The sequence below is a fragment of the Botryllus schlosseri genome, chromosome 8, assembly GCF_051294905.1.
Source record: "Botryllus schlosseri isolate E-star chromosome 8, Bs_hap1, whole genome shotgun sequence".
Lineage (NCBI taxonomy): Eukaryota > Metazoa > Chordata > Ascidiacea > Stolidobranchia > Styelidae > Botryllus > Botryllus schlosseri.
The window spans coordinates 19541615-19670248 of NC_137243.1; the positions used below are offsets into that span (position 1 = coordinate 19541615).

Genomic DNA, 128634 nt, shown 5'->3' on the forward strand with positions numbered 1-128634 from the left:
TTTTTGGTCCATGTCGATGGCAACCCTGCCTATATAGCTGGCGTCCCGGGAGCTAAAATTTAATCAGAGTGGTCTCAATCGAAAGCTAGTGTCGCGCTTATTTGGAATTTGGTAACATGACAATGGAACCACTCCTAACAATCGGAACACAATGACCAATCGACCATGATAATGGAAATTATATCGAGCGATTATTCGGAAAATTGTCGATTTTCAAACCAGGATTTAAATTGTATTTCCGGAATCAGGGCAACGATAGCTTTCGATTACGATCAGTATTGTTAAATTTGACCGCACGGAGGGCCTGGCCAACTATAGGATGACCATGACCAATTATGCTGCTTTTACCTGTCTCATCAGTAGTGTCTGGGTAGTGGGTATTCAAGTGTGACAACTAAGTTGCCCACCTATCCGTAGGTTAGTGATCTATACTTTGGGTTACGATTGAGGTTTGGCAAAATCGAGTACCTGAGTGATTCGATTCTGAATCACTTATTAATAATAATATGCTTCGAGTCGAGTCGAGTATTCCAGTATCCCTCTATATGAGGTCAAAACAGAATGCCATATGTCACAGTTAAAATATGTACCTTTTATCCCACCACAAAGAATATAATGCCTGTTATACATCACATTAAAGATACTTTGGTATTTTTTCGACCGTACTGATTTCATTGCATTTTGTGACAATGTTGAGGGGTGATCAGGACTTCTGAAATGTGGTATTTCCACTAAACTTAATAACTTTGCACTACATGTTTTGTATGCTGCGATACGGCCAATCAATGTTTCAAGGCTTCCACAGTGGAAAACAGTATCGAAACTATAATTATCGTTGATAAATTAACATCAATGGCGAGGAGCATATAATTTCAGTACTCGAAAAAAATCGTCTTTTACTACTCGACTTGAATCATCAGATTGGAGTACTCGAATCATTGTGCCCAGCCCTAGTTACGATTTGGTACAGCAGACCGAGATAGCTGTGAAGGTAAACCGGTCCTAGGAACTGTATAAGTTGGTTATAATTGTCAGATTGACAGATTGGGCTTAAATTTATACAAGTGTTAATTAAGACTCGAAAATGAAATACATTCGTTCGCTATTTCTTGTCTTCATTATTTTTGGCGTTATTAACGTTGAGACGGTGAGGCTGAGACGCGGCATAGTATTGGTAATATATTTTTGAAAAGATTGCTGGAACATGAATCTATGTAGAAATTTGCTGCGGTCTACTGAGGGGGGCGGCATTTTAAGCGAGAGCCAGGGGCGGCAGCACATGCTGCTACGCCAGTGTGTCTGAGGTGTTATCTTGTGGGTGATCGTAGGATTTTACAAATATTTCACACCTTTTTGAATTGTATGTGAACGCGGCTGTTGTCGGTATTCGAATCACCGTCTACGCCGGCTCTGTGGTAAACTAATTACCAAAATATTACCTTGCAAGTGATTCCTAGATTTAGCAAACTATTTCGCACCTTTTTTTCTGAAAGTACGACATGCCGCCCGCAGTCTATACCCGAAAATACGAATCATTGCCGCATCCATAAGACACAATAGCCGCATGCCACCCCCGCCATAAGAATAACGATATATTGATGTCGTAATCACCGTAAACGCTGGGAATAACTCGAATCGGTCATATATAATAATTTGGGATATACACAATAACTAAGTACCAATCACGTGACTATTTACTTGATACATATTCAACACCGGTCGAGAGATGCCTATACCCGAAAGGGCGATTCACGACCGCACCCATAAGAACACATGGTGAATCAGTAGAGACCCTGTAAGAATACATGACAGACGAATCACCGCCGCAGCCTATACCCGAAAGTACGACGTGCGAGAGATGCCTATACCTAAAAGTACGATGTGCCGACACGAGTTTTCAATACGATATGCGAGAGATGCCTATACCTGAAAGTACGACATGCGAGCGCACCCATAAGAACGCATTACGATGTGCGACCGAGAGGGGGGTCAAAAAGTACGATATGCCACCACGAGTTTTCCATACGATGTGCGACCGAGAGGGGGGTCAAAAAGTACGATATGCCACCACGAGTTTTCCATACGATGTGCGATCGCACCGTAAGAGCCCCAGGCAAATCACGACCGATCTATATAACTACTGACGCCTCCCATTAGGAATATTCTGCATTTTCACTTTTTGCTTACTAATAGAGCACTTGGAAGTAGTTTAACTGTTACGTAACAGATAAATTGATTGAGATATTATTATATGCCGCAAAATCACAAACGTCAAATGCCCAAATGATAAATAGCTATAATGTAACAGTTATAATTACGAGTTACCACTGTAGCAAGTAGTCGTTAATCTTAGTCAATGGGGAGCGTAAAATGGCTTCAATCATGGTTAGTCCCAGCGTCCGCCAGAATTACATTCCCTATAATAAGACAGGCAACGCATGCAGCCATCTAAATACAAATTTAGTTTACGAAACGACTCCCGAATTTTGGAGATATTATATTATTCTTGAAATTTTCTTCGCACTAGGTGCGATTCTATGCAACTTAATAATTCGATTTAATATAGTAGCGCCCTTTGCAATCTCAGTGCCAAAGACAACAGCAAAGTAAAATGATGCGGCCCATATCTAAATACCAGCTTGTAATCGTGTGCTCCTCACGGAATAAATTTGTTTTGGTACGCTTGGGCGATTCAGATATATTTCCACCATATCGACAATTCTGGTGGATGGTCAAGAAACAACATGCAGCGAAGGGGCTATTAAAAATTTGCCCGCTCTAATTGCATCATCATTTATGACTATCCCTACATTTTCGAAAAGACCCTCTCCATCTACTCTACCGGTGAATCTGATCACATGCGCTGGGAAAGCATTAATATTTAATTGTCATAAGTGAAACTATACTAATATTAATGACGAAATTCCTTTGTTAATCCGAAAATTTTCGCGCTTGGTGCGATTTCAGTGCGCATATAAGATAAGCTGATATGAAAAAAAATCGTCTGCAGTTTATCGCAAATTAATACGGAAAATTTGACATGAATATATGGCGTCCAGTTAGTTCATTACGACTATGCCCAGGAATGCGGTCGAGAAGGTTGTTGACCCCTGATCTAAATGCCATAGACATCGCGTATCAATCATTCCTAAAATTCCTAACAAGATTATGGGTGACCGTAAATTCCAATCAGTAAGTGCCGCCCGCTGTCCGCGTCTGCATAGCGTGCAGATGAATGACCTTCCCCACAATCCCGAATGCAACTATTCGTAACGTTTTTAGTAATAAATCGACATTTCTGTTGCAGATCCTGATGACATTACCCATGATTCTACGGTCGGTATCCAATAGAAAGAAAAAGGGGCAACTGAAAATACAATTCACATGGAAGTCAAAGAAATACAAAATAAACTCGGTTTTATGATAACATCGAATGCGTAGACAATATATCAAGCTTACGGCACGTAACCTAACGATGTGCGTCGATATATACGGTATCATCATGGCTGAAGTTTATGCATGTGTTATTCATAAGATCCGTAAGAGACTGAGGATTATGTACTTCAGTAAGATATTCAGCTATATATGATTAAGGCTGATTTGAAATCCTAGTATTCAGCATGCCAACAGTGAAGAAATAATATTCTGCATATTGAGCACAGGGGTATAAATACATAGGCGTGGTAGATTTGTCTCAGCGCATGGGGGCCAAAATGCAACATATATCATCTTCAAGTTTATGCTTCGTACGCAAGTTCTGGTGGGAAATATGAGATGCCTGTGGTTCTCAGCCGCCAGTCCGTGACAGGTTCCTTGCTAGATCGCCAAAATAGGGGGATTTTATATCTTAATTCCAAGATGCAAGATGCTGCGCGTTTGTCCAAGAATTAGCCTATCCATTTATATCAAGCTGCTCATCTTGAAGTTATTGCCGATTATGGATGTATATCACAGGAGAAATGAGACGGACTTTTAGCATTCCCGTGGCCACTCACTGGCCACGGATTTTTTTTGTGTCCGGCCGCAAATATTCCGTGGCCGGCCATGTAAAGTGCTATTCCATGGCCGGCCTCAGTGAATTTCATAGCCGGTCATTAAATTTCGCTGTGGCCGACCAAGAAACTTCCTTGGCCGGCCACGGAAAACTGGTTTTCAAAAAAACTTGAAATATAGTTACCGGCCGTAATATACCAAGTACCAACTTCATATTGAATATCAGTACTGTTCTTGACCCAATCGTGGCATAATGTGTGATAAATTATATTTTATTATGGGCGTACAGTCCGTAGAACTAGGTGAGAGCGAGAGTTCAGCTCCGTTTATTAGCATTTTCGCCCGAAATACCAGAAGAATAGCGATACAATGAAACGATAGGAAGAAGTCGAAGCGATCTGGCAGAGTCTCCATAATATCAATTAAAACATGCAAAATGACGTAAAGAATATATTAAAGGGGGATACTCCCTAAATGAAACAGAAACAATGGTATAGAAAGCTAGAAGCAATGAAGACAGTATCAAAACATGGTAACTGCTAAGTGTTGATTTGGATGATTTTTTATATGGAAATAGACCCGAATATTCGGCTGACACTCGTGATCAACTGTATAGAATAGGAAAGAACAATGTAAACCAAATATATGTCCGAAAATCTCCATAACTTCACCAGAATCTGTGAAATTCACATGACATTCTGTGGCCGGCCACAGAACTGCTCGGAGCTCGCTGTGGCCGGTGCTTCCCCCGTACGGAGCGCATGCGTTTAGTGGGATTGGTGAGATAGTGAGATTACGTCATCGCAAGGGTAGTAAACAACATGCGCTCAGCCGTGACTTTCACGTATCGATGATCATCACCTGCACAGTTGGGATTGTTGGGAATATTCACAAATGTTTATTGAGCCTGACAATATTGTCGCTTTGGTGTTTGAGCTTGGGGGTTCATTCGTTTAGAGAAGTATGCCCCGTTTCAAAAAAATGGGTGAAATCTCAAGCCTTAGTCATAAAAATGTTGTTATTTTAGGTGTTCTGGCTGCTTTTATGTCTTCCTCCGTTGGATTCTGAATATTGATGTGTACAATGCCGAGTATGCAAAGACTCCGCATACTTAACATATCTCCAAGTTCATATCACAGAACAATATCAAGCCAACTTGTGTTCCGGGCTACCTTGTTATAGTAGTCTGAATTGGTGTGCTTGTACGTACAGTTCTATACACAGCGGCAATTAGATTCTCGTCTTCTATATTATTCATTTTGTTTTCCAACTGAAAATAGCATAAAATCGCATGGTTAATCACTGCAACTTCAGAAAGTGCGATGTCCGATCACTACAGACCTGCCAACGCTGCTGAGCGGATGGAAAATACGCGTGAAAGCGAACGCGTGCGCGTTCTCACACTCTTGCTCTTTCTGCTCCTCATTTTTTCCTCGTCCCTCTTCTCTCTCGCACGCATCCGTTTGAGAAGAGAAATAAGGAGAAAAAGAGACGGACGCGTTTACGGATCGTCTATTCCAGGCTTAAGATGTGCAATGTGCATTGTGCAGTTGCAAATTGTTGTATAGTTGGTAATATTTTGTAAATATGCATACCTGCGAATAAATAATATGAGGCTGGTAGTATCCTTCATTTCCAACCATATTTATCGTTTATGATAAGTCTGCGATGCGAGGTTATAGGCTACATATATATTTGATCATGTAGTTTAAGGATGTGGATGTGGAGGCAGTATATTATTTTTCGTGAATTGCCCTGATTCATTTATGAATAATACAATACTGTACTGGGAATTTGCCCTAATTCACTGAAGATTTGTTCGATTTACGCTTAAGTAGACTCGACTATACCTTCTTGAATACATATGTTTAATCGAGATACTTGATCGGTCAATATGTGGTCATTTTACCTGTTCTCTCGTTCTCAGTACTAAATCCCGTAATTATATAGTACCCGAACGAAACAATTAGAGAATCAAAGAACCAAGAATGTGCGGAATATACTCTTTAAGTTCAGGAAAAGCTGTAAAATTAACATAACATTCTGTGGCCGGCTCGCAGCTCGCGTCTGATATCTCTTTCCAACGGTATAGATAGGACAGTGCTCTTCAACCTTTGTCGGCGAGGTACGCACCCTTTTAACGTCTATTCAAAACTCGTACACCCCTGACCACATAATACACCATATTCAATTAATAAGCCAAATTCAGGGGGGGTTCAATCATTTTGCTATACGCTGCGGCATTTCGATTGCATATATAGCATACGCCCGCATTCCAGCGGTGAGTCGTCATGGCCCATCTGGACGATAAATACTTTTACTCATGTTAAATCGACTACCAGAATCTCCGCACCGTGGAGAGCCCTTGTTGTGTTCTTTGCCATCACTGATTTCTTGAGATATACCTTGCTCATAAAGTATTTTAATTGTAGAAGAACATTCCCGTAGGCTTACTATATATCCTCCAAAATCGCTAATATAAATGTTAGGAAGAGTTGTCGGGATTCAGTTACCATAGTCTTGCGGAGCGCGACAATTTTCTCAACCTCGTGAATGAACTTTGTAGAGAATATTGATAGTTTCACATACTACTGCCAAAAATATCTATCCATTCTCTGTCCATGTGATGAGATTAATCAGTAGATCTGATAGAGGGGGCGTCGTCGAAAATGTTGGGCCCAAAATTAATGATGAATCATCTTCCGGTTTATATTATTCACTTTGTTCCATATTGTTTTTTCTTGACCTTCCGTAAGGATTGTGGGTATAGTCAAAATATATCATAAATTGCCCAAGCGTACCAGGAAAACCTTAATTTGAGAGACGCACTGGCATTTCTTTGAGGCACATAATTTTCCTCTAGGTTCGCATTTGTATGATGGGCCTTACATTGTAAGCACACTATTATATATACATATTGAAAAGCGAAAATCCAAGTCTCCCTGAATCGAGCTAAGTGTGAAGATAATTTGAATTGAAGTTGAAAGTTGAATTCAAATCCCTTTGAGATTTGGGAACCAATTAGTTAATTCAAATTGCACGTTGACAGTAGCTAACACATGCTATTTGATTACGTGTAAACGGCCGTATAATTATTGTTTTACGGCTGCATGTGGCCCTATGTCCGCAGGTTGGCCCACCCTGACCAAATCGAAACAAGGACGAGCAAGGCTTCAAAGTATAGGAAATTCTAAATTCTAATCAGGGCTCGAGGTTACCGGATCATCATCGAAAACAGTGGTTGTCAAACACGACCCGCGACACCTCCTGACTACGCCACTTCATAACTATGTCCACTGCGCTTACAATAAGCATCTCGCAGAATTGTGTCGATGAATCTATGGATATTTCCATGCTGTAGCAGCACTTGAACTTGACACCAGAGTTGGATCAATTGTAATTTGTAATTGAGCTGAATGTAATTAATTACATTTTTCAATGTAATTGTAATGTAATTGTAATTGAAGTATTTTTATTTTGTGTAATTGTAATTGTAATTTTACAAAAATTTTGCTCAATTACAATTTCAATTACATTAAATTGCTATTGAGACCTGACAAGCACAACATAAAATAATTGACTTATAATCAGGGTTGCCATACCGTCCTTATTTCTAAGATTTGTCCTTATTTTGAAGGGTCACGTCTTAGAAAACTCAACTGTCCTTATTCCTAAGAAATGTCCTTATTTTAGACTTGCGTCCTTATTTTGTCTTATTTTTAGCCGCTACAGAACTTCGATCGTTTTCCTCTGGTATATATGTGTTGCATAATATTCTAAAATTATGCTTTTTCGTCGAGATTTAATGACATCATAAATGAAACGAACTCTCGTGACGTACACACCCCACCACCACATGTGGTGCATATAATATGCATATGATAATATAATATGCATATAATAATTGTATGAGCTATATTCTGGATCAAATCATGGTTGTTATAATACCCATCGGGTAAGGCCTACGGGCTCACACTATTTGGTTCGAGCTCGATGTACACATCTCGAATTCACCTCTGCGATTGGAAATACGGTGAAGTTAGTTGTATTGGGTTTTGTTTAATTGCTTTGTGTGACTACTAAATCAACTTAGAGTGTGGTAGAGATCTTTTCCCACACCAAAATTTGGTACTGAACCAAGGTCTTAACTTGAACATGAATGTTGGTCAGAACACTAAGCATTATCATCATTTATGATATGATGAAGAAATATTCTAACGATTAAATTTGTAGCTCTCAAATATTGTAGCTCTCAAGTATATTCAGTTGAAGATTTTGGCCAAAAAGCATCTTTAATGTAAATTTTTTTAGGATTCCAGGGATTCACTGATTAAATTGTTAGGTTGCCTAAAAAACGCTGCACAACAAATTTGGCTCAATTTCAACAAGTAGAAGCGGCCGCAGAGCTTATTTAAATTTTTGAATAAATTATAAAAAAAAAATTTCAAATTTTATTGTCAACCCCATGAAATTGTTTAGTTGCCTAAAAGAACGACGCATAACCATTCCTGCATTTCTGCTAGCGCCCAAACAGTAGAAGCGAAGTTATTGCAGTTGAAACATGTGTATATGCAAAAATAGCCTGGACGGGGAGTAATCCCAGAATTATTGATGAAAAACTCAAATAACTTCGCTTGTACCGGTTGGAATATATGGAACTATTGTTCTACTGTATAATCGTATTTCCTTACTGCACCATCCACTGCGAGGCCATTTTTCTTCAGCGTCCCCATACCGCCCCCTGAGCCCAGCGCCCCCCATATCGCCCGCGGGCATTTCCGCCCCCGTCAAAATCCAAATCGCCCCCCCGGGGGCGCTGGGGATAAGGTTAAGAACCACTGGTTTAAATGAACAGGCGTAAAAACGTTTATCGTGACGATTATGAGAGAGAATCCAAAGGTATCTAACGAAGCTTGAAGGGCGAGTGTTTCGCACATAGCAATATCTGCAATTGTGACATTAACCTGAAGGCCATAGGAAAGACCGCTATTTCATCTCACATTGATGCCCCAAAACACAAAAGGTGTGCCATGATGATTAATTTGAGCCAGTCGATGAATAATAATTTCTCCACAAGTCGATCAGCACCAACGACCACAGACTACAAGGCAGCTGCTGCAGAGGGTACCTGGGCATTCCATACTGTCAAACACCAGCAATCATTCCCCACCGACGATTGCACATCGCAATTGTCCAAAGCAATATTCCCCGATTCCAACATTGCAAGTAAGTTTTCTTCTGCCAGGACCAAGACCAGAAGCATTGTTACTGGAGTTTTTGATCCATACGCTCAAAAATGAATTGGTCTAAGCTTGGTGTACGGCCTTATTCCGCCTTGGTTTACGCCTCTAACGAGGTGAAGAAGTTTGGTTTATCACGCTAAGGGTGGGTGTGGGGGGGGGGGGCTGATGAAGTGCTGTATCGGCCCTGAGTAAACCTAGACCTAAGCTGTCGTGACATCCATGAAGCACTTTTAATAACAAGGTGTTGCTGAAGCAGATTGTTTCTGGTGAAAAGTATGCAATGTGATATGCCACGGCTCGTATAAATACAAAGTATGTACATGTACAAAAACGCTTTTTCATGCTAATCTAATTTTTCGACTGTCCTTATTTTTGGATCCATGTCGATGGCAACCCTGCTTATAATGCATTCTCTTTAAATGTCGACAAGGAATTTGGTGGATCCATTCGCGGAAGCCCTTGACTGCGCCCTTGCGGGCGAAGTTTTTTTATTTTTACCGCTATGCTGGCCTCGGCTGCCATTGTATACAATTATTAGATTACTAACCAACGCATGGATTCGCAACACGTGACTCACGATTGAATACGCCGAGAAGCGAACTGCTGAGCCGGCTAAAAGCAGCAGAATTGATAGTCCCATAGCTGGCGATCCAAGCGTCGAAATTTGATATGTGTGGTCCTAATCGAAAGCTAGTGTCGCACTGATTCCGCAATAAAAGTATATTTCCAGGCAATGGTACCATCCCAAAATAGTCGTGAAAGTCTGGGAATCGGCAATGTTCTGAACAATCGCTGGGCGTCAATGGTCATTGTTGTGGTCATGCTGCTGCGGCGCTCTCACTTTTCAGAACAGTCGGCCTTAAACGGCTATTTTGGAGCAGTTACATTGCCCTGACGAGATTTTAATTTGTATTTTCGGAATTAGTGCATCAATAGCTTACGATAAAGACCAGATGCATCAAATTTGGACGCTTGGATCGCCAGCTCTAGGACTACAAAGTTTGCTGCTTTTAGCCGGCTCTGCAGTACGTTTGTCGGTGCATTCATCCGTGACTCACATCTTGCTCATCTATCCGTGGGTTGGCAATCTACAATACGATTTCAGATTACGATGCTGCATCGTTACTTCGTCTGGCTAAGCAACCAGACCACTGGATATTATATAACGTCTTATCTGACAAAGCACGGTTTTGTTTTTACTCCTCAGCCTAATTCCTACGTCCCTCGATAAAAATAATATTATTTCTTTAATTATATACTTTATACGCAAATCCAACGCGTGCATATATTATAATACTTTTTTCAACGACATACTGCATACTGGAATAGTTCGAAAACGTTTTTTTATTTATTAATTAACGGGTATTTGCGTATCATGAATGAAACATGAATACTTGAATTGTTGTTAATTACGACGCTACGGTTGTCAAGGAGCACGGTTGAATTTATTATTATTCAATTACATGTTCAACAGCAGCAATTGTAATTGTAATTGTAATGTAATTGAAGCATGCAAGGAGTAATTGTAATTGTAATTGTAATTTGATATTTTTAGCATGGAGTAATTGTAATGTAATTGAAACATGCATGAAAGTAATTGTAATTGTAATTGAACTGAAATAGTGCAATTGATCCAACTCTGCTCGACACACTGCAGTTTGGCTGCATATGTGAAAAAGGCAACGATATGGCATAACCTACCGGTACTATTGGTAAAACGTGGGGCTTTGTTCCCAGAAATTCGATTTTGATCAGGTTTCCGATCCCATATAATTTGTATGTATATGTATACTATATATATATCCTAGGGATGGTGTGAACCTCTGAAAGGTTCAGGTTCGTGTGAACGCGAACCTTTTTGAAAGGTTCTGTCTGAACACGAACGTGAACCTCATGACGTCACGTGACGTCATATTGCTAATTCCAACCCTATATAAATGTACATGTACGCACACGATACCTAGCGACGACTCGGGCCACATAATCCCACAATGCGGAAGTACATACTGGCGTTTAAAACGTCGCTGAATGTATCAACTGAGGCGATCAAATGATATAATACTTCCATAAAATCAATATTATCCGTCGCTTTGCCAACAACTTCGACGAGGACTTATTAGGGAATATAAGAAACACCTTAACGGTCTTGGCCAGACCGGACAATGTATTCGGCGTTTGAGTATTGCTACATTGATTTTGAGCAGAGTGTAAAACAGGGTTTCTATGCTTGCTACCGATATTATCCCAATAATAAGTTATTCAGCAGTAGCCAAAATCCCCAATAAACGTATGAAGTCAAGATTGATTGGTTGAATAAGCATTGTTCGCTGACTACTATAAGTGTATTTCGCTCGTGACGTTGTGTGATTGCGAGTCGTGCTCACAGCAGAGAGTCGCTAAATATTCACAATCGGAAAGCTGGATATTTGGAGCAAACTTTTGTAACAAAGCAAGTAAAATCTTTGAGACTGTCAAGGTGCATACTCGTTTTGTGTTGATTTTTTCTGCTGCCAGCGCCATGCATAGACGGACCGGCCCGCAGTTGAAATGCAATAAATTCGTACCAAAGATGTCATAATAAAGTAAAAATTGTAATATATTAAAAAGGTTCACAGTGCAGAACCTATCAAGGTTCTGTTGTGAACGCGAACATCTGAATTTCCGAGGTTCACACACAGAACGCGAACGTGAACCTCACGTTCACACCATCCCTAATATATCCATCTAGGTGCTGTCCTTCCAGGTTAAAACAAATCATGTACGAATGAAATGGATGTCGCCGTCACTGTCGATGCCGTGTATTGTATGCCAGAGGATACTTGATAACTTTGGTGCAAGGATCGATTTGTATCGCCTGTCATTGTTAGATCAAGCTGCTAACCAGTGTGTTGGGCACAGGACGTAAATTTGCCTACTATCAAATTACTGTTATAATTAATAGATGACTCCAGACAATTTGCGTCATTTAATGCAGCACCATCGATGGATGAAAAATGCCTATGACAAGCCTGCGTATTGATCAGGGCCGTAACAGCACTTCGTCAGGCCCCCCAAAAACTTTGGTCTTGGGCCCCCCATAGGGTTATAGACCGAACTTCGGGGGGGGGGGGGGCTTTGCCCCCCAGACCCCCCTTCGGCGATACTCTGTTTACCGCTATTTTTTGTATTCGTTACGTGTTTGTTTGGTGAATTAGCTTTTGTCGCCTAAGCGCGCGAAGCGCGGGAAATTTCTAGAATTCATGATTGAATCGGTCAGTATGATCGGGAATTGTATATATATTGTTATCAATTTTTATCTTCTCTCTGCTCACGTAATCAGATTTGCTGGTAGAGCTGAGTGAGGTGTGTTTGAAAAGGTAGGACCACTCAATAATAATTAAACATATTCGGGCGCATCCGTTGGCAGGAACGAAACAGCACCTCGTCAGGCCCCCAAAAACGTGGGTCTTGGGCTCCCATAGGGTGATGAAACGACCCACCCATCACGTTGTTCGCGTTTGTCACGAAATCATCTGTCCTGAATTGTGAGCCAGCGCGAGGTGCGAAAATTTTCGATAATTTATGATAAAATCGGTTAATCAGATCAGCGATTGCGTATATATTATGCTATCAATTTATTGTCCTTTCTACTCACGAAATTAGATTTACAGGTAGAGCTGAGTGAAGTGTCTTGAAAACAGGAGGGCCCTTAAATAATAATTAAACATCTTCGGGCGGGCGGACCCGTTGATATGACTTCGTTACATGATGTTATTTCGTGACTTCCAGTCTGCTATATCAAAAAATATAGCATTGCCCAAACGTAGGCTTCTAAACTAAAAGACGCACACGATTTCAAATTGGTATTTCTTCACTGGCATAAAAATTTTCCCAGCGGGATGGTATTTGTCTTGTGAGGTTCAGATTGCAAAGACAGGAACATTCGGCGCCAGTCATTTAGGCGCCTATGGACAATTAAACCAATATGTATTTTGTGTATCTAACGAAGTCTTCGGTTAGCATAAGGGCATAGACCTTTTCGGTCAAGGTTTTCTCGCTGCCGATCGTTCTGGCACACTTCTTGGAGTCGCATGTTATATGGCCTAAAACTGGAATGTATGTCTTGGTGGGTCGTGGCGTGGTAATAGCCCAATACCTAATATTATAAATTAATGGGTAATTGAATTTGCGCGCAGCGCGAAAATTTTTTGTAAAAATTGCATAAATGTTCAAAAAATACTCTATGATTTATGCTAATTCACGAAATAATTTTGGGCCCCCTTCGAGCTCGCCCCCCCCCCAATTGGGGGGTTTGGGGTGCGGCAGTTACGGTGCTGGTATTGATCAATAGTCCTAATATATTTGTGGTTGATGCAAAGCACTATAATGGACGATTGGAGCTTGTCTGTGTCATCAAGATTGTTCCCTGAACATTGATTGGAGAAACATTCCTCAACATCTGAATGCGGTGCAAATACTTATCGCCGTGTGAAGTGCATCTGATCTCTCCTGCCTCTGGTTGTTTTCTGTGAAAAGCATGTATTCGACACATTGCATCAACTACTTGTATATGAATGATTGTAATCATATCTTCAACTGCTTTCGATTTTGTGAAATTGGTAATGGAATAAAAGAACTTTTTGAAGCAAAATCTGATGGTTTCTTTATGTAGAAAAGGAAGGATGGGTAGGGAGTCAGATTATCTACGTTAGCACCACTAATGGGCTTGGGCGATGGAGATACGAAGAAACATGCAAGGTTATCGAGTCTGCACCATGGTTTTATCGCTCCACGCAACCCCAGTGCGTTGAGCGCCTGGCGTGGAAGCTTTGGCACCAGTTTTAATGTAAAGTGGTTGTTTATCTGACCGAGCAATAAGATGTACGCTCTAACATTACTCTATCAATTATCTAGGAAGTACAAGGAAGCCATGTTTCGGTGATAGTTTACAGCAGTGGTTCCCAACCTTTTTCGGTGACAGGGCCAAATTTAGAATTTCAGAGTACGGTCGGGGCCGCACGAATACCAGGGCAATGAAAGCAACCCAAAATAGTCACCAAAATATGAAAATTCGCATTGTTCCGATCATTCGCCTGACGCCATTGGCCATTGTGTTGCCGCGCTCCCGTTGTTCAGAACAATCAACCTTTGCTGGCTATCTCGGAGTAGTATTATTGCCCTGGCGAGATTTCAATTCGTCTTTTTGGAATCAGTGCGACACCTCCTTTCGATAAACACCGTCATATCACATTATTCGGACGCTTGGGTCACGAGCTATAGGACTACCAATTATGCTGTTTTTTGCCGGCTAAGCAGTACGCCTCTCGGCGTATTTAATCGTGAGTCACTTGTTGCATATCTATCCGTAATTAGTTATCAATACCCAGGCCCGTAACAGCACTTCGTCAGCCCCCCCCCAAACGTTGCTCTTGGCCCCCTCAGGCTAGATGGCTGCTTACCGCTATTCATCATCTAAATCGGGTGTCCGTTATAGGCAGCTTCTCTCGACTAATCGCGCGAAGCGCGAAAAATTTCTATTATTCATTATTGAATCGGGAATTTAAAATATATTGGTATCAATTTTTATCCTCTCTCTCCTCACGTAATCAGATTGACCGGTCGAGCCGAGAGAGTCGTGTTTGAAAAGGTAGGACCACTCAATAATATTTAAACATCTTCGGGCGTATACCCGTTGGCAGGAACGAAACAGCACTTTGTCAGGCCCCTCAAAACACTTAGGTCTTGAGCTCCCATAGGGTGATAAACCGACCCCCGTCCCGTTGTTCGCTTCTGCCACGAAATCAGGATCACCGTTTAGTGAGCCAGCGTGGAGCGCGAAAATTTTCGACAATTCAAAATAAAATAGGTCAATAAGATCGGGAATTGCATATATATTGCTATCAATTACTTGTCCTGTCTGCTCACGTAATTAGATTTACCGGTAGCGCTGAGTGAGGTGTTTTGGAAACTGTAGCGCCCGTAAATAATAATTAAACATATTCGGACGGGTGGACCCGTTGGTACGACATCGTTACATGATGTTATTTCGTAACCTCCCGTCTGCTATATCAAAAAATATAGAACCGCCCAAACGTACTAAACTAAAAGATGCACACGATTTCAAATTGGTAGCTCTTCACTGGCATATAATTCTTCCCTGCGGGATGGTAGCCTATTTGTCTCGTGAGGTTCAGATTGCCAAGACAGGAATATTCGGCACCAGTCATTTAGGAGCCTATGGTCAATTATACCTATATGTATTTTGTGTATACATAACGAAGTTTCCGGTCAGCGTAAGGGCAGTCCTTTTCGGCCAAAGTTTTCTCGCTGTCGATCGTTCTGGCACAGTTCTTGGAGTCGCATGTTATATGGCCTAAAACTTTATATGTCTTCGTGCGTCGTGACGTGGTAATGGCCAACGCCGATATGCCCACTTCTAAAAATCTTGCGTATTTTATCTTGGTGGAAGTGTATCCAATAATGAAGCTACTTGGAAACTTGAAATCGCGCGCAGCGCGAAAAATTTTTGAAAAAGTTGCATAAAATTTCACAAAATACTCTACAATTCATGCTAATTCACTAAATAATTTTGGGCCCCCTGCGAGCTCGTTCCCGCCAATTGGGGGACTTGGGACGTGGCAGTTACGGTCCTGTCAATACCTATATCTATATCTATATCTATAGGTACTGCTCGTTCAACTGGAAAGTTAGGGCACATTGCATTGAAACAGCAGTGACGTAATCTTAGCAGTCTACTCACAACTTTCCTGCAATCCTAATTGAAAACTCCAGACTCCAAGCCAAGCAAGAGTATTTTATAAAAAAAAAAATTTTCATAAATCGAGTTCTCAATATTTTTGTGGGGGCCGCATGCGGCCCTCGGGGCCGCGGTTGGGAATCACTGGTTTACAGCGTACCGCCCCAGGGTAATTTCTCAATAGCCAGGGGGAATTAAATTCATTTCTACAGCAAACACAGAAGGTAAACATGTGTAAAGCCGTGGTAATTTTGAACCCATCCGCGAACTACTTCATAAAGTGTTAATGTAACTTAAGTACGTGCAATGTTAGTGGAAGTCGTCTGCAAACCAAGCCGCCAGCACGTTCGTAGTACAAATGAAGAAGATATACTTGAGTATAGTCAAATTGGATGCAAAGGGTTGATTTTGATACAACTAGATGCGCCAAAATCACGAGCTGGCCATGAACTCATCGTTGCCGGCCTCGATGATTCTAATATATTTCAATATCAATATACTATTCAAATGTATATTGAATTTCTGTACCCTCAAGAAGCTCTTCTTGAAAAAAGAGGACAACTCCTTTTGAATGAGGACATATGGTATCCATATAGATTATGAATACTATACTTTAGCCAACACTGAATTTTCACCACACCTACTTAAGGTCAGCGGAGGAACTATACATACAGAACCCGTCAAAATCGATCTGATACCCGATGTCTTACCTCACCCCTGTTCTCATGGCTTGATCATGCCCTGATGCTCAGTCTTACCTATTCCTGTTATTAGTTGTAAATCTCCACAGTAGTTCATGCATTCGATGAAAATGTATTGCGGCGATCAGAGCTTGTATTTCCAGGCCCCGCACTAACATATTGAATATTTAAATGGTCTAATCCAGTGCTCTTCAACCGGGGTTGTCGTACACCCTAGGGTGTACCAGAATTTGCAAAGGGTGTACCACTCGGATGGGGTGTACAGGGGTGTACCAGATCCGAATTACAATGAGCCGATGGCTAGCTATCAAAAAGACAGGTTTATGGGTCAGTACAGGTTGACGCACAGGTTATGAGCAATATGCGGGGTACGATGTTATCTCAAGTGTAATACTGTACACCGCTTGATTGTGATGTCATACGCAAATATTCCTCATATTCATTTAGCCGTCGGCAATAGACCTATGGATCCGTTTGGTGTTGGAAAGTATGCAGTTAACAAACAAGTGTTAAGCTTGTCATTTGTCTTTTAGTGATTTTTTAGGAAACCGCCGCGATAGCTCAGACTTCTTGAATCGGTGCTTCCTACCCGACGTAAATAAATACCGCAATGCACATAAATGAAGTAACGTAGCCAGCCAGTGTCGAAACAGCTTCCATGTTGAAATCGAAACCCTTTTGTTTTAAAATGCCGATTTTATGTCCAAAATTTCGCCATACATTTGCAATTCAGTATTTTGTTATTAGTGATGCAAATTAGCGACAATAGACTGTGTATAGCGGCATACGATCTGAGGTTACTGGCATCTGTTGCAACCCTTGTGCTACTATCGACTGTGTGTTGTGTGGGGCAGGCCTGATAGGCAGTAGGCTGGTGCGCCTGCTATCATCGCTGATCTGAATTACCGCTTCTGCAGCAGTAGCTTTACCTACTCTCTAATACTGTTACATTTAGGTTGATTATCGTTCGTAATGTCATGCTGTTTTGGGGCTGACACGAAATAAATTCCAATTTGCGTGGCGGGCGGCCTAACTGGCTGCGAATAGACTCTGTGACCAAATACTATTTTATTCAAATCCAAATTTTTTGACGTCAATAACTCCGCTTCTACTGGTTGGAATTTAACCAAATTTGAAGAACATCATTTTTATAGACAACCTAATACTTTCATAAGGTGAACAGAAAAATTTCACATTTTTCGTTATTTATTTTTATATTATAAATAGAAACTTTCTTCTTCCGTAGCCATGCGGCTACTGGTTGGAATTGAACCAAATTTGGTGTGTAGGCTTAAGTTAGGTAACCTAACAATTTTATCAAGTAGCCAGTACGATTTGAAGAAAAAAGTCATTTTTGAAGACCCCTAATGAACAGGGGTGTACGAGTTTTGAGCAAACGTTAAAAGGGTGTACCACGTCGAAAAAGGTTGAAGAGCACTGGTCTAATCCTACAACTTACATAGAGCAATAAAAATGAATTGGTATGTGTCTGTGGATAGGGCGAAGTATATATGTCACATCGCGGCGCGATAGTCCCGAGCACAGACTAGTATCACCGATAGATACATTAAAAAAGGCACTTGCCAAATTAAAAAACCTAAGCAACAGATCCGACATTAGGAATTAAACACATTGATCAAGGACCAATACCAACGTCACGATGATCGGTAATTGGAACGAGTGTTACGATATTCGGGGTCACGTAGTCAACAACTATCATCAACCAGATTTTCTTTATCAGCATTATATTTTCTCCACTTGATCCTTCTGTTTTGATACCAAACTTTCACGACCGCCTCCGAAAGATTGAGTTCGTCAGCTACTACCGAGCGATCTGCGCGTACAATGTGATGCTGCTCTCGGAATTCTTTCTCTAGCCTTTCCAGCTGCGTCTCAGTAAACATGGTGCGTTGCCTTCTAGATTTTTGATCGCCTCTTGGAGGCAAAGCTGCCGACGGATCTTGTCCGTGAATTAGAATCGGCATGGTCCAAGGTACTGGTGACACTACCGGTGGATGTCATTGCAACGGAGGGGCGTGTGGAGGAATTAAAGCCCAATTATATGGAGTGTACTGATATTGCGTTGTATTACTCCATGGATCATATCCGTTGCCGTTTCCAAGCGTATGAATCACAGTATGCATAAGAGAACCGTAATACTACAGAAATTAAACATGGAACGGCAAGGACCGATTTTGCAGCTTCGTTCCGCTTCGCCGAGGCTGGAGTGGAGAATTGTTTTGCGTAAGCGACTGTAGGATTTCTGGCAATCCAAAACCTATCTTCCCGAGCGCAGAAATTACTGAATCTGGTCTTGATCAAAAGCTACGGTTGCACCGGTTCCGAAAATATAAATTAAAATAATGATCAGGCACTGATCCACCTAGAATACGTCCTCAAAGTCTGAAATATCGGCATTGTTCGAACAATCGGAGAGTCGCAACGGGTCATTGTTATGGTCATTGTGTTGCAGTTACCCGATTGTTCTGAACAATGCCGATATTTCATACTTGGAGGACGGATTATAGGTGGATCAGTGCCTGATCATTATTTTAATTTATATTTTCGGAATCGGTGTAACAATAGCTTTCGATCAAGACCAGATTCAGTAATTTCTGCGCTCGGGAAGATAGCTTTTGGATTGCCAGAAATCCTACAGTCGCTTACGCAAAACACTTCTCCACTCCAGCCTTAGCAAAGCGGAACGAAGCTGCAAAATCGGTCGTTGCCGTTCCATGTTTAATTTCTATAGTACAAGTCTGCCAAGTGAAAGCACAAAACTCCTAGGTATCATTTAGCGCGTTGTCAGATAAGTTGGTAATAATTTCCTAACCGTTTAATCGAACGTGCATTTATTTGTGATGAAATAGAAATAAATATTAGAGAACAATTTCTATCATATTATGACTAGGGCTGGGCACAATGATTCGAGTACTCGAATCTGAATCGAGTATTAATGTTAATGATTCGAGTCGAGTAGTAAAAGACGATATTTTCGAGTACTGAAATTATACGCTCCTCGCCACTGAAATTTGATTTATCAACGAGGAGTTTATCAACGATCAACGAGTTTATGCTAATTTCACTATTGAAGCCTTGATTGGCCGATTGGCCGTATCGTAGCATGCGAAACATGAAGTATACAGCTACGAAAGTTACTGGAAATAGCACATTTCCGAAGTCATGATCATCCCACAATATTGTCACCAAGTGCAATGAAATCGGTATGGTCGAAAAAAATAACAAAGTATCCTTAAGATGATGGATAACAGGCATTGTATTCTTTGTGGTCGCTGAAAAGGTACATATTTGAACTTTGACAAATAATATTCTGCTATGACGTCATAATGAGTGATACTCGATTACTCGACTCGACTCGAAGCATTTTACGTGATTCAGAATCGAATCACTCAGGTACTCGATTTTGCCCAGCCCTAATTATGACCTTATCCGTTTATGTCGACATATGGCGAATATCGAATCAAGTAAAAAAGGAATACCGGCAGTCAGGGATGAACGGAACTTCAAATTACTCATCACCAGCAGATATGGCAATACACCATCAAACGGTTAGGAAATTATTACCAACTTATCTGACAACGCGCTAAATGATACCTAGGAGTTTTGTGCTTTCACTTACGGTTCATCCGATCCCGCGTCTTGTCAAATCTTTCTTTCGTAAACTATGGAAGTGGTCGTTTGTTCAAGCAAGCCTTCAAAAAGGCTATACTTGATCTCAAATTCCAAACTTTTTCTCGCGTTCTGACCAAGTTATTCAAAATCTTAAGCTGTGGCTCGATCTACCGACTGCTGAAGTATTTTAAAAGGCTTTAGGAAGTATACAAACAAAGCAAGCAAAATATTTCAAATTGAAAAGTGGAATGCACGTTTAGTCCTGACTTGCTTTTCATGCTATCCCTGCAGATTCCGAAGTTGAAACGGAAAGAATTTCGATCAAAGATGTTATTATGACGAGAAAATTGTATTGAGTAAAAAGGTTGTTAGAACCTTGAACGCTAACCTAATATCTGAGGTTCGCATTCACATGCCGAACGAGAACGTGAACCGCACGTTCCCACCATCTTCTTATGATCGGTATAGGTCGTGGCTTCAATCCCCGGCCGGGTCAGACCAAAGACCTGGTTAGTAAAACTTGTATCCATGACTTCCCCGCTTGGCGCTCAGCATTACCGGGATAGATGAGGCATGAAGATCCCGTGTAGTTTTATCATGAGTCGGAGTGTATGCTGCAAAAAATACATCAAGGACTACAATACAAAACGTCCGTTACTAAAGCCTACATTCTATATCCAGCTGCATTTGGTGAGTTGTGTCAACTCAATTCAATTTAAAGATTTAATCATTTCAATACACCACAAAACTGCAATACAATGAAAGATAGGAAGGTGTCAAAACGACTCGGAGTAGACTCGAAATCAGACACCCACCGGGCCTAGGCGATGTAAAGAAGGAGGCATGCACACTTGCACAGTAGGGTTATGACTAGAAAAAAAATTTCAAAATTCTGTGTGTCCTGTAGTCACAAATGATGAGCTTTCGTATCCTGATTTCAAAACTCACAAAAGTTAAGACTGTTTGAACAAAAACCTCCCGCACAAAAATTTTCCAGTTTTCACTGTATGGTGGATAGGCTTTATTTTGTAGATACAGACTAACTAATTTATATATCGACTGATTTGAATTTAACTGACCCAATTCCAATTGCAAAAATTTAAAATAGTATTTTGGTACATTTTGATCGCCCAGATTGAATTATTCCTATCGTGTTCTTGTTTACAGTCAATATTAAATAATTAATAAATAATTATTAATTCCGATTTTAGATGTAGACTGTATATATCGTATAATTTCAATTTGTCTGGCACAAATCAAACTGGGTGTTCGAAAAGGCGAAAGTAGAACAACTCTAAGCATTTTCAGCGGTCTAGAACACCGCTTAGAAGAATATGATGTACAGGAAAATTTGGAAATCTCATACATCATAGTGACACCGTAGCATCCGTTAATACTGGACGGCAGAATGGCGTTGTTTCGAAACTGCGAAATGCAATGATGAGCATGGGTTTTCATATCCCTTACCAACATCATATTATCGATTCTTAAAGCATATATATATTAGAGTTCTTCGATCCAACGTCTTCAAGAAATCCAACTCTCAGCTGCAAATTTGAAGATGATGTGGTAAAACACTGCGAAAACTAGGTGCAATCCACCAAGCACGAATTTCAGATGAAAATATTAGAAAACCGAGGATGTAGGGATGATTTTAAGTTTATCTATGGCATGTGCAGAACATGCCGTTCTTTCAAAGAAAATAGTATAGATTACCACTGATATTGCGTACTTCAACTTTCCCAGATAGAGAATAACTCTGGAGATGTTTATTTATCGCAAATGCGTGTCAGGAAGACTGGTATTCTAACCAGATGTTCAAAGATGGAATATACTAGAGCCCGACCGATTATCGGTTCGTCGATGATATCGAGACGATATCACACTTTGAAAGAATTATGGCGGAACATGGCGGAAGGAAGCCAGAAAACTATAATCTTTGATTGCTAGACTGAGAATATTGATATATTTCATATAGCTTACACTTTACAGGTGTCCAGATGCAGCCTTTCTAGTTCATTTCATATTCAAGTTTAACAATGGCTGTAAATATGTTCAAATAAATGCCCTCTGAAGATTTGAAAATGTGCTTATGTATACATCCAACTTCTTTTGAATATCGGCTGAATGTATTGGGGTTATCGGCTAAGGTGTGAGATATTGGTTTTATCGGTATCGACCCAAAAATCCAATATCGGTCGGGCTCTAGAATATACCAAAGATTATTTGCTGCTATCTTTGCGGTCGAATGTCCTGCAGCGATAAAGTTGCCCCAAAACCCCATTGGAAGTCGGATATTTCCGTCGTAGATGTACCTGCCACTAACATAATAACAGAAAGGGAAGTCAAATTGATGGATGAACTTTACAAGAAGTGCAAAAGGACATATATTTGAAGATTAAATTTGTAGCAAAGAATATCTTTTAATTTTAAATTTTTTCCATATTTGGACCAGTGTCGAAAATTGATATAAGTTTGTGCGGGACATTTTTTTCGATTTGAACAAAATGATTATAATTTTATTAAATTATACCAAAATGTTCATCAATTCCTGCTACAGGCTAAATTTTTTTTTTTAGTCATAACACTAATGCACAGTGCACACTGAATGAAGAGTAAAGAAGATAATATGAAAGGACAAGTGGCATGCTGTGCATGAAGGAGAGATCGATAATATGTCATGTCTTGGTCCGGTAAATTATAGGGCCAACTAGTGATGACTAGGGCGATTTTTTTAACATGTCAAAATCAGTCAAAATTTTGTCAAACTCGTTGCAAAAACTTCAACATCGGATCATCCGTATCATTGCCAAAGCCCCACGGGGGCCTGATTGTGCAACTGATAAATCGCTTCTCAAAAGATTTGGTGTTCTAAACTTAGAAGATATGAGGAAGCTAGAAATTGCCAAGTTTATGTATCAGTTCCATTGCGGTCAATGTCCCTCAAATTTCAACGACTTCTTCACCTAGGAGACAAAAGCGCACACGTACAGCCAGCACACGCTCGTCAACGAAGAACAACTACCATATGATCAGGACTGAATACAAGAAAACGCATTGCTCTATCAAGTATGCCGGACCCCAATTGTGGAACAGCATCTCTCCGGCTATCCAACAGTCGTCGAGCATGTCCGCATTCAAGTCGAAATACAAGCAATTTCTTCTAAATCAATACTAGCCAGTCTTCAGGATTACCGGACCACGACTTAACATCGACGTCACCCTCCACCACATGCCACCTCATTTTGTCGCTTGCGTCTTATATTCTTTGCATTACTTTTCATTCAGTATGCATGGCTCTTATTTACTTCGCCTAGGCTAAGGTGGGTGTCTGATCTTAAAGGCTACTCCAAGTTGTTTCGACACCTTCCTATCTTTTCATTGTATCGCGGTCTTGTGATGTTTTGAAACGATGAAAATATTAATAAACCTGATTGACTGATTGATTGATTACACTGGTCAACACATATTTTAAGGCAGACAAAGTAAGAGTGGTTTTGAGGGTTCTGAGGGGCACTGATTCCGAATATGACCTTGGTTTTTTCAAATTGGCTCTTGTTGTGGAGATAACTCATGGGGCTATTTTGACCAAAATCCCCCATTTTCGCGGTAGTGACTTGATATAAAATCGGCTCAGTCGTACCATAAAGTTTAGAAAATCAATCTACTTGTTATTTTTACACGCAGAAGACTCTTTTAAATCAAAATACAGCAACAACACTATATTTAGGGGTAATAGATTTATCATAGTTACAGATTTTCACGGATATCATGTACATAAATAAACTCCAGTCATGTACATAAGTATTTACCTAGATACTCAAATAACGTGGTATTAATTCAATCCGCTTTACGTCAACCGCCATTATAATTTGAAATAATCAGTTGAAATATAATATTATTGATATCTTTTTAATCAAAATTGTTTTTATGTGAGATTTTCGCCTGTAAGTTATTTAGTGCAGTTTCTTGAAAGGTTCCGGCAATGGTCTGACATGATATGTTCAATTGTTCATCTCATCTGCTCTGATATCTCTCTTTTGTTGTTCTGATGTCTTGGTAGAGCCTCTCCCCTTGCTAATCAAAAAGATGATCAAGAAATATATCCAGATTTCTAAACAGGAAGTGAACTTTTATGCTCATGTTTGTACTCTAGTGTTCGATATGCAGATACGAATTTTCACACCAACTGTTTGTGGTTGGGTGCTTTATGATCAACTAAAAAGTTTTATTTACTACGAGAAATTACAGGCAGTGAACTCCTTTCTAATGTGAAATTGGAATCTTTTATCGGTATTCGAATATATCAGATACCTGATTTAAGCTTCTCGTTTGATAGGGTTACTATAGTAACCTATAGGTATACCCACTTTGTTGACTCAGCGGGAAATTATACATTTACCAGTCAAAAAAAGGAGACGCATATGAGTATTGTAGTTAAGCCTTCCATGGACAAATTTTATAGTTTTATACTCCTCTCTAATCTAGGTAAAATGACCAATTAATACAGGATAATATGAATTTCCGTTGTGCAAAAGTACAATTTTCATGCTTGATAAACTGCTTTTTTGATGAACAAATATTTCGCATCATGTCATGTTAATATTGATAGAATGACTGAGAATGACTTGAGGGTTCTTCATAGTCAATTAGTTATTTATGCGCAGTATAAAATTAGAAAAAACTACGATTTTCTTCCTACCAAGTGAAATATTTAAGGGTAAATACAGAAATTTTGGGCTTTTTGGGGGTGTAAATATCTTCTGAAAAAGAGCCAATCTGACAAAACTAATGTGATATTCGTAATCAGCAACTTCAAAAACACCAGAAACGGCTCTCAGATGTTCTGCCGAAAAAAAAATCATTTTGTTGACCAGTGTTATAGGTCAAAAAATCGTCAAAACTGTTCACACAGTCAAAAAGATATTGCAACTGCATTTCGTTGGTATCGTAAATGTTTGCACTGTCGAGAAACTTATCATTTGACATTTTACAGCTTGTAGCCTTTTTTATAGGCCTACCATTGTAGACGGCCCATTGTCTGCTCATTGTCAATCATAAATGGTCAAATAAAACAAATAGGTTGACATGGAGTTATTCTCAATGTACAACTGTACATCAATATTCTAATTGAAGCAAGACTGCGGGCCATTGGTTCCTATCTCAGGAAGCGCATGATGAAAAATTGTGATGCAGATATCATTGTCAGAATGAGGCAACCCGGTGTGTCACCAGCAGTGAACGCACAACTTCAGTGTTGCCAGCCAACAACTGCTGCTGCTGAACGTTCTTTCACCATTTCGGCAAGCTACTTGGTAAGGTCAGACACTTTCTACCCGAGAATGTAGGAAGCATCTTTCGTTGGACTACAATAATTTTAGTTAGCTCTACCATAATGCGTGATGTAACTACGGGAATTCTTCATAGGTTCAAATTTCGTGAAAATAAAGTTTTTTATGAATAAATTTGTCAGTTTTTAACTCAAAAAAGTTCTTTTGAGGTCAAACTACTTCGTAAGGACAGACAGATCCAACCAGAAATTAGGATAAGTAGTACAATTCTAACATCATGTGGTAAAACACCTAATTTACATACATGAGGTCAAAATTTGTCAAAATTAGGTTTTTTCAGGCCAAAAAATGTCATAATTTTGATTTTATAGGTCACAATCTTCCACTCTTTAGGTAAAACAAATCGCCCTAGTGATGACAGTTCAATTCAGCTTATTCTTGCCGTCGACTATACGGTACTGATCGAATCACAAGATAGACGGTGTCGTTGTGTGTAAGGTGTGCATGTGCAATTGTGCATTCGAGAGCCCATCGCAGAGTATAAACATATATCAGGGGTGGCCAACCTCTTTCGCCAAAGGGCCACATGCAATTGACGAACCAGCGCGCGGGCCACTAGCCACGCGAAAATTTTTCAAAGTTTTTAGGTTAATAATATTGCTACTTGAGTATATTGTGGGTCTGCTGTATATCGGTGGGCTAAGTTCGCAAGGATTTGACTATTCTGCGCCTGGCCATATCGATATCGTAAGCTTCGGCGAACATGCGTCAATCACTTTGTGCCTATAGTTTCATCGTCGACGGTCTTTCTGTGATATGCATGATGTTGAACGACACTTTCTCTCGTAATTGCGAATATAGTTAAACTCAAACTGGTATATTAGGCGTTCTTTCATTTTCGGCGGGGGTGTAACAACCAGACATGGGGTGATTACTTCATGAATGTAATCGATTGCGATTACGATTACTTCTGAATGACGCGATTACGATTACGATTACGATTTCAGCAAAATCAGGAAGTAGTCGATTACGATTACGATTTCAGCAATATCAGGAAGTAGTCGATTACGATTACGATTTCATTGGAAAATTAATCACGATTACTCACGATTACATTAATTTTGCAACTTAGAAGCTATGTTGGAATACAATATATGGATTGCGCTGAAAAGGCTTAATGAGATAACAAACTCCCTTTAAATAAGATGCGTCATTTTCTTGTTACGTCGTAATGTACCCATTGCCTATTTTCATAGAGGTCAATTATCGCGCCCAACGATTTGCATACTTGCCAGGGTCATAACTGTCACACCCAAAATTTCCCAACAGGGTGGAGAGCGAGCTCGAATGGGACTCAAAAAGTTTTTCGTAAACCAACATAAGTTATAGAGTATTTTCTAGAGATCTAATTAACTTGAAAATCATCTCTAGATCAGTGATTCTCAGCCGCGGCTCAGCGAGCCGCGTGCGGCTTCTACCTAGCCTACTTGCGGGTCCCATTGACGTTGGAAAATCCAACAAAAATAATTAAAAATCGATGTATAACAAACAATAAATTGGTATTCGAAAATTACACTTGCTTGACTTGGAATCTGTAGTTTATAATTAAGGGAGGAGGCCAAGTCCTCAAATTTAAGTCTGCTCATCATAAGACTTAATTCAGTGCAAGTGGTGTTACAACACGTTTTACAACGTTATCCAACTATCAAACCAATGGATCATTTGAGTTGATTGTTAAGGTCAACGGCCGCATTGACGGATTGACGGATCGAATGCTTTTTTGCCCATGATGAAAATGTTTTCAAGTCCTATTGTAGTTAATGTGGCCACTGACCCTAGTAATTTAGAACTTGAGTTGCTAGGCATGCAGTCAGATATAAAGACATGAAAATTGTTTGTGCGTCTCACGAAAGTTTTTCTCTTAGTCTGCTACGTTTGAGCCACTACAATATCTTTTGATTATATAACAAACTGGAGGTCACGAATTAACAACATAAACTGACGTAATTATAACAAGATACCAGAGGTTATAATTATGAATTACGTGCCCTCGGCTCTACAGGAAGGTAATTGTGTAGCGAGATGGTGCAGTGGTAATTCACGGCTGCAACGCCAGTGGGTTGCGGGTTCGCGTCCGACCGAGGTCGACTTCAGAATTCCTTCCTAAGTGTTGGAGGTTTCTCTAGGCTCCACCTCGCCGCCTCATCCGCGTAGGCGGTGTCTTACAAAAAGGCCTAGAAGTGGGCCATTTTGCAAGTCGGCAGATACGGAATCAGAAATGCAGAAAATCGGCCTGGTGTAAATTACCGTTGTAGTCGACCAACACCATGATTACCACAAACAAACTCTACAGGTAAATCTGACCCTCGGGGGCTGAGAGAGGAATAGAAATTAATAGTAATATTATGCAATTACTAATTTTACTGACGAAATTCAGTCTTTAACTTTAGATTACCACCCTATGGGGGCCAAAGACTGGGGGACGAATTGCTGTTTTGGTCCTGATTCCAGCTATAACCCACGCTAACATGATATATAAGCCCATGGCCATGGCATCAGGTCCCAATGTTGAGTAAAGATTTGTGAAATAACGATTGGCGCCCGTTTCAAGAAGAGTCATATGAGAATAAGACGAAGCGAACATAAAATTCTGCTTTCTACTTAATACAGATATTGTACTCAGAGGTGGTCAAAGTATAGTCAAGGAATCTACTCAAGTAGAAGTAGAAGCAGCGACGAAAAATCTACTCAAGTACGAGTAGAAGTACTTCTTCCGTAAGCAACCTAAAACTACTTGAAGTAGAAGTATAATTGATTGACTTTAAAAGTACTCAAGTAAGTAAGTAGGTATGAAAACAATCCTAATTCGTTCACATGGATTGTAAGAAGGTGCGAATTGAGCTATGCGATAGATGACGAGCTTGATTAATATTGATGCATACCAGCAGGTATCCAATTCTCGATAGCATAAGTATTCGTCCACATCATAGGATGAAAATGATACTATTGGTATTGAAATGCGATGCTAATCCTCTGTTTTCTTGAACAGCACGTTTTATTATGGCGCCATTCCCCATATCATAAGGCCCTTAGTTTAGTCGAAGAGCAATATGGAGAAGTTGTATAGGATATGGTGTAAACACTTTGCGCGATTAGTACACGTTAATAAAGAATATGGTGGACCGTAAAAATGCCATATTGTGTAGCTTTATTTCCAGAAATTAAAGACATTACTACACTTGCTTTTATACGTCAACATGTATGTTAGGCTTACCATACGTCCTCTTTTAAGAGGATTTGTCCTCTTTTTTGACTTTTTTGAAAGTGTCCTCGGAGGACGCCCTTTTGTCCTCTTTTTTTAGATTTTGTCCCCTTTTTTAGGATTCAGAGCAGATTTAGAGCAAATTGCGAGTGATATGCCACATAATAGCACAGAAATGAAGCTCCGACGGGTGAAAAACGGTGATTTTAGCTCTGAGTGAAAAGATGACCTTTTTTTTTTTTAGTCAACCACCTAGCGATGCGGAGTAAATAACGTTATTTTGAGATCTGAGCGGAAGAGATGACCTTTTTTTTTTTTTTAGTCAACCGATCACAAAGTGGGTAAAATTAACCGATTTTTGAGAATTTCACTCCGGTTTTACAAGTTGCAAATTTCTGAAAAAGTGTCCTCTTTTTTGATTTCCAAAATATGGTAAGCCTAAAGTATGTTATCCAGACAAAAGAACTGATAATAATTATAACTCAAAGTTTATGATACTGGGAATTGAAAGTGAAATATAAATACTACTTCTAAAAGCAGAACATGTATTTCATGTTTTTAGTCCAGAAAGTTTCAAAGGTGGTATCAATGGCGGCTCGTCCTATAGGGCAACTGGGGCATTGCCCCACCTAAAATTCTGTTCAATAACAATTTAACCATTTATAGACGCACAGCGCTCAATATATATCGAGATCACAGCGAAACCCGCGTTCTTCTTGTGCTTTCGCTTGCAAATGCCCATACATAGCGAAGTCTCCGCGAAAATCGAATTCTCTTCTGTGTTTTCGCTTTGTGAATGCCTAGCCGGGGCTTGCCCCGGTAGCGCTCATAACAAGCTTTCACTATCTATTCTCTCAAAGCTGCGCACAATTAAGAAACGTTGCTTTACTCTCTCCTATTCGTAAAATGGCCGAGCAACCGGGGCAAATATGCTTGCTCGCCCCTAAGGTGTGATGTAACAATCGTATCTATATCTGAACTCGGATACCGTGATATGCGTAGAGTCGACCGTTGCTGGTACAGGTCGATTTTGATGGTGTTTCACACCATGATAATTCTTGAAACTTGGTATGTCATGTCGTGATGGTGATATTTAACACTGTCCTAAGTTTCAGGGTTTCTACTCAAAGTTCAGGGTAGTAATTCCGTTTCCAAAGTCGAGTGTGTGCTGATCGGTCATGTATCGCAAACATATTTCACGCAAAGCCGGTATTGGTCTCCATTGATTTTAACGATGCTCCTTAGCTAGATCCGTCATGAACTTTTACATGGTATGTCTTGATTTTAGTATCGAACGCTGTGCCAAGTCTCAAGGTCGACACTCAATGATTAGGGCAGCAATTTCGTTAAGTTCGAGTATGGTAGAGATGTGCGCTGATCTGACACTTAGCCTACCTAACGCATTGCGGATTTCACGCAAAAGCCGGTGTATCTGTGTTCCATACTGAGATAGGTGATGAGATGATGATATCATGAAACAGTTTACTAACATCCTCGGTTTGCATTCAAATATTTAGTTTTATTTTATATTCTCCAATGTCAATTTCACCGTGGAATGGTGGCCTTCGGGCCATTTGCTCACAATTACAACCCCTGTCAAGCGCGATAGCTGTTTCGTTTTCGATGGCGGCTTGATCAGCCGATTCCTCAGTAAATATTACGCAAAATTCGGCGTTGATCTGTTCGTATTAATTTTGACAGTGTACCATACCGAAAACGGTCATGAGGCTATACTTCTCGATGATTTCATGTAACAGTGTACCAAGTTTTCGGCTTTCATCCACGTATTTATTCGGTAATATATTTTCCGAAGGCGATTTTGCAGCAGACATATAGACACTATAGACCGTAAGCCGTATGTGTCGTGTGACAGTCTCCAGCCTCAAGGCCAGAATCTCCCAAGCTGTACCGGGACCGAATTTCCGAGGCTGCTATCCGTAGTTCTTCAGAATGATGTTTTGGATTCAATATGACATTTCCTTGTCCAATCTATGAGATAACAATTGCGTATGTGTCCGAACTCGTTGACCTTTCCAGTTAGGCATACGCAATCTCTCGATTTATAGTCATTTCCATTTCTGCAGATAAGTAGTCAGGTCAAGTGCGAACATGAATCGTGTTGAATCTTTGCTCCGTACGCCGTTTAGCCAGCTGCCTTTAGAGCAAAAATTAGAGGTAAAGCGACTAGGTCCGTATCAGCCTAGAAATTGCCCATTGATCCAATCGTACGCCGGAGGAAAGCGCACTTGTGCCTTTTCTTCAGCGCATTTCGATAAAAATGAATGGCTTACTTATGGCGAGGATAAAAACGCCTTGTTTTGCTTTTACTGTCTTTTATTCGACAGTGCCGGTACCGGAAGCAGTGGCTCTTGTTGGAACAAAATTGGTTATCGCGATCTGAAGCATTTGTCAGAGCGTCTGAAAACGCACCAAAAATCCCAAGTGCACATGGCTAGTTCAGTTAAATATAAATTGTTTGGCAGAGTAAATGTAATGTCGCAGCTCAATGAAAGTTATCGCGTATCAGTCTGCAAGCACAATGAGCTTGTAGATAAGAATAGGCATGTTCTCTCTCGGGTGATTGATGCCATTAAATTTATTGGAGTTCATGAATTGCCCCTTCGAGGCCACGATGAGAAGGAATGCTCTCTCAATAGGGGGGTATTTTTGGATCTAATTAAATACACGGCTTCCATTGATAGCATTTTGCGCGAACATCTCGACACCGCGACAGTAGCTAAGGGTACCTCAAAGACTATTCAAAATGATGTGCTTGATTCGATATATCACATCGATTTGACTCGCTTTCGGGACGAGAATCCATATACAAATCGGGTCGGAGGCGCTGCAGCACTTTACAGAATTGCTGAGCATGGAACGATTAAAACACCACAAGGTGTCATGCGAATGCTCTTTGTAGGTAGTTGGTCTGTGTATTTTTGGTATAGTCTTACTCGGCGCTTGCGTAATCTCTACCACGAAATCATAACGCATGCTACTAAGGATAACCTGATGATTGATTCGTGGCATGGGAACGATTCTTAGTTCGCGTACATTTTGTAAAATAATCATTTGAATAAAAAACAATGAATAAAACATTTGTTACCGCACTTCAAGTCACGCCACCGGCAAACCTCTCGCGGCACCTACGTTAAAAATCATTGTTTACGGGAAATTCATGTGGCCATCATGAACGTTGAAAAGCGCTACTGTGACGTCATATTGATAACAAGTCGCTTGCGGCCCTTGCCCCACCACCCGATATTGTCACGAGCCGCCACTGGGTGGTATGCTAAAACAGCTCTAAAACTAAAAATAATTCAGAGTCCACTTTTCCAGGTTTGGACACATCATGGACATGCTAGATTACGATATGACAAGTAAATGCTAGATTGCAAAACATCAGTTTCCGATAATACTGTGATGAATTATTTCATATGGGCGAAGGGCGACATTGTGGTGTGAACGGAACCACGCCAACCCTCTACCTAAATTATATTCACCGATACTTTCGTGAAATCATATTGGTCACTCCGTATCCACTGCGCGTGAAGCGCGACGGAAGTTCTGGGCTTTACCAAACTTTTATGAAAATTAAATAATGATGCTCCGTGAAAACAGACCCGAAATTCCTCAGGCTATCTTCCTGCTTGGAAGATTGAACTACTTCTACTTGACAAACTGAAAATAGCGAAAAGTAAGTAAGTAGTCCACAAAATATTACGAAGTAGAAGTAGAAGTAGCGAAAATCAGATCTACTTGAGTAAGTACCAGAAGTAGAGGAAAGCTACTTGAGTACTTCGAAAAAGTAGAAGTACTTCGTTACTGACCACCTCTGATTGTACTGCATGCTGCCGTTACAAGAAACGGCAAAACGGCTCGGTTTTGATATATATATAACCAGCTGTGAATTTTTAATGCTTCGTTGTCGAAATCGCAATATTTTATTTGACGAGCAAAAAATTTCAAATCTTTGTCCGGTGTACGTACGTTCTAAATAGGCCTACTGCTCGCAAAGCAGCAACGGTCAAACTGCGTTTAACTAAGCATAAGCCTAACCAAACATCAACACATAAGTTACTATTTTAGACCAGGCAGAGCGGAGATAAATTATACTGCTGCGAGGTGATGGCGTGTGGAACGTGTTGATAACCTGTTATACAGCACGGCGGGTGTTCTTACGATCACACTAATGTACGACGTACGTACATCGAATATCTATTTACTGTAGGGTTGCCATACGTCCGGAATTTCACTGTTAAAACTGCGTCTGGGAGGAATTTCTAAAATATGCCTAAATGTCCGGAATTCGAAGGCTTGAAGTAAAATTTTAATTTTCTCGTAAATCATCATAAACAACATTATTTTGGCCAGATTTATGCTACGTGAAATTTTTCTTCGCGCCGCGCGCGATTTAGCATCACATCTATTGGTTAATATGGGGACTACCACCCTCGCAAAAACTGCGATCAAAAATAAATAGAAATAGCATTCCTTTACAGAAATAAATCTAATTATAATCGCAATTACAAGATAACGGTATGGTTACCATACGTCCTCTAGGAGGATTTGTCCTCTTTTTTCGGGTTTTTTAAAATGTCCTCCGAAGACGCCTAAATGTCTTCCTTCTTGAGATTTTGTCCTCTTTTTTAGGAATTTTGTTCAAATTTATAGCAAAATTCGACTGAGATGCCGTAAATCAGCACCGAAGTGACGCTCCGGCGGGAATTTCGGGAGTTGAGCGAAAGTTGACCTTTTTTTTTAGTCAACCGACTACGAAGCGGTAGAAATTTACCACTTTTTGAGGATTTGCCACCGGCTTTCTGAGTTTGAAAATTTTTGAAAAAGTGTCCGCCTTTCCCGATTCCAAAATATGGTAACCCTAGATAACCGAATATTCATAGAGTCGGTTTAGGCCGTTTTGATGCATTTTTTAAAGACAGTGGTTCGAAACCTGGGGCTACTTTGCCTTTATTCTGAGGTTCGCGAAGTTGTTGAACGTAATCAGCTTCCAAAACAGGAAGTGAGTAAATCTGGGCAAATTAGCAGACCTTTAATTAGTAATCAGCTTATCAAATTTGGAGCTGGGCCACGGCAAATTGGATATGGAGTCACGACAATAAACGGTGGGGAGCCACCGGATGTGTGGTGTTTATATAGCTCAGTGATGCAGTGCGCACCGGCATTAGGCTGATAAATAATCTTGTAGGTGTGACATGAACATGACTTACCGATGTACATTGTACAATTACGCTTCTTGCATTTTCGAAGTCATCATCTTCCACCAGCTCTACGCCGCTAACTCTGACCATGTGGGCGGAGAAAGAGCCAAAATTGTATAGTAATATGTGGAAGAACCAGTATTATTGACATAATTCATTCAAATCATTTAACGACCAAGATGCTTATAGTAAGCTCCCAGAAGTTCCATCGATTACCCTACGGTGGGCTCAGAATTAGCGTTTATTTGTGCGGGATGGGCTGAAAAAATGGGGCTTCGGTCCTGGTTACAACTTACAACACACAACCACATACTCCTGAACCGGACCGTGACCACCTCTAGTCGATAGACAAAGCGTTGCTGGTGTGACGTCATATTGATCGACAATATACTCATACCTCATTTTAAAATCCACTAGTTGGCGCTAACTAGCGTCCGGAATTGGTGTCACAAAAATATGGTAATCCTAATTTACTGTGGATATACTGCTTACGCAATGACGCATAAAGCTAATAGGCTGCATCTGACGTAATAATGAGCAGTGGAGTTTGAAAATCAAACGTTTGTGCTATCACGAACCTTCCTTGTTCAGTGTTCACGAATGTTCAGTTTATGTCATAGTCCTTGTACAAATAAAAAGTAATCGTTCTTCACGAAGAAATCGATTAGATATGGGAAGTAGTCGATTACGATTACGATTAATTCGGAATTTTTTCGAATGTAATCGATTGCGATTACGATTACTTGAAAATGCTGTAATCGTCGTAATCGATTACGATTACTAATCGCGATTACCCCATGTCTGGTAACAACTAACAATATATTAAAAGCAAGAAATCGAGTGACATCATATTGCGGGAAGCGGAAAGAAAATTTTTACGTTAGATAAATCCACCGCAGAATATTCTGCTTTATTGTGATGTACGAAGATCTGCCAAAATGCGACTGGCCCATGGTTCTGGCAATGCGTCGGAACTGATATTTTAGTCGTCACATTTCAAGTGTTGCGTCTAGACCAGTGGTTCCCAACGTGGGCGATATCGCCCCCCAGGGGGCGATTTGGCGGTCTAGGGGGGCGAAAATTCTGAAGGGGCGATAAAGGGGCGATGACGCGTTAAAACGGCTATATTGGAGTCAAGGCGGAGAAATGACCTTTTTTTTAGTCAACTCACCAAAATTGGTTGCAAAAGTGTAAAATTCGACATCGAGCCGAAAAGTTGACCTTTTTTTTGGTCAACCCGCCGGTGATTGCAGTTTGTATGCCCATTTTTCGGTTCACAAAATTTGGGGGGGCGATGATCGGTGTTGAACTTGAAAAGTGGGCGATGAGTCGAAAAAGGTTGGGAACCACTGGTCTAGACTAATCAAATTTTTGGTTGGTCTTGCAAGTTCCCAGTATGGGCAATTCATTTTTGATAATATGACTAATTTCGAAAATTACCGCGCGGGTTACTCAAAACCTTCTCGCGGGCCACGGGTTCGCCGGCCCTGATCTATATGAACGAATTTAGCAACGACGTCGGACAACAGACATTGTGGGAGTGCTGGTGACTGTGGAATAGCTCTCGCGGGGTGGCGTTACGAGCTCACAGATTGACCGTGACGCTTGGCTGTCTCTGTTGTCAGTTCATAGTACGCTCTAGTCTACTCGCAATTATGGTCAGTTACAGCTTTCGAGGTCAAATGCATATATTACTTATAATGTTAATATTTTATATGTTAATTCATACTCGCTGTGCAATGAATTTCGCTACCACCGTTATACGCGTGGTCCCAGCTAATAAGTAGGGTTGAGGGCTGTGCAGAATCGAGGACTTGAGTGATTAAGTGATTCGATTCCGACTCGACTGTCAAGCTTCGAGTCGATTCAAGCATCACATATTATGACGACTTAGCAGAAATATTAACATTAAAAGTATATTTCTTTGTGGCTACCAGGAATATGCTACCAGTCCACGACACCCACAATATTTTCCTGCTTCATGACCATGACTATTTCGTAGCACTTTGTGACCATCATGAGAACTGAGCAGCGGTCCACAACGTTTTTGGCTGTCGGAGCCGCATTTCAAACACCAGAGTATGTATGGAGCCGCATGAAAACACTCTAGTAGGCTACTTATTACGAAATTTTAAAGGTAGCTGGCCAGCCTACCTCTGGATCTCACCAATCACCATCCAACGAAGTCAAAAGCATGCGGATTGCACACATAGATTCCATGTCGGCTATTTTAGCTTTTATAGACGCAGATTGGCGAGTGCTATAATTGAAAGGACTTGATAATGCGTATCATTACTACAACATACTATTATGTCTTTATTAGATAGCTCCTCATGCGTTCCAGCACTTGCTGCACAAGTTTGCGGGAAATTATACGCTGAGTAATATTGAACTTATTGCAATTTATTCTTGAATATGAGCCGTTATTCTGATATTAGTAAAATTTTGATGAAATTTACTCTACACAGAGACTTTATATAATGGTCTATGACCAGCATAACTCAAGATACATCCGAGTCTGATGAGTATTCATCCATGCGTTTGACGCTAGTCTGCAAGAATTCTCTTCCCCGGTTTTCAAAAGCGGCCTTTGCCGCCTTTGACATAACTAATATCCCTCATTTTAGCATTCATATACATAAATTGACTGTAACTATTCATAGAAAAAAAATGTTATATTTTCCTGACATATTTAGAAGTCAATCAGAGTCGCAAGAAGGCTATCTTGGAGCCGCATGCGGCTATATGAGAACCGCGGTTGGGAATCACTGATCATGAGGCTCTACAGAAAAGTCGCAACCATTCATAAATGTAGCCTTATGTGTCACATTTGTCGTAGGTGAGACACGGACAACCGAGTTTTCTGGACTCCAGCCGTGGAAATGAAGTATTGAAACTGTATGTTTCGTTGATATGATATTAGTCTTGGTGTAAAGGCATATATTTTCATTACTCGCAGAAATGGGCCTCAACTTGACTCGAATTGTTGTGTACATCCCAGCTAAGACCCTCAACTATAGACAGTCCTTTACCTCCCTAATTGCAATTCAAAGGCGAACCGATTAAGTATCTAAATTTAATTTTTCATTATACCGGAAACTAAGCACAGAATATCTATAATGAAATATACATACACACCAAAGAACAAAGTTTGTATCGGAACATTTCAACACAAAAACCGGTCGTTTTTTAAATGCATTTCCTTCGTTAACATCTGTAGCGATCCATCTCACTATCATGCTTAAAATAGGAATAATCTCACTACGTACAACTATTTGGTTCGTTTTGGCTTTTCAAGGGCCAGTAAGCGCAATATAATAGTGCAGTCATAAACATAAATGTACAACGATAATATTTGAAAATGAAGATGGAGCGACCATCATGCTATCAATATGACGGAACATAATAAAAGATAAAAAGACGAATGGAACAAAACGAATCTGTCATGCGTGTCGTGACGCAATACCGACGCCGCGAGTGAAAAGTTGCTGTACACGAAAAGACTTATTACCAAGCCAACGAAAAGTTCGTGGACTTATTACCAAGTACCACAGAAAACATAAAACGAATGCACAAATGTACAAAAAGAAAATCAAAATGTACGTGCATAACGTTGGAAGCGTGCCGAACGTAGGTGGAATGTACGGTCTTGATAACCGAGTCTTGACGATGGGGTAATCCCACAGCTTTTATGACCCGAACACATAGGTTGTCGAAACGCACAAACTTACCTTTGTATTGTTTACCACAACTCTAGCATTGATAGAGCGTAAGATGGTAAATCGACAGCGCAGAGGCCAGACAAATACAAAACGATTCGGTCAAGTTCATGGTTTTTATGCTTTTTAATTTTAGTTTGATATCTTTACCGAAAGGAAACAGGGACTTTAGCCAAGATTACATCGCACCATTGTCTATTTTATCGTCGAAAATCAACAGATAAGATATTATTCCGGTTTCGACAGCACGGCGAAAATTCGATCGCGAGGCTCTCGTCACACGCGAAAATGTAAATATTTAACATGGAATGACTTTTCTCTCGGGTTATGCACTTGAATGCGGGACCTCGTTAGACTATCATTGGACAAAGAACAAACGTTGACTGATCGATGAAAAATATATCTACAGGTGCGTATGCACGATGAATAGGGAAAATCACAATGACTGGTTTCGGGTATACCAGCAAACCTTCGATTGAATCCAATCAGATGGACATTGCGTAGGAGATGATTTAGATTAAAAAGAATTGTTTCCGCCAAAGCATATATCACCGTGTAGCACTTTGCATTGTGGGTGATATTGCATTGGTTCTCTTTACACAATGACTTGAAAATATTGTAAATAAAATCAGGCGTACCAGCGAGGTAACATAAATAAACTGAAATAACTGAGGAGAGAAAAAAGGAATGCTGACAAAAGAAATCCATGCCAAACATTGCGGTTCCTTGTTTACGACTGATGCACTTCATCAGCGCGCCTTATTTTCGCAATACAATTTGTGACGTATCGCTACAAAGACTATCGCGCGGCATATTTTTAGTCGTCGACAGTCACGAGCCAAAATCGCCTACGGCTAAGCTTTTGTGTCGTGTTCACAACGTTGCAGTGTGCGCGAACTCGCCGCGGTAAATATCTCTTTCAAAAGCAGATCAAATCTAGCATGATTTGAACTAGCAATCAAGCTACGTTGTCAAGAACATACTCAAAGTGCGGTTAGCGAACAATTATCCGCTTTCGCTTTTGAGTGACAGGTGAATTAGTGTAGAACGAGCCGGTTGTATCCGGTTAATATTCTCTACGTCACAGGAGGAATAAAATTCCATAGGCATACCGCAGCGTCGAGCCAATTACGCAAAGGTAGATAATTCGGTTTAATATCGCGAAATCACAGTGTAATTTGCCATTATTTTCGTCAGCGTATTGGGACGGTGCGACATTTACGCTCCTATATTCATGCCAGATCCATTACCTTAGTAACTTGCCTTTTCGAGATGGAATTGTCTGTCCACTGGCCGCCAATCTATGCAATGCAGGTGTGTTCGGGTGCGTTAGCTAATTGAGAGACTTTCACATTATCCGGAGGCCCAACGATATGCACATACGTTTTGTGACACTCTGCGTAACCCGCCGAGGTAACAAAAGCAGAATCCAACCCAGTACCTGACTTCCAAACCGGAATAAATCCAATTTCTCTCAAAATTCACAAACTTCTGACAGGCGCGTGACCACGAGAGGGCGAATTCAGCTTTGAAACTTAGCATGATATTGTTATGTCACATGAAACTCGTGACAATAATGTTCGCAAACACGCCGCTCTCATTTTAGGCCACGCGCCTGCCTACTGGGTTGGGGCAGATTCTGTCTTGTCACCCCATAGGGGTTACACTACATTTTGCAAAAAAATCATCGGCAATTTCATAAAATATCACACAATTATAGCGAAATACCAAGGACAAGGCAATAAAGGTTATTACAGGTATTTTCCTAATTTAGGAAACTATCCATAAACCGTTACTGGTTATGATTCTGACAAAGGAGCGTAGCCCGCCCTCAACCGTAGTAGGACGAATTACTCTCCGAATCAGAAAGTAGCATTTCCTGCGAATAAAAAGAAAATATGATTAGCCGTGAGACAATATGGTAAACACCAACTCAGCACTCACCATAGCTGACATATGGCTGTACTTTTTGACCCAATCCACGCCGCTTCGTGCTGTTGAGAATCCGGTGCGTGGATCGTGGGGCGTTATGGAGTATTGAAGTTGATAAGGCTTTGACTCCATAGCGCAGGAGGTGCTGATTTGGTGATGGGGCGACCTTGACCCTTGTACCGGGGAGGTCTTGTGCGCGTAGTTCACGGCTTCATTGTGAACTAGGTTGATTGGGGACTTTTGGGGCGAGCGACTGTGGTACTCTTGTCGTGGGGAATACGGGTGGGGCTGTTGGGGTATCCGGGGTCTTCCGTTTGGCACCACACAGTTGGTCAAACTGGCCTGCTTTACCGCCATCTGGTCTTCTTCGAATTGACTCTCGTATGATGTAATCAGGTTCGTCAAATCATTGTCGATTGGTGATGATGTCACACATTCGTTGCCAGCCGGGCTGTCGTAACTGGAGTGGGCCGGGGAGTAGTTTCCGTGGGAGGACATGGGCGACATGGAGCATGACGAGTTATGTTCGATGACGTTGTTGTTGACGTCATTGTAGAAATTTCGTTGCTCTGGCGAGTGCACCATGCCGTCGCATCCCACGGGTGAGTGGACAGGGGAGGATTTTATCAGCAAGGGTGGGGAGTGGGCGTGGTTTAACCTCGGGGGTTCGTAAGTGGGAGTGTGCTGGGGACTGTGGTTGGAATTAATTGGTTGGTACTGGTTTTCCACGAATTTTTGCTGCTGTTGCAGGCATACGTTGTTGTTTTGATTGCTTTGCCTGAGCATAGGTGATGGAATCGTTTTCGGTGACGTGTACGATTCTTGCGTCGCTGACGCGTCTACAGATCGTGACGCCATAGCCGCGTAATCACTTCGGTAGTGGTGATCTGGGCGGACCAGGCCGGGGTCGCTTATCATAGGCGAGGCCATGTACATGGATGGGTGGATGGAGTCGTGGTATGTGGGATGGATAGATGGGTGGTACATGGTAGGGGCGGGCGATCGGTATAGCAGGTCAGTTGTGTGGCGTCGTACCATCATCTTATTCGGAGGTGGGATATTGAAAAGTTCCATACCGGGAGCGTACGCGCCGGGGTTAAGCCCAGCGGCCATTGCGCTATCCATCGAGTGTCCTAACTTTCTCTTCAATTGCCGACGAAGCAGGGACTTGGTGTCCATATTGTCTTGGAACATGCCGGGCGTCATGATCATATGAGGCATACCGCTGCCGGGACTTTGGGGCATACGGCCTGTCGGAGATACCATGCCGCTTGGGGAGGCGAGGCCTACATCGGTGTTCAGCGCGCTAGCCAGAAGGCTCGAGTTAGCCGCCAGGTAATGGCGTTTTACTTCTGTGTAGTGCTCAGGGAATGGCAGCAAATTGTGGTGGAGTCGGTAAAAAGGCACTTCATCTTCGCTGAGAACGAAAGGACAGCGATGAATAAAAATCTAAATCTCTACAGTGATTTGAGAGGACTTACTCAATTGCTATGTAATTGCATACGAATGAGTTTGAGATTGTGTCTTGCGATTTTTCGGCGGTGCAGTCGAACCATACCAGGTCGCCATTTTTGTGGATCATTCGAACGACGCAAGCGAACGCAGAGCCATCCTCCTTGACTGTGGAAAGATTATCAAAATTAATCAGTGAAGTGATAGGTTTCTAATTGAGGTAATGAAACAGGATTGGGTACGTACTGAATTTCATATGTTGTTGTCTGGCTTGGTTGAGATCGTCGGGGAAAATCCACTGGTACCAGCTCGTGTTGACCATTTCCTCTGCGTCGTACCCAAGGAAGGAACATATATTGTTGGGAACTTCGAGGAACTTCATGTCCGGCGAATGGACCGCTTTGAATTCGGTGGGTCTCGGGGTGGGGTGGTGTCTCACGTCGGTGACTGGCTTGGACTCGACGGGTTCGCAAACGGCGAAGAAAGTAGTCTCGGCCCAGTCATTGCTCATTTCTGGTTTGTGGTATTTGCCTGTGACGTGCACGATCTAAAGGCAAACATAGAGGATTGTCAGCCTAGAGATGCAGAGGTTGTGGCTCGACGTAAAAACTTAAATCTACCACGACAACAAAAAGGTTCAGAGCACTATTTGATTACTCAGAACATTGGGTTAGTTAATGGAGTGCGAATTTGAGAAGAAGTCGTACAATACCTTGTTCTTCCAAGATCGCATCTGAGTCTTCATGTAACGTGAGGTGGACATCCGACAGAAGAACGACAGACGCCTGGCGTCGCCTGGAACAAACACACGCCATTGTTTCAACTGACACCACCACAATGCTTAGCACACCACGCTGAAGGGGGGTTGTCAATTAAAGTACAGGCAGACTTTTGCTTATGATTTGTATCAGCTACCGCGGCAGATCTAACAAGATTTACCCGTTTCATCCCACTGAGGATGTCCCCATCAGTCATTCTGGAAGGTTTATTCTGCCGCGACACATTGTCACGTCACTATTCACACCAGCGCTATCAAAATAGATTTCGCGAACCAGCCCCCACGTCGCAAGTGTGCTCGCTAACGTACGATTCTCCCGAATTATTGTCATTCATCGATATTTGATTTCACTCTGGCTGTCAAATTGAATCAGGTGCCTTCAACGAGTGTTCTTGACAAGTCTATTACCAGTTGGCAATGAAACGAGAGTTGATTAAAAAAAATCGTGTTTTGAGAGCCACGCCTTTGTCACACTAGTATGATTCGACACATCCGAACTGTTCCATAGTAAGACAGGTGTTTACACAAGCCCGTATTGGCGGTGAGCTTTTGGAGCCTGTCACTTCGCGGTTTGAATTTTTCGCAAGAGGCCAAGCTGAAAATAGGCACAAAGCCGCGTTTGCAGTCGACCGTGATGATCACGTGCCCTTCCGTTTGAAGATATCGCAACAGCGTCTCGGGCGTTGAATCGAATCGTTTACTTTGCCTCAAGTTTCGTTTGCGCACACTTAACCTTTTGTTTGGTGTCTTCGCTGCGTGGGCATCAGCGGGTTTAAAAGTGCAAAGACGATAGCCAGGTTCAATTACACAATGGGAAGTAGGGTGTTATTTCGTACTCACCATTCTCCATTTGCGGTTGTAAGTCTAGCTGTGATCGGATCATTTCGTGGTCTTCTTTGTCGACGATGTCGTAGATGCTGTCGCCTTGACTGGCGAGTTCAACCTGGTAAGTCGCGATTCGTTAGCAGGCGCCAGATCTCAAGCGAGCGCGATTACTCACCACTGTGTGACCGAGATAATCGAGAATGTTGTCGGACGAAAAGAGGATCTTTCCTTCTCGGTTGAAAACGAGAAGAAAACCGGATAGAGAGTTTGCAAAGTCGCTCACGAGACCGGCGCTCGGATTGCTGCCGCTTCCGATGCATTCTGGCAAGATCATGAACAACGGTTCAATGAATGATCTTGGATTGACGAATGTGTTGAAGAATGCACACTGCACAGTCAGATATCAAGTTGTGCGTTGCCTAGTACTACCACGCGATAATTAGTACGACATATATTCTCACAATGCTTGAACATTCAAACTATCGCGTTGTCTGTTATGCTTTATGCGCAAATATCACGAGCGAATGTTTAACATATATGATGTTTAAAATCGCGTAATATCTTGAGAAAGAGACCTTTTCCAAAATAAAAATCAACTTATACCCTCAAAAATGCGAAAAACCATCCTCATCGCAAAATTTATCATTCACGACGGTTGAAGGAAATGAAATATTTGAAATACTTTTCGATCGCGCATTGATTATCGTGAAAGATCGCAAAGGAAATACTTTGCGTAATCGATCAAAATCAAAACGAAGCCTAAGCAATATTGATACCATGACAACGGAATATTACACTTTGTCACTGGCGGAGAGCTAGCCAAATTATTAACAACGCCACACCTAGTTGTATTCATCCCAAAAAGTCTAGCCGAATTCCATTTAACTGTCGGAGCAGTATTCCTAAATAGAATAACGCGGGGAAAATCCCGACCTTTCTTGAAAAACGTAGCCTTCCTGATGAACGTGTTCGTCAGCGCGAGGATTCCCAAATACGAAAGTCGTTCGCGGGAGCTTTTTTTGAGCGGCAGAAGATTTTGCAGCTCCCTAATCTCGGCGTTGATCAGATCCCGCCTTTTCTTGGACAGGATTCTCGGTTCCGGGCCGTCTGCGGTGGCGTGAGACATTTGCGGTGCTGGTGTTCCCGACGCCGAAGACCAACTACAAGGCGAGGTCGGGCGGTCAAATATCGAATCACGTGACCAGGCGGGTAAAATGGCGGTTACACTCACCCGTTCATAACAGACTGGGAGAATAAGATGCACTCTTTTTTCACTTGTATGCTCGGGTCCTTATTGCTCATGATAGGGTGAAGCAAAGCTTGTTGCTGTTGCATTACGTAGCTCCTAAAAAAGAATAAAACGTAGTTGTTGAAAGCGTTCGCTCCAATGCAGGGTGAAGTACATTCTCGACTTCGTAACAGTGCACCATTGTCATACGCGCGGAGATGACAGACCTTGTACTTCATAGGAGTACGCCGGGCGTGACGCAGCCTTCAGCGCATTATGGTATGTGTTTGGTTACGCTTGTTTGGCCTTTCTCCGAGATATTTTCGCTTCATATCTCGGCGAGGGGTTAATAATACCGGGTTAGGCCGTTCTTTTGTTCGACGGTGATGGATATAATCGAGGGCGATATGCACTCAACGCTACCTCGGGTCGAAGATATTGACAACAAATATTTTCAACCCAAGCGTGAACATCATCGCTCATGTTTTTGCTCGTATACTCGCAACATACGACAATGACGTAACGGGAATTTATCCCCTTAATAATATCATGGTGGTTGTAAATAAAGACGGATTTTCGCGTAACGCTGTTTGATTTCAGTTCGTAATAGCTCGAGATTCATAATAATAACGTTGTATTATTCACAATCAATTACGTCCGCGTCGTACCAGGAAAGGCGCTGTTGCGAAATTATCCGACGAGACGGCATTTCCCTCCCGTAATTTAGTCGAGTTGGGAATTGGCAACGTCCAATTTTCGAAGCAGGAAACGTACAATTTGCGAGGAAGCAAACTCGAATTTTCATCGCCGGAAAATTACCGGCCGCGGCCATTTTCAGTCTTTTTTCGTAGCCAACGCGAAACGCTTAAGTAAAAAGCGACGCGGCTTAACATAGCCCGGGGGCAAGTTACGCGAAGCAAATCTGTGACGTGCGCTTAATTGTAGCGAAAAGCACTCGAAAACAACAAGAAATCCGCCAGGCAACGTAACTACGGCATCATACGTATCCAGATAAGGTTTCGTATCTTCAATTTTACACAGCACACATTAAAGTAAACAACCAAGTCGCCTTATGTGACACATTACTTGTTTCAAATAATCCACAATACGCGTTTATAAACACATAACATTTGAAGCGACTTACTGAGGCTTTCCAGTAGTCGGCGCCATTTTCGATGCGTTGACGATTTTCAACGACAAGTTTTCAAATGATATGTAAGTTATGTATTCAATCTTAATTTCTGGTAAATCCATCAAAAAATGGTTAGCTATAAAGCTACAGTTCACTACGAGGTTTCCATAGTATTTTTAAAATTTTAAAATAAAATCTACTCATCACCCTGGTAAACAATATAATCTCAACTTGCTCGAAACTCTCAATTGACGCGGGGGTACTCAGAGAACTTCACCTGAGGAATGACTCCAAAGGCCTACCGACGCTACATATTATTCCTGTTATTTTTTTACAAAGTCGGCGGAAGTGTGCGTTTTATACGCTTTTTCTCATACTTTGTGATTCCCTATCGGTGCCAGTCGCCCAGAATTGTTCTTTCAATCTCTCGCATTTAGCCCTCTCTCGTATTGATTTGTTCCGTCATAGCTAGGTCGTCACCCCGTTAGGTAACAGCAATGTAACGGCTGAGTAAGCTCATAGTGCATTATGTTGCGGGTGTGCAAATACATTTTCCAATTCTGTGATATCTATGTAAAATGTCATATGTTTCGTGAAGCTGATATTCATTGAGTAAATACGGATTTAATTAAAACAAAAGATGTTAAGACAACGGACTCTCTGAGTTTAAAGCATCACTGGATAGTGGGTACATTCATACATTACGGATCAGATTCGTCACACAAGATAAAGCGTATTCACATATATAACGTTGGCACATAATAAAGATGCGCGCGCTGCATGTCGGGTGGATAGTAAGATGATAGCCGATGAGCTTGAAACACTACAGGTTCAACTACTGTGGCATGGTGGTTTTCTTGACCTCGGAGTAATATAAATGTGTAATGTGTTGGCTTTGGAGTATTATTAATTGCGAGTTAACAATCTTCGAAGGTTGTCCCCATAAATAGCATAGTCGGTTGATATCGAATTATTATTTGCACAGAATTCGGACCGTTCTGCCATCAAATCATGAGCATGTGTCATTTGCAACATACGTGTGAGCTAAGATATATTGTGATTGATAACACCGCAACACCGACACGTGAATATCTTGCAGAAATCATTCGATTCTAATTTGTCAAGCTCTCTTGGCCTCGTGTAAAGCGTAATTATTCATGGAGTTTAGAGCATGATTTGATCATTCTTTGGCTTCATATTTCTACATGAGTTATGAGCGGTCGTGAATCATGCACACACGACGAAGAGCATCACAGGAACTTCAACGGAAAGGCCTTACTTCCTTTAAGCCGCATTACACAGGCAGTTTAAAATGAACTGATTCAACCCGTTCCGGATTTAATTAAATTTATTTGACCGAATCCATGAGAAAATGCCCCCAGAATGCAAATCTAGGTCTTTTATTGACTGATAGAGTCCGAGAACTAGCTGATATGGAACAAATATATTTGTGCATGGGCATTGTGAACCAGTCATGATGTCAATTCGATATCACAATGCCTATCCATTATACTGACTGTGTGACATATTACGCGCAACCTCGATTGCGGCAGTATGATTATTATATCCATCATTTAGCTAGTATATCCTATCTGAGATTATATAATGCTGAAATACGTGACTGCAGCGATACTTGGGCTCCGAAATCGACTATTTATTAGTTTCTATAATATCTTGATATCGTTGACTTGGATTTGGCGTGTTTGAAAACTAAAGTGACCTTCATTGTATCGCAATAGATGATAGGTACGTATGTTTATACTGCACTTACACTTCAGATAGTCGAATAATCCTCGACTCGCACAACTGCATGCCTTGGTGAAATTACGCACAACAACTAGCATCACACAGTACGCAGCTATTCAGCAGCACACCTCGGCCTCGACACTTCAATCAAACATCCCATGTCCATTCACGCAAAGTTTTCACGGAATCTATATACTGCTAATAGATAAAATTCCCGGCGATTAGTCTAAGCTGATAAAACTCCACGTGCGCCTATCTGAAGAATATCATTATTATTTGTCTGAAACTACCAACCTATAATACTTTGAGAAGAAGAAATGAGAGCGGACGAGATTAACAGAGTTGAGCCAATATTTTCATATACCTGAATGCTTTGGGGTTTATGTCCAAGTTTAATCCAAGCTTTAAACATACTTTGCATGATGTCCAAAGCACGAAAATAACCAGGACAAAAATTTCATTAAAAATTCCCGTAAAAATATTAAAAACATTCCGAATTCGGTTCCACAAAAGTTTCATACCAAACTCCAACCTGAACATGGCTAAAATTCGTAATTACATCAAATTCAGAACGAAGATTTGCATTGCCACCCATAAGGGACGCCACCTTCTGGAAATCGGATGATATCTGTCAACTATGGATAGCATATTGGTGCAGAAACACCGTGAAAAGGCGCATTGCTGCCATGATACTAATACGAAAACCATGAGTCGATGGGAAGCGGTTTGGTTATGACATCGCAAATCTGCATTCGCGGTGAATTACAAAGCTTACGATTCACTGCTACATGGCATACTATAACTATACAGAAATAGCGCAATACCAGGAAAATCTACCCAAAAACGATGGATGTGATAAATGCGCCACGCGATTAGAAGATATGTAGTTATTTTAGGAAACACTTATCCTAAAAATAGAGCCTGCTTCATCCGTATATACCTCGTCCAGGAGATAACGAAGTAAGTACATAAATTTCGATGACAGTTCCTAAAAGCAATGATTATTATAATACAATAATTATTGCATATACGACAAACGCATATTTTACGTTACGACGTCAAACTTTTTCGAATAGACAATATGCTTCGCAATGCCATACAAAAGTCTGTCATGAATTCGTGAAAACAAGCAATTGGACGAGACACATGGAAACTAAACGTCCAACAATGAAGTGACGTCAGAAATTTTCAGTGTGACACCGTCATATCATTACAAATCCAAACTATAAGCATTATGAGCGATTCGACCCACCCCGACAACGCCATGAACTGTATGAAGAATTCTTCATAATTTTCCATAACCAATTTAAGAAATACCAATAGCTTATGACCAAGTCAAAAGTGCACGGAGATGCGATAAACCACGTGCAATGGCAGCGTCTGCAATCTACACTATAGCCGTGTATATAATTTGTGTTTATACACGAGACAGCGAATGTTTCAATTTTTGCCATAACTGCGCAATTTCAGTTATTGTCCCATAATAAAAAATAAATTTTTGATTGTTATCTATGCGTGTCTAGTCTTGTTCGACGCCCGGTCCCCCATTGTTCCAACTGTAGAAAAGGTCGACGAAAGGTAATGTGACGGCGAGAGGGACAATTCAATTGTTGCTGACTGTACAATTCCCTAATTATGATTGCATTGCCGGCCTATTCCCGGTGTAATCGCAGTATGGCAAGAACAGTGTTCAGTCGAAGTACGTTGTTACGGCTAGCTCATTTAGAGACGTTGTGCAGCATCGTATATTACAAGCAGAACTTCTGCAGAGTCAAAATGAGAATGTTGAACCGCGTTCTGTCTAGGATATCATGTATGCGGTGTGTTCGAACTGTGTGTTACCCCCTCCCCCGACATCATGTCTAGCCTAAAAGTGGACCATGCTACAATCGGCAGATACGGAATTAAGATAAAGAATATCGGCCCGCTGTACATGACCATTGTAGCCGAAAAACAACATGGATGCTTAGGGGGGCGAGATAGCGTAGTGGTATAATCCTCAGCCGCAACACCGAGGTCGACTCCACAATTCCTACTTTAAGTGTTAGAGGTTTATCTAGGCTCCTCCTCGCCACATCGCTGTAAACGGTGTCTTATAAAAGCCTAGAAGTTGGCCATGAATACCTTAAAACAAACAAACAAACATGAATACCAAAACAACAACAATCATATTTGAGAGTAAAAGAAGTCCGAACACACGGCGGAACATTTCACAGACATCATGCCCGCGTGGGATGAAGTAGGAACAGTACACACCCCACACTGCCATATAATAGGGTATTCAAAAATAACTTTTTTGAGATTTTTGCGGCTATTAACTAAAATTGTGAGGTTGGCTAATAAACGTTGCACACCAAATTTGCTCAATTCCAGCGAGTATAAATGAAGCTATAGGAGTTTGAAAATTTTTCATTTATTATGAAAAAAAAACTTTTCAATTATTACTTGCTAACCCATGTAGGTATGCACGTAGGCACGTAGAAAGAGTGTAGGCTCAACATACGTGATTACCCCGGAAAGGTAGGAGTGCTTCGCTACTGACCGCCTCTGGTGGTTGCCTTGAACAAAATAAAGGCACCCACCCGTCTGCACCAGCCAATCAACGAATTGGCGAGTTATACGGATCCGCGCGCATCCAGCAAAAACCAGTTTGAGGACAAAGCCTAAAAATCACCGAAAATCCTTTACCATCCGCAGCACGGGAGAATGTGACTATCTGGGATTACTCTGTTATGCGACAAATCTCATCGCCCGGATGGCAACAGATCTTGATTTGTTTTTCGGCGTAGCGATTGCTCCGATGCGCTTTGAACCGCCCGCGGGGTATACAGCAAAAGTTTTGCCAATCCTCAAAATTTAAAGTTTGCGGAAAAATTCCAAATATGACGATTAAAGGATTAAATAAATTATCAAATTGCGTTGCCATTGGACGGGTTTCCGATCCTGCCGACGCAACGCTACAGTAATTTGAAAATATACCTGCATTTTGAATCTGACAGAATATAAATCGAATTTATATTGAAATATTCGTAATAGTATGCAGTATGAATATTACAACACAGAATCGGCAAGTTGGTGCTTAACACGATACAATGAGCTATTTATAATAGGTAATGTGCCATATCAGTAATTAAATCCGTAGAGTAGGCTATATAAGGGCGGCAGCTTTAATCACTGATATAGCGTATTTAGCTATTAAAAATAGCTCATTCTATCGATTTAAGTACAATTCGGTCTTTCGATATTCAAATTGTAACCATTGTGATTATTTCAATATAAATTCGAACTTACCATGATTTTATATAAATGATTCGTATAGTATATTGGCGACAACTTATATATGTATAATCAGGTTTGAAGATTACATTTCATTTGCTACACGCGCACTATGCCGGCCGTATTTAGGATTCTTATCTTCAGTAAAATTAGTCATCGTGACCGAGCAAATTGCGTCAGTTTGAGTACCATCGAATATGCCATGCACACTATTGTCACTAATTGCATTTCGTATATGGGTTCGATGGATTTATGACTCAAGAGCGAAAATGGCTAATTAAAATAGTTTCTATAATGTAGAAACGAAACTTCGGTATCGATTCCGAAACCTAACGCTACGGGAGGAGATATACCGATCCATGTATAGTGCCACCCTTATGCAATTGGAAATGGTTCAAGCTCGCCTTGCTGGCATGTACTGCCCGGCAAGATTGGGTAACTCGACGACTATGATTACCTGGATCAACTCTCATGTATCATATATGCCATTATAACTTGGTAGCCTTGTTATTCCGAAAGGATAGAATTCGTTGGGAACACTTATTGGCCCATCCTCCGACTTTGCATTAGGCCCATGATTGCACCGGATATTCCGAGTGATTAAAAGTAATGCTTATCAAACCGACTTTCACATGCCGGTCATCAATTGATGACTGGCATGGGTCATATATGAGTGCGACAAGCATCATGTCGTTGGTGTCGGGACGTTTTCCAGTGAACGCACTACATTCCCCGAGCGTCCTTTCCCATAAAACATTTTTGATGCATGCTTTTCCCATGCGTAATTTGGCATACAGTCTGTCAATATCCCCCTAAGTTCAATAGCGCAGCATTGACCACGACGGCATTTCGTTGAAAATCATTTCCAAGTCTTAAAGCGTTTGTGTCAGTCGAAAAAATGCAGCGTTGCTAAGGTTATATACAATATATTACGTCACAATCGTGATGCGTCACGGCAATAGTCATAAGCTGCTGTTGAAAATTAGGCACATGCGTATTCGCAGGTCACAAAAAAACTAAAGTCTTGCTTATCCTTTAGAATTTAAATCATGATGCAAATTCGACGTCTCTGCATTCCGTAAACAGACACAAATATTTGTCGCTATTAGCAATGCCATTATAACCTGATATGAATCAATTTTGGGTGTAAAACTGCGCGAAAACGAGACAACATATTTTTGATTTCGATTTCATTTTGGATAGAAACATCGAAGCGACTTAATATCAAAATAACTGACACTTCGTGCATGCAGCAGTATAAATTCGCGTGATGCCAAGAGATACAACTGCCTTGCGGAGCTGGGAACAGAACTTTCCGCCATTACTGTAATGAATTATTGCGACTCATCACGACAACTATTTTTAGAGGAAACGAGCTCATTTTTCATCGCTGCGTCAAACAAAACATAAACTTTCGCCGTAAATGCACCGCGATGACTTCGGCGATCATTTAGAAACATCGCACGAAATGTTCGGTGCATTAGTTTTCGTTATTTTGTCGTGTATATTTGTCACTCGACGGCCTATTTCAAGTATAACAGCACTCACATTACGCCTGCGGATTGTGAACTAATAAATAAGTTTTCTCTATGTAAGATATAATCATTGTTGACATATGTATGTAGGGACGTAACGCAAATCTAAGATATGACATCAGGAATATAACACCAACTTGACAGGCTCATATGTGACATCAAAATCTCCATGGCGTCAGAAAACGAAGATATATATTTCTTTAGATATGTAAGGCTATGTTTTAGCTATAGTTAATAGCTCATAGAGACTCCGGTTACTTCTTTCTGCGTTCTGATTGGATTCATTTCAATGATTCTTTTGTGGCAATAGATCTAGCTGAACGTGTAATCGCAGTAAGTGTTCCTCGTCAGCAAGCACTTGACTGCAGTACCGTAGCTAAAGAGCAGGCGGCACGCAACATTAAACAGTTGTTGCTACTAGGGTTAGTTCGGATATCAATAATTTTCACTATCCGGATATTTGGAATTTATCTAACCGGTTAACCGGATAATAAATGCTAAGTGAGACAATCGATTTCACGAGGTCTGCATGAAAGACGGATCGCAAAATCATTGCACAGTGTTATTCTAGAGTAGACCTATACGTACACGCGAATACCAGCGAATACGAGAAAAACCACGCAAATTTAATGTTCACTGCTTCTGCAACGCCCTACTTATAAAGCACATTGCATCAATTGTGGCATCCTGTAGCCGGGGCCGGAATTTTCTATCAAAGAGTCCACATGCATTGAATGCTCTTTCAGCTTCCACAGAAGTGGTCTGAATAGTAAGCAGCGCTTCGTAGAGAGTCAAAAGGTTGGCAGGTCGTTTCCCGGAAACTTCAACGACTTTACATTTGTTTTGACCATTCTTCTGTTTAGGTTTGGAGTACTAGAAGGACGAGTAGCTGATACTCGGATTGATGCCGATATGATACCTCGCTCTAATTCCTCCGTGAGAAATTCACGTGATCAGGCACGCAGCCAGCCGAAAATTAGGGGGGGGGGTCTGAATAAAATGAGGGGGCTTCGATTTTTCGACTAAAGTATCAGCGGAAATCAATTACACTTGCACGCACGCACATGTTGGCGAACATTCGATGTCATTCAGTTTCGCGATGTCACTCTCACAATCGCTAATCAGATCAGAATACACTTAACGGCATATCGTCATCAAACCATCGAGAGATAGGAGTCAACGCATGCTAGGCCCGAGACGCGATGGTTAGGCCAGCGATGATATCTTTCGTAGGCCTATTGCAGACGCGACTGTGTAGGTCAGCGATAATATCGTGAGCACGAAGCCAATGCAGATGCGATTGTGTAGGCCAGCGATGGAATAGTGTGCACACTGCACAGGGCCTATTGCAGATGCGATTCTTCAATCTAGCGGAACTATAGGCTTGTTGAAGACGAGATAAATCAAGCCTAAGACGATAGCCGGGCGCGCGGCAATCAATGACCTAATTTAACGATCTTCTCAGCATGAGATCGCGTCGCGTTACATTGCGCAGACGCATCTCGCTCATTGGCAAAGCGCTTCTCGCTAATCAGCCGCGCGCAACGCTGAATACGACGTATTGAAGCTTATTAAAAAGTGTAAAACGCATTAGCAACGATACTCTTTAATCCGGTTAACCGGCAGAATTATATCCGGATATCAGATAATAAAAATACTTCCGGTTAACCGTTATCCGGATAATCCAACCCTAGTTGCTACCCTCTAACAACAAGATCTGAGATTACATTCAGACAATGCAATGTATGCCTTTTTGCAGTGCGAATGTCCGTACGTATCAACACAAAACTAGCATTATTATGCCCGAATTATACAAGGTGAATTGAAAGATTTGAAATATACCTCGAAGTTTCGGAATATTCAATTCCATTAACAGGATTGTATTAACCACAGATGCAGTTAAAGTTGGCACCGATGTGAAAAAGTACAGTACTGTAAAAATACGTACAAAGTTATCAAAATCTACTCTTGCACAGGTACAAATACTTACTTCCAGATATTCCTAGATTAAATTCACGTCTTGCTACACATTTGCGATGCTTGAGTGAAACAGTGTTGGGATGACTCGAGTCATGACTTGACTCGAGTCAGACTCGAGTCACCTTTTTCGTATGACTTGACTTGACTCGAGTCACTTTGCTAAAATGACTTGACTTGACTTGACTCGGCCTATCAAAAATGTGGATTGACTCGTGACTCGGAGCAAAATTCACGACTCAATTTCAAGTCATCAAGTAATCGGCTTTGATTATAATCACTGCATCTTGCATATGTTCGAATTGTTCGCCATACGCTGGTGTAACCCGTGAGAGCGACCAATCATTTAATGATCGTGCGTTTTACTTAGCCTCCATTGTTCTCTCACTAATGAATTGACCGCAAACTAATTGATCGAAGCTTACAGCTTAGGTTGTCGTAAACTCGTATAGTAAAGTAAATTATGTTCTCTGTTTTTACCTTAACCAAACCTATTGTTTTATTGAAACTGAATTCGAATATAGTTTATATCGTCCTCAACCATTGGCGCTGACTCGAATTGTATCATATAGATTTGTAAATGCGTAATGTATTGCATCTTATCAGTTCGTATCTATTCTCTATCTTGGCTGGTAACTATAAACTGAGGTTTAGCAGTTCTACTTATATGTGATCGATACAGCGCCTTCTTGCTTGTATATTTCACTCTATATTCGTTCATCGGTTCAAAATCAATGACCACTCAATCTGTATTACAGACAGCTAGCAAAATGCCATGAAGTAGCGTACCTCATACTTTGAAAAGACAACTTGACTTGAATTGTGACTTGACTCGTGACTTGACTTGACTTGACTCGACTTGACTCGAGTCACCTCCAAAAATCGAGTGACTTGACTTGACTCGAGTCACCTTTGAAAATCGATTGACTTGACTTGACTCGAGTCAAAATGTGCAATGACTCGAAATGACTCGTGACTCGAAGGTAGTGACTTGATCACAACACTGTCAGTGAAATAGTTCAGCAATTTATGACCAAGGAAAGTGTTTTGATCATTTTCCGATTGTACCCCGTTAAATATCAACTAATCATAATAGACCACTGAACGAACACGGACGCGGATTTAGAAATTTAATACAGTTGTGTTGTATTGGTAGAATTAGGGCCTAGAATAGCGTATTAAATATCGTAGGCCCTGGAAGTAGCTTACCTCATTATTCTAATATTCAGTAAGTTTGTATGCTAGATTGCTTTCAATTCGGGAATATTGTTGTCGGCTGCTTTAACCACATCGGGACGCATGGAACAATCTTGATGCAGGTATACATTGCGCGTAGTATCAGTAATAGAATTTACATATTGTCGATATGACAGTCAGTTGATACATTTTACGAACCGAAACCTCAACTCAGTGTTTGCGGAGTATGACACATATATCCAAGTAACAAAATATGTTGTTAACCAATATTAGCTAAATGTAAATCTTATTGGAGAAGGAGTGTTCGATTTTAAAATGAATGACTTCTGTGAATAAGTTACAAGATTGATCATACAGCTTATATATACTAATATTTCATTAGTTTTAACGGAATACTGTGAAATATTCAATTTTCTGCAAAATTCGTCAATGTCGAGCAGGGACATTGGACGCGGAACGTACGAATGATCTATAATCGCACATTACTCATTTTGAAAACATCAAGTCTTCCAGCAAGTTTGAGTTAATACCCGTCAATTTGATACAAAAGTATCCATTTCATATCCCCGGTCATTTATTGTTCGGCATGAAATCGATTTCGTATAGATGACAACTATATTAGTCACCTGATATCATGGACTACGAATAGCTTGCTTAGACAACAGTAAAGCGCCTGTCTAGACTCGAGGCACAGTGTCAGACCAAATATCGAAAAATATTGCAATAATGCAATCGCCGTATGTGCATTGCAAAGATGGATGGATGTGGTCCATCATGTCTTTATTGACCTCAACAGCTACGATAAAAACTATTGGATTTAGGATAGCAATGTGTTAATTTTGTGAGGCAATGTCAAAGCCTGACTATAGGAACTATCTTAAGAACAAAGGTCAATTGGTCGTGGAATGTTTTTAATGGATTACAAATGACTAATAGGGTACTCATGTGATTGCCATTAAAACTGTCGCAAATAAAGGAATTTCCCTCGCCGTCACCAGCACAGGCACATGCACAGGCGCAACTCATTTACTTCGGTCGACACAAACAGCACTATAGCTGAAGATATGCATGGTTGGTTGCTTGGTTAGGTATTGAAGTTCAAAATATCAACAAAACTCAGCAAAACAACTACCAAGCATCGCTAATGCTGCTGGTCGGTAGCAGCCGATTGTGTTGCTGTCTGATTGAAATTGGTGCTACAAATTAACGTTGATGCTGTTCACAAGTGGCTGCTCGTGTACGAGTGGGTCATTAATGACGACTTTTGAAAATGTCCGTCCGCTTTTGTTGCAGGTAACAGTTCTGCGACAATGCAACACACGTATACGCATCATTGGTGGTAGAATTTGTAGCAATAGATGCATGCATAATTGCATTTTCTCAATGGTGGTTCATGCACTGTATCCCGACATGGTCTTAGGGTAAAATAAAACACCGCACTCACAGGTTACTGTAAATGCAAGGGTGCAAATAGGCGTTTTTACCATATTTCCACCATCATATGGTGCAAATTATGTAATCTTCTTTTTCTGTTGCAAATTTAGCTTTCACATCACAACGAGTCAAAAACACGAATCCTTTTGGATATATATCTCTGGAGTATGGTGGATTTTGTTCTTGGAATGGGGGGGTGGGGGGGGGGGGGGGTGGGGTACGCAAAACCAGAAGCCACTATACACTCATTGGATATATCTGCGTTTGTAATGATACATTGGGATCATTCGCTCCGATTGATGGAACGGGTGTGAAAAGAAACGTTGTATTGGCACGCGATGACTTTATTTGCAGCTTACGGCAGAGTTGATTACATGAATATTCGCTTAGAGTGCAGGATGATAGAACAAAGGGGTATACCTACGTTTTCACACTGCCGTCTTGTGTCGGGATAAGTCGGCATATGTTATCATAAATGTAATATTTGGATACAAGCCCAGCAAATCGCTTAGTGAGGATAGATGTTATCATGCTAGGGTGACATTCAGCAGCAACGATCGGCCTGATCTATGAGGAACTGGCGTTTGATTTGCGTTGACTTGATCTTAGTCATTGATGGGTTTCTCCTCAACACGCTTGCACGTGATATCTGTAAACGCTACGCGCAGGTATTGTCATTTGGCATCGTCTCAAATAGCCAACGTCAAACTTATCGCCACGAAGACATCTATAAAGAGCTTGTCTATATGGTAAGTATCACACAATATTGACGTGTAGAAATGGCAGGCGGTCGATATTTGTTCTGGATTATTCTTCAAAAAAACATGGAGGAATTCCCGCAATGCTAATTTTACAGCTGGAAAGTTTTAATAGTAAGACATCAACCGGGTTTCGAGTCTGAAATATTCTGCAACCTTGTCATTAACATAATTGGCAATTACTCGGACGACCAGATTACAACGCGAAAATTCGAAGAAACGGGTCCTCGGTACCACACAGTTTTGTCTCTATACATGCATGCTAACATCACATACGACACAAGTGTATGTTCAAAGTATAATTCTGCATTAATCTCCATCCAGTTGGTGGTATCAGGTACGGCGAACTACGTTGACGAATTACACATTCCACACACCTTGAGTTTGGTTTTGCCTAAGAAATCGCACACTGTCAAGTAGAAGTAGAAGTAGTCTAAAACCACTGTCCATTTATGCCTACCAATGAAGACCTTGTCCGACCCAGGTTTATTGCCAGTTTAAGGTAAAAATGGCGCATACACTCCATTCAAATATTATTCTCGACAGTTATACGGTTCATAGATATCCCTTAATTAACCACCGTTAAGGTGTGCGAGTATGCCAGAATTGATGGTACACAAAAACAGTCCGTAGTTCGACATTACAACCGGACTTCAGTCGGCGCATCATGTTAATTTTTGCTGTATGCCATTATTGACCATGGTGCATTTCTTTGTACACCATCAACGACAGTGGTGCAAACGACCAGCCGCTATTAAGCACACCCAAGATTTTGTTTAATAAACAACAACGAGACCATACAAACACGATAATTTTCTTTACATCCAAATGCGCAATAGTCAATAATGAATCAATTAAAAATAGTGTATTGAAAATTAATAGAGGTTTAGGTCAGATGCGAAATTCTAGTGCCCTGGCCGGCCGAGCCTGAAAATGGTTCACACTTCACGCCCTGAATATATTATTTCCTTCTCGAAGGATGTGTTAATATCTTGTCAACGTGCACCACGCAATTGTTACACTGCGCTGAGGAAAACGATCCCAGTTTCTGGCGGCAGATAACTATCTGATCAACCGCCAGAAAAAATGCCTGACATTATCAGATCGCATAAGGCAGATTAAGCGGAGAGATTAAACGTCAATCTTATTTCTCGCGCATAAACACTCTGCAGTCGCGTCGCTACCGGAAATGCAGTCTCGATGAGCTCGCAGACAGAATCCGAAGATGAAGCCAAGATGTCTTTGCCCCAGGGCACCTACTAAAACATTCGAGCTTTTAAGACTAAATATCAGCATACGCCAATCCGGTGTTTTGCACTAATAATGAAACATCTTGGAAATGAATCGCGCACTGTCTCTATGCAGCCATTGTATCGCGGGATAAGCCGCGAGCCCATCTTCCAGCTCGTGGTTTATGGCGGCGGTATTATGATTGCTTTGCCGTTAATGCTACAATTCTTGTGAATTTTGTATGTCAATACAATTGAAGGTGCTATCACTTTGAAAGGTGGCGCTGAAGTAAACACCTCATATTATATGGTTGTGTCTTCACACCAAAAAGACGAAAACATAACCTAACTAAGAATTACATCAGTTAAAATGTTAAAATACAGCTAAAAATATCTACAGAGCTATTTAATTAATCAATGCCGCCATTAGTTACGGAATACGTATAGAAAGTGGCATGTCTGTAAGGCCGTGTGTTGTGTGGCATATTACACACTCAGAAATGCGATTTCACACATATCACAACATATCCGAGAACTAGATTTGGCGATAAACCAAGAAACAACATCACAATCTCAGATACATCGCATTAATTTCGACAGTGTAAGCAAATACCCATGTCTGTATCAGCTCGCATCATATGCCAACGATGTTGATTATTAAAATATATAATGTCTGCGAATCCGTATGTTTATTGGTATGTATAAACAGCGTACGCGACTTGTCCGTCGGGTCAACAAGGCGAGGATATGATAATTGAAGATGTGGATTAAAATTTGCATAAATATCCACAGTCATTTACAGAAATAATGTTGCTGACACAAGATACATATACACAGCAATTATTTCGACACCACAATGAACATTATTGTAGTGGCGTTTATGTTTTTAGTTGGCCCGGACAAGCTGGTTTACGGCGATGTATAAGCAACGAAGGGTGCTTATTTTCGTATACATAGTTGAAATGTTTGGACGATGGAGAGGCGAAGGTTACCTTATCGAGAAGCCGTTTAAGATATCAGTTTTAAAAGCATGTCGACCAATCGACCAAACGCCGAAGCCCGCCCACTAAGCCAGGGGTGGCCAACCTTTTTATTATTCACGGGCGCATTTCGATTACTTATGTATAGCCTATACGGCCGCATTCCAGGACATATCCGTAATGAACTAACTGGACGTCAAACACTCACGTTAAACTGTCCATGTCCATTTCCGGTGAACTCAAGACTAATCAACGTTTTCACATCGGTTTACCATAGAGAGAGAGAGAGAGAATGGGGGTATTCGGTTTCGTCCGTACCATCGAGGTGCTTTTGACGACGGAGATGCGATACGACCGTATGGTCATCCAGTCAGCACCCCCGCTTTTTTTCTCCTCCATGCTACCCGTGGATGCCGAGCGCCTAGCAGGATAGCGGCGGATACCGGTTTTCGAGTCTTTGGTCTGACCCGGCCGGGGATCGAACCCACGACCTACCGATCAAGTAGCCGGACGCATAACCATTACACTATCTTGCTCGGTACTTACACTTGTATCTTGCTACCATACACGCTGAAACCGCAAGTGTTCATGTTATAAGTAGTTACGGGGCTCGTTATGGTCGCGCCGCGCGCGAAAACTTTTTCAGATTCACGAATGAATTTCGTTATTAATATTAGTAGTTTCATATGTTACTATCAATGATTTATCCTTCCTCAGAACATGTGATCAGTTATAAATGATGAATTGATGATGCATCTTCGAGAGGGAAAATTGTTATTGGCCACTTTGTTGCTGTTATTTCTTGACCCCTCCATCAAGATTGTCGATATAGTGGTAAAAATTAGAAACGGCGGAACGTACCAGAAAAAATTTCATACTTCCATACGGTACTTTTGACACCTTCAATTTGCGCTTCCACTTGAAGCAGCTGCAACATGTCTTGTACCTCACTACCTCTATACTTGTAGTTTATGTGGGAATTTTAGAATACCTGCGCTGACTACCTGGACCATCTCTGTGCAATTATATAGGTTAGTTACCTATCGTGCAATATTACCACATGCGCACACCGTGTGCATGATTGATGAAGGAGGATTGTCAGCAGAATCATTGACGAATACGCTCTGCGAATTCGTACGTTAAACTATATTTCGTGGATAAGTGGAATATTGAAGTCTCGGATGAAAAACATCAAGCGCAAAACAAATTAAAAATATGGGAATTGGTAGACATCTTCTTCTGCGGACAGGATATCAGACATGAGTGCGCTGATATCACAAATCACTTGTTGATAATGCGGTGTGGTTGTTTACTAGCGGGATAATTATCCCAGCGCCCGTCCGGTTGACTTAAACGAGAGTCGCCCGCACTATTAAATTCGCTATCGGTGAATTCTCATTTCATTGACGGCGTGGCCGCACTTGACGTCATAACAGACGCGGATTTTGATTGGTTCGTAAATGTCGTTAGCGATGAAGCGGGTGGTCGCGGGAGACAGGAAGGCGCGCAATGCGAGATCAAAACACCACCTAATTTCAAATTTACGCCCGCATTGGGCTAGATACCAACATCGGAAATAGTGTGGCGGGCACACGGGCTGCACAAAATGGAGTTGATGACTTCAAACGATTCAAGTATTACGCTATCAGATGCTGGTAGATATTCGTTTAATGAACATACGACAACAGTGTCTGGTCGCGATATCTGATGGGAATATCACGACGCGAAGTAATGATATTACACGGGCGCAATCTTCAGCGTTGGTTGGCAACCATTTATTTAAAGAGGTATCCCTATCTCCACCGTAGCGCGTCAAAATCAGGCTTTAAATCTCCCAAAACGAGCCACGCCATCAATCAATGCGACATTGACGGGCTATATTACAATTGTCTATCTTAAGAATACCGATAAAGCGAGTATGTTATAGATTGGCGTACATAATAAATACGCTGAAACATGTAAGACGCGGAAGGTTCGTACTCGCTGCTCGTGGAACGCAGCAGATATGTATCAGATTGAACAAGTGAAGTATTTCTATGTCAATTTGTCATCTGGGGTAATTGCCGACAGATCATCAGGTAATGTTTCGCGGGATACTTATCGAAGTGGCTAAAAGCAAGTTAGTCCGTAGCTCTCTTTTGCAAAAAGTTCTTCAACGTAAAAATAAAAGGATCTTGGTCCTTACGAAGATAAGTTGGTAAGGTGTGGAGCCGTTTTAATGACGCCACACAATACCGAATATTACATCACGACGATTCGCCATAGGTTCGCTTGTGTATCGCTTGTGTGGATACTGTGACACACGCTGTTGGCGGAGCCAGGAGAAATTTAGGGTGGTGCAAAACATTTAAACAATGATGTTATGTCACAGATTTGATGTAACGTATTAAAATAATACGATGCGCCTTACTTAAAAGTTATTGGGCCAAAGCGCCATTTTACTCCTGGCTACGTCTTGACGATTCTCATTTGGTTCGGGCTAACACATTACTGGTTACTAGGGCAGAAGACTGGTATGCAGTATACATCCATATACACATGCGATGTTTTGACTGCAATGCCACGCGTGTGAGGCGTAACAGGAGTATATACATATTCCTGGTTGTTCCTGGGCGGTCGTATGCCACGAATATGTCAAAAAGAAGTCATTATCACAAATCAAATTAGGATTGATTTCAATATTAGTTTGAGAGACTTGCCGGACTTGCAACATCATCTATGCAGATCAAATTACAGACAATGCAACATGAGGTCGGAATATGTTATAACTAGAAAGCAGGACTGTGCCAGAACATGGCCTGTTTTTAGTAGGCCATGGCCAGAAGTATAACACCACCAAAACGGATCATAACATATCGCGATTTCGACAAAACTTGTTCACAATGAGGATCTTTAACAAAAACCTAACCGAAATGGGCGTGGTAATCCACACCAACTACTGCAATGTATGAATAGAGATGTTATTCAGGCGTGTCCACCGAACCCACATTAAACTTATTGGTGGGCTGCTACCTGCATTTTTGCACTCGATTCCAGTCATGATTCGTTGACCCGGAATTTATCAACTTACCAAATCTCGATACTCATGCATGTATGAGCGCTGATCACGGTAACCAATAATATAGATACAAGAATAATGCATAGAATTATAGAAGCAGTACGTACATATTCCGTCAGCTCTCCGTGCAACGCTCCAATCCAAATGAATTAAAGATCAAGCTTGTTAAACTTGTTAAATCCAATACTATGGACTAGCTAAATTGCCAATACTCTGAAACATTTAAAATGGTATTCATAAAGTTAAAAGAAAAAAACGTAGAATTCAATCTTGACCATCCACATGTAGCATCTATGGAGAATGTAGTTAACTTGTGGAGACGAATATTATGCTATTCAGGATGATCAATACTGCTGGATCGATAAAGGATCATTATTCTCCAGATCTTTCACCCTCCACCAAAAAGTGTATGGCGCGCGACTCCATACCGTTCAACTCATTAGAGTGGAAACGCCAGACCAGGCGAGGCGCCGGTTAATAGGCCTAGGCTGGTGTAACGCAATTCACGGCTCGCAGAGATGAGAGGCTCATTTATTATGGTACCTTCAACTTGATCCCTGCTAAAAGTTTGGCTTAAAATATCTCCACCACAAAGAGGTGGCTTACGGTTCAGTTGCGCTAAGGAGAAATATTTCCGTAGCCCACTTAAACTCGCAGTCCTTCGCTAAACTAACTACGGCGGTAAGTAATCAGATCTTCACGCGTCACGCACTGGATGAAGGCTAAACACTGAGATACCTGCTATGGCACATAGCAGCTACATATGCATGTTTGCAATTAGCTATCTCATCTGTATTCTCGAAACTTTGGCGCATAACCAAATAAAACTCTACATCGTGCGAACGTACACAACAATCTGATACGTATTTCTTTTTATCAAAATGTTAGCGAATCGGATATGTGGATTACCCATTGAAATCCCTTTACATCGTTCGCACAGACAAGATGGTAAACCATGCAAACATACTGATTGTTTGCAAAAAATGTGATAGAAACCACATGTCCAATATATTTTATTTACCAGACTCACACGAGACACAAAGAATATCCGAAAAAGATACACATCGAACAGATGATACCATGTGAACCTTACTGTATGACAGTTGAAACATTACAAAATGTTTAACATAGGAAAGTATAGTCTCGATTTGTAAAGGAAGTAAGCACGAATGAATCCCATTTTGATTTTTGATTTTCCATGAGGAAGGAAATAACCTTTGAAACACATTTCCACTTCAGAAATTGTTTCGTTAACAATGCAGGAACAATACTGTGTAGTTTCCATTGTGTTGCAATGCCCCATAGGGAATTGTAATGCGTGTCGTCCTAAATAGATGATGGGATGGTGTGCCCCATAGTTAAAAATAAAATGCAGTGTCACTCCTTGAATATTATCGCAGATGCATGTAGCGCCAAATATCACATTATAGGTATTCATCAATGGTGTGACGGTCATGGACACATAATGGTTAAGTCGATCTCGAAAACTATAAACTAGTCACACACAGACTTGGACAACTAGAAAATTTTCAGCTATTCAAAATTAGATTAGCATCACATTACTAGCCTTTCGCTCACATTTAGTGAAATTAGACAACTAGAATTATCTAGTTATCCAAGTCTGGTAACACACAACAATTATTGTGACGATCACGGAATATGTGTGATGTTTCGCCACCCATTATTACATGATCACAGTGAAAAGTCGTGGATTATAATACAAGCACACTAACGTTGGAAGAGGCAGCATCTAACTGCAACGAAAAATTTGAAAATGAATTACGTCAGTGTATCCAAATACAATGCCAAACATAGATCGTATGGCTGCTGATGACCTGAAGCGAAAATCTACTACACTGTGCTAGTGTGCTATGAACCTAAAGTTAATGCGATCATTAAATTATGAAAATTGCGGCTGAAAATCATTACGGCGTGGCTTTGCAGCTGGGGACTTCCATAGTGTATGACACTCATTGTATACTTGCGAAGCCAATTCGCAAAATGGTTTGATTACAGACGAACATAATTTCATATTCAAAGAAATTTTTCCGAACTACCACGCGAATAATTATATTTTGGTTACGTAACGCTGGGACCGAAATCCATACATCCATTCATGGGTGTTATTTATCCAATTGTCCAAAGTAAGTCTTTACGCTGTTGTGAAAAGATGGCTATTTTCTCTCAGGCCTAAGATTTGATATATAAAACAGCCATGTGTGACCGGCGTGATATTGCAAAGTTAAAAATGGATGAGCGGTAGCGGTAAACAACATTTTTTCACCCTGCGTTGCTGGCCAATATGCACCACTAATCCATCCAGGTATGCGTGGAATAGTTCTCTGAATTAAGCGATGTTTTACCTTTGAGCTTGGGCATGTATCGTATTCAGTGAACGAACAATGCGCGCAAATGATACAATTTGAGTGCGATCCTGTTTAATTTGGTTGTGTACCAAAACATCGCTAAAGAAATGACGAACACGTAAGGTATTTACGTACGTCAGTAGCGTTGTAGTTGGATAACAACGCAAGGATAAGAATACAGCTTGGGATTATCCCTATTCTGATTACGGATGGTCCACCCTTTGTACAAACGAGAAAAAGTACAAATGCCCTCGTCGTAAGAAATACTAAACTATTCTTCAGGTCAATAAGCTTGAAATTCAAGATAGCGAGATAGCTCTTAGTCTATGGCCGGCATGTGACCCTTATGTTAGACAGTCTCATAAAAATTAAGCATACCACAAGTACACTTCTTAATTTTGCTGAGCCACCACGTGATGTCGGTAAAATCAAGTCACCCACATTGAGAAGCAATCATCTGGGTCATATTGTGTTGTTCGTAGAACATATATTTGCAGCACACAGCTGGAAATGTATGTACTGTATGTCAGTGACGCCAATTAGGTAGCGAGCCTTATACAATGAGGTTACGTCTTTATTTACCTGCATGGCTCCCCAATGGACACAATATTTACATCAAGTTATACGTATATTGCATAGCAATTCCAGGAAGGCCAACAATCTTTCAAAGGCGCATGACTAACTGCGATCTCGATAAAATTTCCGAGTTTTCCCGAATCGGACTGGATCCACGAGCTCCAACTGTGTCAAGAGTTCAAGTGTCGTGATCTACCTATAAATCACCGATAGACTTTATCACAAACAACTGTTGTTCTCAAACGAATTCGCAATCTGTTTTCAGGTTTCGATGTCCCCAAACCGTCAGGGTTAATCCGATTATGACGCGCTCACCCGATAGGTTCCGTGAATGTGATCCATGGCAGGGAGATGAAAGTATTTGTCACAACGAGAAGCCACATCGAAATATGCATGGTTTACAACAGTACGCTACCCGCAAAAGCATGTATACATGAAAACACCCCAAGATCAGTTCAAATCAATTGTAAGTGAGATTTCGTGACTGTCAGGGTAAAAATAATGGCCCGTACAGTCGCCTAATAATTTGTAGATAACGCGGGGTGTCTGAAGGGAAATGAGTCGATTTTATATTGACATAACAGAACGACTGTCTGTCAATTATGCCGTCTTGACCCAGTGCTTTGGGTAAAATCAAAATAAGGCCTGGTGTTTCGCAATGACAAAGCCTCAAAAACCCCTAATCCAAAGGGCACAATGTGCCGTGTTAAAAATTAATTGCCAATCAACCGACTACCAGCAGTGTAAATAATTATAGTTGCTAGTTAATCCTCTAGTTCAGGGGTTCTCAACTTTCCTTGTATCACGGGCCGCATTTGGACAGAAAAAGACGCTGCGGGCCGCAGAAAATTTTTACCTTGTATTTGTGGTCTAATATTAAATGTAGTCTTCTGTAGCCTATTTGCCAGTCGTATACGGGCATTTAGCACATTTTTATGCTTTCCAACACATTAATGGACGACGTTCGTAAGTTTGCAGTTGCTTTTTTGTGAGAATATGCATCTGTCAGCGGTGCAAGTAATTCCATTCATGGAGCGTGCATTGCATTCGTTGCCAAGTCGGTATATGAGAGAGAGAAATATTTATTGATATGTCCAACCGTAAAGAAAATTTGACCAACCGTAAAGAAAATAACATTGTTTCAGGAAATCATAACTAGTTACAACTTGAGAGCGTAGGACAGGGTGCGATAGATATGACTCTTGTTCGGGTCAACTGGTCTGATCACACCTTCAAACCCTGTTTCATTGCGTGAGTGAGCAAGTATAATTACGGTAACTTTTTCGTTACAGAGGCCATTATCACTTTGAGCTCTCAGTGATATGAGAAGAAGTCAGGCGTTCGGGGTCATTCATGAGCAAACCAATCAACCCTTCTTTCCTACCATGGTTGTAGCCCTGCCCCAATAGTTACAGAAGTCAGCTTTGTCAAGTCGATGATTTACGCTGGTCCCCTCTCCACGTTTGCCATGCCAGCATTTACTCTGCAAATATGTCCACTCCGAAGAAATGCACCCAGATAATTAGCTATGCAATGTCTGTGGAGTCTGTGGATTCGTCCAATACTAGGCGGCTAAAGTGAGTCTATACGCGGCAACATGTTTCAGAACATGCGATAAAAGATCGAATGATATTGCTGTTACTCTTCTGGTCACTGTTTAATCAGATAACTGTAGCTTCGAATTTTGTAAGGTGATGTTGTCCTTGCTGCTAAGCTTCGGAAACAGTGAATATTTGCACATTATGTTAAAGTTTTATTCCAATAACAACTTCTCTAGGATATTTTTGGGTTTAGCGTTATACCATGCAATTCTGGAGGATGCATCTGTACCGTCGTCTCGTCGGCAATTGTGACAACTCCTCTAAATATGGATTTCCGGCTTGACACCTAGCTGGTAACGTTTTCTCAGATCAGCCGATGTGTATGACTATACAGAAGAAACTGTCGTGGCATCATTTTAAGCTTCTACGCTTCGCTACGACAGCTGTTCTTCGACACATATGACACAGCGGTTTTCAATCAATATCTGAGAGAACAAATTCATTTTTCCACGCAGAGTTACAAATTCAGTTTTCGCTGTTTAATTTCCCGTTCCTTGTTCTTGTTTCTGCTCAAACCATTCACGGCGAGGGAAGCACTCTTTAAAAATGTACGACACAGAGCGATTCTCTTGAACAAGAGTCCAGCCGAATACCCATTCAAAACAATAGGCCTAACAATCAACTCGAGCATATATCAAGAAACTAGAACACAACAATGAGTAATCAATTACAATTACAAATACAATTACATGTAACAATACAGTGTCAGTAGTAATTGCGTTCATAATGAAAGATGTCGCGGGCCGCAAAATAACCGTCTGCGGGCCGCGGGTTGAGAACCCCTGCTCTAGTTTACCGGGTCACAACCTGACATATCGATCTCGTCTTCCGACACATGCCACCATAAATTTTGTCACTTGTCCTTTTGTATTATCTTCTTCTACTTTTCATTCAGTGTGTAATGCCTCCGTTGTTACATCGCTACTCCTAGTCGTTTCGACACCTTCCTATCTTTCAGCGTATCGCAGTCTTGTGGTGCATTGTGAAATGATGAACATTGTGGCAAATTGAATAGAATTGAAATGTTCGAGTGGTGGAGTTTTATATATATATAAGGTTTATTTATGCTACTCTCATAACGAATGTAGGCCGAGCTATACGTCACCAGCTCAGGAATTATAATACGATCGTCGGCCTGGTGTAGAAGGACAATATATGTCGAACCACCATACTAAACAACAACAACATACCAGCGGACGCGATACGCTACAACGAACAGTCCTTGAGCACATCTACAGATTTTGAAACAAGAGATATGAAGAACCCGAAGTTGACCGTGCTCACCGAACCAAATCGATAAACCACGACGTGACGCAAAAGATCGCATTGCCTGCATTTTTGCGCTACGAATGTGAAGAAGAACAACAAGCTACAATTCCGTTAATAGAATACATCTATTTGTAGTGGGATTTTCTTCCAACCGCGACCACCATCCGTACAGACAGGTACAGTCGGAGAAAGGAATCCGTCATATTTTTACACTGTGTGTAAGCGAAAGCCGCGACATCTGCGTCGCGCGAGAAAAGAGGAGGATGTATAGACTGTATGAAAAAATGCACGATACATCTCGCGACAACTGTCTGCAACGAACGTGAAACGAGTTCTATTTTAGTGATACGTTTATGTTGCTCGCCTGACGCCGCTAAGGAGAATTTTCGAGGTGACCTACTTAGTCGTAATGGAACGGCAAGCAACATAGTCAGTTTTCCATGTTCGAGGCATAAAACAATCAATTTGAGTTGTACTGCGCGTATGCCCTGTTGCCCTCTGATACAACAGAAAACTCATTTGGGTCACTGTTCGACTAGTGCAGACTTTGAATACTGGGTGTTAGTCTAATATTGCATGGACACATGCAAAATATTATTGTGCGGATATGCACCGCTAATATATATACTGGGTGTACCCGCAGTCTCTCATGTGCTAACAGCGTGATAACCAAACCGATAATGCGCCCTAGTATAATTGCATTGTTCACCTTCCAATTGCATCCGTTGATGACACACAATATACAATGTGATACACAAAACACAATGCTATCTATAATGAACTGATAGTATTATAGCATGTCCAAACGACTATGTACTTGTACACGGTACAGTTTCTATCTCGGCCCAATGTCCGATGTAAAATTGTTCAATTTTAATCTTCCGTGGTCACTAGTCGGTGTTTACCTCAGATTAACGATTAAAAGAACCCTGTCGAATTAATCCAACCCGCGTTCAACATCAAGTATTGTAAACATGAAGGCCTAGACGGGCATTAGGCATGGATCATGCTAATAACAAAATGCATCTGGCGCCTAATTAGCTTCTTGTTACTGTGGATTGACGGCAGAATTGTTTAGCTTAGGCTGCGCAGAATCGCCTTCATGCGACAAGTTCGGCGTTTCCGAAACAACAGTTTGAAGTGTCGAAAATTACAATTTTATTGCACATTTGTCATCGAATTTCCCTAACATCCCGAATTCCTTTCACATCAATTAACCTATTGCTTTAACCAGATTTATCGACAGCATTCGCGAAATTCGTGATACCGGACAACCATAAGCTGATTTGAAGTAAGTTGGAATGAATTATAATAATCTGTGGTGTAAAAGGCCAACAATGGCGATAAGCATCACCTTAATGCACAATAATGATAACATGAATGCGAACTAAACGATCGATGATATCTCAACGATTCCATTTAGTCAAAAGGTAGTCGGCATAGCATCTCGTTCCAACGGTTGCCGGAGAACCCGTCCCTTGGAGAACCCGTCCCTACCAACTCGGCCCTCGAAGAACCCGGCCCTCGGTGAATTCCTCGGGAAATTTAGAAATTAAGTGTATTCACAAGTATTAATATGAATTAATAAAGTAATAATGTTATTATCAACTGATTTGTCGGTCTTGTAAGGAGCTCAGGAGCTCAGGGCATACGTAGGTCACGCAGTTACGGCGTGGGATATTAGGGTTGCCAGAGGTGGGATATTAGGGTTGGTGGAGGTGGGATATTAGGGTTGCCGGAGGTGGGTTTTAGGGTTGGTGGAGGTGGGATATTATGGTTGCCGGAGGTGGGATATTAGGGTTGGTGGAGGTGGGATATTAGGGTTGACGGAGGTGAGATATTAGGGTTGGGGGAAGGGGATATGAGGGTTGGGGGAGGTGGGATATTAGGGTTGCCGGAGGTGGGATATTAGGGTTGCCAGAGGTGGGATATTAGGGTTGGTGGAGGTGGGATATTAGGGTTGCCGGAGGTGGGATATTAGGGTTGCCGGAGGTGGGATATTAGGGTTGGGGGTTAGGGTTGGTGGAGGTGGGATATTAGGGTTGCCGGGGGTGGGATATTAGGGTTCCCGGGGGTGGGATATTAGGGTTGCTGGAGGTGGGATATTAGGGTTGGGGGAGCGGGATATTAGGGTTGGGGGAGGTGGGATATTAGGGTTGCCGGAGGTGGGATATTAGGGTTGCCGGAGGTGGGATATTAGGGTTGCCGGAGGTGGGATATTAGGGTTGGGGGAGCGGGATATTAGGGTTGGGGGAAGTGGGATATTAGGGTTGCCGGGGTGGGATATTAGGGTTGCCGGGGTGGGATATTAGGGTTGCCGAAGGTGGGATATTAGGGTTGCCGGAGGTGGGATATTAGGGTTAGGATATTAGGATTGCCGGTGAATACAAAATTTCCCGAGGGCCGGGTACACATTTAATGCATTTTTAATTCAAAATTGTTCGAGGGCCGCATTCACCGAGGTCCAGAGTAGTCGAAAAACACCGTTAATACCACAACAAGTAGACCACGCGTGCTTGATATGCAAAATTTCCCGAGGGCCGGGTTCTCCAAGGGCCGGGTTCTCCGAGGGCCGAGTTGGTAGGGACGGGTTCTCCAAGGGACGGGTTCTCTGGTAATCGTTCCAACAAGCCTGGTCTCAACTTATAGAAAAAAACGCCTGGTGAACCATACAGTGTCAACAGTAGCCATTTGTTAACAATCAAGTTCAACAAATCACTGCTGTTTGACTTGAGGTCATACATATGGATGTACCAAGACACGCATATCGCAAGTTCCAGCTGTGATTTATTTTATTGTAAAGCTTACAGTGTAAACGAAGATCGCAATCGCATTACCATCGCAATGTGACTGTCAAACTTGACATATCAAACTGGATTTGATGTACAGGAACAATTAGCTTGCGCGAGAAGCTCAAAATGAATTTGGTCGATGCGCCTGGCGAGACTGATTAAAATACAGTCATCCTGGATTCCTGGGTGCATAACCAGAATAAAGGGGATATAGGGTTCAACAACAATGTTACATCGCGGATGAGCTGCGATGCAATGAACGGAAATAACATGGCAGTGTCCAACACCGTTTATTTTTGGGGCGAGACAGGATCGTCTGCTGTATACCCTGGTTCCGCCAGTGATGACGATTACATAACGTCACAATGCTCGCAATTCCAACGAATCGAGGAATCCATGCGTTTAGTATTGTAAGTTGTAACACGGCGCAAAATAACCATTTCTCCGTTTGCATCATCAAAACACAGCAATGACTTCATCAATCAGACAACTATCCGTTGTACTAGAGCCGGGGTGATTCCCAGTCTACTCCAGACCGTTCCGCCACGCAAAGCTCACAATAACACACATTACGTAATCTCCCGAATACCCCGCACTGTTTTTTTTCGGATGGATACTGCGCAGTTGCGAAGGCAAAGTAAAGAACGCACCAGCAAAATAGCGCGAATCTAAAAATACACCGGTTACTGACCAAGTGAAATGACCGGCACGTATACAGTTATATAGTATCTGTATTCTATCATGTGTCTGTCATGTAAAAAAGAATGACTTTTACGGCTGACGAGAGACAGTCAGTTCAGAGACGTGACATGGTAAAAACTGCGTCATTATGAGAGTGACCCGTATTTGAAAGGTGATGCTTGCCTACGAAATTGTAGATATTATTTAAATATTATTGTCTGGAAGAAGGTCCACAGCGATCACTATTAAGTTTACCAAAATCTGACAAGCGCTGACCGGTGCTTGTTACTTAAAATGTGTCTTTATTTTGTGTATTCGCAAATTAAAATTCACCCTACATAATGGACATTGGGGCTTTTCCCTTGTGCGTAAAGACGCCGTAGCTCATGCAGTGGTTCTCAGCCTTTTTAACTTGCGGACCGGTAATATTTAAACACGAATTTTGCGGACAAGTGAACTTCCACAAAATCAAAATCAACCCTGAATGTAGTTACGACCGAAGTATATGACTCAAAACGAATAATCGGAACCTTAATTTAGGAAGAAATTCACAGTTGACATTTCTGCAAGGCGAAGTCCTATTAAAACAACCGACTAGATTTTGAATGCTGTGTTTCTTTTGAAAGAAATGCGACTTCACTTTTGCTACATTCTATTTTAATGTCAAGTGTCGCTTAATTATAATGCAATGTCAAATTTTGCATAAAGATAGTCTTTTTTGCTTTCACATACTGTATTACTAGTGTTAAACCGTAGTTGTAGTCCACTTTAAAGAATTTGGTACAACACTTACTGTACTGTGACGTGGGATAAATAGAAAGTAGACCATGAACTTTATATCTATTCAGAAAGCGTTGAAAATGTCTACATCAGTTTAAAATTTGGGTTTCCATTTCTGCAATAAATGGACAAGCCTCCAATCTCTTACATTTCAAGATCGAGAATAAAATATAAATATATTTGGCGGAACGGTAGGAAAGTTAACGCGGTCCAGAAAGACTGCCCTGCCTCAAACCCAATCTAGAGTTTGTGACGTCATTATCATTGAGGCGAACGGTTTATTACCACTTGTCAAGTACGATAAGGTGAGTTTGCCATTATGACAGTTTCTTCTTACCCATCACGCCAGTGTATCTAAATTCAACACGTCAACACAATAAGAATCGCTAACATCGATTCAATACTTGGCGTGAGAAGTGAAAACGGTACCGATTTTGGGCTGATACGATCAGACTTTAGCGCTTATCGTGACTACCCGGTGTGCGTACGCTTCCAGCCTACGCATGTCCGCGATACAGTGCTTCTTATCGTAAACGATCAGTGCCGCGTGGCGCATATATTTGCCGCATATGCCTGCTGTGGTGTTATTGAAGGACTACGTATGCAAATTGCAAACTTTCTCCAATGTGAAATTCGATTGGGTTCTTATCAGGAAAGCGGGGAAATTGAACAAAATGAAGCTGCTAGCGTGCCATCATCCACTACTAAATCTATCAGAGGTTGAGTCGCTATGCGTTAACAGTCTCAGAGCTCGTATTTTCTACAGACCCTACCGTGTGATTTCAGTGAAATCAAAGATCAAAGTGCCACCGTGATAGCGTAGAAGTACCGGTATTTGTATCATGTCATTGTTGGTGTTGCATGTATATAGTTATGCTCGCTACGGATACACAATGCCAGCATGTAGCGGCTATGCCAGAAGATGACAAAAGGCGGCCTTTCCGCGACCATTTTCAATTTGGACATTGTGGAGTCACCTAGTATCATACGCAATTCCAACTCGATGATGACGCTCCTAGTCCTGCTAATTTTAATTTCAGTCTCAGCCGTCGATCGAGTAATGGGTATGCTGGTATCTCAACTGTAATGTTCGGCATAATTCGATGATCCTTTATCCTCTAAAATTAGATCAAATGCCTTCATATCGAACTATATTATCACCGACATACCATGTGGTAAACCCCACCATGACTCACAACGAGTATCGTAAGACTCGCTATCGTTTTAACTTCAATTACCAGCGGCATTTACTCGCGGTCATGAGCTATTTATATCGACGTGAAAGGGCGAGAAATTGGTCTAGCACAATATTCTCCACAGTGTTGACAATATTTTGTATACGGAAGTCGCCAGGTATACGGTTCGGATACGAGCCCGGGCCGAAGGAGATGTAAAACTGCTTCACGAATACCCACTTGTATGCTGCTGCAATCACTGTATATTTTGAATCCATCGCCCGCCGCACGACAATAACATTGCTATTGCAACATTGTGTTCTATGTATCAGTCGATTGCTATTCGCCATGTATGATATATACATCATGATGCGTGGCTGTAAAGGGCAAAGCGAAATGTCTAGCTTTGTTGTAAGAAGATGTCAATCTGGAATTCTTGGAATCGAAGTAATTATATGCTTTGACGGCAAACGACATATAGTCGATATTCCAATATTTTTGCCGAGCTACATATCGCTGGTTGTTTGAAATTATAATAGCAACTTATTTGAGTCCATTGTGGGGTGTTAGAAATTAAATTGGCATTCCGATGAGTATACCGAATTTCTTCCATCTCGTAGGTAGAGCGTATAAATGGGGCCTCATTGACATAAAGCACTCAGGTCACACCGGCATACCGATAGGTTCACAACGTTCACGCAATGCATTTATAGCCCCGCCTCCGCAAAAGCGTTCACAACTCGTGTTGAGTGTAATCCGGTTAATAGTGGCCATAATATGTCTCATCTAGAAAGTTCTCACTAGCCCTTTGCCAAGCTGCGAAATAAAATTACTTTGAATTCAGGAGATGCGATGCCGGATTATAATATTTCAGGGATTGGAAGTTATTATATAGGCGTGGCTGAACCGTTAGCAAAATGCCAATACTTGTTTCAGCATTTGACAAAATCCCGGAATGTTTGAGCGCAAACGGAATTATAGCCTGCAACAACCGATCCTTAATATGGTTGCAATTGCACTTCTAGCACGACATACCGTTTGACTAATATTCAAATTATCCAAGTAATTATCCAAATATTAACTTTACAGCTTGGTACTCAAGTGTACAATGATATTTATCTCATTCCCGTCTGAATTACATATAGAACAGAGAAATTATTGCATATTTCATGGTTATCCGACTATATCTCCCCATTCGAATGTTTCAAGCAATGTGAAATACCAAATAGCCTACTTTCTTTACAATATTAGTAGACCTAATATTATTAACCAGAAATCACTAAATATCTTGGAATATAACAAACGAAGTCACAACAATGTAAATGGCAACGCGATGTTTCAACTTTTTACATCCTCAATTACAGACTCGCCATCGTAATCGGGAGCATGCACTTCCCCCAATGTATGTGTTTAAACAATAGCTGAAAAATCACAAAGACTGCTTATGGATCCTGTTCACGACTGGAGACGAGTATAGTGTGTCTACATAGCGTGAGTGCAGACTTCGAGCATTTCTCATGCATCTACAAATTCTACATCGCACAATATGGTTATGAAACACAGTCAGCTAAGCGGGGACGGCAGTGTTCCGCTTTATTGGCAATGGCATGTTCTCAATGATCCATTAGAAACGACAGGGACTGAGTCCCAATTTCTGAACACTCATTATCATTACCTGTACCAAGACCGCAAGAGGTAATGGTGATGATAAATCGCTACATTACCGATGTAAAACGGCTCCGAAAATAGAAAGAGTTTGAAATTTGTCGCAAAGCCTGACATTTACTATCAGAGAAAACGGTAACCGGTGGTGGTATAGGTGCAGTCAAGGGATAAAATATACTCTGACCTGTATACGATCACTCCACGATTACGCCGTGTCAATGGAAAAGTTACGTCACCATATAGCTTCCACATTTCCCTGCATATGGTCCTTTAGGTGTCGTGGTATCAAATGTCAACTATGTATAATTCTTGAGGTGCAAACTAACGTTCGCTCCTGATGAAAGCCAGTCGAAAAGCTTTGAGTGGAATAAAGTTGAAAATACGAACGTATTGTTTGCCGGTCGTTTCGAAATCACACTATATGTTTATAATATCGCATTGTACACTGTGTGTCATGAGCAAATTAAAATATAAATGCCTACTATTACTGCGAACATCCCTCATATGCAATTCGGGGATTCGGAGTTATGATCAACCTTAGGCCGCTATCGCGCTTAATGAACCGCGGAGGCCACACCTTAGTAAAAACAGATTCTGCGAATTCGAGCATGTATAAATCTTAACAACAGCGCAATTATCTTGCAGTGAAATTTTAACACAAATACACACCTCCGTTAACGGACCAGTGCGGTCAGCACGGGACTATACTTTGTCGGTTCAATTAAGGAATCATAATTACCGACGGCCAACACTAATTTGAGAGTTGAGAATGCCCAATGACAATGAGCGACGGATCTCAAAACTGTCATCAATCATAATTGCAAACATTGATTCAACTTATCGCAGCAGAAAATTACGCGCCAATTCGCCGTTAAGTCCCGGATATCGGGCTGAAATAACACTCTTACGCGACGAACATAACAGAATGGTACGATATTACAGTTTTTGTGTGACCGACAAATTAAAATACACCGTTCAAACGCGACAATTAACCGGACTCCGCTATTACGGTCACGATGGTTTTGTTCAAGTATTTATTATCTGTTCTTCTGTAAAAAAATTACAAAGGTTCCTATTATAGAAAATACAAAATTATGCTGTAGTTCTAATAATGACCACAGTGGAGGGGAACATTAATCAAACCAGTCCGAAATTACTTCTAATGTTGCAAATATCGGTATGTGCGTATGTTAGAGGAGCTGGTGTATTCATTGTCTCGATCGAAGAGTACATCCATACTGTGTAACTATTTCAAGCTTATCAGTAATCTATTGGCACTGTCGCTGTTAAAGGTAGGGGAGATGTGGTACCGATGGATCACTGGGACCGAAAATACTTTGAAAATTCTCTATGATAATTCCATGATTACACTCCGTGAACTTGTCTACAATTGCATGCTGGCAAAATCTTTCCTCCCATGCAAAAAAATTCGACGTGCGCGAGCAATGGGGTCTCTCAAAGATGATTTCTGTTTTAGGGGGTGTAAACTAAATTTAGATCGACATATGAATTTTTCTTTGTAACGAACAAACCAGCAATCATTTTTATTGTGAAGTGTAGGGCTTGTATCAGGCTATATAATGGCACCTATTATTTTTTTCAGTACTTTCCTTGAGTGGACTTTTTTCGATTCATGTATAAAATTCGTAGGGTGGGGACCGATGATACTATAGCCAAATCAAGCAAAATAATCAAGCATACTAATCATGAAACAAATGAAACATGCCTACGTATAGAAAATCTTTATGTAATAATTGCATATGATGTTTTATCGCTATAACGAGGTATTTGGAAGTCACACTGTCGATTTTCGGGCAATATGTATGTACCCTCAAATTTATAAGTCCGACCCTAAATCGAAACGTGATTTTATGACAACATTTGAGTTAATATTTATTCTATTTTTTGACAGTTGCGACCAAACATTCTTCTTTGGCTTTCTGTAGCTTGGATTATAATACTGAGCAAGAAAAGTAGTCACATTTGAGTTTTCAGGGTATATGTGTCATAGGTCCCCGGGTCGTGTGTCATTGGACCCACCGGGTGGGGACCGATGACACGTTCGAGCAACAAATTTTGAACGTCCATAAATATTTTTTGAAGAGACGGATATTCATGTATATGTGCGCGATAGGTAGAGCTTGTATCAAAGTGCTGAGCCAGCAAACGATCTGCTGTTTTCGGCTGAACATTTCAGGGCCTGCGATCATTTTCCGATTTTTGATCCATCGGTACCACATCTCCCCTATAGCTTCCCTCCATTTGGTATCATATAAGCCAGTGGTTCTCAAACTTTTTTGAAACGTCCCCTTTATGTGATAGTAAAAATTTAAGTAATTTATGATCGACTCTGTGATCGGTGAATTACGACTAAACGCGAAACACCCGTACAACCGGTTTGCAGATCCATGCGGCCAATCCATGGCATCAGATGAGGCGAGAATCTTGCACAGTATGGGAAGCGTAGTTCCGTGTACCAACATGATTGAAAACAAACACTGACTTTGGGAAGATAAACACCATTTCTACTGTTTACAGATTCATTTCTACGAATATCATCGCCTATATTTTTCAACTTGGACAAATGACGAGATTGCGCGAAATACATTTGACCTCGATGTGGAGCTGTCACTTATGCATCGCCGCATAAATTTACACTACTCACTAATCTCAGTTGTCGCGCCCTTAAGCACATACGCAGATGCTCATTGACGACATCACAAGATGTTTTATATGAAAGTATTTTGCAGCCGCGGCACTTATCAACGGTAACGTACACACAATTCATCGACACATTCTCCTGTTGATGCTACACTGCTAAGTTACAGCGGTGAATATAGTTTGGCTACGAAACATTGATTACACGGAATCTTTTTTGTTATTTGTCGCACAACGTTGTGAGCAAGGCTGTGGTCGCAAAAAAATCGGGCAGGCAAAACCATACGATTATTTACCAGGACGTCACAACTGCACGGATGCGGCACGGGAATATGGAGACCTTGTCGAAGATTGTGGTGGCATTTCACAACCGAAGATAAAATAATCGGGACGCTGCAGACAGGGATATATGCAAATAGGTCGTGACAGTTGTAATGGTATCGGTATTGGCTCTAATTGTAAAGCACTAAAGTGTACTAACCTCATGACGTCATCATGATTCTGACGTCGCATCACAATAGCGATTTTCAGTATCTGAATGTGGTTAGCCCTTGACACTTTTTGCACTCGCGAATGAGTAATTCGTACCACCTCACGTTCAATTATACCGTGAAGCCGTATCATACTGTGCCAGGAGGATACAATGTAGCCTGCTATATGCAAGACATCGCTACCGTTTCGCATTCACATAAACACTGTAGGATTGGATAAATCCAAAACATGAACGTGTCGGCACCGAATTAAGTAGCGGTGCCTTTGCGGGGACGGATCTTGATTGACAACATATCGATGTCATGAAAGAGACTGTGCCAGCCGCTGCCAAGAAAGCGAGAGCTCATAACAAACAGACGATTTTCGAATCAGGAATACAGAATACAAAATTTCAATCACATCACTTAAAACTTGACGAGAATATACAGGAAGATGAGTGAGTACCAGTCGTGGTGGACGCAGAAAATGTAATTCATATAGGGCACTCGACTAGGCAGTTAATTTTCAATGAAAGCTCTGCATCAAGTATGCCATATAAATATTGAATTTATATTCACCGTATATGGTTGATTGATATGTTACTGCCGTTTATTTTATTCAATATCGGTACAACAAAAACCTATTCAATTAATAGTGATAGTTTTGATTGAAAGTATTTCTGAATTGATATTATCTAATATACGGTATTTGGGAGGTGTGCTTTACTGCTTTACTGTTGCGAGCATACACCCTCAAATGGAAACAGACGCTTTCTGATATGGCACGAATTCACACATTTGCTACTGATTCGTGTATACGAAGGTCATACAATTCCTAATCTATTTTCCACTGATGTCTTTTTCCCACACGCCCACACGTCTTTTTAACAGAACGATCGTAACTTCAAAGACGAGTTGCGTTTACACTGTAACGTGGCTTTAGGAGCAACAGTAGCTATACACTCTTACGATATTGTGTGGTCTTTATAGTAGATCAAAGGCTGTTTAAGGCTTGGTTATATAGGCGTCTGTCATATCAAGAGGTATAAGGAATGCATTGAACTTCTACAAGCACATAAAAAATGATATCTAAGACACGTCAAAACTACTACAAGTCGAAGTGTAAATTGAAAACCTGAAAATACTAGTATGTACTTTCGAAAGGTACAACTTTAGCTGTGAGTCGGAGGTGGCTACATTCGAAAATCCAAGATAAATCTTAGCAAGTAACGCGAAGCAACTAATGTCACCAGAAATAGATGAGATCTGCGAAATTGTATTCAGTTACCGCGATACAGGGGATCTTTTTAACGGTTATTGTAGGAATTTAACTCAGAGAGCTGACTTAAACTCAACCCGAGCTAGACTTTCTTCATTTTAAAATCTACAGTGTAAAAAACCGCTAAAAGTGTTAAGCAGTACGGCCAGTTGTCTAAAACATGACCAGTCGAGTAAGTACTATGTAGTAAAAGTTAGTAGAATCTAGAAGCAATTCGTTACTGACCACTTCAAGTAGACTCACAACATTATATCACGGATACACGGCCCTACTTCGGCATACGTTATATAATGCATGTAACTGAGCCCTTACACAAACCAGCAATAACCTCCAAGTCATGTCGACTGAGGGTGTATTCATGATACATTTTGGTATAATGATTCACATACGACATTTCCCAATTGGTTTAGGGGAGTATTTTAAAAAACAATACCGATGATTTATGCCACGAATGATATTGCAATTAGAAAGACGCAACGGTAAAGGTATAGCTAGAGCGACGCAACTAACACAATATCTTTCGCCTGTGTCTGCCGGTACGTAAGTCACCCGCCGGAAATGTCACGGTTTTGGACTTGGATGCCAATATATCAGCATCGCATGCAATACCAAATTTGAAACAACTGATTCCCTAATAAAAACACCCCCACTTTTCTACCACGACAATATCCATACACACACACATTTACACATGCGCCCCCCCCCGACACGGATACACTACATGCTGAACATTGTGATGCCATCGATGTAGGCACCATACACCGTGAATGCATTGGTGATAAGTTGGTGTACACACAAAATTTCCACGCTACCAGGGTGCAAGACAGGCCATCACAGCTTTTTGGTGGTAAAGTTTGATATCGCACCCATTGTAATGAATCAGTGGTTCTCAACCTTTTTGTTTTCGCGGACCCCTTTCGGATAGTCACGGACCCCGCGGACCCCCACCAAGTTTCTCACTTCAAATCGTGCAATCGTCATCTCTGATTTGTGCAATAGGCCTAAACCAGCAGGAATGGGCGACTTCTATGATGCTGCAAACTACCTACTAAAAGACGGACCTACGGGGCTCGTTCACTTTCGGACCAAAAACACATTTTCTCCGTAGGCTGTAGTCAGTTTGGTCCGAAAGTGAACGAGCCCCGTCCTGGTCCGGTTTCGTCAAATTCCGATTTGATTATTAGGCTTCAAGTACTTCGGATATGCGACTATCTTACCCGTCAATCTATTCGATACACACTGACATAGGTCTGTTTTGTAACTGAAAGTAATTGAACTACTGTGGTGCAATTACTTGAAAGTTGGGATGTAGATGAAGCCATACGAGCAAGTCTAGTATAGCTAGCATCGGATTATCTATCGAACATTCGTATTATTTGAATATGTGAGTGGCGGTAATAAACTTCAATATTGCTTTCAGATCTACATTGATCGCAGTGGAATTTATAACTCTAACACTTTTCGCGTGCACCTTATCAAGAGTTAACGGCGCAGGAATGATTGCTAAATGTAGATCTGCTTCCCATCAGTCTCTGTCTCTAAAATTGACCAATCCTTATTTATGCCGGCAGGAGTAGTTTCTCTACAATTTTAAAATTGTCCATTAATATATAGGCTACCGCTAAATGTCCGTGTCTATTATAATTTGATTTTCTGTCGTGTCTTTATTATGATTACCGGTACAGCTGATTTGCCTAGCGTTCCGTTTTATTATTGCATTGTTACGCCACACATTGCCAATTTAGCTTTCGTTTGGATCTCTTTCCATAATCTAATCATGCTTCATATTGTGCCGAATATGCACACGAAAAGTCTTCGAGTTACTAAATTCTACTGCAATGAATCTATCCTGAAAGCAAATTAGTATTTTGTCGACTATCTGTGCTTCTAATGCAAATCGTGTTAATAATGACGGATTTTGCCCAACGTTAGGACATTTTCTAAAGCGACCTTATGATTCAAATTTCATAAAGATCGATTGATTCATTCGTTTCAAAATCATGGGTGTATGACTGATTTTCCAATACGAGGGTAGGGGTGGGGTGCAGTGTAGTCTATCCCCTTACGCATGGCTGGACAATGCAAAATCATCAGAATATATATACCTGTCCTATTTTTTCACAAATACTGTCTTCAATTTGAAAAGTTCAATTTCTCGGCTTTTCAGTTTGCGCAAATATGGTTCAGCTGCGGAGAGAAATTATTGTAGCAAAAGACCTTCAATCTCGATCAAACTTGCCTCCAAACCAGACGTAGGCGTGTTCTACGTGGTAGAATCATAGAAATCGGAGTAAGACTGTTAATTTGCTAGCTAATGTTTTTTTTTTATGAAATCTGATGGTCCTATGGACATTTCATGACGCATTATTTGGAGTGTACACGAACTCCTTGAAGAAACAGGCTTTCCAGCGTACCAGCCAAGGATACCAGACAAGAATTGCTTCATTTTTGTCCAATGAATTATTCTGAGAAACCAAAATTGACCTATCATAGAAAGAATAGTACATTGAAGTCACACACGAAATTGTGAGAAGCTTGATTGTCACTAGTAGGTTGACTTGTGACGTTCGTTATCACGCAAAAGAACTCTCAAAATTTGACAAACGCATTTTTAATGAATATATACCGTCAAGCCTGGTCTTGTCTATCCAGCATTCAATCTTGAAGTTATCATGGAAAAAAAGGAGATGTATATCACAGGAGAGAAACGATTTTTGTAAACATTTCGAAGTCGCCGTGATTGACCTTACTCATCCAACTTTTTTTCCACAATTCCCAACAAAACATTTCTAAACAGCAAAATGCTTGTATCAGTAGGCTCTTGGCAATTACAATGAGTCTGCACAGAGTAGGATATCTCATCTCGGATGGCCATTTTGTTAATGTGAGCTCTGTAGTTTTACTAGTAATGAAGCGAAAGTGCCTCGTGATTTTCTGAATTTAAAACAAAATTAGTTTATCAATTATTTTGAAGCTTCGCGGACCCCCTGAAAATGCTTCGCGGACCCCCAGGGGTCCGCGGACCCCCGGTTGAGAACCGCTGTAATGAATGAAACTAGCCAAACAATTTTTGTAGTTGTTTTAGTCGGTTTTGTTTAAGCGCGTACCAGCGTATGGCGGTTTCTAGGGGTGGTATACGAAAGCAGAAATCGTTTCTATACGTCCCTGGGACAAATATCCATAAAAATCAGTGTTTTTGACTCGTTCCTACGTATTGAAATAGCCGCGGAAGAAAAATGTTGCGTCAGAAAGTGCCGTTTACCTAATTTTCATCACACTACGGTTAAAATCGGCGAAACACAGTAATTTCGAGTGTGTATAGTTCGTCCAATTCATTCATTCCAGCTATTGATCAATTCTACTTTACTGAAAATTTTTCGGAAACTATAATTGTATGTCGCCCAAACCAAAGTACGAGGTTTGCTCGGACGTAGCCAAATACCGGAGCCATCTAGCGATAAGTTGATCACGCGCCTATTCATTAAACATTAGTTTCCGTCAATCATGAGTCAGTTACAGAAACTCCTTCATTTTATCGACATGTCACCAGCGCATTTCACCGCCATTCTCCCGAACATACAAATCCTCTGTTCGACTGAAACGGCACCTGGTCACGACTTTGAATATACGCCTTCGAATGGGAAAGCCGCGCATTACAGTTTCGTGTTGACAATCGCCGGCATTCGTGTCCGAAACCTGAAGAAACTTTGATGAACTTAATGTAATCAAATGATCGGAAAATAGCGCGGGTTGCGGCCGGGAACATGGCCAGGAATACGTGTACCATTCGTTACTGCGGATTTGCGATGTGTCTTCGATTGCAAATTCAAACTATATCCGAGGAGCTACACCTTTTTGATAGTTACAAATGGCCAATGCTCTATACATGGGTCACTAACAGGCGGGCGGCCATCTTGTTTCAGATTTCGGAATATTGCGTGATTATGTATTTCTACATGCTGGAAATAATTTCAATTTTCAAAGGCTGAACAGTAGGGCTGTTCAAAAATAACTTTTTTTCCCGGATTCCAGCCATTCAATGATTAAATTGTCAGGTTACCCTAAAAAACGCTGCACACCAAATTTGGTTCGATTCTAACAAGTATAGGACTCCGCAGATCCAATTAAACTTTTTAATTTATTATGGAAAATTGAAAAAAAAATTTCCAAATTTTTCTGCCAACCCCATGAAATTGTTGAGCTGTCCTCAAAGACGTTGCAAAACAAATTTGAGTCAATTCCGACCAGTAGAAGCGGAGTTATGTGATTTTTTCGTTGATAAATCGCGGATTATCCAACGATCACGGATAATCCGAGGATTATCATCGGAAAACTCACATAACTCCGCTACTACTGGTCGGAATTGACTCAAATTTGTTTTGCAACGTCTTTGAAGACAGCTCAACAATTTCATGGGGTTGGCAGAAAAATCTGGAATTTTTTTTTTTTCAATTTTCCATAATAAATTAAAAATTTTAATTGGATCTGCGGAGTCCTATACTTGTTAGAATCGAACCAAATTTGGTTTGCAGCGTTTTTTATGGTAACCTGACAATTTAATCAGTGAATGGCTGGAATCCGGGAAAAAAAAGTTATTTTTGAACAGCCCTACTGAACAGGTACAGAATATTCTTCGTCAATATTTAAATCTTGCGCCTATCAATTTTGAAAGTGGCCCGCTACATATTTTAGGTTGGAGACACCTGCTATACACAGTACTATGTCGTTTCTATAATGTAGTGGTTCCCAACCTGTGGCGGTCTGTGCCTCAATTTGACCACGAGATCACGTCTTGTAGCATCCGAATGATGTCGGGAGAAAACATAGGCCAACAAAAGTATCTATGGAAAATGTCCACTAAGGCATGAAAAATACCTCAAAACCTTGCTTTAACAGCCGCAGTGGACAAACCCTATAAACCGTAAATGCATGGTTGGAACATATTTAGGTGTATTGACCAAGTTGTACTTTCGCACCCATTAGAACGTATGAAAGCGAGTCAAAATCACCTATCCTTATGGATATATATATATCCCAGAGTGTAGAGGGCTATGTTTACGTGTATAACCTTTTGCGATTCATTAGGGTGGCGCGCGTTAACATAGCCCATTGGTATATTCGACCCATTTACAGCAGGTGGAATGGGCGTGAAAATAGTGTGATTAAGTACAATAAAGTTCGGATGCTCTGATTGGCTCCATACGCTATGGTGAAAATCTAGTCAATACACCTATGTTCAACCCATGTATTTACAGTGATGATATGCATACAATGAGGAGGAAGATGACACTACATGGACTTGTAACTCCTCATATTGCCTCGTGGCCCCACTGGGGGTAGGGAGCACTGTATTGCGTTAAAATTAGGCTCGGTGTTTCACCACGACACGGGATTAATATACAGTGGAAGGCTGCGGTTTTATATAGGTGGAAACTGAGATGTGTTCAATCCAAACCCGGTTTCGACACGAAAAATAAGACTGCCTAGACTTCTAAAATAGTAGCAAGACATAAGGGCGAACATGCAGTTTCCAGGTGTTTAGACTAGAACCATACTGTTTAAATATCATTTTATTTCAAATATCTGAGCATCATGCCGTCGAAAATTGAACATTTTACACGGTTCAAGGACGAAAATGGGGGTGAACGCTAAGTGCACAAGGATGACATCAGTTTCACAAAGCGTAAATGTGTTTTTCCGTTTCGAACGCAGCATAAACATTGCTCACGAAATGGTGGGTTTTGGCTACCACCTATCACAATCACGAATGTAGCGCCAACAAAATCTTTTATGCGATATGTATAGATACAGTGCAGATGTTCATTCTCTAGTAAAATGCTGACGGTAAGCAGCATAGGTAAGATTTAGGGATGTATACACTTCTCAGAATCTCATCGACTCAACAGCATACCGCGTCATAGACTTGACGCCGTCACGTAGCTTAATATCTGCAATTGCATGCGGCAGTATATATATTACTTTGCTGTACACGCATGGTCGATATTTGGAAATGTAAAAGTCATATTTTACCTGATAACAGGTTGGTTTAAAATTTCAAATCACCATTGAAATTGGTATCGTCTTCTGTTGAAACGCAATATAATACATACAACTATTGAATTTGAGGATATAATTTATGCTGAATATGTTAGTTACAGCAGATCGGAGATTATATAGGTTTTGGATAAACAAGTGCACGCAAGATCTACAACCGGATTTGGCGCAGGTATAGCTCTCAAACACCACCTACAAGACATCGCATATACATCGTCTGTAATAAAACTTATTACAGACGCGTGTTTTGTAAACTGCCGCATCCATATAGGAAGATGAAATCTGCCGTAGTGAAGTTTTATGAAAACAGGATGGCACTTTGGCTTCTATAAACAGTGAGACACGTACGCACACTCGCACAGTCTCGACTAAAATTTGAGAAGTTATGCTGACGTAAATTTTACGATTTATATCAATTTGTACTTGATATCAAGCATAATTCATGATCCAAACTGACGATTACGGTATTTCAATTTTTAATTAATGCAGTCCGGATGGGTCGGGTGAAAATTTGGTCTAAAGTATTGTCGTCAAATTTAATTAATAACTGACGATAAGACAAAACAATATAATTGTACTTAATTGTCACAATACATCAATGACGTAACAATCGAAACACAGTACCGTGTAATTTACATATTGATTCCAAATTTGTCAGTCCTTATCGCAAAACTTTCAATATACCGTCTCCGCGGGCAAACTGGTGCAATGCGCAGATATTGCAACCATTAGAAAACGGGCCTTTCCGATATTAACGTAAATAAGTGCTATTATTAGGCTCGGCGCGTCATCATTGGGACTTTTCATGCTCATTGCTCACACAAACGCGTATTAACTTTAGTATGCTACCAGTGAGCAGGCTGTAACTTGTTTCTAAGTAACTTGACGTGAATGAAGGTGATAATTACCCAAGTGATCATTATTAATTTTCTTTGCAAATTACAGAATCGTTAGTAAAATTCGCAATAAACAGTTGTAATGAAAAGGGAACGGTTGTCCATTACACAGAAAAGCAGTGCTACCGTATAGAAAAATGGAATGTTTCGAAACTCGAAAGTGACATTTAACTCAGAGTGCTCTGTTAGGATCCGGAGTTTAACTGATTACACCTTTGTTCATATTTTTCAGAATATTTAATAATGAACCCTGGTTTGTTGCACTTGCTGAAATTTCTGAAGCATTGATCCGTATCCGGAGTATAGATCCGGGTCTGATAGTGTGGAATGAGGTGGCATGTCAGGTGAATGATAAGGAGCCAGATTCTAGTAGTACCAACCGTTGTAGGGTACTGTTCCTACCACTATGATGCCACACGAAATCTTTTCAAACGAAGGATAAGGAATCAAAGCGAGCGAAGTAACCTTTACTACGTGACAACGTGCGCGTCGTTTACCAATACTAGTCCGGCACAGTCGAGTCGCTGAGGCTACTCGGGCATACGCAATTGACATAAATGCGGATAAACAACACTAAATAGCCAAGTTCATGATCCCGATTTAAACATACCACAATCAAAATCAACAAAATGATTAATGACACGCACAACCACCCGATGTCACGTATAGCTGTCGGCTGTCGGCGCTAGCACATGAGATGTTAGATGAGCATGAACACTGAACAGTGAACACACGTCTAGCTATGCAAAATGAATATACTATATATACTATATACAGGCTACTTGTCCGCTCTCGAGATTACTGGACTACGTTGTGACATTTCTATATCGACTACGGACACATGATACTTCATTTTAATCGCTTTTCCTTTTATATATCTTCTGTTTCTTTATTATTCGGCGTATATGCTTCTTATGTAAATGTTCTAGAGGCCAAGGGGATATTTGACTGAAAGACTACTCCTTCCTGTCTTAGCATTTAATCACAATATTGTGGCTTTTTATACGATGAAATACTATTAAAAAACTGAACCAAATGAACTTTAACAAGAGAACGTGGCAGTAACACACTAGATGTCCACAAAGAGCAATTAATGATGACGCAAATCGTACGCCGTGCCTGTCAGGGCATGCGGGATTTTACCAGCAGGCATTGTATGCAAAACGACAATGCAGTTGTGATCTTGCTAATTACGAGCAACACCCAGTCTTGATGATCTCCGGATCTCGCGTTTTCTCTTTACACGGATCGTAACATCAAATGCCATCGCGAACGATGCAATTACTATCAAAACAAAGAGCTGGCATGTAACTACTTTTGAGGTCGCATTCGTGGCTTAAGGAGTGTTCCGATGCCAAGAGTATGGCCGCGTCATTGAAGAGAGTTTTGATAGATCCGAGTAGACCTTAATACTTCAACCCTAAAAGTCACCCCGATACGTAATTCCTACCAGGCGCTATCTATCATCATTTCTCTAGAACAGAGGTTCTCAACCGCCGGTCCGCGGACCGGTGCCGGTCCGCGACGACATTCCTGCCGGTCCGCCAGGTATATTACAATTTTATACCTTAATTTCAGGATGCAATGTTGAAGACGATAAGTACTGAACAGACACGAGCTCATCGCTAAACAAAGCAGTCTGCGCGATCATTCGTATTCAATTCATTCATTTTGTGCAGGGCCGTAACTTAGGCACTCCAAACCGCCCAGTTGGAGAGGGGCCGAGCTTGAAAAAGGCCCGAAATTATTTTGCAAATGAACATAAATCATGGAGTATTTTTTTAAAAACTTTTTTCAACATTTTTCAACTTCTTTTCCGCTCTTTGCGCGATTTAGTGTCACTGAATGTCTTGCATATTAGGTTCCCTTCTCCGAGAAATACGCATGATTTATAGAAATAGGCAGTTCGGCGTCAGCCATTACCGCGCCACGACGTACCAACACATTATGAAGTTTACGCTAACATGGGACTCCGAAAGGCTGGGTTGTAATGACTCGAGTCGCGATATTCGAATGACTCGACTTGATTCGAGTTATTTTTTTCAAAATACGGAAACGACTCGACTCGATTTGACTCGAGTCAATCTGTGTATGGACTCGACTTGAACACGAGTCATTGCGCATGATTCGAACCAAGTCATATGACTCGAGACCCAAACGGCCAGGACCGACATTTCATTGTAATTTCGAAAAATATTAAAGCAACCACAATATTGAGATTTCGTCTATTAGTACTCGTACTTGAAAATGCGCCCAATAACTGCTGAAAGTGAGGAAAATTAGGATATTATTAATGCAAACCATTCGATATCATCAAACATAGTTCTAAAAATTGGGTTTAACAAGACTTTAACTGGAAACTGAACAGTCAACAAAGAGACTTGGACTCGGACTCGAGTCATAATACCATGACTCAGACTTGACCCTCTGCTCGCTGACTTGGACTCGGATTTGACTCGGTGGTGAATTCAAAATGACAATAGATTTGACTCGAATCAAAACTATAAAAGTGAGATTGACTTGTAACTCGAAGCCTTGTGACTTGTTTACAACCCTCCGAAAGGTGTGCCAAAATTTCGGCATCGAGAAAACCTCTTAAATCATGAATGATCCAAAATTTTCGCTATAGGTGCGATTAAGCTACATAAACTCTTTGCTTACATTGAGTAGAATGAATGTGCTCACTATTACAGGTGTAAACCTATCCACCCAACTGTAGGGTCTGGGGGCGAAGCCCCCGGAAGTTTTGCTGATCGCCTTGTGGAGGCCCAAGACCAACGTTTTTGGGGGTGGGCTGACGAAGTGCTTTTTCGGCCCGGATTTGCGCATGGCCGGTATAGCTGCTGTGAGGTGTTTTCTTGCGGTACGCATAGCATTTGTAGCTGCCAGAGTAGCCTGCATCTGGTGGTAGTGGGCAATGAGCAAGGTAGCACGACAATGTGCTTGATTCTACTCCGAAACGCTTCTTCTCTTGATATTGTCAAAAGGAAGAATATTATTCGAGTTGGCGTGGTCGGTTAAACCCACGTCCTTCGGCGCGAAAGACTGTAAACGATTCTCGGCGGTATCACGTTTATCTGGACAAGGCAATTCTACCTCGACTCGGCAGACTCACTACCATAAAATGTCACTCTCTAGCACCATATAATGACAAAAAACGGTTGCATACTCTACATGTTGGATTCATTTCAATTTTGAAAGTTCACCGGTCCGCCAGACATTTTTTGAAATTTTACCGGTCCGCGGGGTGAAAAAGGTTGAGAACCACTGCTCTAGAACACACACAGAGAGATTACGACCATATCCGAGGAAGCAGCTCAATTTTAATATCGGTTCATGCCATGTTCAACGACTTCGAGGCGAGACTAATGGATGCTTTGCGGTCGACATGATTTCGCGGGCATAATGCAGTTATACGGCTTAACCCGCAGAATGATTTCGTATACATCTCTTGGCATGCGCTGTTCGTCAAAGGGGGATTTTCGGTAATTCATTGCATGTTATAGTGGCTATTCGCGGGCCAACATGACCGAATTGAAATGAGACGCAACAATGCTGACTTGTTGCCATTATTAATTACTCTCAATCCACACTATACATAGGAAATTGACGAGATATTCCTGTAAGAGTCACAAGTAGCTCTTGACGGACAAACATATGTCAAGAAAGCCGAAGCAAAGATCATTCCCGATATTGATAGCCGCATCCCGCTCTTTCATTCGACTACGCGGACCACCGGGTCTCGCTGAAAACGAGACCCGGTCGCACTAACACCGCTGTTTGAGGGCGTGAAGGTTGAATCAATGGCCAAATTGACCACCGTGTATGATACGGAGCGTTATTGAAGAAAACACAGTCTTACGGAAAATAGTGTGCAGTGTACATTTACACCCAAAAGATGGCACAGAATTGTACCGAGGTTATCAATCCTACATGTCTACGTGCATACCTTCCTACGACCCCACGTGCAAGCGTCATTTGGATTAAAATGTTGTGCCTGATTTATACCGCAGTGTAAGTCTGGGGACTGGGGTAGATTATCGTTTCGTGTACAACGAGTGTATATTCACACCCGTATATCAAGGAGGTACACAGGTGTGAAAACACACTCTTTTTGCTAGGCGTGAAGCCTACTAATAATTTCTATTCTTTAATTTACGGGGAAACTTCTGAAATCAAATTCCCCAGTTCGCCAGGGGCCAACACCAGAGTTAGTACTTCTACCTCTTCGTAGTGCTCAAGTGGTATTTGCCTGCTTGCACTACTGAGTGCTGACCCATGTAGTTATGATTTTTGACTATAGTATACTTTTACTTCTACTTAACAGTTTTCAGTCTGTAGACAAACTAGGCATATAACACTTTTTAACTGACTTGAGAATCCTAACTTGTATACTTGAGTACACATTTACAACGATGAATCTACTTCTACTCGAGTATCAACTTCGACCACATCTGGCCAGCACAGCTGCGCTACCCAGACAGAGCAAACAAGTATTGAAGGCTACATTTGCGCATCAAACACGAGCCCAGTATCGGAGAAAAGTCAACCACCATGAGACGGTCAATCTCGCGGCAGGCTCACGTACAATGTCAAAAGTATATATTTGCTGTAGCTAATGAAAGGTGACTCGCCGATGGCATAAATCTCGCAAACCCGCCGAAGCCGCGGACGGCAATCGTTTGCAGATTCGTGCAGTGCAAATGAAGATTTCATACCGCGTGCAACGCTAAGGATCAATCAACTTTTAAAATACACCAATTTCCAAACGATATACCGGTAGGCGAAAAACACAGCATATGTTTCCGCACCCAAGGCACATTTTATCAACACCCTAAATAGGATTTTATATATGTTTTACATAAAACCATAATTATATAAGATATACAGGGTGACAGGGAAATCAGATTTGATACGAGGATGAGGTAATCTACAATAAAAATAAAAACAATACCAAAGGGGTTTGGAGGTTATATGACAATTTCACAGACACACCCGATGAATATCGGATGAACACCTCAAGTAGATAAAGTTTCCTCCCGGAGTTGATTGACCAAACCATTTTCACCGAATTATATAGGATTTGGGTGATAAAAGCATACTTCTATAACCTATTAGCTCCCCCAGGCCTGGTGCACAAGTCCAGCACCATAAAACCCCTTATACATACATACATGAACTATATCTGTGAATGTGATGAATAAACTCGAATGCCGAAGGCAAATATCCTATTCTGGCAATCCGTCTGCAAGGTGAAAGGGCAGAGACAGGGCCTTCGACGAAAGACGAAGTGATCCATCAGCGATATCTAGGCATACACTCTGGCGTATCTACCTTTATCCATCACGCATCTAGCAAAGGGCAGTTTGTTGGAACCGCGTCATTTAAACCATGTTACAGGAACTTTGATTCTGATACAGTTTGAGGCACGGATTCCACCTTCAATCACGTAATGCATTGATATTTTATCAGAAGCGATACGCGAATCAGATTATAAGACTGCACCCGTAAAACGTTACCAGGAAGAGAACTGCAATGGAAAGTTCTAGGGTGGCCACCATTCTACTGCTCAGTATTACCAGAAGCATTCAAAGTATTCATCGCCTGTACTCAAGTAAAAGTAGCAGCGTCAATGTCTATTTAATTAAAAGTAGAAGTAGCAATTTCCGAGGGTAAGAGTAAGTTAGTTTCACATGGTAGATGTGATTGACGAGTCGTATACTTTTAGAAGTTAATGCATCGTCGCGACTAACGCAAAATGACCGTTGACACTACGAATCGGGGCGATTTTCGGAAATATATTTAGTTATTGTGATACATGGGGTATTTCGCTCAGTTATTAGCACAAATTCACTCATAAATGTGATAGTAATATATCCCAAACTGTTATCCATTTTACAGAATCCAAAGTCTGCACAGTAAGTAGCCTAACCTAGAAACAGCTAAATAGAATTAGAAGCAGTCAAAAAAACATAACCAATTACGTATTCCAAGTAGGCCAAACCTACTTGGGTCTTTGAAAAAGTATAGTACTTCGTAACTGACCACCTCTGGCTACTACCAATATTTGCGAGAATTACGCAAAACTGCGCCTCCGAAGTGCACTTTAGCGACCTTGCACTGAATGCCAAACCCATATCTACTGTTTTCGTTGCCTTAATGAAGTGCACACTCAGTCCGGTCTAAGTCCAGCACACTCAATCCAGTTCACTGATTTATGGTTCCGTAGGCTATACGTAAAGTAAACGACACCGCCCACAAATGAATAAAGTATAATTAGGCACAATGTTACATAACTACTCGTGAATCTATGATGCACGATAATCCGGTGTAATATAGCAACCAATGGACGCGATAACGCATTGAAAGCAGAGACACCGGGGCGTGGCTACAGATTCCACAACGAGATGACTTTACATAGCCACCGATTCCGTTTTATTATGTGCTGTACAGGTTAGCTGTGCAATTATAGATGTCATTTCATGTGATAATTGAAACGGATAAATTTCAACTCCGTATTTCCAAATTCAAAATTTTAAGTGACAACAGCCTGCATTTCCCTTGATTGCGGTAAGCCTATGTCGCGCAATTGCTGGCAGCGTTTTATCAACATAACTAACACGCAAACATACTTTTTCGATGCATTCCAATGCCATGCGATTACTATTCCAGATACAGATATTGACGCCGGAAGAAAAACGTAACGAAGCAGCCGCGTTGATTGGAACTGATCTCGATACCAGGAGGTGATTAGCAACCATTGGAATATGCTAACGAAACCACAAGCCATAGACCTTGGACATACTTGAACGCGAAAGTAGTTGATTTTATGACCGAAAGTGGGATGCGCTGGTAGTAATGTACTGTACACATTGTATAGTCCCGCAAAATGCAATTGCCTGCAAATGATAACATCTGAAGAATTTGCATGATCAATGATGAGTTCGGAGGACCGGAATTAACATTTCGCACACGCATCTGGTATTTCGCTCATCTTGAAACATAGATACGCGCGGAGTCGATAAGGGTCAATATCCACTCTTTACCGATCTAATGTTCTCAGCGATTTGCATGTTTCGGATATATACATTGCGTACCCATATGGTTTCGAGGGATATAGTTGGGCTAAGGTAATAGTATTTCGTGATAGACGGAAGATATGAATACAGTGCGATTTGCAAACAACTAACACCACCTGCTGGTGGAAGCGCTCTAAAGCGCTCTATCACTTTATGACCTCTTTACGATATTTCATATCATGAGTACATTACTTACTATAGTTAGAACATGGTAAGTATTTCATCAACGCAAGCTAATCGAAACAGAGATGACAGTTTTTAATTCTATTTAGTTACGTTCATGTGAGCTATATTGAACGCGACACGAGACAAAGGTGGTGTATAGTATATTATATAGTGTTTTATTATATTTTATATATTATATAAAGGTATTATAACTATTAAACTTTTAACACTGTGTTTTATGGATATATTTCAGCGTCAATTATTCAAAAATAACCACATGCTGGAATGATAGCTGTAATTTATCAACATGCGTCCCATTGAATAAGGAGCCACCAATGGGATATCGACCCCCTGGTTTACGCTAGATATCTGGTTCGGTAGCTCATACATTGCAATCCATTGTAATCCATTGCCTACAAAAATATAATAATTTAAAATCTACTCTGCCCAACCCTGCTCTGCACCAACAATACATATTAATCATTTTCATGCAAATTTACGAGCCATTGTACGCTGTGTACAACTGCACACTGTGTACAGTACATGCATGTCTAGACTTTCCTTTCTTCCCGCTGCTATTGTGAAAAAATCCTTCATGACTTTATAGTCCAAAGTTTCAGTCCTACCAGGGACTGAGGGCAGATGTTCTAGTGTGAAATCAAAACCGACAACCAGTCCGCTGCCGGATCGACTGATAAAACACTCAACACGAAATAGCGTGAACGCAGACCGCACCGCAGAACCGTGCCACATTTGCGTGCGATACTCTCACAAAGTAACCTGAACTAGTGTTACACAATACGGTACACTTGATTACAAGTATACGGAATTGGGCCGCGTATTTAAACCGCTAAACGCCATCCTGGCAGAGCGTAAGGAAATTAGAATCGTTGGAACATAACAGTGCGAAAGAACTGTTTTCATATGGCGTCAAACTTTGCTGTTAGTTGGCGTTTGCAATCGAGCTCGCGTCCGCTAATGGACTCAAAGCAGGTGTTTGGGAGCGCGAAAAAGCGTGGCAGCGCATAGCAGACGTTGACAGATTGCCCTAACAGAAAATCACGCACAAAGGGGAAGGAAATGATACGAATCTATGCCCATTGCCCAATGATCTGACAGCCGTACAACGATCGACCAAGGATCAAAACAGGTAATCGCTTTCTCGACTATTTTCGCACCGTATTATGGTCAATGCGACAAAATGATGAGCTTATCATGTTTATACTGGTATAGAAGCAGTTGAAATTGTAGCCAAATTCACTTTCGCTGTCAATTTCACCTGTGGTGTTTTTCCGCGTGTAAATAGTCGCTCATGACATCATAATATACGAGTATGCACTGAGTCAATCGAGTCAAAACGGAGCACGGTCACTAAATCTAGCTCGTTCAGTGACAGGCGATGATGCAATGACAGGGAAATATCACGAGCTGTCGAAAGTTTTAGGCGTCGCGAGAGAGATGTCACACCTTCTCCATGCCGGCATCTTCAAGATAATAAAACGTGCCGTTCAAGCCGGGGATCGTGACGGCAAAGCGAGCCGTCGGAAATTAGACACAGAGCTACAACAATGAAATCATTTCCGACTAAAAACATTCGCCTATCGAGGGACAGAGACTCATTGGATGATCACTACACGAAAACTGCTTCAATTTTTGTAGGTTTCTTCTGAACGGAATATATATCTTGATAGAAAAAAATGATTACTCCAGGCACGGATTTGCTGCATTAGCGCTCGGATGCTTATGCAGGTGTCCAATTTACAATATCAAGAATTACGCTTCCTATTGCCTTATCGTGACTGACACTGTGAGCTATTCGCGTAAGAGACGCGAGGCACACTTCCACGAGCCGTGCGTATCGACTTAACCCTCGCTTTCGCGTAAAAGCTACATGGCAAACATTTAGATACCAGTGCTCACGTGGTTACTGTTTTAATTCCAAAAGTACTAGTGGCTCGATACAGCAGAAATTGCACTGTTCGAGAGCAAAACTACATCAGGTGTAGAGTTCAGAGTATATGTTTTGACTTGAAATTGACTTCGTTGCGCCAAACCAGAAGCAACCATTCTTAAATAAACGAGACGCATTACCATCAGTACATAATGTCAAAGGGCGATAGCCGTTTCAGCATATCGACTGCATCAGTGAAACAGGGGTAATTTTAAATACTCATGTTTTTCTGTGGTCTGGATGATATCCGCTATTAAAAATATGCAATCCCACTGAGTTCCAAATACTACTTTGTAAAATATAGTTCCAAGCATGTTGTCGCTAAGTCCAATCTTATACGAAATTCGAAGTAACTAACTTGGGCATTTGTGTCAAATGTAGGTATATAATTCGTAACTGATCCCACCTTCCATAACCACTAATGAGAAGAAGAGGCTATGCCTTCCGAACGCAGCGTGCAGGACACCTGAAGTTCTTAATTTCGACAGAGCGTTGTGCAACAATCGACAAGCTTGAGTCATAACAAGGCGATTTATATTGCTTTCACTATCAGGAACAGTGGTCTCCGGATAGGACGAAGAAGAGCTGGGTACACACGGGTCATATATTCATAGGACACCGGTGTGCTTGAACTCGAACCTGGGTTCACGAGATCAGTGAGATGTTGCCGGAGGATCTTGCAGATGTCACGTTCAAACAAACTCGTCCGCTTCCTGACCACGGTGGTTTGAAAGCGTGTCTTTAACCACTGTTTGAACTGTATTTTGCATGAAGCACATGCGTTAGGTTTGCCGTTGTGTAAAGGATGCCAAAGGTGCGAGCTGTCAAGCTGGTAATTCATAACCTATTGTTGACGGGGACATATAAGTTTAAACGACGCGAGGCGAGGATATCAGGGACTGTTTGATAGGAAATCGAAACTAAAAAGCGACACCACCTCGCGTGTAAACCTATGCCAGCGTTTGCATTTTGACGGTAAACAATACGCACCGTGGCAAACAGGAGTAGGGACTCGGAAAGCAGCCGAAGAAAACATCCGAGTTACAGTTATGAATATGTTGCTATGGAAGCATCGCAAACGGTGACAAATGATTGCATCAGGCGCAATTGGCATTATAACGCGGGCGTGGAAAATTCGATCTAGTTCTGGAGGGTTTGTGCATGTGCAATGTGCATTGTGCAACTCTGAACAACTTTCTTTTTAACTTTGTGACGTCACATTGGAGTTCAGCTGTTCCTTTCATAACGCAACGAACACAATGCATATATTACCATGGCATGCAGATGTATTGGTAATTAATATTTTTACATTCGGCAACGTCCAAGGGCGACTCTCACCTTCATGTTTCGGGACTTCTACGGGTTCTTGTATCAACTTACTAATATTCTGGTAAAGGTATTACTGCGCGCACACGTTGCTACCGCGGTATAAGTCTGAGCTAGATCCTGGATAACTGTTCCATGCGTGTATCTTGCATATTGCTTGGGTCGGCAAATCCCGGCACGCGAGATAATTTTTCATGGCACGCGAAATGATTTGGCGCAAACTATTATAACCATGTTTTTGCAAAAAATGAAACAGAAGTTTTCAAAATGTACAAAGCTCGTAGGCGATCCAAAATTATTTCGTAAATCAACATATAGAATAGAGACTTTTCGGGCAGATTTTACTTATCTTGAAATTATTTTCCGCGCTTTGCGCGATTTATCGGACCTGGTGTCTTGATTATAATGTTGAAACCCCAATAAATAAATAACTATGTTTATACAAAATGTTTATAAAAGCTATACATAATGTACAGAAATTATTCAACCGTATTAGCAGTTATGAAAGAGCGTCAACCGAATATCGTATGAAACCATTTGAATGCTTTAGTCCAGAAGTGTTCACCGTGCAGCCTACTGAAGCGCAGCTTATGAACCGGAATGGCGGCGCTGGGCATTTTCTCGCTATAGAAGACACGACCTAGACAGAAAGTTTCGGACAACATGCGACCATGCGATTCCTGTACGGTGTATGCGTTGCCAAATGATTGGCGACTGGCCAAAACGCTCGACATTGATATGTCCACTATCCAGGCGCCGAATGGTCAAGTGCCCGCAGCTTGAGCCGCATGTATCAAACGAGACCTGCCGAGGAAACTAATGAGCCCCGTGTCGAAATGCGAATTTGGAATCATGCTCGTCTCTCAGAAGGAGATATTTTTTTAGTTTCGACTGTTGACAAGCGATTCCAATATATATGGAGCAACGACAATCTTTACCTAGGGTAACCATATTTTGGGAATCTGAAAAGAGGAAACTTCAAAAATTTCCAGACTTACAATACCGAAGTAAAATCCGGAAAAATTGGTCATTTGTTGTGACTTTATAATTGGTTTACTAAAATATTTTTAAAAAGTCAACTTTCCGGCGCAACTCCCGAAAGTCCCGCCGGACCGTCACTTGAGTATTGAATTCCTATATCTCAGTTGAGTTAGAACTAGGGCAAGTTTTTGTTGTAGTCAAATCCCTGGCAAGTTGCATTCATTTTTCACGAAAGTTGCAGTAAAAAGTTGCATTTATTTTTTCACAAAGTTGCACTAAAAGGTGGCATTTATGGACCAGTTCCTGGAAATTATTAGGTATGAGGTACTCGAATCGATCCATTTCCAAGGCACTGTAGCAAATCTCAGTGCTGGCGACTTCAACAAAATCAATAGCACGAAAAAATTGACCCGGCGGTCTAGCCTGAATGTACGTTGGATCGGAAAGGACCTCAAATTTAAACGGCAGTGAAATAATGAAGCCATCTATATACATATAGTGCCAAATATTTCCAGTAGTTGCATGAAAAATCGAAAAAGTTTCAAAAAGTTGCATGAAAAATGGAGAAAAGTTGCTAAAAGTTGCAAAAACTTGCCCTAATTATAACATACATCTGACCATAATTTTCAAGAAAGAGGACATTTGGGCGTCCTTCGAGGACACAGAAGATCTATCATTGCGCGACTGAAAATAAATTATGTAAATAATATGTACATGCAGACGATAAAATTTATTCCCTTCGCGACCAATAATTCAAGAATCACTGGCGTAACGGGTGCCGTTGCCAGATGCTGAGAAATGGTTGGTGGTGTTCCTTGCTTGAAACATTAAATATTAATAAATTGAATGTTTTACACGCAAGCTGGTAAAAATTTGACATTGTATGACATTTCGGCACGCTGTACACAAGAGGTTGCCGGCCCCTGGTATATTCCCATCTGTATATAAAGGGTGGTACACGGGTGAAAATAAACACTCTTTTCGTTGAGTGTACACTCGTTTTCTTATCCGAACAATTATTAAACCATATTGAATATTTCCGATAAAGGTGTAGATTTGTAGGCTATATTGTTACACGCAATATGAATCCAATACATAATTGAAGATGGCCAAGATGCAGTCGATGTAGAGACGGTAATTATACACCGTAATTATACATTCCGGTACAGCATTAACGCATATTATACCGCCATAATACTTTCCGTTAACAATAAAGTCTGATCGTGACATTACCACGTTATGCCAACTACAAAGCATCAGATCAGAGCATGAAAAATTAAACACGCCCTTGCAAGAGGGCGGAGAAACAGCACGACATGTCGCGCAGCAGTATAGCGGATGCGAAAGTAACATGGTCGTCGTAAGATGAAGATATAAAAATATCTGTTCTTTGTTTATGGTAAATATACCGTAAATAAGTCTTACGCATACTGGAGTAAAGAGGTCAGTCGGTATGAGACGCATCACAAAGTATAGACACTTCACGGCACGGCTGCTGATAAAGATGTGATATAACGTAACCGCATTATTCATGCTGGATAATATTTGCATGAATTACGCCGTGATACATTACACAATGCACTACAAGGTTCCTCCTACCATCCATTTTTTCTAGCTTGAAAGTGTGCTTTGTTCGAGAACTAAGGTGAATCGCATTTGGGCATCACATTTTCAGAACAAACCGTAAAATAAGTCGTGGAGTCATAATTCTCTTGGTATCGTCTATTAGGCCTACTGTATGTCCAACAACAGTAGTTTACATTAAACAAAACTAAAACAAATGTCCCGCTATTCAAAAGATGTTCTATCATGTGAGTATTATTGGGATTTCTTAAGCGTTTTTCAACTCATTTAATGGGACTATGGGATCTCGGACACGAGAGCTGATAAAACATGTTGGGCACTTGTCCGGATAGCGTTGATTTTATGGAATAACTGTCAGAGGCAGATGGAATCATGCATCTCCAGTAAATCTCGCAAAATACACGGTTGTCATGAGTTAATGTTTCATGTCTGTAAATTTATGCTCTTACCTTACCAGCTACTATTCCTGTTGTGTCTCCGGAGATATCTTAAAGGGATGCTGGATCTTTTGGAGTTCTCTTAACAGGAAACAGGCGATGTCTTCTTTGTTTTTCTGGAATAAAAAGTGAATTGATATATATGATTGTGCATTATCGGTAATTGTTGGAAATGAGACAATGTAGCGCTTTTCACAATATCGGTCTGTCGTGCCAAGGCCCAAATTTACTATCAGGAATCCGGCTAAAAATGTGTCAAGTTACTGCATTTTTGGCTAGGACGAACGCAGCGTGAGATATTAGAAGTTATGGCCACACACGAGAAAGTTGTATGTTGTGAATTCTGCGTTTAAGTTCAAACACAAATCAATCAAAAACGCTCGAACGACTATCGTACTTTGGGCATGCAAGGAACGAGTGATCTACCGTCTCGGGTACGTGACATAGATCGCACAATGCACCATCGAGGCAGCCAAACAGGGACATTACATTTCAATCTCATAGTCTTTGGATTTTCCTATTGTCCAGCTTCTTCATGCGTGATTCTTAGCAATGGAAGTACATAAGAAATATCTTCTACTCAGAGGTGGTCAGTAAAGAATTACTTTTGCGCAGAGCCTGTAGATTGCGGTTACTTCCACTATATACGTACTGAAGTTGCTATGTTTTAGACTGCTTCCAGTTTTTCTTAGACAGTTTTGTAGGCAAAAAAATTTACCTTTCACGCTTTTCATGACATTGCCATAAGAGCCGCTGAAATAGACCTCGTATCATAGTAACTGAATGCAGTCTCAAAGATTCTACCTATTTGTTGTGTCATTTTTCATTAGTCGCGAAGATATGAACCGTGCAATTATGAACGTAGTTGCCTCCGATTAACTACGAAAACTCAAAGCGACCCTGCCACCAAATCTACTTTATGATGCTGCACGCTTGACTACTTTTCAGATCTTTTATTTTCTATTTCTACTTCCATGTAAAATAGTTTTGACATGTCTCACAAATTACTACTTCTTCTTGTAATTGAGTAGATCACCCCTTCATCTACTCCGGCTATACCTACGCGGTACATATATGCCTGATCACGGATTCTCAAAGCAATATTAGGCAAATGAATTGAATATATAGTTGAAGACAGGACGTTGCTGAAGAGTACAGTTATTCATATTAGCATACGAAGCATTGGATACGTTCAAGACTTGTTGCGAGGGTTCGTTAAGCGTGTTAGGTGTTTCAGGTTATCCTTCTAATCCCGGAAGCAGTTTGCTATACATCCTGTCTTATGGAATTTGTTGTTGCGCATGTGCAGCCAGCGTCGCGTTACTTGAAAACATCGCGCTCACATCTGTTTACACAAAACTTCCGGAGGCCGCAATAGGATGGAAGTCAAGCTTCCACGTGTTGAGAATCGCGGGTATACCATCGAATACGCGTACACCCGCGCAGCAAACACTTTCAAAATTCGGGAGGGGCATATTTTAGCAATGTCGCCACCAGAGGTAGTCACGTAGAATTAGAAACATACAGGTAAATAGAAAAATACGTATTCTAGGCCTATTTTTGGAAACTGAAAACTGTCAACTAGAAGTAGAAGTAATCTAACATCATGACCACTTGAGTAAGTAATGGGAATAGGCTAAATATACTTGAAATAATTCGAAAGGTACAAGTACACGTTACTAGCGTTGCCATATTTTGGAATCGGAAAAGGGGGACACTTTTTTCAGACCATAAAAGTTAGTCTACCGAAATCGAAAACAACTGATATTGGAATATTTACTGGAAATCTTGATGTGTCGACTAAAAAATAGAATTACTATCGAATTACTCACTTTGTAACGACACTTCTCTTGTGTTGACTAAGAAATAAAAGGTGATTTTTTTCTATTGTACTCCCAAAATACCCGCTTATTCACCTTATATTATCACTTATCAACGTTGACTAAGATGTAAAGGTCTATTTTCAGATTTTACTCCCGCGTAACCAGTCGTCGATCTTTTACGTCAACATTTGACGTCTTTCTTGTTCGTCTTGGGCATTTTAGGCTAAAAAGGTGGACATTTGGGCGAAGGAAGGAAATTTCTACAAAAAGGACGTATGGTAACCCTATATTCGTTACTGACCACGTCTTGGCATACCGCGTGTATTGTGATGATGCAGTTGAGTATGTGAGGTCATAATGTAAAATTCGGAAATTCGGGCAGGGATCAGAGCAAGTTCGTCTTCTTGTTGTTATTATAGTTATTATTATTATTAATAATTGTTGAAAATGAAACAATGCGACGCTTCTCACCTTATCGGACTGGTGCGCCACGGCAAAAAATTGATATCACAAAACATTTGACCATAAACGGATTGAATTACCAAATTGCTGGTTATGACGAAATCAACGAGAGGTGATTGAGGTTGTGGTGTTGGAGAGTACAGGCGAATTATCTGTTCACATCACAATGACGACCACAGGATTATTTTTGTTATAAAGAATCGCAACAAGAGCCGAATCGACATCGGATTTTTGAACCAATGCCGATAAAACCGACGACTTACACCTTTACACCGATATGTATTTAGCGGATATTTAAAAGTTATTGCATCAAGCTTAAGGGTGCATTTAGAAACTTCATGGCATTTAGTTGAATAGATTTGCATCCATTTTTATGCTTGGACACGAAACAAACCGCTACACTGGACGCCGGTACGGCTATAAGGAATATAGTATATCCCACACTAGAAGCAGTAGCTTCACTGAATCCCTACTGCTATGTTGCACGAAAATGGTTTTATGGTGTCTACTGGCCGATACCGATATTTCTTTCAAATTGTGATATCTACTCGATATTACAGACGAACACATAAATCTCTAACGTAACATAGTCAAACCGTAACGTATATTGTTCCATGAAAATATTCACTGTCAGTGCCCAGTCCAGAGTCCACGTATCGATTTCGTCCGCTAGGAGTAAGATTATGCGTTCGTCAAAGCTGATTTTCAACAGTGGTGACAAATTTAGAAGTTATTAAAATTACAGTTGAATGGATGTGTGAAATCCAGGCTTGTAATCAAGCCACAAGGCTCCGAGTCACAAGTCAATCTCACTTTTATAGTTTTGATTCGAGTCAAGTCGAGTCATTTTCGATTCACCACCGAGTCAAGTCCGAGTCCATGTCAGCTAACAGAGGGTCTTGTCCGAATCATGGTAATATGACTCGAGTCCGAGTCCAAGTCATTGTGTTGACTGCTCAGTTTCCAGTTCAAGTCTTGTTATACACACTTTTTATAACTCTGTTTGGTGATATCGAATAGTTTTCATTTGCAATATACCAATTTTCCTCACTTTTAGCAGTTTCTGATTGCATTTTCAAGTACTAGTACCAATAGACGAAATCCCAATAGTGTGGTTACTTTACTATTCATCGAAACTACAATGAAATATCGGTATTGGCCGTCGGAGTCTCGAGCCATATGACTGGTTCGAGTCATGCGCAATGACTCGAGTCCAAGTCGAGTCAACATACAGATGGACTCGAGTCGAGTCGAGTCATTTCCGTATTTTGAGAAAATGATTCGAGTCAAGTCGAGTCACCAGAAACTCGTGACTCGGGTCGGACTCGAGTCATTACAACCCTGATGATATCGTTAGACTAAAAATTGCAGCGCTGACCACGTGTCAAATATCTAATCTGTATATGTGTGGGTGGGGTGTCGATGCTATTTTTCTATGTTTAGAGTTGCTTTACATTGAAAGCGAATACAATATATAATGAATGCGTATACCAGATGACTGAACGGAATTCCAAGCCATGAATTCGTGAATGCTTTATTTGTGTGCATCTACATCATAATTTGTTTTGCAAACCCCTGTTACGAGTCAATCGAGTCCGTCACAAGAATACCCCTACTGTCGCAGAATACCTTCATAAATGTGAATACATTTCAGTTCCTGCATAGGCCACGCCGAACTGCCTGCGCCTATGCGGCAGCCTTTAGGCTGTGCAAAGCAGCATTTGTGCAAAATTAATCTTAAAGGAAGAGGAAATGGGCGGGTAACTTCCTGCGAGTAAATCGATCAGGTTCCGTTACGTCAGAGGCTTGTGCATATGAAGTTATCGCATAGCAGAATTGATCGGTCGATTTTCAACGACCTACACCTCTTTTTAAGTATAATGGCGTTCTCCTCCATAAGCTACGTGGTAAACTATGATTTGATAGTAGTAAACTATAATGCCAGAACGCATATGTGACCATTTTAGCAGCAAATCCAGTTCAAATTTCATTCAGGCTCATCATGAATATATATATGTAGTATTCTAGGCCAGCGGTCGACGTCCAGTATCAGATATTCGTCGGATGTACCGGCTTCATAAAGGTTATGCGTAAAAGATAATTTGATTGTGTGAAAAATACGTGGAAGGCATGTTTGGTAGGAATTTCATCTCCGCTCGCAATGTCAATTAGCCAATATGTGATGCAACTACATTTACAGACGCTGTACTTTTCTTTTACTATCAAGATCTCAATTATGGATGTTGCAATTGTCATGATGACATCACATATGCTATCACGCTGAAATGACACACGGAGATTTGGCGAACAAAGCGAAAAAAGTCGGGGCATAGGAAAAGCTGTGTGTGCACTGTGCAGTGACGTCGAGATTGAAGTGTGATATCAACATTAGAACTATAATCCCACAAACGTTTGATGATCCAATATATACACTGATACCCACTACTCAGGTTCCGTTTAAAATTAAACAACTCGGCATAATTTCAATCACTAAGATTCAGTTTGAAATTCAAGAGTCGGCAATAAAATATAACCAATGAACTATCGCAGCCCATTAATGTAATCGTGATGAAACCATTATCTGAGTAATAGATATTCTCTATTTAGGTGTGGAAGAGTAGAGCTACAACCACCCAGTCACAAGCGCAGCCATAGTACGTTGACGGCATAATATTGGCCCTCGACAAAGATGGCTATAACTGCTTTGAGTATAGTTAGACCGTGGCGCCGGTTTACCTTCCCTTGCACATGACGCCTTACTGCGGGACACCAATCCGCTCAGGTTACGTGGTTTATCACCAAAGGGCCGTGGTATCTCCATATTGAGATACACAGTGCCGCAGATTACCACGGATTGTATTTCGGGATAATACATCGATGATGTTCCTTACCGGAGTTTACGGCATATCGGAAATAGTTGTTTGGCGCAACGAGTTCCTTATGTTCCGACCATATGCTATCGAATCTGTATATCGTTCACATAGAGCTGCTAGACTTCCTAGGAGAAACGGGATACATGCCATCCGACTGGCGAAAATATCATAGCCACTGGGACGCTCATTGATCAAAACAGTAGGCTTAGACGTAGCCGGCAACGGCGCGGCACAGCGTAAGTCGTGAGCAACTGTACAATACGACCGTACATGTGCCAGCAATGTCCCGTGACGTCATCAAAATGGTCCAGAAGTTGGCTAAGTTTGCTACGTGGGAAGATACTGTTGACATGCTATTATATGTGAATTTCATTCGGTGAATTGAAGCGTATTCTATTTGACATTTAAGCCTGTGCGTACCTTATCAAGATACATGGAGAGTTAAGTAGTTTTTTGTAAACCGGCAATTAACAGCTCTAATTTGTCATCACTTTCGTCCACATACTGTCTTCCTACCGCGGTTGGTCAAAAATTAATTAATTGTAAGCGGAGCTGTCTTCAATTTTTTTTGAAAGGACATGACTAGGATCAGGTTATTTTTATGTTACGCTCATTGAGCCGTTAGTAATGGTAGTTACATACTATGCTTAGTGATGTATTTTCTAACGTGTAAAATATTAATGAAATGTTATAATCTCCAATAAAACAGAAACCATGATTGAAGTATACGCTAGACCATGTGTCGACAATTTGTTTTGGTCTGTGAATCGGTTCCAAAAATAATGTTGTTTCGTGGACCCGTTTTCAAATATACAAATATTCAGCATCTCAGCTACCAATATAGTGGAAACACCATAATTATAAAAAAAATTGACCAAGTCCGGCAGGTTATTAATGAAAGGGCGGAAACTGGTAAAGATAACAAAAGTTGGTATTCTCAATTCACTAACTGCTTCAAATCTGGCCTATGTTAAATGCCATAGTTATTTCCCACCTGCGCAAATGCTCATTTGCATGTGTGCATGTGATGTGCAAATGCGCATTTGCGCAGGTGGGACATAATTATGGCAGAGCGACTAGTTACATCTGGCTAATATAGGTTGTTAAGGAAAAACGAAATAAAGCATGGCACAGATATTGCATGTCAATGCAATTGCACAATTATTGAGGATAATTGTCTATGTATAATGACCGCTTTGGATATTCGTAAGCACATCGAGATGTTGGTTGTTCAAAACCGACGCAAAAACGAAAGTTCGCTATCCACCGGCAACCACGCGTTATCAGCTGGATTCAGTATCGTATGATTCATTCCCCGTGCTGCCACTACGGATATCCCGCACCAGAAAAGCAATTCCTGCTACATGTATCTATGACTGACGCGTAAACTGATAACACCAAAGCAGGGGTAAACTGGATAACAACAAGCTTCCGCGTATAGAGTCCGCGTCCCGTCCGCACGCTCGCGGTCATAGTTGGCGTTTCAGAAATCACAATTTCGTGCCGTAAATACGTTCCAGAAGAACGAGGCTATTCTAAACTGATCGCTCAGTCGTAGTATATTTGGAACGTTTCTAAGGCACGAAAAGTATCAACGATTCACGAACTTTCGGAACATTTAGGGGAAAACCTCGGTATACCACCAATGTTACTATTGAACTCCTGTGGGAGTGCGTAATCACAATCGTAGTCGATAGGGTATTCGCATTACCATACAACCAAGAGCGATCATGAGACAACCCCTGGAAAGGTTGGAATGACAAACATCAAAAACGCAAAATTAATCATAGGCGTTAGTAGCGCATCTCGGCGGAAAATTCTCGCGCCGTGGTATAGCGAGGATCGTTCACGAAACAAATATTCCGCCGATGCGGTATATCATGTTATAACAGTCAATCACACATCTCGCTACTATGTTTACAAAATGGCGGCCAATGTGTCACTTATGCAATGTGTGATCTAGCGACTGTTTCAGCATTAATGCAAGGTTATGGATTGCACAAAAGATAAATCAGTGTAATGGATGGTCCTCTTCATGCCAACCTTGCATTTATCCATTTATATCTGGCGTTAGACAGTTAAATACATGCAATACCCACAATATGTAGCACAAGTAAAATTTATAGCATAACAATAGTAAAGTTTGATACACCACCTATTGGGATAACTTCATTAAAACTGACGGAATCACGCGACACAAAGTAATGAGCTTTCCTGATCATGCGATTCGTCTCAATTTACCCAAACGATGTACTATAACTCAGCTATAAAGAACATGATGACTTACCTCGCCAAAGCGAAATTCTTCCGATACTAATGTTGTGCCAATTCGATAGGGCTGCTGCGACTTCCGCGAGAAGTCTAGCTTATTTGCAGCTTCGGCCTGAGAGCTTTGATTGATTATTGGCTGCCTGTTGTATTTTCTGTATTGAATGCTTGGAAACGGTTCAAACCAGCAGCAGACTTTGCTACTGAGTAAAGGTAATATATGTCGATGCCTCACCGACAGACTACGATTACCTAGAAATACGCTAGAAAGAAAGGTCAAGCTGTCAAAGTGAGTGTTACAATCAAGCGTAGTCTCTTACTTATCGTATACAAAACTGCGGCATACACTGATATGCAATACACGACAGAAATGTGACACTCTAACCACGGCATGTATAACTTCACCGTATAAGTCCAGGTTTGTGGAGACAACATATTTTAGCGACATGATGTCCCGACCTCGACGAATGCTGCAGATGATGTTGATTACTCAAACGACCAACTTTAGAGAGCATGTGAACGAAACTGAAAAAATATATCGTATGCATGTGAGAGACATTAACAACCACCAAATATATTCATGTGATTTTCGATGCACAGTAAATATTCGTATTCCTTGCATATACTCTGCCACGCTTAGGAGATAGTGAACTTCTCGGGATCTGCATCTTTCAAAGATCCGGTGCATCCAACTACAAGAATGCTTTAGCTCATCTCACGGCGAACAAGATTCGTCAGAAGTACACACGTTACATTGTCGACAGGATCACAGTCGCTCTACCTCAAAATTTATCTCTCAACGCATTCGTGTTATAACTTGGAGTCGGCTGAAATTGGAAACATAAAGTTGAATATTCGCAGCCAGCTTGCGAATAACCTATAGTAAAACCAGTCATCTGAGCACCGCTTCAAACTACCGATACCGGTAAGCGCTTTTCCGGGATGTAAAATGCTATCCTACATAACGACGGTATTATCGCTGGCAGCATATGTGCCAGGAAGTTACATGGAAGTTTGAACAAGTTTTACGACGATCGTGTCGATAACGACACCTATCTATAGGCTGCAGTCATGATATATGTATCATACCAAACGCAACTTGTTCAGCAGTATTGTCCTGCTGTTGTTCTATACCTAAATTATGGGAATTGTATGTAATCCAATCATTTCAAGATTATGATTCATTACATAAAGAACGCAAACAAAAATAATCCAACATTTCAGTCGCATTCCAATTCAGAACGAGAGTATCAAAACCCAACTCAATATTTCACAAGTGCTCAGCTTTTGAACGGGAGCCATATAAGCTCATGATGTCACCTTGACGTTCTATTTTCTAAACAGCTGATCAAATAATGAAACCCTGCATTAGTCACATCACAATCAAGTAGGACGAGCTCTCAAAATCGTGCCATTCGTATTCTAATTAACAGATCGTATAAATCCGCAATATGAATGAGTGGCTTCACGACTATACCTGGCGCTGATTTTTTTTATAAAGGTCACGACGTACCGTCATCGAAGCAATATGATACACGCGGAACTCGGGTGACAGGAGCCACAGTTGATCTAACGATGAGGAAGCAATCATGTGGCTCGATGCAAATGTTAGCCCGAAACTATTGATCAGCGAAACATATTTCATCACAGTAACATCAACTGTGACGAAAAGTCCTGATGTTGGTTCTAATAACGCACACGAAGTAATGATTCTCATTATCATGTTAGGAGTTTATTGAGAGAGGATTGCCAAGTATACGCTGAACGACTGCGGTGAAGCTGCTGCGTCGGGATCCGGGACACCATATACTCTTGATGAATGCCGCCACGTATATACCCTCATAAAAGGAAATACCTGACTATGAGAGCAACGCATCTCTACCCCGGGGTTGGGGCAATACCGCTTCACCGGATTAAGCGAAGCAGCATCACACAGAAATCGATTAAAAATTCATTCATAGAAATTTCCGTGTTCAGTGCCTCCGATAAATAATAACAATATGACACAGCGAACCCGTAATCAGTTTTTATGAATGACGAATTCTTTAGATCGCCTAATCCACATCTACTTTCACCCGCTTGCACCGCCGTCGTTAGCGCATGTTCCAGCGGAAGTTGGGCTGCTGATCGGCAATTTTAAACACATCAAATGTCAGCAAGTTCCCAGAAAAGAACCAATTGCCAATGCGACCGACAAAGATTAAGTAGACGGAGACGATCGCTGCAGGGATCGGCAATCTGCCACCTGGTTCATCATGCGGTATTTAGTTACCGTTAGTTCGATTCGGGGAATTATTATAACTTCCGTTAAAGTCGGCATACTATCAGTAGGGTGGGTATAGCGTTATCGTACAGAATCACTCAAAATTGACGGCCAAGTTTTAGCGTAGATTGACACAGTCTCTATCATGCTATGAGATGACTGCATGGTGATTGCCGAATATGATATGATAATGTAGGCTGCGCTCCATATATCCCCGAAATCCTTGTAGTGGATATTGCTATACCACAACTAAATAATACTAAATGTCACCATGTAGCCATCTGATCCGCGTAAGCGGTGTCTTAAAAAGCCTATAGAAGTGGGTCGTACTACAAGTCGGCAGATGCGGAATCAAAATGAAGACAATCGGCCTTGTGTAAATGATATTGAAACCTATTGCTTCTCAAAACGGATGGGAATTGATGGAACAGTTCATGGGAGATGTATAATGCATATAGACATCTTTGATTGGTGGTTCGGTAGGTTCCGTTTCCTTTTAGTATTGAATTGCGTTAAATCCCTACGGGTGGAGTTGCGGATGACGTGTTCAGAGTAACCGTTCTCAGGTAAGATTATACGAAAGTGGTCAAGCTCCGAAACCATTTTGTCACCCGACCAGATCATCAAAATTTTAAGCAAAGTGGGGCCATTATCATGACTTTTTACTTTGAGTTTCGGGCAAAATTAGTTCCAACGTAGGTAATGAACGGTGGATTTTGGTTCCTGAAAATAATAGTTGCAAATCTGTTGGTATCTTGATTTCCGATCGAAAATCTAAATCGGTAATGAAATATTGTATTCTTTTTTAATATCGAATCATGGAAGAGTGAATTCACTTTAACTTGACAATTCGTACTTATTCTTTAATACAACAAAGAGCATAGTCGACGTATCGGCAATGCATCAATGGCCTGGCTGAGTCGCGCTGGGAGAAAAGCATATTATGTAGGGTTGTGATTAAAAAAAACACTTTAATACATACAGGTTTAAAACAATAAGGCCCTTGTTTAAAACATGTTTTTTATTGTTTGTTTTTTTGTTGTTGGTATTTTTCCTAGCCATGACGTCGCGCATATTCAATTGTGACGGCAGAGTGGATTGATACTCACAATTGATAATATAGTGTAAATATAGCTCCTCTGACGAAATAGGCTTCCAACTCCTGTCATATACGGATCAAAAATCTCTTTAACCAGGACTACATCGTCTTGCAGCATTTTTACGGACGGCGGTCATCATCATCAAAACATTCATTCCGTACTAATGATCTTTTTCTACGTACTTTAGCTGTTGAACAGTCTATCGAGGGCTCCAACCATCCCATATCGTATACGTCGGCTATACCGGGTGATAATCGTCGTCCGTATGCTCATACAACATGTTTTGGGAAAGTATTTACACAATTATGGCAATTATCTCACAAAATTTTGGTCAGAATTGGTCTGAGGCGACCCATGCAGTCGCAAGTTCGCAACGCGACACAGTACGTTAATGCCAAATTCAATGGAACAAGTCTAAAAAGCTCTGAAATTGTTACGCCAGAACGATGGTATGGCATTAACGTATATGCAACCGTAGAGCGCGTTGGCACAAACATCGGTAGTCTTATGTAACCGAACGTTCGTGAAGAAATCTGAACTATCAAATGAAGTTAGGAATACCTCTAAATCTCTTGCATTCAAGTTACGAATCTCTCTGGCAAACGCGAAGAAATCGCGTACACATTGCGACTCAGAAAACTCACGAACAGGTTCCAAGATCTCAATTCACAAAGGCTATCGAATGGGAAATTTGATGATCGGCATTTCAGATTAAAATGATACGGGTAGAGGCTGTCGATTCACGCGTTGCATACTATCACGTATACATTCACTGGATGTATATTGCATGATGATATCACTTCAGAAATCATTTTCTTCAAGTAAACCGTTGTAACCGCTGCGGGCCTGAAGCACATTCCATTAGTATTGGTTTCAATGGAACCACTTTTTTCATATATACGTACACTCGTACAGTACATAGAGTCCCACTATCTATACGTCAAAAATCGTATTGTTGTGAACAACCTACATAGGAAAAAACATACATGATGTGGCTACTTCAGACGATAATGCAAAATCAGCACCGCGTTTTCACCCTAAGTGCGAAATATGTACAAAATATGTGGAAAAAGATACTGTATTCAAATATCGCTACCACAAGAAAACCTGCACCTCGGTAGGTCTAAACCTGATACCGATGAACCTAATGCTGGACTCCTCATATATTTTGTCAGACGACGAGGTATATAGCGCCAGTGATTAAAGGGGTGCTACGATAGGCTGAGTTCAAGCTTGATTGAGCAGCTGATTCCACATTGGATGCTCATTATCTATAATGTTGACGCTTAATGTTGATCATCAATTATTTGCAATTGGCAAGTGGGCTATAAAGCGCGGACAATGAATGGGCTCTTTGTAAGAGTCGAGAATATGTTACTATTTGCACCGATTTCATACGATATCTTCCTATTCCGTATCGAGCGAGATAGTGTATAATGTTTATGAGTCCGGCTTCTCGATCGGTAGGTCGTGGGTTCGATCCCCGGCCGGGTCATACCAAAGACTCGAAAATTGGTATCCGCAGCTATCCTGCTAGGCGCTCAGCAATCACGGATAGCATGGAGGAGAAAAAAACGGGGGCGCTATAGACTAGATCAGTGGTTCTCAACCGGGGGTCCGTGGACCCTTGGGGGTCCGTGAAGCATTTTCAGGGGGTCCGCGAGACCCCTAAATTTGCAAAATGATTGGAATCGAATTTGTAACTTTTTTGAAAAAAAATTAGAGAAATCAGGAAGCAGTTTCGCTTCAAACTGCTAATGTTTCAGTAAGCACATCACCAGGGGTGTCAAACTCAAATTACGTCGCGGGCCGGATTCAAACATTCCAAATCCTCGCGGGCCGCACGCTTTGCTTTTCACTTGAACACCTTATTATCAAGCATATATATAGATAAGGTATATTACAATTGCATGACGGATCATAAATGCTTTATTCTAGCAAGTAGAAACACTTTATTCGCTAGCAACGGAATTGATGATGATGATGATTGGCTGGTTGAATACACTTGTGAACCGTTGCTAAAACAGTGGCGTAACGACGATACAAGTTCACTTATTTCTATGCTCCATTTGCTTAAGTCATAATCTGGCGTTAGCCATGTATATGCGTTGTCAGGAATACAATATATTAACATGAAATATATTATCCATGTAGACGTCAACGGTCCGGCATTGTCGTATTCGCTGGTGTGAATAACTACTTTTTGGCATATTATTTCACAAAAACTCAATTCAGCGTGCATTCTTTTGTTTTTTCGAAATTGGGTGTCAATGTCACTGATTTGTTCCTCCAGTGGTAACAAGTGGAAAACCAAAACACCGTAGTCGGGTTATTATAATGCGGCCTACAAACAGCCCCAACATTTGCTGTGTTGGGGGAATATTTAACGGAATTATTTTCTTTCAAACAATTCAACATTGGTGACAAATGTTCTGGATAATACAAGGATTTTTCAATCTACTCGGAATGGCTTCGCGGGCCGATAGCCTACTGACACAAACATATTGCTGTTTAAAGATGATTTGTTGAGGTTTGTTAAAAATAGTTTTTCTAGTCTGTCTCGAAAAAGGGGTTAAAACGTCTTCACAGAATCCATTTTCTCCTGTGATATACATATCTCATAACCACTATTCCAGAATATGTTGAAGATGAGCTGCTATATAGAAATGACTAGTCTGGAAGTGATAACTTCAGTGAAAAATCTGTTTCTCAATTTTGGTGCCATATGTGTTGCGATCGTGCTCAAAGGTGTCGTCGGAAGCGTCAAGCGTTAATATTATACATTCGCCGCCAGCTACTTTTGTTGAAATGGATTTTTGGAACTCGTTGATATCAAATCGAACGAGTGAATTTTCAAGACACGACCACATATTTCAAGAAATAAGAAATACAGCTGCAGAAGTCAGTTCGAAATAATAAAAGTCTATCCATATTTCTACATATAATATGATATTGGTTTGAAGAACGGTCATTTTGTTGCTGTTTATCACTAGCCTAGAGTTGATATTCGCACAAGACAGATGACGGTTGCACGATAATTGAGTAAATTTTGAACTAAAACTTGAGGGGGTCCGCGGGGTCCGTCACGGTACAAAAGGGGTCCGCGAAGACAAAAAGGTTGAGAACCACTGGACTAGATGACCTCACGGCCGTATCGCAACTCCGTCGTCAAAGCATGTCAATGGTGCAGGCGAAAAAGAATATCATATCTCTCCCTCTCAATGAATAGATAGTATAATGCAGCAGAACTGCGCAAGCCGTGAGGTGATAACCTGCGATAATCGAAATAGCGTATACCGGCTCTGCCATATTTCCATGTGAAGTGTTTAGCAATACTAAATTGTAACTAGACCAACGCTACAATATATTCCTTGTAAACTAAATATATCCCTGACATTTACTGTCCAGTATCGACAAGGAGATTTAGATTGCAGTGGTGGGCTTTGTCATCATTTTAATTTTTTTATCGAATCAATAGACCACACGATTGCGATATAATGAAAAGATAGTAGTCTTTCAATCATACCTACAGCGTGTGAATAAGAGGCATGCACTGCGCACAGAATAAAAAAAATGATAACATAAAAGTAAGCGATAAAAATGAATCCTGCATGTGTCGGTAGGGAAGATCGATATGTCAGCTTCGACAGCTTGTGGTGCGGTAATCCAGAGGGCAGACTCGTAGTGCTTCAGTTAAAATTGCTTGTATTTCGATTTGAATGTGAACCTGAATATGCTCGACGACTGCTGGCTGAGCGGCGACATGCTGTTCCACACTACAGGTCCGGCATTTGACAGAGCGCGCGTTTTCTTGTATTCCGTCCTAATCATATGGTAGTTGTTCTTCGAGGACGCGCGCGTTGGCAGTATCATAGGCCTGTGCTTCCCATAGTGGGCGCTAGCAACAAATTGGGCGATTTGGCGACCCTGAGAGTAAAAGTTGCCGGTATGGATTATGGGAAATTGTCAGGTAAAAACTGTAAAATCTGTGCACCAAAGCCATATTTATGAATTTTTGATCACGTCGTGCAAGGCGCATTTGATCGAACATCGTCAGCCGTCAGCAACGCTCCCCGCGTGTATTCATTGTCATGCATCATTGAGTTTCTAATTATCCATACAATCAATCAAACAGCGAATAGACTAATTATTCAGTGACACTAAACGGGCGTAAGGTATGAGCAGTGAGCACACATTGAAAGGCATGTACATTGTACAATTGTACATTTGTACAACAAGGACGACGAGGTCGCGCATATCGCACCAAAACGAAGTGGGATGAATTGGACGTGAAATTGCCTTGTACCATTGACTAGATGACCTTGCTATAAAGCCGTATCGTATCTCCGTCGTCGAATCATCTCGATGGTGCAGGCGAAAAAGAATACCATATATATATATACCTCTCTCTCATTGTTTTTGCTGATAGTGTTTGTTCCAGAATTCGTACAAAATGTTGCCCTTACATAGCCAACTAACACATATCGGGCTGGCAATAAATTCTATCACCGCCAAAGGTATAAGACTAATACGAGACATTCTAGATTCTAGTGGCTGTGCTATGAACCAGATAGCTTTTTAGTAAGTGGGAGGACTATATGGGGGCGTTCGGTGCCTCTTCAGCATCCCAGGGGGTGAGGGCGTTGTGGAAAAACAGTTTGGGAAACACTGTATGTATTCTTTTTCTGCGTACCGAGCTTTCTTTTCTGTTTGTTTCTCCTGGCAGTTTCATCCTGTTTTGCAAATCGCTAATTTTGGGGTGCGAGATTGCTCGGCGCTTCCGAGCGCGGTACGCATGCCAAAACGACTTGGGCCCAATAGACTGGCGGCGATAATAAATTTACATGTCGGCCGAAGCATTTGATCTCAATATGTGCCGGGATTGAGTAGTTATGACTCCTAATTCATTTGTAGTCAAAGAAGCTTGTTATTGTAATTCTAATGGAGCAGTATCGGTGCTGAATTGACTACACCATTTGTAATTCTAATCCAGTGGTTCTGAATATTTTCTAACTTTAGGAAACATTGCGCTAATCGACAATCCTTCGGCGAACACCAAATTTTCGCCGAGTCACAAAAACGTAAATCGACCACATCCTCACCCAACACATTACCAGAGTACGGGTGCGCAAAATGAACTGTGCATCAACAAGAGTATAAAACAGGGGCGGGCAACATACGGCCCGCGAAAGGATTTTGTCCGGCCCGCGGACAATTTTCCGTCTTACATGATAATGTGGCTCGCGGCCTCAGTCTGCTGATATTTCCCAGTACTTGCTACCACTACGTCAAATTTTAGTGACTGTATGTTATTATATACGTGTATGCGCAGCGTGCGAGAGTGGAGCTTACGCTTAAGTTCGTCGAAGCGAGAAGACTTGCATTATCGGCATTTACAATGTACTCAACCCTGATGTAGTTTGTGGTGATCACGGTGTTTATCGACTACAATGGTCATTTACACCAGGCTGATATTTCTTATTTTTCATTCCGTAACCGCCGACTTGTAGCACGGCACACTTCTTGACTTTTGTAAGACGTAGGGTTGCCATATTTTTGAAATTTGAAAAGAGGACACTTTTCACAATTTTCAGACTTGCAAAACCGGAGGAAAATCCTGAAATATGGTAAATTTTTCCCACTTCGTGGTCGGTTGACAAAAAATGGGTCAACTTTCTCGCTCAGCGCCCAAAATACAGTTTTCCCTTTCACATTATCAGTTGGTTGACTAAAAAAAGGTCAACTTTCCAGCTCAGCTCCCGAAATAGCCGCCGGAGCGTTACTTCAATGCCAATTTACTGTCTCTCAGTCGATTTTGCCATATATTTGACCAAAATTCTCAAAAAAGAGTACAAAATCTCAAAAAAGAGGACATTTGGGCGTCCTCAGAGGACACTTTCAAAATAGTCAAAAAAGAGTTCAAATCCTCTCAAAAGAGGACATATGGTAACCCTAGTAAGACACCGCTTATACCAGGGGTCGCTAACTCAGAACGGGTCGCGGGCCACTTTTCAAATTTCGTAGAGGACGCGAACCGCACGAATTCAATATCGAGATTAAGCAGACCACACAGTCGAACAACGACGCTATCTCGTTACCTACTCAACCCTAATGAATTGATATCTTGGTAAATTAGGGGTACAGGGCTCATCGAACGCCTTGAAATCTGGATTGCCCCGTGTGTTGATTGATCAGATAGAAGCAGACATGGCGGCGCTTGTGTGACAATGCTATTCTCAAATCCACATTGTCGTCGTAATTATCGACGAGAAATGGCTTGGAAGTGACATTGCTGTCGTTAAAATACATTCATTAAATACGATTTATTCCTTGTATATGTGGATAAATGTATATGGGCGAATAATGTATCGATTCAGCGACCCGGCCCGCCAAGTACCTAATTTTCCTATATCCGGCCCGCCGACTGGAGAAGTTGCCCGCCCCTGGTATAAAAGAACAAAAAATATATTAAAACATGATTTTCGCACAAAGCAAAAAGATAATAACGAGTATTTACAGTAATGTTTGCAGCCGATGCCGAGATAAATATTTAAACGTCCATGGAAAGTTCACATCGCTTATTTTATGGGGCGTGAAGCTAAATCCGTAACTGCTATCAGAACGTAAGATGGCTTCTATCGTGATATAACACCGATTCAGGTTCCGCGATGGCTTCTGTCCCTGTATGATCGTCGATCAGTTCAAAGTGCGACCGAAAACGCTAAAATATTTGCTTGCGTTTGGGAATATTAGTTTCCAAATTGTAAACTCAAACACACCAACACTGCTGATCATGAGGAAGAAACTTGTTGGTACTCGTGTTGCATCGTGCACTGTTGCCAATGTCAACATATTACTTTATCCGGAGATAAAATAATTTCTTTAGTTGCATAGATAGCGTGGCCGGGATTGACAGCTCTTACGGCCATGTTGCCTTGTTTCCCTAATCGTCCCAAAACCTGCTTTACCGTGACATCTAGGCCATGGCAGTGTTGGGATCAATCCACTACCTTCGAGTCACGAGTCATCTCGAGTCATTGTACAATTTGACTCGAGTCATCACGAATCGAGTCAAGTCGAGTCATGTCACGAGTCAAGTCGAGTCAGGTCGAGTCAAGTCGAGTCGAGTCGAGTCGAGTCGAGTCGAGTCGAGTCAAGTCGAGTCAAGTCGACTCAAGTCGACTCAAGTCGACTCAAGTCGAGTCAAGTCACGATTCAAGTCACAATGCAAGTCAAGTCGATTTTTCGAAGTACGAGGCACAATTACGTCATCGCATTTTGATAGGTGTTTGATAGTTGCCATTCATTTTGAATCGAGGGACGAATATAGAGTTGAATAAACATGCAAAAAGACGTATCGCCCCCGCATACGTAGACTGCTAAACTACCCATAAGTAACTGTGTAGCCTCAGTCGATATCATTTATCAGCCAATATAAAGAATAGAATACGAAACCTCTGAAAGTTGAAACAAATTGGTATGATGAAATACACTAACCACCTACCCGTCCGTGTGATACAAATCAAGCCTGCGCCGATGATTGACGAGTGATATAAACTTGTAAATTATATTCCAATTTCATTCGAAAATCATACAAGACGCTTGGTTAAGGTGGATACCGACCACAATGAGCAGTCTATAGAACAGAGGTATAAATTTGCCATTATATTACTTTACTACTAGTTTACGACAACGTAAACTGTAAGCACCGATCGCTTCGATTGCGGTCAATTTATTTGTTATAGAACAAGGTAGGTTCGGTGAAACGCACAATCATTGCGTATAAACAACAAGCAGTATAAATAGCTGAATATCCGATATGGAACCAAGGGCGTAGCCAGAAAAAATATTTGGGGGGGGGGCGAACAATTCGATGACGTAAATCCTTAAAGATAAGGAAAAAATAGGTTAATATACCGATGGCCATGGGCCCTTATTGGATGATTAACACAACATCTGGGGCATATATTCCACTCATACATAAAGTGATGTGATAATATAACGACTGTGGAAAACTCGGACGTCAACTTACACTTTCACGCAAAGCGCGAAAATTTTTCATGGTCAATGAATGAACATTCAGGGGGCACACTTGAACTATGTTCATGCCTTACGGCAAGACTATTTAGAGCAGTGGTTCTCAACCGGGGGTCGACAAAGCATTTTCAAGGGGTTCTCGAGACCTTCAAATTTGCAAAATGGTTGATAACCTAATTTTGAGTTTGTTTTAAATTAGAGAAATCACGAAGCACTTTCGCTTTATAACTTCAAAAACTTCAGGACTCACATAAGCAGAGAATGACCGTCTGAGATGAAATATTCCACTGTGCAAAGTCATTTTAATTGCCCAATTGCCAATAGCATATTCATACTAACATATTGCTGTTTAGGGATGTTTTGTGTGGGTTTTGGGAAAAATTGTTTGCAGAGATCCATTTTCTCCTATGATATACACGACCGCTATTCCAGAATGACTTCACGATGAGCTGCTAGATAGAAATGACTCGGATGGAGATTATATTGGTCCATGTATGTTGCCATCATAGCCAAAGGTGTCGTCGGAAGCGTAACGCGTTATTATTACATTCGCTACCACCTATCTTTGTGGAAATGGATTTTAGTCACTATAGTTCATATCAAATCGACGACGCGGATTTTCAAGATATGGCCCCGTATTTCAAGAAATGCAGCTACAGAATTCGCTTTAAAATAATAAAAAGTCTTCTCGATTTCTACATAAATAGTATGATGTTATTTTCAAGAAAGGTCATTTTGCTGTTTTTATCACTAGTCTACAGTTTATAATTGCACAGGACAGATGAAGGTTGCATGAAAATAGATGCAAATTTGAAATAAGAATTGAGGGTCCGCGGGGGTACGTGAAGGTTCAAAGGGGGTCCACTAAGACAAAACAAGGTTGAGAACCACTGATTTAGAGTTTCTATAGGGTGGGCGCCAGACGGGACAGTGTTCATTTATTGCTGTTACTTCATGACTTGCGGAGAAAGCTGTAACCAATCAAGATATCACTAACACTCAAAGTTGTAGCCAGAATTACAATTTTTTTATAGGTGGTTATGAGTTTAGGGGAGCTCCCCCATGGGAACACCTCGCAGAACCGTAAATCCTGCCATGGGCAATTTCATCACTACCCTTTTTCTATACGATTTTTAGACGCACGCACATACACACACACACACATACCCTGTGGAAGCTTCCAGTTTCCAACTATAGCGTGTATTAGGTGATCGTTTCACGGACGAGCCCAAATCGCTGACATTGAATGATGAACAACCAGTGTGAATTTCGGACCTAGTCGCGCGGAGCGTAAAATAATTTTGAATAAATGAAAGAATTTGATGAATAATATTCGTGCGAGTTTGAGTATATGAGCAAGTGAATTCCAGTCTTACTTCGTTGCACGGTTATTTAGCAACCTCTGGTAAAGATTGACGCTGATTGGAATTGCTGATACCTACCAGACCAAATTTTAAAAACTCCTTTGATCAGACTCGTGCGATTTCAAATTAGCACTTTTTCACGGGAGGTGCCGATATTCTCCTGTGCCAGTCGCATTTATGTCGAAGGTGATTGATTGCAGGGACATGATCATTAGGCGCCAGCCTATATCGTAGGCTTCGGAATACATGCCTCGGTTTTATGGCCGTCAATCATTTTGGGAGCGCAATTTACGGAGTCGCGTGTAGCCTACTTTAGATGTCTTCGTGTGTCCCGGTACGAAAATTGCCGGAACTAACAGCAGTCCCCAACCCCCATACTGAACTGACACCCCTAGAGACTCAATCAACCTAACGACCTCGGGCTACCGTACTCTCGTTTATCTACTGGTACCGTTGTATTCTCATAATTGAGAATGCAGCTAAATTCAATTATGGGTATATGCGGAAGAATTCTTTTTCGGGATACCGATATTATAATGAAGGCGTGTAGAGACACTAAATCGCGCGAAGCGCGAAGAAAATTTTTCGGTTGCATTCATATTCCGCAAAATGCTGTTATATTTATTGATTTTACGAAAAGTTTCCAAAAATTTGGTGGGAGCGATCGCCCCATTCGCGCCTCTCTGGCTACGCCAGTGTGTGGAACCGTCGCCGCCTTCCTTATGTATCAACAGTTGCATCCAGGACATAGGCCAGGCCGGACATGTATTCGGCTACATTGATATTAAGCAGAGTGTAAAACTGGTTTCTATACTGGCTACCGACAATGCCCATAAACAAGTAGCAAATACCCGAATCGCACGCATATGGTTTTTATGATACAATAGACTCATCAAATCTAGATGGATCCAGTACGCCTGCTATGTTTTTTATACTAGACAACGATGTATTCTTTATATAAATTTCATTAATTGGTTGAAGAAGCACCATTCGTTGTCTGACTACCCACATGTAGTGTATTTGATGTTTTGTGATTGCGGGTCAAGCTCACAGCAGAGACTCACTAAATATTCACAAACAGAAAGCTGAACATCTCGAGCAAACTTCTGTAAACAAAGCATGTAAAATTTTTGAGATCGGCAAGGTACATGCTCGTTAGTGTTGATTTTCTATGCTTCCAGTGACATGCACAGAGTGGTCCGAAGTTGAAATCGAAAAAATTTCAACCTAATATGTGATAATGACGTGAAAATTGTAATATATGAAAATTAGAAAAATATAATTTTCGGTTGAACGTACAAGTTCACAATAAATTACCTTTACCTGAGTGTGCCGAGATAGCGCAGTGGTTGCGGTGGCTGCAACACCAATAGGTTGCGGATTCGAGTCCGACCGAGGTCGACTTCAAAATTACTATACCTAAGTGTTGGAGGTTTATCTAGGCTCCTCCTCGCCACCTCATCCGCGTAAGCGGTGTCTTACAAAAATCCTAGAAATGTGCCGTGCTATACCTCGGCAGTTGCGGAATAAAAATGAAGAATATCGGCCTGGTGTAAATGACCAGACCATGGTAGCCGACAAACACCATGAATGCCTCCAAACAAACCAACCTACCTGAGCATTTTTTTGATGATATTACCAATTTCGAGAATTGCATCGCGGACCACTCAAAACGTTCCCGCGGGCCCCATTTGGTCCTTGGGTTTGGCCGCCCCTGAACTAAATCCAAAAATTAAATCAAACCGAACAATTCGAGTTATCGATTAGAAAAACAAAGCACAAATAAAGGACAGTTGAATTCCAAACTGATTCACTAAAAACAAGACTCGTCCGAACACATGAGGTACTCAGTGAAATTCGAATGAAAATTAGATTGAATCCTAAGTTTTCAATTCCAATAACTTCTCTTTTATCAGTTGGCATTGGGCCTAATTTGGTATTCAGCGTTTTGTTTTTGACGACCCTAAAAATTTTATGTCGTGCCTATAGTAAAATTCGTACAAAAGCCATTTTGAACAACAATAATACCATACAAACTGATTCAGCGAAAACCTTGCTTTCGAAGAAATCTTGGAAATTACCACTGCCCTCTCGTAATCAGGGATATCTAGATATATCCCCGTATCGCAGTAGTATCTTTACACAGTCGACCTGTCTCGTTACGCTATATAAACAATCTCTGGAATCGCCGAGTAATTATGGGTTAATTGTTGTTGTTGTGTTAGTATTCATGGTGTTTCATTTCAATTTTGCGATTTCGCAACAGGCCTGCATTCTTCATTATTATTCCCAAATTGAGAACTTTTAGTACGGCTCACTGGCGATCTAGGCTTTGTTGTAAGACGCTGCGTCTGCGAATCGGATGGCGATCAGGAGCGTAGATAAACCTATAACACTTATAGCTAGATATATTCGTTGGATTCTTATTCAGGCATTCTAAAATCTCTATCCAGTGAGAATATGACTCGCGGCCAATCCTTGCCCAGTACGCCGCTTCTAAGCATATATGCGGACGCCTAAGGCTTGGAGCGAAATTTACTTCGGAATTCATGAAGTTGGATTGTTTAAGGGGCGATTGTCGCGTTCATCATGATTAATATCGTGATATAGCAAACCTACATAAATTGTACGCTCCTTACAATTCCTATGTGAAAATATTTCCGTAAATAACAGCGACGTTTGTCCCCTAGACACTAGACAAGGAATTGATGCATTACGTGTGATTCGTATCACGTATGTTGTCCTCCCCTTCCACGTCATCATCATCATCATTGGTTTATTAGCAATTTTATCAGTTCAATACACCACAAAAAATGCGATACAATGAATAGACAGGAAGATGTCGAAGCGACTTGGATTTGTCAATGGAATCGGACACCCACCTTGGCCTAGGCGTAGTAAAGAGGAGGCATGCACACTGAATGAAAGTAAAGAATACAGTATAGAAAAAGAAAGCGACAAGAAATAGGGCGGCATGTCATGGGAAGCGAGATCGATAGGTCAGTCGTGGTCCGGTAATCTTGAGGATGGACTGTATTTATTTAGTAGTAATTGCTTGTATTTCGACTTGAATGTGGACATGCTCGTCGACTGTCGGATGGCCGGCGGGATACTGTTCCACACATCAGGTCCGGCATATTTGATGGAGCGATGATCTTTTCGGTCGATCATATGATATTTGGACGACGTGGACGCGCGTGTGTTGTACCTGTGCGCTTTTGATTCAGAGGTAATGATTGTAATAATTGATTGTATATAACTATAATTATACCAGGTAACCGTAATCATAGTCACGCCGAATACCGTCCGATCCAAATCAACCTTGTCCGAACTGGAAATCTACAGATGCATGATAGCTTGCGACTATTACATTACAAGTTAAAGAATTCTTGCTCTATTCGAAGCAGGACTCTAGTATAAGAGGTGGGCCACAGAGCAGTTCCAAACCGGATAATGGGCCACGACCCCCACGACCCCCCCAAAAAGTTTGAAAACCCCTGGACTAATTTGTTATCTCCAGTCTTCTTACCAACGTTCCGCTGCAAGAGGCTATCGATATGTGTGCCAACGCGCATTGCGATAGGTTACCGTCACCATCAATACCGCGTTAACGTTTTCCTTGAGTTTTTACATACCGCAAGCTGTTACGTTGAATTTAACTTTAACGATGTTGCAATGGGCTCGCCTCTAGGGCCTATTTTGGCTAGCATTTAGGTTGGATATTATTGACGATGAGCTATCCCAGCGTGAGTAAGGTTCCAGACCATTGTTGTACCGCCGATATGTATATCATAGTAGTGTCATATTCCAGAATGAGGCGGAATAGCATCAAGTCCTTGTTAGCTTGAACTCGCTTCACCCTGTCCTGACATTCACAATTGCATGCCCCAAGAATAATTAGAACACGCGCATCCCGCTCGGAGAAAGGCTCTCCCTTTGACTCACCCCTGGAGTTTGATTTAGAACAGGTAAAAGCCATAATAAATTCTTCTATTGGTGAACATTTCTTGGATAATCCTGTTTGTGCGAAAAATTACCGAGACGACAGATTTCGTGTTGTCGGGAGAGGCCGTTCACACGGGGCCTACGATAGGCCCCGGTTAACCCTTTCGTCTGATCTGATGCCTATGAGTCGACTTTTATCAAAATACATCAACCAAGTCTGTGCCTAGAGAAGGAGTTTGTGCACCATCTAAAATAGTACATTAAGCTTAAACGATCTCTTCGCCTCGATGATTCGAAATTCCATGCCGGTGACGTCATATTCTGTGATACGATAGTTGATATACAATGCTCTTTCCTATTCTCTCTAGTAGTTGCTGACGCTGACCTGTGACGCGTGTCAGCCGAAAGTATACGGGTTTCATTGAATATGAATATATTAGTTAATTGTACATTGAAGTACTGTAACTCCAAGAAGCTCTTCGGATTACTCTGCTTGTTTGTTTCTTTAGTCTTCGTGTTAGCCGATTCCAATGTGGAAAGTAAAATTCATTTGTGAATTATGTGAGCATCGCTATTTCCATGAAGTTGACCTACTCCGAGCAACTCGCAGTCGTAATTGTTTCATTATTTAGCAATGTGTTCATCCATAAACGCTATCTCAAGATGAAAACGTGGCGAAGGCATTACTTTCGCTTGAAGCATGCCTGGAGCGCGATGTGTCGTCATGACGAAGTATAGTAGAATTTGCCAGCGTAAATATACTATAATTTTATAGAATGATTAAAATTTCGAATTATAGTAATTTCGCTTCTTTTCGTAGGCAACCTACAATAATTAGGCATGTAATATCCTCGCAATATGTTGCGTATAATGAAAATATTAAAACCTCGCAGTAGTGGTTTTGTCGTTTTGCAATACTTCAGGTACCTTTGAGTAAATGTGTATAATAACGATCTGTGTTCAATATGAAGAACAAAAATCATCAAATGGACATAAGGGCTGCTGCATTGGCTTTGTCGAAGTCTTTGGACGCCATTCCGGCTCCAAACTCGTCCTTAAAGAGATCGGTCATCGTAAAGTCTTGGACAAGTCGTCGTCGCTTTGCATCTTCCAGAAAGATTTCGGCTGTTTACAATCTCTGGAGGAAATGCTCTGAATTCAGGGACATGGTAATTAAATTTTTCCACGAAAACCACCGGTTAAACACCGACGTAGATGCATCGCCAAGGATGTCTCTTAAAGTACACGCAGCGGAGAGAAATTCAGAGCTTTCTGAAGTGTCGCGGAAGAGCCCCGAAGAGTCCACTTTTCACCCCCGTAATTCTGAAATCTATGAAGACAAAGAAACTGTATGCTGTTACTGCAAGCGACCGTATGGAGGTGAATTCATGATTCAGTGCGAGGATTGCAATTTATGGTTTCATCCGACATGCGCCTCTCGACCAAGCAGCACAGAATCGAAATTTGATCATCATCAATGGCGTACTCTATCCTTGTTATGGATTATGAACCACGGTACACAACGCCCGTCTTATACTCACGCACCTGAGATTGAAAATAGTTATGTCGATAAACAGTTATCGCCGCCCAAGTTTCTCTCTGATGAGGTAAAGATGGAATAGTAAATGTTTGGATACTTCTGATTACAGCAGAACCACAGAAAAATGGGTTGTTTTTGTTATTATTTTAGTAGAGTGATCGACTACTATTTCACACCTGGTGTAAAGTGACTGACAGTTCGTCACTGTTCAATTCTCTGCCGATGAGGAGAACAAATTGCGCCGGTGGTAGTAAGATTAGGGGATCTGACAGTGAGTTTGTGGTATATTCGCACAGACGCGCATAGACGCGTATGGACCTGAACAAATAAGACACCAATTTACGAATTTTATTTTGAATAAACCAAGATCTTAAAATCCTTTGTATTTTTCATTGTGTTGAAGAACTACATCCAATCCCGTTACCGTGACGGCTTCGTCATGATATTTGCAGATGCCCGAGACTGACATACAATGTTGAAATTATAAGATTGGTATGGACGCTATGGATGGTGCGAACCCCTAAAAGGTTCAGGCTAGTGTGAAAGCGAACTTTTTTGAGAGGTTCTGTGTGAACGCGAACGTGAACATTATGATGTGACATTGCTAATTCCAACCCTATACATTTCAGGCCGCATAAGCCACAATGCTTAATTTAGTACTAGCTTACCTTTAAACGTCACCAATGTATCAACCTGAGCAATAAAATGCTATAATGAAATTTCGACTGGCACTTACGACATAAGCTTACGTCTTAACGGTCTAGGCCAGACCGGAAAATAGACAATGTACTCCGCGTCTGATTATTGCTGCATTGGTATTGAGCAGAGTGTTGGACGGGTTTCTGTACTTCCCTCTAATTTTGACGAGACTGCATGCGCACACTCACCAACTCACTGCGCAGACCCTTGAAAAACAGTGCGTAACGACTAAAAAAAGGTCGTCACTTCGGATTTTTTGTGCGCAACTTCGACTTTCTGTGCGCAGAGACCGTGTCAGCACTGCGCATTTGCGCACGTGCGCAGCTTAGAGGGAACATTGCTTGCAACCTATATTACCCCCTAAAAATAAGTTATACACTACACAGTATAGCCAATACTGCAATCGCACGGATTTTGTTTCAGAGATACAATGAACCAACGGGGCGTAGCCAGCCGAGAAAAAAAGAGGGATGAACTGAATAAAGGGGGCAGAATAAACCTCTATGCGTCATACCTTTGCGACTTGCGTATTCGGTACGCTACGGTGACAACCAGAGGATTGTCTGCCTGCCGCTTTGGAAAGCGTAACTAATTGGCGAATCTAATTACTGAAAGCGAGTTAGCAATCAACAACTTACGCGGGGATCATGTTACAAAGCGCACGCGCTCGTCTTATGCGGCAGATCTCATTTGCATTCAAATAAGTAATCGACCTTGAAACATACAAGAATATTTCACGGCTTACTGTCTATACAGCGCGGAATCTGTTTTATTGTGATGCATTTTGACATGATTCAGTTCGCGTGTAAGATTAACTTCTGTTAGGCGTTTTAATTGTATTCATTTTGAACATAGTGCATATACTAATTGTACCGGCATGTCAATAATGACTTATTCGCAAAGTGAGGGAATCGCGAATAAGTAGTTTCGGTGAGGCTATTCAAGGCTGAATGCGTCCCGGTGGGATACCCTGATACCCATCACGAATGGTATAATCTAGTCTAAAAATTCACAAATGGAAAACTGGATAATTCTAGCAAACTTTTGTAACAATAAGCAAATAAAATTTTTGAGATTTTAATGGTGCATGCTCGTTAAGTATTGATTTTTTATGCTGCCAGCGCCATGCATAGAGTGGTCCGCAGTTAAAATGCAAAGAATTGCAACCAAAGATGTTTAAATGACGTGGGAAATTATAATATATGAAAAAGGTTCACAGTGCAGAACCTACCAAGGTTCGTTTGTGAATGTGAACCTCGAAATTTCTGAGGTTCACACACAGAACGCGAACGTGAGCCTCGCATTCACACAGTGATGAGCGGATATTGATTTCTGAGAATCCGAATCCATCCGACAGCTCTAGTCTCTGAGGATCTCTCCGTCCGAATCCGTATTCGAATAATGCCGTCCAGAATCCGAATCGAACAACTTTTCAGAAGAAACGAATTGTGCAGCGAGTAGTCTTTACAAAGGCTAAAGTGGTGGTTAGCTGATTTATATTGGTTGGACCTTTGACAAAACAACTTTAGAGTGCTTAGATCTATCAGAACGTGTTTACTGGCCATGTTTGGTTGTCGAGCAGACGATTGTTATTTCTTTTGACTTGAAATCAAAAGTCACGTCTGGTAAGAACTATCCAAAAATATCCGAAGCAGAGGTTGCAACTATCCGAAATACGGTCTTCAATAGAATCCGACCCGACTGTCTCAAAATTGCGCAAAATCCAGTCCGAACGCTATCCGAGTCCGTCCGATGCTCATCACTGATTCACAGCATCCCTTGGCGATTAAGGGGCGTCTCCTTCTCCACTTAACGGAAAACGTTATCGCCATGAACATGATCTGTGCCAAGTAACTCCGAACTGTAGATATTGAAACAGCAATTTCCGTCGATAAAATAATTGCCAGCATCATCGCGGGGCTTGATACAATCGACTTCCACAGCCCAACTGGAGAGAGATCAGATTTATATTCGCCTGCACCATCGAGATGCGATACGACCTTTAAGCAAGATCACTAACGTGTTTTCTCCTCCATGCTATCCGTGAATGCTGAGCGCCTAGCAGCGGTTACCACTTTTATAGTCTTTGGTCTGACCCGGCCGCGGATTGAACCCACGACCTACCCGATCGAGAAGCC

General features: G+C 41.1%; 1 protein-coding gene across 3 annotated transcripts; it reads right to left on the minus strand.

Moving 5' to 3' along the window:
* Positions 1-37143: 37143 nt before the first annotated feature.
* LOC145445059 (uncharacterized) lies at positions 37144-107806 on the minus strand. Of its 3 annotated transcripts, XM_080323155.1 has the most exons (11): positions 107568-107806; positions 100135-100238; positions 44019-44132; positions 43721-43947; positions 42963-43108; positions 42803-42905; positions 41897-41979; positions 41431-41731; positions 41214-41352; positions 39745-41149; positions 37144-39679 (listed from the first exon to the last, which is right to left on the minus strand). In XM_080323155.1, the coding sequence occupies exons 3-11, from the start codon at positions 44120-44122 to the stop codon at positions 39632-39634; spliced, it is 2556 nt and encodes an 851-aa protein (XP_080179281.1). In that variant the 5' UTR covers positions 44123-44132; positions 100135-100238; positions 107568-107806; the 3' UTR covers positions 37144-39631. The 3 variants fall into 3 exon arrangements, with proteins under 3 accessions (XP_080179281.1, XP_080179280.1, XP_080179279.1); XM_080323154.1 differs by lacking the exons at positions 100135-100238; positions 107568-107806 and adding an exon at positions 62445-62548; XM_080323153.1 differs by lacking the exons at positions 100135-100238; positions 107568-107806 and adding an exon at positions 45160-45404.
* Positions 107807-128634: the final 20828 nt, after the last annotated feature.

Excerpts from the sequence above, each read along its gene's own strand:
- LOC145445059 (XM_080323153.1), bottom strand. The coding sequence starts at position 45,269 with ATGGATTTACCAGAAATTAAGATTGAATACATAACTTACATATCATTT. Across the intron at positions 42,906-42,962 it reads ATTATCTCGGTCACACAGTG|GTTGAACTCGCCAGTCAAGG; the intron begins GTGAGTAATCGC and ends GCGACTTACCAG. Across the intron at positions 41,353-41,430 it reads ACAACAACATATGAAATTCA|TCAAGGAGGATGGCTCTGCG; the intron begins GTACGTACCCAA and ends ATCTTTCCACAG.